We start from the raw sequence: 144,179 nt of genomic DNA on the forward strand, positions 1-144,179 counted from the left end.
TGTAACAAAGGCTATGTTCTATAAACAAAATAATGAACCAAAGACCACCAAGTCCCATATATCTGCTAGGGAAAAAAATATTGGTAAGTTTGTGCTGTGCATGGTCATTATCTACACGCTCCATCAGTTGGCTAGTGCATTAAAACACTAGCCAGTTGAGCAGTCTTTGTGACTGAAGCTCATGCCATCCATGCCCCAAAAATGAACCCTTTTACAAAGTCACATAGAACTTTTTCCTCTTGGCATCTTCATAAAAAATCGAGGTCAACTGGGCCTGCTCAGCATTTTTATACTGCTCAATTGGCTAGTGTTTTAATATAACACTCATCTGTATATAGTACTGGCACAAATTATGGAAACATTGTGCTTAAAGAAGTTTAGTGCTCTTAAAACTTATCTGTGTCCTTTCTTCTGTTGTTGCCATTTTCATCTTTAAAATTTCAGGTTTAGCTACAGTAGCCTAGTTAAAAAGTAGTTAACAGCAGCAACGCCACAGTGGTCAATTTGACCATTGTCACTTTAATGAAATTGATAAGCCTGCCGTCATAATTTTCTGCTTATAACATTCCCAACAGTAAGATACATTATGGTAAATGGACTGTATTTATATAGCGCTTTTATCCAAAGCGCTTTACAATTGATGCTTCTCATTCGCCAGAGCAGTTAGGGGTTAGGTGTCTTGCTCAAGGACACTTCGACACGCCCAGGGCAGGGTTTGAACCGGCAACCCTCCGACTGCCAGCCAATCGGTCTTACCTCCTGAGCTATGTCGCCCCACATTAGACAGGTAATTACGTAGACATGAATTAATGCATATAGGAAAGTGTAATGACTTACTTGTTTGATACAAACGGCAATTATTTCTTACTTTTTGCCAGAAGTTTCTCAAGAAAAGGTCCTCTTGTGTCTAGAACCACAGCCTTGGGTAGCAGGTAAGCTAATTGGCATGAGCTTTAGCTGCCACCCTGGTTGTGTATAGGGTTGATAATGTCCACTAGGGAGCAGTGTATCCCTGCATTGATAATTGATTTATACTCCGGCTACAGACCCCAACATAATTCTTTATAGCAGGGATACCCTTGCATGCAGTAATAATATGTTTTATAAAGTAAGGGTCTGCATGTCAAATAAAAAAACAGCATGCAGACCCTCCAAGGGGGTTTTCTGCAAAATTTTTTTTTTTTTTTTTGAGAAATACAATAACAGATTTAGTTACTGAAACATGCAGAGGATGTCTTTAATTTGGTCCTTGATGTATTAAGTAATTAAGTCATGTCTTTCTATTGTGACTAACAGGGGGAGGAAACACCAAGCAGCCATTCAGCATTACCTGCCATGTCTGCAAGCTCAGGCTTGTTTAACATTGAACATAAAAAGAAAAGAAATCCCCATTAAATGACAAAAGACATATATCATTTATAATTAAAGGCATTGCTTTTCATTAGGTTTTTAAAATGTCCATAGCAAATCATAAAACAGCTGATTGAACAGCAGAGATGTAAAAAGGGCTTGTAATATTGTAATTTGTACATTTACACAATGTGCAAAAAAGAATATGTCTAAAAGTCAGCAATTCAAACTTGCAGAATCTAGGCCTGCCACTAAAACCATTGATATAAAAAATTAGGCCAAGCTATGAGAAACAATATTGCTATCTTAGATCACACAAATAAAACCAGCTGTATTCCAAAGCAATGCTACCCAGTGGTTCATAAATTATTTCAAGTAACTTGGACCTGTGTTTTTTAATGTTTCATCTGAAGAAAATGTGGCCATTCAAACTTTGGCTCATGGAAGAAGACATCATTTAAATGAATATTTTAAACAGCTGATGAAAACTCTCGAAAGGACATGTTTATACTCGGTTGTCAAGTTAATTTTACAAAATGTACAAATTCTTGTATATTTTCAACTTAAAATAAATACTGATTGTGAAGTAGATACTGTAAATATATACATACACATAGATAGGATACTTTATTATCCCCATGGGGACATTTTCCTAGCAGCATATAACATTCACATTTGTAATTCACATTACAAAGAAACATACAATAATAATTCACACTACAGAAGGGGGGAAGGGGGTATATGGGGTATATAAATAAATACACAAAGTTTCTCAGGTTTATTAAATAAATATTGAATCTTACAAACCTATCCAGACTTATGTTTGCCCCATTCATGTACTGTATGCTTGTGGGTCAAATAAAGTTTAGCAATTGAATAATTTCTTCTACAATGTAATTTTAAAAAGTCTTAATTGTGAATACAATTTTATAAAGAAAATCTGGAATAACGCGGCATTTTTGTACATGGAAAACAAAAAACAAATTACATATCCACGAAAAACCTCTCCTCCAGGCGTCATTTGGGTGTTGAGCACTGGTCAGCTTTCATACGTCATTACTTTATTTCTTAACGTTTTTTCTATCTCCCAAGTTCATGTATCTAACAGCTGTTTAAACCCAACAGCACAACCGCCGAGGGAGAAGGCGAGGAAGCACCTGCCTCTTTCAACAAGTAGGTGGAGAAACAAAGTTTATTTAAACTTCAAAACCGAGGATATCTCCAGTGTCCATTAATAGCGAAAATCTCATAATATCCGTGGATTTTGACTGTGCTTTTCGTTTAATTAAGGAGGAACCAGAAAGCGAATTGCAACTTCGGTAGGGAGAGTTAAACTTGACGTGGATGTGGTCGATTAACATCACGGATATCACAACAAAAAGGAATAAAATGCTTCGTCAGCTTCTACACATTTTCTTTGGTTTAACAGATGTACTTTTTATAGCTTATTATAGAGAATGAGATGGCTGATGTTGGCCGAGTATGGTTTTTACATGTTACACGTGTATTCCACAGCAGATAATTTGTTTAATAGCGTTGCTTGCGCATTGTAGTACTCCTAACAGTCAAAAAGCCGCAGCCAGTAGGCTAGTAGGCGAACGCTTCAGCGGCCAAATTAAATGTGCGATTGTATTATTAAAATGCTACTCAGTGCTAATAAGTCAAAACTAGCAAAAAGAGTACGAGTGACTTCACGAGCATCAGTGACAAAATCCTTTACTAAATCTGAAGTGAAAGTAAGCAAACAGACCCAGTCCTGGTTCATAGCCTATTCTAAAATCCATAATGTGAATGTCTGAAGACTATATAAACCAATTTTACAATCTCATACATACATAATGCCAAAGTGATGAAGAGAAAAATAGTAGGCTATCTGACGTCCGGTCATTTTAACAAACAGAATTGCTGCGCTCCAGATGTGACTGGGATTGTTGTATATGTTTCTCAGCCAACTCCAGTCTCTGAGTCGAATTAACTATAATTGGACAGCAGGTTTCCCCAACAGTGCGCGATGGCCGAGGTCGGGGGCTTTCTTGGGACATTCGATTTGGATTTACAAGTGTTTCCAGCACTCGGGAGTATTCCTTTGCCTGAACCGCCTGTGGGTTTGAATGAAAGACTGGGGCAGATTGAAGGGAGGTTGCAGCGAGGGTCGCTGACAGATTTTGGCCACCTGAAGGGTATTCTACGGCGGCGACAGCTGTACTGCCGGACGGGTTTCCATCTGGAGATATTTCCCAATGCCACTGTACAAGGGACCAGGCAAGACCATAGCAGATTCGGTGAGAGTGGTGGGGGCGTCAACGGTGTCCAAAGCTACAAACAAATTATTTGTATCAAAAGCCGAATATAAATGACGGTTACTGTTAGCCTACATATTTCCACCCTTTGTTGCATGCACTAGGGAGCTGAGCATCATAATTATCACGATTTACATCACATATTCTTAGTTTACTGAACTTCAATAAATTAGAACATCTGACATCATTTGAATTCAAGCACATTGTAAAATCAAATTTACTCCACTAGAGTAAAATGTAGCATATCATAGTAGATTGAAAGCAGTGTTTTATTGGGCAGTGTATGCTGGCGAATATATCTGGGAGGATATATCTGGACGCATCCAGTGATGACGCAAAACTTAATATTTGCGCTTTTATCGCTGTGGGTTAACTTTCATATTCCACTTTAAAGCTACATACCTCAGTACTGGTTTCTCCTTATTTACTGAATAATCACGCCACCTCATTCGCCTTTCCAGCAAACCAGTCCACTAGATTAACAATTAACGCAGATGTCTTGCCTCAATTGGAAACAAAGGATCAGCACAGGTCTGGTTGTTTTGCTTTATGAAGTTTTTCAAAGGGTTGCACCGAGTCGTGCCCGTGCACTACCAATTAGACGACAAATTCAACTGTGTTTAGGAACGAACTGAATTAGACTGATAAACAAATTAGGTCACAACTCTGAAAAGCCATTCGCGCTTTGCTTTCCCACAGTAATCGACCAGATGAAGCTGCACTTATGAACGCGAAATAACTCAATGAAAGCATGACGATTGTGCAAATCATAGAAACGAAATTCTTTCTTGCTTGGAACCAGTGCGTTTGCATGACTGGGTGGTCCTTGTGGAGAGAGCTTGTCATCACCAAAGCACGTTTGCAATGCTCATGTCAGTGCAGAGAGGACATGTCTTTTAATAACAGCAATTATAAAACTCATTTTAGGTTATAAGCATGCCAGCACAGTCAGATCTTTCAACCATCATTTGTGGTAGTTATGGGAAAACACCAAATTCCAGATTCTGTACTTGAATTCTCACTGAAGTTATTTTCTTCACTATTAAAACATGTATACGTTATGTAGGCTACTCGTATATCTTGCTTCGTAATAACCAATGAAGGTTCGTCAATGCAGTATGTGCTTAATTCATTGTGGATCTATAAATAATTAATATTAAGTTATACAATCAAAAATCCACCCACCAAATCCACCCTCTTTCAGGACTTCAAAAGACACATCCCCAAAAATCACCATTACAATTCACTTCACAGCGCATGTCTCTGACATTTATGTTCACCACTGTCCTATCAGACTGTAGTTCATAGCACACCTCTCTCTGAAATTGAATTTATCCTTTTAGACTGCAAGGAAATTCCACTCACTTAAAATCTTGACAACGGCTTCTAAATTTTCTTCTCAAGAACATTGATAACATATTTCAGAATGAAAGAGCAGTCAGCGGTAAAACGCTCTGATAAAAATGTTCTGATCTGTAATAGCATTTATTGTACAGCACAGCCAAACCTGCCAGACCATATACAGTATGCCTATTTCCATTCCAATTGTGTTTCATGGGTTTCATTATTTAATATTGAACAGAATACAGTTCAACTGTTGCGAGTCTAAAAGTTAATAGCTATTGTAAACGAGGCTTTATTAATATAACGGAATATATATTTATGGAATTCATTTTTTTCATTTGGACAGTTAATGTGTATTTTTACAGGACTTTCATTTTAACAGGTAACAGCGTTCAGTCCTCCAGAATAAATATGGAATAAATACGTTAGCGTTTGAGGTGGTCGATACACGTCCCCCCTTGCACGGTCGATAATAGGTATTTCAGAGCTAGCGATGTTTAGAGGAGCGCGTAATACTCGCGCCGCCAGTTGTGGTATCGACGAGGTTCCCCTAAAGACTGTAGAAAAAATGACAACCGCGCACACACGCAGCTCAGTATTCTCATATCTACATATTTTTTTTAATCTATTTATTTTTTACTTGTCCGATCGCACAACTGAAAGAGCCAATCCACTGCCGATCATAAAGTTTGCTTGACAAGCGTTAATGTCCAGTTACCTTGCAACAATAAATCACATATTATATGGTGCCTTTACTAATCATTCAATATGGTTTGTATGTATATTCAAGAGTGTATTCAAGAAAAACAAGAATGGAGAGCACTGCCGAAAACGTTCAGCATGTGATGTTTCTTTAAGAGTTACCAAACACAAGTGTAAAAAGTAAGGTCATTTCTTAGTTTAGATTTCAGATTCATAATGTTCAATGGAATATTGATTGCTTTTAGAATTTGCACATGCACTTCAACCAAATCGTTGAACAGGAAATTATGTCTGACACCCAGTGGGAAGATGGCAAGAAAAATAATTATATAAGTAATTTCCATTATGGACAGGAGTGCTTTCTGAGAGTGGAAATAGACTTGGGCCCATGGTACTGCTGTCTAACAGTAATGAGACAGATCCCCATGCTTGAGGCTTGTTTTTGCACTGGCATAGACATTGCGCAATTAAGTCTGTTGGAAAGCTCCACTAAAACAGTCCCCCCCTGCTAACTTACTGGTGAAGGCAGTCCTGTTGATTTACCAGCTCAGTGAGAATAAATAATTATTAACATTGTACATGTCAAATTGATTATGGAAATGAATAGTTAGTATTTAACATGCTTTGGCTTGAGTGCATTTCATGTTTATTATTATGAACTGATTAATGAATTGAACATGCAGAGAGCTCCATAATGTTTGGGACAAACACACATTTATTCTTCATTTGGCCCTGTACACAATTTTTTATTTGTAATCAGACATTTCACATGGGGTTAAAGTGCACATTTTCAGCTTTTATTTACTGTAAGGGTATTTTCATACACTGGTTTTACCAAGTAAGAATTACAGCACATTTTATACATAGTCCCCCCATTTCAGGGCACTATAATGTTTTGGATATATTAACGTTATGTAAATAAACGTAGTCATGTTGAGTACTTTGCCGCATATTCTTTGCATGCAATGACTGCTTGGTGACCGATAGACATCACGAGCGACTGAGTATCTTCTATGGTAATGCTCTTCCAGGCCTGTACTGCAGCCATTTTCAGCTCCTGCTTGTTTTGGGTGCAAGTTTCCTTAAATTTTCTGTACAGCAAATGAAATGCCTTGGCCAGTCACACATTTTCCAGTTTTTGGCTTTCAAAAAGTCCTTTGTTTCTTTAGCAGTATGTTTGGGATCAGTGTCTTGCTGTAGGATGAAGCACCATCCAATGATTTCGGAGGCATTTGCTTGAACTCCAGCTGATAAGATGCTTCTGTACGCATCAGAATTAATTCTATCATGCTATCAGCAGTTGTATGATCAGTGAAGACAAGTGAGCCAGTACCTGTATCAGCCATTTATGCCCAAACCATAATATCCCTGCCACCATGTTTCACAGATGGGGTGGGGGGTGGGTGCTTTGGATCTGGGGAAGTTCCTTTTGGCCTCCACACTTTGCTTTTGCCATCACTCCGATATATGTGAATCCTGGTCCAAAAGACTTTTCCCCAGAACTCTGAAGGCTCTTTTAGGTACTTCTTAACAAACTGTAACCTAGCCATCATATTGTTGTGGCTAACTAGTGGTTTGCATCTTGCAGTGTAGCCTGCTGAAGTCTTCTGCAGACAGTAGTCACTGACACATCCATGCCTGCCTCCAGAAAAGTGTTTCTGATCTGTTGGACAGATGTTTGGTAGAATTCTTTGGTCATCATCAGAGGTCTTCTTTAACCTACCCAGCCCTTCGTGATTACTGAGCTCACCAGGGCACTCTTTCTTCTCAGTGATGTTCCAAATGGTTGATTTTGGTAAGCCTAAGGTTTGGCCTATGTCTCTGACTGTTTTTTTCTTATTTCTTTGCCTCATAACGGCTTCCTTGACTTTTGTTGGCACAACTTTGGCCTCATGTAGACAAATGGCAATAACAGACAAAGGCAATCAAAAGCCAGGAATCAAGACTAGATGGTGAAAGCTCTCTTATACTTGCACTAAGGAAACAATTGAACACACCTGACCTTTCAGAAAAACGTGAAGCCAGTTGTCCCATACATTACGATGCCCTGAAATGGGGGGCTTTGTATAAAAAGTGATGTATTTTCTATGTGTTGAAACCAAAATGTATTTTAAAAAATACCCTTTAATAAAAGCTGAGAATCTGCACTTTGACCACAATTGTTTGATTGCAAATCTAAAATTGTGGAATACAGAGTCAGATCAAGAAAAATATGACTTTGTCCCAAACATTATGGAGCTCAGTGTATATGCCTCACCTTCTTAGAAGCAGAATGTTTAGGAATCACATCTTGGAGCATGGTGCACGTTTACATTCTGCGCACATCTGCCTCGGAAATGGCAGAAAAAGGACTGTGAGCAGTTTTCTCCATTAAGTGTTTCCTGTTAGGGGACAGCAGAATATGAGTCTTACTTCTGTTCTGTGTTCCTCAGGGATTTTGGAATTCATCAGCCTGGCTGTGGGGTTGGTCAGCATCAGGGGAGTGGATGCTGGACTCTATCTGGGGATGAATGAGAAGGGAGAGCTCTATGGGTCGGTAAGTTAAATGAGCCCTGTGCATGCCCTCTCAATGCATGCAAATGGGGATGCTGTCGGGCGTCTGCATGTGGTGAACACAGCTCGGAAACCACGTTGATGTCACTTGTTCCAGTCAACATGTTCAGTGCGTGTATGGGTCACAAAAAACACATCCATGTCCTGCCACAAAACCTGTGCCCATCATCACATTCGCCCAAATCCAACAACCTGGTCGCTACTGTTGCTGACCCCCCTTGTAAGACCCCACAGCACAGACTCAGGAAACAAACTGTAAGCAACCATGGGATTGCACAGCTTCCAGCTTCTTATTCCCTCAGGAAATTTACTAACCTGGGGGTCCTGACAAATGGCTACCGCATCCCAACGTTAAATATTTAGTTCATCACAAAGTAAACCTCATTTTATCTGATTTTACCTCATTTTGTTTCCCCAAACTGTATTTATGAGACATTTTTAACCTCTCGATGCTGAGATTCATGGCCTCCTCATTTGGCTTCCGCGCTTTCCTGATAATATTTACATATTTTCTCAGTGCAAGGAAGAATATTTTGAATTTGCTCCCTCAAACTACACACATATCAAGAGGTGTTTGAGCTCTGAGTGATGTCTTCCACCACATCTGTATAATTTGTACAAACACATTCAACCAATCAGCTATAAAAAGAATGTTCAAAAGACTACAGTGTAGAGCAGTGCTATTTTAAATGTGTACCTAAAGAAATGCACAAATCCTTAACTGGGTAGCAAGTTAACAATACTCATTTGCTTCCTGGCACATCTTGACTCTGCCTCACAAAATGCTGAAGAAGCTAACGAGTGTTTTAGGGAGACAATGATCAATTCCAAACATCATGTTTGGATTTTCATGTCCCAGCAAAAGGAAACATTATTTTATATGATAAAAATGACACATTTGAATGCACACTTCTAAAATGGTAAAGTACAGTACCTGTTAAAGCTCTCATAGACCAGGAAGTATTATTAATGAAAACAAATTTAAATAGAGAACTATGTGCAAAAAGAAATGTTTGTATTACCAAATTTGACAAATGCTGGGACTGTACCATTTTTAGACAGAGAAGAAATGAGATTTTTTTTAAATTGTGATTTTGTTGTATTTTATATATAAATGGCATTAAATTTCCTGTGCATTTCAGTTACAAGCATTTAAAGCAAGCGTATGAAACGGTCCACCACCAAGTCTTTCGTAACTTTAGTAATACTCATATGCAGTTTGATGTCATGCTGATGGTGACAGAGATCAAAAGAAGCATGAAAGACAAAAAATATTAGTCTTTAAAAAAACTTTCATCTGGGACATGCCTTGCCAAGACAGGAAATAGTTTTATGAGCTTACAGGATATGTTCCCTTTGCCTGATCCTCTGCATCACCTGTCACCACTTCTGACTAAGCCATTTCAAAAATAATAAACCTCTTTTATAAAGCAAAACTCAAAATGAACTGGTATAGAAGGTGACCACTCACAATTACTCCCAATTAAAATATCCAGTCAACAAATCTTTAGCATCAACATGATAAGGGGACACAATTAAATATTGAGTGTTCTATCATAGGTCAAAAGCAAAAACACAGGCAAAAAATAGCCTTGTGTAGTGGCATACCAAATTCCATCCTTTGTCTCTTTACTGGGGTCTTAAACCTGCTGTATAACTGGATCTTATAGGATACTTGGGAAAAACAGGGGCAGGCACAGGGGTATATGCTGAGACACTGAGGGGTACACACTGAAACACTGAGGGGTACAGGCTGAGACACCGAGGGGTACAGGCTGAGACACTGAGGGGTACAGGCTGAGACAATGAGGGGTACATGCTGAGACACTGAGGGGTACACGCTAAAACACTGTGGGGTACAGGCTGAAACACTGGGGTACACACTGAGACACTGAGGGGTACAGGCTGAGACACTGAGGGGTACATGCTGAGACACTGAGGGGTACAGGCTGATACACTGTGGGGTACAGGCTGAGACACTGAGGGGTACACACTGAAACACTGTGGGGTACAGGCTGAAACACTGAGGGGTACACACTGAGACATTGAGGGGTACACGCTGAGACACTGAGGGGTACAAGCTGAAACACTGAGGGGTACAGGCTGATACACTGAGGGGTACAGGCTGAGAGATGAAGGGGCACACATAGGAGGGGGCACATGCAGAGACACTCAGGGGCGATGGGTCTCATGTTTGTGTTTGCTGTGGTTGGTTACTGCATCACTAGGGAACCAAAGGAAAGATTAGCACAGTTGAGGAGTGATTTCTTGTATCACTTGAAAGCTGGATGTACTTGCTCAACCCTTTCATAGCGACATTCCCCCAAGGACCTTCCAGTTAGTGAAAATACTTCCCACTCATCAGCAGCACTAGTGTAAACTGTAAGTTGTACACCCCTACCCCTGCCCGTCTCACACTTGTCTGTATGCTTGATAGAAGCACATCTATTTTTACTTATTTTTGTCAGGTACAGAAAACTTAGAGGATTCATTAACATTGCATTGTGACTTTTCACCATTAATACTACAAGCACATACAAAAACAATGCATTTAGGCTGTCTGCTTAATTCTGAAGCTCATTTCTGCAGCTGGGTTTGTACTGGTGACATACGTAGTTTGCTCAAGGACACTTATAGCATGGCCATAACCTGGCTTACACACAACCATCCGGTCTGAAGTCCTGCACCCAGACCACACGGCAGCCAAAGAAGTGGGTGTAATCGGATGTCCAACAGATTCAGACAAAATGAGAGCCATTACAGGATCATCCATCCATCCATCCATTGTCATCTATACCCGCTAATCATGGTCAGGGTTGTGTGGGGGGGGGTGCTGTAGCCTATCCCAGCATACCTTAGAGTCTCCAATTAGCCTACCTGCATGTCTTTGGATTGTGAGAGGAAACCGGAGTACCCGGAGGAAACCCACGTGGACAGGGGTAGAACACAGGACCATCTTCCTGAGAGGCGACAGTGCTACCCACAGCACCATCGTGCCGCTCCATTACAGGATCATCTGTTCTTAAAAAAGAAAAGAAAAAAAAAACCACATTCACATGGCACAAATGAACTCTAGAGTTCCAGCATCCTCACAATTCCAGAATCTTTACTGATCCTTGTCAGCATGTCCAAATTTCCCCCTTATTTTCAGCTCTTCTTTCTGGCAAGCAGAGATCCATGTCATCTCTGCCTCTTTGAAATATTTCATTCAGACACCAAAGACAGCAGTTTGAGGCAAACCAATGTTATCATCGCTCACACTGATTGCCCTTTATAACTATGAACTATAAACATACATGTCTTTTGTCTTTTTCCCCTCTCACAGAAGAAGTTGACCGCAGAGTGTGTGTTCCGGGAGCAGTTTGAAGAGAACTGGTACAACACCTATGCCTCCACGCTGTACAAGCACTCGGACACAGGGAGGTTCTACTATGTGGCCCTAAACAAGGACGGTTCTCCCCGCGAGGGTAGCAGGACTAAAAAACAACAGAAGTTGACTCACTTCCTGCCCAGGCCTGTGGAGATTGAGAAGATCCCACAGGGATACAGAGACCTGTTTCAGTAACCAGGGCATTGCCTTGGACTGTTACCGGGGAAACTGGGGCATTGCTTTGGACTGTACGGCCTGGGAATGCTGTAAAGAGTCTGAAGGCGATTTCTCATAACCCCCACCCCACCCCCCTCTCCAGGTGCGTTTATGTCTGCTTTCCGGCCCAAATGGAATACACACTCCTTCGAGGCTATCACCACAAACATTGCGTGTGTGTTCCTGGATATATCTGCTTCCTCCCTTGCTGGTACTTTTGAAATCTTCAGTGATTCATCAAGGATCAGTTTTCAGTCATGGAGTCCACATAAGAGAAAATGCCAGAACAGGAGCTGACAAATCTATTGTGGTATAAGGCAGACTACCTGTAAGCATAAATGCGGGCCTAATTCCATCAGACTTTACACTCCTATGTGCAACCTACCCATCTATGACATGGAGTCATTAAAGAAAGGAAGGATGGCTAATAGAACCTTGGGATACCCAATCTTATCCACCTTTTACACAGGCCTGGGAACCAGTGTTCAGAGGTGGGTTCATCCTGGTAATTTCCCAGGTCTTCTCGAGTGTGAAAGTGTAACCTGGGATTAATTTGCTCAATCAGCCATGAATTACATTCTGTCCAATTTCAAGGAGGTTTGAAAAAAAAAAAGCGAATAAATCCAGAAAAGACTGGCCAAACAGTGGTTCGTCCATGTTATGACCCGCTCTAGGGTCAGACTGTAACAGGAAATAGGATAAGGGAAGTGAGTGGGGAGTGGGTAATGGGAATGATAACTGCAGACTGACGAGCAACTCCGGTCCCTATCTGCCTATCCAAAACCAACTAACATGGCTAGTCTTTGAAGGCATGCCAGGTTCAGGGCAACTGAGTTTCGGGACACTTGGGGACATATTTACTAAGGATTTGCTGGGCTTTTGAAGATGCTAACGAGTTAATTAGGAGGTATATGCTGGTAAAACGAGATATCTAAAATTGTGGAATACCTAAAATTTGCGTGTTTGGGATAATGCATATCAATGAACTCTGAAAAATATGGGAGGAGAGAATATAAATTTATGCATATGACCTGCTACTGGTGATTTGCATCTGTTTTTTTAACATCTGCGAAAAGCAGGTGTTAACTTCTTTTCAGCACAAGATCAACATGGCATCATCAGTGTGTTAGAATAGGTTAGAGTCACCATAAATGTAACAGTTCTTGGATTTTGCTAATTTATTCAGAAAGTATTTAGTCTAGCATTATGAAATTTTACTTCAAAACAGAATTGATATGTCAGCAGTCTAGACATTAGCCTTTTCAGTTACATTCATAACTATTGAGTCGGATGAAATTAAAATGCCCAATAATGTGTGTACGCAGGTTTTTTCTGCACATACTAATATTAATCAAGAAAATACATTTCCAGATTATTCACGAAAAAAGACAACTTCGTAACTTACCGTGTCGTGGATGAGGTAGCCGTTTCTTTTCCATGAATCACTTGAGGCTGTGTCAACACAGCAAGCAAATTAGCTGAACACATTTAACCTTAAACACTGAACTAACTTAAAGTGAAACACGTTGATGAGTAAAATTCATTTCTTTATTAAAATGCTTAAGGTTTCCCTAAAAGGACACTACATGTGCAGTAGGTGGTTATGATATTTGTTAATCTGGGAGGTGGTAGATCACTGAATTGCACATATACAAACCTGAAAAGACTATGGTAGCCAGATTGTACATTAAGTTATTGACCGTGTTACATTTATCAAGCGTTACATTTATGGGGACTCTCCCATACATTTGCGAAAGGAGAGAATCTTATGAAATATTTTAAAACACACAACTTCTTAATCATTAGGAACAATTGTCTGTTAGAAAAGTTGAGACACAGTGACTCTGGAGATGGTTGGCTATTCGGTACAGAATTAAACAGCTTTAAATATTAAAACTGTGTTCTGAAGTTTTTTTTACTAGCGAGACGTGTTTAAACATTTAAAGGTGACAGCACCGATCCATTGCATCCATGGATCCTGACACCTGTCCTAAACCCGACCAGAGATGGCGCGGTACAACAATGCTGCTTTCCTGCCCTGCGCAAGGTGCATCTTTAATACTAGCAGTACATTTAAATGAACTTTGTGCGGCTATACTCATTTACGTAACCAGTCTTGGTATATACCCCGCTAAATTGAAAACATGCAGCAATGCAGAATATTTTGCGGCACTGATGGCAATATTCAGCATTATCTTAGTAAATATGGCCCTTAGTCTGCAGGCTGAGACCGTAGGGCCTACATAAGAGGGTAGGAGGGGCGAGGTGGTGAAGCCTAGGAAGTAACGGGAAACGGCCTCTACTGCGCATGCTTGAGAGCAAAAGAGCTTACTGCCCAATGAATTCAGTGTGGAAAACCAAGGTGATTTAACTACCAAAGCAAACCTTGTCGGTCCTTTTTTTTGTGATTATAAATTTCATTATGTGTAGCACTTTGTGAAACAAAGTTTATTGGTCCAGAAGTCTTGGGAAAATATTTATTAAAATGTGCATATTTTATTACATTTTACATATCTTTGCAATCTGCTTTTCATATGAAATGTAACATTTCAAAATACCATCAAGGACATTTTATTGTGCCTTCAAAAGTTTCATATTCCCCATTCACTTTACTGAAAACTCCAATGTTTTGCCCTCAACATGCGCAGTACAGGCTTACGTTCACGACTTCACAAGCTTAGGTTAGATGAAGGTGTGCTTGCCCGTCTTGTTAAATATGCATGTCTATGGCTGAGACCAAGAATCGTAATAGTGTACCTCCAACGGAAATTTCAACTTCCACCCAGAGTCACCTTCAAAATAAAAAAGGAAAAATAATAAAGCAAAATAACAAAATAGTGTCCCAGCCAATTTGATGAAGAACAGGAAGAACAAGACACACACGCAACAGAGACTAATTTAAACACAAGACTTATGACAGAGGTCCTAACAGTCCACACGCTTGAAATCACAGTGTAAACAAACATTTAATGTCCATATTTAATGGCAAAACACAAAATAACCTAAAAAAAAAGTGATGTAAATCACACATGACTTGCAAACCCTGGATTACGCTGGTTATAAATTCCTGGGTTCCCCATCTGGTATAAATGTGGCAGAACTCCAGGGATTAAAATACCAGGTAAAGCCAGAGTTCAAGTTCCTTTAGCATTCTTAGCTATGCAAGGTTGTCTGCAAATCTGCAATGTTAATTGAGCTCTTACTGGTCATAGCTCCACAATGTGGCTACTTTGGATAAGAAGTTCTGTTGGGTTCAGTGTTCTGAAAATAATATTTCCAAATGTAGGATGATCCTTTTTTGAACAGGAACTCAGACACGCTCAGACACTTCTTTGTGAAAGTACCCTGTTTGATCCGTCAGCACTAGAGATGATTATTGTGGGTTGAAACATGATCTTCACTGATGTGGTTGACAACCAATGATTCAAATAATAAATTAAATATGGGATAAATGAAAGAGAAGAAAGGAAGCAATCCTGGACTGTGTTCACATAAAGAAAGAAAATGGCACTGGTTGAAATTCTTCATTTCAAGAATCTTGGACTTCAGATGCTGGGGTGAGACATTGGAAAATGACAAAGCACTTAAAGAAACAATAATATTGGAATGCACCACCTTCTGCTTTCTGAAGTTTACATTGAACAAATAAAAAACATAACATCAAAAAATAAATAAAAAATCAAAGACACAAGAGCTACTGTTTCCCCATAGTGGTTAGCAGTAGGATATGTGTACAGTATGTTGGCTTCTGAGTGGTGTGTCATGTTATGATTGTCAGTAACATTATTAAAATGTATGTAAAGGTGGTGAACCTATTTATAAGTTGCACAATGTATTTATTATTTTATTTTCTCTATACAAAATATATTTATTTTTTTAAAAACTTTTTAATGATGAACTTGAAAGTTTAGATTCTGCTGAATTTGACAATAAAATTGTCCTGCTATTGAAGATTCATCCTGACCATTCTTGTTTGAAAATAAATCTGAAATACCCTTTCAAGGCCACTTGGGTCGTTGCAGTAACAGGGAATTATAGAGTACTGACAGCTTGTAGGCTAATGTATTCAGCATTCCATATCATAATGACACACTGGAATTTACAGTGGTAATTATTGCACGCGAGGCACAAAGTAGCCTATAATGCATGTTTAATCCAGTTAGAACTGCATTAATTGTGTTAAATAATCTATTCAGGTATTACGGTACCTTATTGCTGCCATGGAGTAAAAAAATAAAAAATAAAAAAAATTACCTCAGTATATAGTTAGAACAAGAAAACTTTATCGTTAAAATATCTTTTATTGTTAAAACAATATCTTTTCTTATTAAAACAATGTTTTCTTGTTAAAACTATTTTTGTTAAAACAATCTTTTTCTTGTTAAAACGATATTGTCATAATATCATTTTCTCATTAATATATTTAATCATTATAATGTAACAAAAAACATTTTATCAAAAAACTTGATTCTTTTATAGTTATAACAATAGCTTTTCTCATTAAAAGGCTGTTTTCTTGTTAAAACAATACATTTCATCGTATAGCAATTTTTCATTATTGTGATATATTTTATCACAACGTAATAAAAAACATTATTAAAAAAAGTAGTAAGGATACTCTATGGAGTGCCATTGTCTGTAGTCCTAAAACTTGGAAGCAAGTTAGTATTTTAGCGCATGGATTCCCTTTGCTTTTTCCCATAGAATTTAGATTTCTGCAGAAAATAAGGTGTGGGACAGTTTTACGTTTCATTCTACGAGATAAATGACACCCATTGATATCTCAAGCGTGAATTTCAAAATTGTCACATGCTTTTAAAAAGTATGTTGCTAGCATTGCGATATTGAAACTACAACGGTAGTCACATGTAGACAGGCTAGTACGAAACGCGAGTGATGGTTGGCAGAACACGACCGCTGTTGTAGTTTCAACAAGTTCTTGTTAAATATTGCGCAGCCCTATTGCTTGAAACAGGTACAGGCCTACATGAATAAGGCCAATACAGCCTGACAAGCAGCAGTATACCGGAAATGCCGTTCAGCAGGACTTCTGCTTCACATCCCTATTAGTAAATTAACATTACTAATTAAGTATGCCTTATAACAATAACAATACTGATAACAATATGCTGGCTTTGTATAAGATGCTTGAAGAAAGACAATTAACATATCAAATGGAATAAACGGTTAGTAAAAACCATAATAATGCTCAGAATGAATTCCATTAGCCTCATTAGGATTAGCCCCCCAAAGGGCAAAGACTTGCTTGGGTTACAATATGCGGAAGTTGTTCACCAAGAACCCCCAAAACACAAAATACAGACGCACACGGAAGACGGATTACAGGAAATCTGGAAACATGATAATACAGATGGCCAAGGACGCACCGCTATTATTCTCCACAGTTCATGGCAAACAATTTTCATACACCCATCCCCCTCCCCCCGCCGTCCACTGACAAAACATCTGGTAAAAGTGTGCAATTGTGCATGGCATAAGTGCAAAAACCATTAGAAGCAACACGAAGGTAATATAACAGCATTTGTTCTCCATAATGAATACTTTTGCACAAAATTAATTATAACCCAGTTTCATAATACATTGCTCTAGTAATAGTTCTACTCTAGAATATCCTAATGTTTGTGTGTGTGCATGTATGCTTTTTGTGTGTGTGTGTGTGTTTGGGGGCGGGGGGGACCTACCAGGACACCCAGCCTGAGTGCGGATGGAATCACCATTTCAACATCTGCAATAGCTGTAATGTCTTCTTCCGAGAGATTTTTGTGAACTGCAAATGCAAGCCCTCCTGGGAGTGTAACGGAAAAGCAAGAGAGGGAGGACAAAATTGGATGCCAGAAAAGCAAAAATTGAGAGCAGAAAATCTCCAGACAAAAAAATGGAAGCAAAAAAGGTGTGGGGCTGACAGGAGCATATAGCCATCTTAATTCACAAACACAACTTATGCTGCAGGAATCAACATAAAAGCACAGACCAGATGTTCCACCTTCTGCCCTGCACTCTGTGTGGTCACTTCTTGTCCAGAGTATCATTTAAGATGCAGTCAGGAAAACCTGGCAACAACGTTAGCTAACAAAATGAAATTTTATCTTTGAGTTTTAGTTAGCCAGCAAGATGGATGTTTATCAGTTTGCTTTCTGTACACTTGATCTCTCAAATTTGGTGTCAGCAAGCTCACCTGAATGAATCCTCACGTGTAATTTTTTTTCTTTTTCCTCTGATGTGGCAAGAGCATCGACTTGTTCATAAGAGCGTATGTTGCATCAGACTTGGCTAGATTTTTGTGTAAAAAAAAAATACTTTGTACTAAAGATGATCAGTACACAATATCCCAAGCACAATCATTTCCATCACTCAAAAATGAGAGATACCTGAACACAGGAACTAAAGAAACAATCAAAAGTTAATTTATTAAATGTGATATAAAAAACATCATTAGTTCAGGTAAATGCAAAAAAGACTCATTACATTCTCAGGAACAGTTCTTTACAGAACCACATTCTTCAAAATAAACGGCCTACTGAAATCAGTGACATTTCAGTGACAATATATCAGTACAAAAAGCAACAGTGGCCAATCTGGAGAGCAAACACTGGAATTAAAATAAAGAAAATATTGTGTGCGATGCTTTACAATACCATCTCAAGATTAAAAATTGTCCAGTAACTCAAGCGAGAATCTGAAAACATGAATTAATTGTGAAGAGCAATAACTTGAAAATAACTCTAGGTCACTAGAAAAAATTGTACATAGGGATACAGAAAATTTTCATGTTTCCAGATATTAAGGAACTTCTTGCTCAACAGATTAAAGATAATTTTCCAGAAGAATTTAGGAACTTAATGTACCGTTAACCATCATGTAGTAATCCATTGGATCACAGATACATTTTTCTGCGAACCTGGGTCTATAGTACTAGCAGCTTTCACTTCAAATGTTTTTTTGGCTGTTGTGAATTTTGAGCTTCCCAAAACCATTTCAAAATGATGGATGTTTTATGATGTCACAGAGGACGTGGAAGGAGAGCCCTCATTCAGCTGAGTTTGGCGTGCAGGGCCACGCCCTGGCTGCTGGTACGGACTGAGAGTGTTCGCTTCGCTCGGGCCGTTGGCCACCGCCTTCACCGCCTTCTCCGCCTCGTCCTTCGAGAGCCCCCGACGGACGGCATTCGCCTCGTAGGCCTTGCCGATCTGTCGCTCCTGCGGCTTCATGTTCCTTATGACCTTCTGGACGTATGCAAGCCGCTGTGTGTGGAGACAGAGGGCGATGTTAGGCGTGACTGAGGAAGGGCAAGGGATGCGTGACGGATGCTTCTGATAGGGCAGAGCTCACCGCCTGATGCTTTCTGAGGGTGTCCTGGTAGACGGCCTCCCAGTGCTTCAGCTTATCTTGAATGATGTTGTGGCGGCGGTGAGCCAAAACAAACACATTCTCTTTGCTCATTGTGGGGTATTCCTTCTCCTGAGGGACAAGGCATACCTGTCACACACCTCTGCTGCTGCACACTGACACTCTGCCATCTTACATTTCCCTACAAGTCTCAGTCACAGGGCCTCAGCATGGTCTCAGTCACCGTGTCTCTGCAAAATGGTCTCCGTCATACTGTCTCAGTCACAGTGTCTCTGCAAAATGGTCTCCGTCATACTGTCTCAGTCACAGTGTCTGCAAAATGGTCTCCATCATAGTGTCTCAGTCACAGTGTCTCTGCAATATAGTCTCCATCATAGTGTCTCAGTCACAGTGTCTCTGCAATAGGTCACAGTCATGGTGTTTTTTCTCACTCATAGGGTCTCAATCACAGGGTTGCACTACAGAAGGACTCAGACTGTCACCACCCTGCTGTATTATATGGATACTCACAACTTTTTCAAAGCTTTCCTTCAAGGTCAGCCTTGGTATGGAATTCAGTGCCTTGGAGCACTCCAACATCTTCTGCCGTCCTTGACTGATGAGTTTCTTTTATTTAGAAATGAAGTGAAAACAGCACTTACATCAGACAAAAAATAATCATGTGATGTGATGCACACTGATTTCATGGCTGTTTTCATTTTTATTTAGCACAGGTGATATGGGGAGAATAGGGGTGTTGCACTGCGGCAGAGTATCGGGGGCCCCAGTACTTACTACCCCATTACCTCTAGCTGAGGGTCGGTCATGCCAGACAGACCATTCAGATATGTGTCAAAGCCCTCTGAGCTTCCAGTAGAATGAGAGGGCTGGTTCAGAGGAACTGACAGACCCTGAAATCACACAAAGACATATAAAAAATAAAAATCAGTTAAACAGAATAAAAAAAATCAGCACATAACCGAGAATGTCCAATTCCTGCCCTAATTTGGAATGGCCAATCGCTGCACCCACAGAGGCACTCTTACGTGAACTCCACTGTCGATTCAGGAGAGTGCAGACATCCATGGCTCTTCTCTGAAACGCATGGTGTCACCCGCTTTTTAAAACCGCAGACTGCAGCTTGCATAGAACGGAGTCATATGAGGCTCTAGCATGCAGTACATGGGTGACCAACCTATCTACATAGTAATAAACGCAGACACCTAACCAGAGTCAGCTGTACAGCATGGTGCCTTAACCATAAGAGCCATCCCATAATATGTGCTATTTGATTTACACCTGTAAAGGCTGCAACAACTGATAATTACCAAGAATTTATGCCAATTGATTTGGTCTGTATAAGAAATATGTTCATATTATAATTTATAGTTTGACATACTGTAAATGGTGAGACATCAAAACATCACAAGGGGACAAAAATTATTTATTTTCCAACATTTGGACCGTGCCAAAACATCAACCATAGCTTTGCCATAACGTTTCTTGCAAGAAACTGCACTGAGGGCATCAGTAAGCTAAACCAAAAAACATAAAGGAGTAGTGTGCCAGCATTTTCTGGTTATTGTGGTAACAAACTGACATGGGGGTGATGCAGGAATTACCGAGTTCATGTGATTTTTTTTTCCGTCTGTCATTATACTGATTGAAGTAGTGCCCAAATGCACTGGCCAGATGCAATAGAGGATAAAGCGAGTGGGCTATACACAAACTGACACACTCTCCTCATGTTTCTCTTTGAAGTTGAATTGCTGGTGGCCATCGCAGCACCACACAAAGCACAGTGCACTACACAGAACAGGGAGTGAGTTGTGGGTTTAAACTGAGAGACTTAATCATTAAACACACTGAATGAATGTTGTTGTCTAATGGTCTTCTATTCACCAAATATGAAAATGTCTAGTTCAAATGATCTAACGGTATAATTCGGTCACAAAATGTTGAATTTAAATCTAAATGTTGAATCTAACTTTTTGATTAACTTTAAAAGTTGATTTTTACTTTTGTTAAGTCGATTCTTCACACTACACACCCGGTCTACACCAAATGTTCAGACTACACAATATTTTAAAGTACTGAAAAAAGTATAACCTCCATCAGAAGTGAAGGCAGAAAGGGGTTGAATTTATAAAAATGGTTTAAAGAAGGACAGAAAAAAAAATCACCAGCAGATTCTAGGTTTACAAAGTAGGGAAGTCCCATGTGCTGATCCTAGTGACTAGTGACCCTTCCCTGATGAACCCAGTTAATTAGCTGATGACACAGTTCTCCCCCTCATGGTCATATGAAAACAATGGCTGGAACTCTGAATACTAGTTTACAGGACAGTGGAGCAGGGTGGTGCTGTCCATCGGCTCTCAAAATGTGTTCCGTGCCAGACGCGGACAGAAGAATCACACTTTAAAGTAGCGAAGGTCCCTTGGGAGGTGACTTCATAAGTTGAAAAGGTACTTTTTGTATCCACAGTAAGGCCATGAAACCGCACCAGCCTAAGTTTTCGACAACGTGACAGAGTTGACAAATGGTGCTCAATTCACAATACAATGATGAGAGTCTTTCAGCATAACTATTGCAGTGTTTGAAAATAGCTTTTTGCTGAACCGGCCATTGTGCCTGTTGGATAAAAAAATTTACCAGACTACTTGGATACTTTACTAGGCACAATTATTTCCCCCCCGAACAATACAAAAATGAAAGTTACAGAATCGCATGATTATGTTTTGTAAAACATTTTTTTTTAAATCTTGATTTTTAGACAGAACAGATTTCACAAGACAATTTAATGAAAAAACAACTGTAATTACAATATTTCATCTTTTTCTTTAACAAAGACAGGGCTACAAAAAGTTAGAGCTGCATCTCTAATAAAACTTAGAACGTGTTTCACTCCAGAGTGTCATTTGAATTTTCGGAGAAATATAGATGGCATTAAGCACAGAACATGACTTGTTCTTTAGCATCGAATACCAGCCATTCATGACATACACTGTTTCATCAAGTGCCCACTACTCATTAAAACACTGTTTCTTTTTTTAACCTCACTTCTTAAACATTATCATTTGCTTTCTTCTTTTAGACAGGTTTTTTTTTTTACCCTAGGGATGTGTTTCCGCATCTTTTTCGACAGCTGACTAATGTTATATAATTATGGCTAAGATATTCACAGAAACACAATGTATAACATTAGGTTACCACTAATGGATGAGCTGTCGCTGCACCCTTGGAGAAATTTTGGCAGGCCGACCACTCCTGGGAGGATTCACCACAGTTCCAAGTGTTCTCCAGTTAGAGATAATAGCTCTCACTCTGGTTTGGTGGAGTCACAGAGCCTTAGAAATGGCTTTTTCACAAGGGTGATATGGGTGTTTGATAATTTTTTCGATGAAATAATAATGTACTAATTTAATAAATGTGTTTTATGTATACTTAGTTTCTCTTTGCCTAAAAATACATTTTTTTCTATAGATCTGAAACCATTCAATATGCAATAAAAAAGGAAATTGGGAAGGGCACTATTACTTTTTCATAGCACTGTAGAAAAGATACCACTGAATATATTAAGATCATCATTACTGCACCTTAAAATGTTAGGTAGCTAACAGGTTAAAATTGCTTTTCTGCTTTTATGATGTGATTTTATTGCTTTACATTTAGATTGAAAACTTGCTTTACTGCAAGATTTCATACCCTTGAACATTTGTTTGCTTTCCTACAGATCATCAGTCTGCTGTGATACTATTGGGCTTGTAGCATAGCAGGTTCTGCATGCAAGGGAAATAAAAGTAAACGCTGTTCAGAACAATGGCGCTGACCTGTTAGCCAGCAGACAGAGCTGTCACAGTCAGTACTGAATGCTGTAACAGTACTATGTTCTGTTACAGGCAACGCACAGCCCTGCCACAGTCAGCACTCACCTTCTTCTCGGCCTCGTATTCCACCCAGGCAGCCTTGCGGTCCTCCTCACTTAGGGCCTCTTCCTCCTTGTGATCCAGGAGGGAGTCGTGCTCGTGGTAGCTCACGATCTGTTCTTTAGAACTGTGAAGTAGGTTTGCCAGAATGGGATCCTGCAGGGGGATTGGATAAAACACTGCAGTTGATCAATAAAATTATTAGACAAGAGAGCTTCCATTATAATAAAGGTGGCAACCATTCATCAACAGACCAACATTAAGACTGAGGAAAGTTCTGACATTCAAAAAAAAAAGATAAATAATGATTCGCGTAAATTAAATATTGACACCTGTCTACTCCCATCTGTTAATGCTGAATATTTTATCATCATGATCTATTTTTTCCACATTTTGAATGTGCAACTTTCCTTTTGATTAAGCAATAGTTTACAACTCGTATTTTGGTTTACAACCAAAATGCACTTCAAACATTCACCATCACAGGTTTTCTTTCCTAAAGGAACAGTTAAGATCTGAGCTGGTGCTCATCTAAATGGTACCCCAAGGTCAAATGACAGTGCAGTGCTCCTCAGGAACAGTGAAATGTACAGATCCCTGAATAATCAATAGGCCATTTCTTCTAGGGTGGTCCAGTTTTAGCAGAACATGTGCACATTGTGTACACTAATGACAGTGATAAAACCTTGCCTATCGTCATACTTCAAGAGACAACCCCCCCAGGCCTCTGAGAAAAGCCTGATTCTTTTTAAAATAAAATGAAGGATGAGAAAGATTCTGAGGGAGGAGGAAAAAAACAGGAAGCAGACTAAATGAGAGGAAACGAACCTGCAGACCCGACACTCGCAGGCATGCTTGGGTTCTCATCTGAAGGATGATGAGTCCTTTTGGAATAAGTGTTTCCTGAGAGAGAAACTACAGGTCCAACGGGGGTCCTAGGTGCACCCTTCTCCTCAAACCTGAAAATATGAACTTAAATCTGGCACGGCGAGCATGCCTAAGAGGACCCTCCTGCTGCTGTTAGCACTCCTGCGCCATAACGGTTGGGGAACTGGGCTTGTTACAGAAAGGTAAATTATTATTATTTTTTTACCAGTTAGGCTACTGCCGTTGCACCCTTGAGCAACCTCTTAACCTGAATTGCTTCAGTAAAACATCCAGGAGTATAAACTGATTGATTGTAACAAAACTCTCATTTGTGTAAGTTGCTAAATGCCAAAGTGTAAACGTAAAAGAGACGGTCTAGGTGCAAAGAGAGAATCAGTGTTTTTCACCGAAAGTGTTCTCCAGCTCTGATGAACGTGCATTAGATGTATAAGGATGATGTTAATTAATATTAATGATATTAATATTAGTTGGCCAAGCGCCTCAGGTGAACAAGCACCCTCTGGTTTTATTATTCGGGCCCTGCAGGTACCGCTGTAGCAGTACATTATCGTTAAACAATGTCGAGCAGGTTGTTCATTTTAAATCAACATTTCCTGCCTCTTCAAAGAAAAGTTGTGCCTTCTGGAAGTCCATTTAAATTTATGACTACATTGCTTTACGAACTTCTGACTTGAAACAGAGGCTCTATTGCTCCCTTGGTGGTAGAGGACTGAAATACATGAGAAATGATAAACCGTTACTATGACCACAGACTAGTCCCCCAAGTCTTGGTGGTCAGTTTGATACACGAGACTGTACCTGCAATCTCATTCAGATACTGTAAACCAACCCAACAGCACGTCACCACTATATTGCTTCCACAAATTTGGGTTACTGTTGCTCAAGCAGCAAAGGTAACTGTTCAACAAAATGCTACAGCGTGTCCAGACTATTCTCATTGGGAGTCAGCAGTAAGCGAGCAGAGACAACACCCTACACAAATCAATAAATCACCACAAAAACACAAACATTAAACATCAACCTAGATTCTGAATCCAGAAGTGTGGTAGTCATTTTCCAGATAGACACAGATATTTTAAATGGAAACAATTAGGCAAAGGAAAACTTCTGACGGCTTGGCTCGTTCTCACAGTGCAGTGATATAATGAGATTCTGAAAGTCAGAACGGGGAAAGCAAATGCGGGCCAGTTCAGCTGAATTTGGGAAACATGCAGACCTGCAGGGAATGCCAGGTCTGGCATACTCCCATTTTCTTTCTTTTTTTTTTTTTAAATTAATTTTTTTAAAGAATCCTTGTTGTGACTCAGCACATAGACTGTAAAGAAGCATTTTTATTACAATCTGTCATCACTTGTTGTTTCGGGAAATGCCCTTCCCTCTGACAAAAATAACAGATATTTCAAGTCTTTGAGAGCCAAATGCCTAACCAATCTTTAAGAAACTTTAAGTACAGAAAGTGGGCACCAGCAGCACTTCTACAGCAGTACACAGAAAACTATTTTAATTTCTAAAAAAATCTTCATGTGTCACACATAAAAACTTGCACCTGATGCATATGATCTCAAGAGGGCTCAAACCAAGAGGGAGTTTTACACTCAAAATGTCCTTGTACTCACGCTGTTCCATAAAAAAATGGCAATGCCATGGTGCTCAATATTAATCACAAGCACTTTGCTCAAACTCAGCACCAGCCCTCCCTGCATTACCGCTGTGGTCTCTCGGGCATTACTGAACTCACCACCTTTCTTTTAATGTGCACCAATATTCACTCACTACATTTTATTGCTTTAATTACCGGTACAATAAACCACGCTTAGCAGTTCTCTAATTAGCTGGGAAGCAGAGACTGTGTGGGAGGAATACCCAAGAATGCTGCACAGTGATAGCTGGGGCTGGCTTCAACCAAGCGCTTGCCCTGCTTTTACCAAGTCACAGTCTCAGCGATGCCCAGGTGCACCAGCCATAGCAGCAAAGGCAAAAAAAACCTTGAGGAATGAGAAGGGTCTGGTTATTTGTAAAACCCCAACCTCCGCCAGTCAAAACTGATTCAACAGCTGCGTACAGACGAAATGCACAGCCCTGCTGTCCCATTGCAAACATTTTCTCAAGCCGAGAATGTTCGGCGTTGTGTCGGGGTACACATTTTCCTGGGCTTCGATCGTTACTCTCCCAACTGCAGCACACATCACTTCCAGTCTGCTTTGAGTGGCAGGATGGTTTGAGTGGCATGTTACTGGCGGCGACGTGGAGAGAGTAAAAGTTTAACAGTGAGGAAATCTAACACTGACCATGCCAGTACAACTCGCACAACTCAAGCTTACAAGAGGACAAAAAATGTCTTGTGAACATCTGGGGAGGCTTAATAAGGGTAGACTCCTGTATCTAATTAGCAGCAACGAGGCCTGTTCCTGCACACAATGAGTCCCAGCAGGTGGGAAGACCCAGAACGGTAGCAAATTACAGCTTTCCCACCAATGGCCTGCTGGGAAGATGGAGGTAGCCCACCCTACTCCCCTGCACAGGGCCCCACAGCAGGCCGCACCGAGGGCTGTGTGGCTCGGATTCTGGCTCTCTGGTCCATAAAAGACCTCCTGTGGGCCTTAGGCCAGGACAGACTGCATGCTGGGTCACTCTCCTGTCTGGACTCTGGTGCGCTTCTTTGTCATTAGGGAAGAATGCTTATTTCCTTTTTTCTCAAATTAGTTTCTCGGAAGACATGTTGTGTGTTTGTTGGTGTGCGGGCATGTGGGTGGTTAAATAATGACTGTTCATCAGACCAAAAAAAAAGCCTTTTTTATTCCTTTGAAACTACAGAGAAATGATGAATCATTTTCGCAGATGGCTTTGCTGATCTCAGACTTGTTTGGGAGAATGAAAGGGAAGCAGAGGCAGCTTTAGGGGTGTGTGGTTAGGTCAGGTGCAATAAGCTGCCAGTTAAATGACTGCTTCCCCAAATCCACCATAAGCACAGCAGGCAGCACAGGTATATAAAGGAGAAGCATTCACTGGGATATCACACCAGACCTTAACTATGCTACGGAAGATCCCTCACCACTGCATAATCCCATTAGAAAGACAAAGCTGCTCACCCTGACTAGACCAGCATATATTTCCCACCCAAATGAGCTGAGTCTCTGGATACATGTCGATACCCATACACAAATTAACAATACAAGCAAAAACTTTGTGTGACCGTTTCCTGTTTGTTTCAAAAGTACAAACGTGTTTTTAAAAAGATTTTGTACTTCCTCCTTCACATAGGAGAATAAACTGTAATTTGTGAGGAGGGTACTCTGACTTGATCCAACAGTAAACGTAGGCTGTTGATTGCTAGTTTGTTTTAATTAATTTAATTCGCATAAAGTGTTAAGGGTACCAGAAACATTAAAACTGTTTTACACAACACTGTATTCATGTGTAACATCACAAAATGCTATGAACTGTCTTTCACTGCATAGCTGTGATGTTGCCAATTATTACTCATTCACAATAACACTATCCCTATTACAAACAGTAATAACTTCTGTTAGTAGTTACTACTGTTTGTAGTAATAAAATTGCATATAATTTTAAATTTAAGTCAATAATGTGTATGGCCATACATTCCCAGGCTTTCCACTGCATGCATACTACATACAGGCATACACATATGCATATACACGCACATCACAAACTGCAGCAATTGCACACAAATAATTACTGAAATGGTCAACAATGTGATCAAAAATGTGCTGGCTAGAGGTCTGCGTCCCACCCCAAGCCCTAAGAGGCACGAAGGCATGCTGTGTTTTTGTCGAGTATCTGGCCTACTTTCTGGCCTCAGTGAAGTCAGGTCAGATTGGGTGGGGGCCTATAGTCCTTTCTCATGCAAGAGCTGCCAACCCAGAAGCGTAGCAACACTTCCACCGGCTGTTAACTACGATCGACAACAATGGGGCAAAGCTTCTAGTTTTGCTAGTTTATCATTATACTCAACTAGAAAACTAACGGCCGTAAATAGTGTATTACTTCGCAATTCACTTTCATTATTCCCCAGCAGTAAAATGCACATGACAAATGAAGAAAGTTGTGTAGCATGCCGGGCTTGTAGCACCAAGGTCTTAGGCTCGATTACAAAATTGGGACACCGCTGTTGAACCCTTGAGCAAGGTGCTTAAAGGCATACTATTTTTTAAGGATTTTTTTAAGCCATGCTTTGGTCCTGTGTTTACAATCAAAGAAGTCCCCTCCTCGGTAATCAACCCTGCCCACTCAACCCGAGTAGCCAACTTCACTCATCTAGCCAGCTGGATAGCTAGAGGTAACATTACTTACAGGTCCAACAGAATACAAGCCAGCTTCTGTTTTGCTTTTCATTCCCTTGAGGAACTTCAAGCCATTCCAAGATTAACACTAACACTTGTTCTTGAACGAGCCCTGTCGGCTTGTCTTTTTGCCTCGCTGTATCTGGGCTAGCAACAAACACTCCACTGAAATCTGATCCAAAACCACAGGCTCTGTCGCCCACACCCACCCCTCCCCCACACAGAAAAGAGTGCCATGCCTAGAAACATCACAAACACGTTTTAGAATAACATACAGATAAAAATGTACAAATTTGGCAAAACTGCGTAAAGACACATATTGCCAGTACATCATAGATATGCCTTAGCTCGGTTATTTTACAATATTTTCAAGACTTGCTTGAAGGTCCATTGAACCTGTAGCCCATCTTAATATGCCCCATAATAAAACAAGACCCAGGTTGAAAAAACAGACCTTTAATGTCCGCTTCACACAATTTGTATTGTTTCCAAAGGGCTGACATTTGGAGAAAGATACAGCAGCAACATTAAAATGCAGCTTGCGCATGGACTCTGCTCACCTTTTTTTACATCATAAAACCGGAATACAGATCAGCCAAAATAAAAATAAACCTGCCAGTCACCGATCGCGTGTTATGGAGCAAAACCTGGCCGGTTCCATCACACAGCCGATCGATCGGAACAGCACTATTTTCAAGGTTAAAATCCTGCATATGATGCCCTAAAAAATATCCAGCTGTATAATTGGATTCCATGCAAAAAATGCAATCTGTATCTGTGATTTACACAGCTTGTTCAGTGTGGTGAACAGTCAGTGTTGTAATAGTAATACTATTTGGTAAATATCAGTCAGCGGGGAAATCTGCTCCCAGATGTGTGCTGCTGGCCTCTATCTGAGGCCTATGACTGCTTGTTAAACTCCAGGGGCTTGGTCCAGCCACTGCACACCTGCGATTCGCTAAAATAAGAACAGGCATGCCGCTATGTGCCCCCCCCCCCACCCATGAGTCTGGGAACTCAAAATCCGGTACTCCCCACTGCATGAGAACATGATGCAACTAAACTATGGTGTTTGCAACAGCCATGACTTTTGTTTCAGTTTCAAGAATGGTCCATTTGAAACACCACTTAAAGAGCAACTCCACCATAATTCATCCCAAACTTTCTGTTTTACTCCCAGAATAATGCATGTGACTTACTTAATGAAAGAAAGTCTTTCTGTATCCACAAAATACTCTTGGAACCAATGATGCCATTGGGACACAACTCCTCATTTTATCAAAGTCAGATATCCTATCGTCCATCTTCAGTTAGCATAGATTCCTGTTCTATACCGTTCAGCTAGTAGAAAACTTCATTCTAAGCATTATGTTTGAAATATGTATCGTGACACAAGACTTAAAGAGAAGTTTAGGCTTTGGGCGGAGCTCGGACGCATGGCTGCTACCTTTGGAAGCATGGGGGTGGCTCTCTTTTTCTTCTTCTCCGAGGTGGGGTCATCCAGCTGGTCGGGCTCAAACGTGTACAGCTCAGTCAGCTCGTTCATGGTAAAGTGGCGTTCAATCTGCTGCTGGTCCACCACTCGGAAAGACAGCGACAGTTTGGTCACCTGTCGGTCATAGATTTTCTCCTCCATGGTCCCCTGCACATAGATGTGGTCAGCAGTCATTCAGTGATCCAAAAGTATTCATTACAGAATTTTGGGACCACGTTAAAATACTCTTCAATGTGCCGTTTTATTTTCATTCATACCTGAGCAAGAAATCTGTAGACGAATGCAGGCTTCTCCTGCCCAAAGCGATATACTCTAAAGATGCTCTGAATGTCATAAGAGGGGTTCCAGGAGGCATCAAAAATAATGACCCTGTTGGCTGCAACCAGGTTGATCCCAAGAGATCCAGCTCTTGTGGAGATGAGAAATAAGCGACCCCTGAAAATGACAATGAGGCAACAAGATGACTGAAGGGAAGAACTACAGAACAGTTTTTGCCAATAGGTCTCAACACAAAAAGGTTTTTGTTTTTTATAGAAGTAATATTTTAATATTCATACTAGACTCAATGTAAAAAATGTGGGGGAAAAAAACTACTGGGGATGGTGGAGATCCCTTTGGAGCAGACATCAGCCCTGATGTGGGCATAAGGGAATGAGTGCAGAACTGGGGGGTTCGGAAAGGACTTACCGGAACTTCCTGGGGTTATTGAACGATTCAGCCCACTTCTTCCGGGTCAAAGCACTGGTGGAACCATCCAGACGGAAGTAGTCCACATTTTTTAACCATTTCCCCTTTCCTGATGCCAAAAAACAAAAAAGAGAGTAGACCTGATTTACATTCAGTGGATTAATTGTATATAGGCGTGTATTGTGGTGTGAATTCAGTAGGATTAATGTGGTTCCTGTTACAGCGCAAGTGTGAGAACAGATAGGTGAGTGAAGTTTGGCTGTGTTCAGACTAACATTATGGCTCCCTGTGTCTCTCATGCCAGTATGTTTCTAATTACTGGACTAGGATCTTTTCATCACAAACTAAAAACCCTTAAGCAAACATTTTTAGAGGAATGAATAAAGAAAGTCATGGCCTAATCATTTTGTAAATGAAAGCAAAAACAGCTGCAGAAGTGTAATTAGGAACATGACCATATGCCAGAGGGCCACTATGTGTGTGTGTGTGTGTTTGTACATTTGTGTGTACACGTGTACGTCTGTTCCTGCGCATAAAGATGCACAGTGCTATGAAAAGTCTTTTCCCCCTTTCCTGTATTAATTCATATTTTTCACACTGAATGGTTTCAGATCATTAGAAAAAATGTAAGATTAGAAAAAGGGAACCAGAGTAAACACAAAACATATTTTTTCAAATTACTTCAATTATTTAATGAAAAAAGTTCACAGACCCATATCACCCATGTGAAAAAATAATTCCATCCAGGCTTGATTGCAGCCAGCCCAGTTGAGTGTAAACCTTTCTCATATTAAACCTTACCATCAGGGCAAAGTAGTCACTACAAAGTTTCTACAAGCACACTATACCATGATCAAAGGAAATTCCAGAAGAGATGTAAAAAAAGAGTTGTTGAAATATGTCAGATTGGAAAGCCATTTCCAAGGCCCTGGGACTCCATTAAACCACAGTGAGATCCATTATTTTCAAATGGATAACACTTGGAACAGTGGTGAATCTTCCCAGGAGTGGCTGGCCAGCCAAAATTTCTCCAAGGGCGCAGCAACAACTCATCCAGGAAGTCACAAAAGATCCCAGAGGAACATCCAAAGAACTGCAGGTATCTCTAGCATCAACTAAGGTCAATGTTCATAACTCCACAACAAGAAAGAGACTGGGCAAAAATAGGATTCATGGGAAAGGCAGACCACTGCTAGCCAAGAGAAACATCAATGCTCATCTCACAACCTAGTACAGCATTTCACAGTAAGAACTTCATACCATCAGTCAAACATGGTGGTGGGAGTGTGATGGTGTGGGGATGCTTTGCTGCCTTGGGACCTGGACAAACTGCCATTATTGGAAGAAACATATACTCTGCTCTACACCAGAAAATTCTTAAGGAAAATGTCAGGTCATCTATTCTTGAGCTGAAGCTAAAGTGTAATTGGGTTATGCAGCAAGACAATGATCCAAAACACAAAAGCAGGTCCACATCTGACTGTCTGAAAATAAACAAAATGAAATTTTTGGAGTGGCCAAGTCAAAATCATGACTTGAACCCAATCGAGAAGCTGTGTCAGGACCTGAAACAAGCAGTTCATGCTCCAAACCTTTTCTGAATTAAAGCAATTCTGCTAACTAGAGTGTCTGGTTGCGAAAACTGCTGCCAAATGCAGTGCAACAATTTTAAGGGGGCACTTATTTTTTCTCATGGGTGTTTGATAACTTTTTTCAGGAAATAAATGGAATATTTTTTTTTAAAAGTGTGTTTTGTGTTTCTTCAGGTTCCCTTTGTCTAGTATTACATTTTGTCTAAAAATCAGAAACAGTGAGACAAATATGCAATAGAGAAAATCAGGAATGGGGGCACTGCATGCTTACTTGTGTTTATGTGTATACACTTGTGCATGTGAGCATGTGTGTGTGTGTGTGTGTGTGTGTGTGTACAGTCTGTCTTAAGTTCATTTGCAGAACCTCTTCCCCTCCAGCTGGTGGGGTGCATCACATCACCCATTGCTGGATTGTTAACAGGAAGCCACTAGTTAACACCAGGCACAACAACACAGCTTACGAAAGGTTTTATGAATGCATTAACCATGCACAGTATTGATCTATTTAACACAACATCACTGGAGATACATAAATCCGAGCCGAGGCATTGGCCATCAGGGGCAGGAAAGTTGACTAGTTTTCCAAACCTGTGCATATATATTATTTTAATAGTCTGTCCTTTGAAGGGCAGAGTGTATTACTGTTCTACACACATTATAAAATACTACCTCTGAATAGAATGCTCACTATAAGAATGACAGTCAGTTCTAGCCATTTAAACAGCTAAAGGAACCTCACTAAGAGCAGAAATAAATTTTGTTATGACAGACAGAATGAGCCACAGAATGTTTCTGTAAAGCAATAATGGTGAGAGACTAAATGACCATGGATCAAATATAAAACAGAACCACTGTCATCTTGAGTGGTAAAGGGAGAGCTAAATGGGCCAACCAATCCAAAGTTTTTCCACAGAGATAACATTCACTGTCCCGGGTTGGAACTTAATAGAAGTATATTATTCATGAGCTAAATTAAGAGCAGGTACTCTGCTGACACCATAAAATACTTGAGAGGAAGTTTCCCCTGCTCAGGGCAGTAGTGTACCTTTATATGGAGAGGGCTTCCCTTCCTTTTTAGCACGGTTAGCCAGCTCCAGGAAGTCTTCAATCAAGTCTAATGAGATCAGAGACTGACTAAACACCAGCCTATGGGATGAACAGAGTACCTTTGGTCATTGCAATTTTCATATCAGTAGATAAAATCACAAGTCTTTTTTCTCATTTCCAAAGCAAAAGATAAGCAGCCAAATATTTCATGCTGTTAAATTTCACATACGGCCATAATGCAGATCTGCCAGACAGCAGAGAAACCTGGAACTATATAGATAAGTTAGCCTGTGTATATAAAAATTAAATGATATATTGAACATTTCAGACATTAGAGCAGTGGTTCCCAAACTCAGTCCTGGAGGACCACAGTGTATGATGGTTTTCATTCCAACCACAATTGGAATCCCAGAATTTTAACAAGCTGTGTATTATTTTTAATTAGGTGCTTTTCATGTTAAAGAGATTATTTACGCTCTAATGCTACATTATGTCAGAAATAGTTACGCAAGCCATGAAGAATAAAAGTCAGATCACATGTCCACATTGTACTTACTGCACTATATTGCAAACAATTACATAAAAAAACTTGATAAAAATAAAGACTGAAGATGAATCAACACGCTTAATGTGGCTTAAGAGGGTAAATTATCCCGCTAAACATAAAAAAAATAACAGCTTGTTAAATTCTGGGAGTGCAATTGTGGTTGGAATTAAAAGTAAACCAGCATACACGACGGACCAAGTTTGGAAACCACTGCATTAAAGGGAACTATATTTATGCTTTACACAAGCTACTTAGAGCACTTGCACTTGATTGTGATTTAATTATTTTAGGCTGAATGATGGAATAATAGGCTGGAGAGTGAATGTCAATTAGTACATAATTGTTTTATAAACATGAAAATGATCATGCATTACATACACTTTGTCTCCCATTTCTTCTGCCATATGGAGGATCTCAAACAGAAGCACCAACTTTCCAGAGTGTTGCAGTACTGTAGCATCATCTTCAGTCACAAAGTTCTTGTACCAGCCAGGAGAAATACTTCCATGGCCTGAACTGGAGGTCGCTTTCCCTGTTAAAAGCAGAGCACAAAATAAAGTCAGACCACTATTGGAATGGGTATATCAACTATATTTGTACTTGATCCATTTGACCTTTATGGATACTGCTCTTTTATATGACGCTAAATTTGTTTGCATAATTTATTGCAGATTAAAATTTCACAACAATTCAAAATAAAATAAGTATAAATATAAGTGCAATACCAAAGTAATACAACAAATTGCCTTGTTCTATATTAACATTTCTTTCACCTCATATCAATACAAATAGTGCTGAAGCATCCCAAAGTCTGAGCATAAATAAGTTATCAGTACATTTCATACACAGTGTTTTTCCAGCACTGAAATGGCTCAGGCGGGCCACCTAAGTGTTTTTCAAGCCATCCGCCTAAGCCGGAGAAATCACTATAGAAAAACACCTGTAAAACAATTACAAACGGTCCAGTGCATTTATTGGTACAATTAGGTTGTGAATGCTACTGCATTGCAACCAGTTGTTTACATTTTTGACTGCTTTAACATTTAATTGCTGCAAGCTTAGACACTCCTGTGTTTATAGAACAATTGTTGGTTTGTTTATGAGGCATCCGCTCACTTTCAATGCATATTTACAGGTCATTATGCGACGTAATTGGACATAATTCCATAATACGAAGCATCTTCTAGAGGACACACTTAGAGAAAGAGGAGAAGCTCTACCATCTTCTACAGGACTCGCTTGTCTAGATCTCTCTTTCGCCCTTCCTCTCCAGAAGGAGCTCCACAGCTTTATCACTTCTCCGCCATCACTATCCGGATTGCCTGAGGTCCCCAGCTCACCCGGAGCCCTTGTCTGCTCTCTGATGCATAACACACAAATGAAATACATCTGCTTGTAAAGACAAGTTCATGGGACAACGCCACAAAAAAACAGAGTTCACTGGACATCATACTCAAAAAATCAGAAACATGAAAGCCGCAGGTCCATAGCAGGTATTCAGACACCTCAGCCTGTGATAGGGAGACTGTTAATAAAACAGTGCTTTTGTCTTTCAAAGACAAGTCAATCTTTAAAGCTCTTCCTTTGGCACGCCCAGCGGAAGAGCTTTGAAGATTGACTGGTGTCTGTAAGGACGAGTCACTTCCCTTCCTGTACCTGCCTGCTGGTGTTCACATCTACATACCCCTTCTCTTTCTCATCCTCAGAGCTCAGGCTGACTGCGCAGTCATCTCTGTCAGATGTTACTTTTTCCATATCGTCCTCATTAAGGTAACCCTGTAACACAAAGTGCAGCCAGTATAGCAATTAGCAGGCAAAGCCGAGACCACAGGCTAACCTGACAGAACAGCATCGTTTATGTTCTGATACAAGAGATCATGACATCACATATTCATCCTTGGAAAATTATCTGCGTGAAAGTTTTCATTCTATGTACTAAACACATGATGCATTCTAATTGGCTTTACATGCTGTGCTTTGAAAAAAGGGGTTGGGAATTCCATTCCTAGAGGTTGTGTATACAGATTCACCAAAGATCACAAGCTCACTGATGTGAACCAACATTGGTTCACTCTTAGATTAGACCACAATTAAACTTAAATACATACAACAACAGACTTCAGTTGTTTTATGAGTATATCAAAAAATGTATCCATGTCAATAAGTGATTGATTCCTTCTGTTCTCCTTTATAGACTCATTGAATATTACCAGGAAGGTCCTCTTAATCATTGGTTGTTTTTCTGTGATTTGAAAGGAGGCAGCTTCAGAGGCACAAACATTACATTGCATTTCTTTACGATGTTTCCCTTTCTGATTGATTCCTTCTGTTCTCCTTTATAGACTCATTGAATATTACCAGGAAGGTCCTCTTAATCATTGGTTGTTTTTCTGTGATTTGAAAGGAGGCAGCTTCAGAGGCACAAACATTACATTGCATTTCTTTACCATGTTTCCCTTTTTGATGTAGTCCAACTGAAGGCACCAAGGATGGGTCCAGATTCGGCTGAGCACCTGGAAATCCTGGAAGAGTTTGGTCCCAGATCGGCCTCTCCCTCCACCACCCTCACCTGTATGCAGACAGTACTGTGGAATCATGTGGGTGCCCCACCTACTGTGGAAGATTACTTATACCCTTCGTACAAGCCCCCTAAGTTGCCAGGATGCAGACGTCCTGAGATTGCTCAACACAGACATTCAGTGCTCCTGCAACCAAACTATGAGTAGAAACAACAACCTCAAAACGAAACAACAACGAAAAATACGGAGCTTCTAGGTGCCACCGTTGTTGTGTAGCGGGTCCATTTTAACAAGACCTCCCCCCACCCGCCCAGTCTCTTCTACAACTAGCCGGTAACATTGGACTGTGCAAAATGTTGTGTTTGCTTGTAATATACCAGACCAAACAACACAAAGGAGGATATGAAAAAGGAAACTCAAAGAACCAAACATTATTAACATGGCAGTAGTATTACACTTCCAACCTTCAAGGAATAACGGTTAATTTATGACTTAATATCACTGAATTTAAACACCTATGTACCACACATGCAGTCACAGAGCCATGCGGGTCCACAAATGCAGTCACAGAGCCATGCGGGTCCACACATGCAGTCACAGAGCCATGCGGGTCCACACATGCAGTCACAGAGCCATGCGGGTCCACACATGCAGTCACAGAGCCATGCGGGTCCACACATGCAGTCACAGAGCCATGCGGGTCCACACATGCAGTCACAGAGCCATGCAGGTCCACACATGCAGTCACAGAGCCATGCGGGTCCACACATGCAGTCACAGAGCCATACAAGCCCACACATGCAGTCACAGAGCCATGCGGGTCCACACATGCAGTCACAGAGCCATGCAAGCCCACACATGCAGTCACAGAGCCATGCGGGTTCACACATGCAGTCACAGAGCCATGCGGGTCCACACATGCAGTCACAGAGCCATGCAAGCCCACACGTGCAGTCACAGAGCCATGCAAGCCCACACGTGCAGTCACAGAGCCATGCAAGCCCACACGTGCAGTCACAGAGCCATGCGGGTCCACACATGCAGTCACAGAACTGCTGGGCTCAGAAAGGCCCTAACGAGTGGCAGACGTCATTATGAAGGACGTGGGAGTCTGTGCGCAAACCCTGCGGCTCTCTGCCAGCTGTTGCTCACTCCCCAGCTGCAAATCTGCTTTTCAGGGTCAGTCATAACATCGCTAAACCACTTAATGCAACAAAGGGTTGGAGATTGGGAATCCAGACCTCTCCTGTGACCAGATGGAATTCCAGCCTGTCTTTAAGGCTGCAAAAGGACCACCTCAATTTGTGTTTTGGATTTATTCTGTAAGAGAATGGCCATTTTCCAAAACAGAAAGCAATTCAAAGGCGCTGGACATTTTCCACACTACTGATCTTTCTCCTAAAGAGCCCTCATACACCAGTGACCAACACAGGAACAATGGAATCCAATGGAAATGGTAGCTTGAGATCTAAATGACACTGAGCTGATATGATATGAGACACTTACCTGTGAAATGCTCCAAGTAGTGTCTATACAGTTTCACCTGGACAGGTGTCAGTCTTACTGCCAGCACATACTCATGTTTAGGTGGCAAGAATTTTCTCAGAGCTGAATAATCTTTTCTCTAGATGGGCGCAAAAAAACAGAATATTTTGTTATCAGCAGTTTTTGGGAGATATCAAGGACTTTAGAGCCACAAGACTGGATCACTGGCCATGAAAACAGTATAAAATTGACAAATGTTACTGCAATGTTAGGTTAGGTACACTAACACCAACACATTTCAGAATAGTGTACAAGATACTCAGAACAATACAAAAACAGGGCTCTGAGAAAGGATAGGACAGAAAAAAATAGACCTTTTACTCACACTGTCACACAAATACAGCATTCTTCATTTTAAAACACACACTGATACACAAAAACAGTATTCCCCTAAGAAATCCTGCACAAAACTGGCTTTTTGTGACATATCTGCCACTGGGTGTCAGAGGGGACAAGATTCCTTTGAACACTACCTTTTTTTAAAATTTATAATTAATCAAAGGGGCCAGGGGAGAGGTCATTCACCTGGACACACCCGGCCAACATCTCATACAGGATGTGGGCGCGTTTCTTCATGAGACGGACATCAGCGGGTGTGGAGTCCGCACAGCGACCGTTCTGGATGGGGTTCATGAAGCGGTTCCGGAACTCCTTGATGGAACCGAGCAAGTTTTCCTTAATAAAACTTACCATGCAGTGATCTGAGAAAACCAGAGAGAGCCTCGCCTTTTATTAAACTGTATACACCAGCAAACACCAGGGTGACACATCAAGACCAAAAAATTTCATACAGACTTCCTCAAATTCATTTTAAAAATGAAATTTCCACTTTATTGGGTTGCATTTAATTGAGGATTCCCCAAATTATTCATATAGTTTCTAGGATTATTGTGAAGCTAAAAAAACTCACACTCATTGAGACTGTTCTGCAATGGAGTTCCAGTTAACACTACCCTTCTCCTCGTGCTGATGGAGTTCATTGCTTTGGATATGGCAGAGGCCGCATTCTTCAGGATGTGGCCCTCATCACAGATGACAAAATCAGGACCTATACGACAAGAGGATGGGAGTGAGAATCATGCTGAGCATTGTGGGTTAATGGCTATGAGCTACGGTAAATTCTGGGTGGACCACTACTGCGATGCACACAGAAAAAGGCATTGTCTCAGGGAACTGCCTTAAAAGATTTTTGATGGTAAATCGATCTGTCCAGTGATAACATGTTCAAAATCTTTTTAGGTATACAGACCCAATAACTTTTTTGCAGGTGTATAATGTTCTCAGTATGCATACTGAAAAAGTTATGGTTTTTTATGTAGGAGAAACAATGTGTGTCTTGTTATGCAAGACTAGTAACCTATACACCGTTACAAATGTAATTTAATTTGCTAAAATGCTTCTTCAGTCATCCCTATAATTGTTTTCCATTGACTGGCTGTGTACTGGCAATAAGTTATGCTTTCCATATCGAGTTGTTGCTTGCACATGGCAAATCTCATTGGCTGTACTGAGTGACTGCTTGGCCAGTACTGGTCAAAGAACCTCGTAGGTAGGCTCATCTTGTTTCACAGAGTATCTACAAACTGGTGATGCCGGGTCATGACTGAAAAGTTGACTTGCATAAAGCGATTAAATAAAATGTAAATATAGCTACGCTGTTTCACCCCATACAATATATAGACTATGTGGTAAAAAGTATATGGACATCTGACATCCATCATCTCATGCAAAATAATGGGCATTAATATGGAGTTGGTCCACCCTTTGCTGCTATAACAACCTCCACTCTTTTGGGAAGGTTTTATACTAGATGTTGGAGCACTGCTGCAGGGATCTGCTTCCATTCAGCCAGAAGAACATTAGTGAGGTCAGGCACTGATTGGACAATTAGGCCTGACTCACAGTTGGCTTTCCAATTGATCCCAAAGGTGTTGGACAGGGTTGAGGTCAGGGCTCTGGGCAAGCCAGTCAAGACCTTCCACACTGTTCTCGACAAAACCATTTCTACATGGACCTGACTGTGTGCCCGGGGGCATTGTCATGCTGAAACAGGAAAGGGCCTTCCCCAAACTGCTGGGGAAGCACAGAATAGTCTAAAATGTTATTGTATTCTGTAGTGTTAAGACTTGCCTTAAGGGGCAAGCCAAAACCATGAAAAACAGGCCCAGACCATGAGGTGACCAGATACTTTTGGTTGTAGAGTGTATCAACTGGAATGTTAGCAAGAGGAGACAGACACCAGCTGCAGTAATCAAGTGCATTCAGGGATTAAAGGACCTCTGTTTTTGTTGAGTTGAAGGAGACGCACGTGGTCAGGCTTGGAGTGAAGTCCTTAACCTATGATTGGCCATAAATGGAAGTTTGCCATATGGTGATTGAATGAAGCTTATAGGATGGACTAACAGTTCTTTGTCTCTGGAAACTATATAAACTCACGTATTGGACCTAATATTTTCAAAGACTCTACTTGTACATCAGCCCTACCAGTTGTTTCTTCAAAACACCAAAAGGAGCTCCTGACTCAGTCGTTTGTTATCTTTTTCTTCAACACCATCATTTTTGATAAGAAATTCCTTCACCAGAGACAGTAACATTTCTTATGTACACAGTAATGTGTATGTGTATGCAGTGGCAAAACAGACCACAATGACAATTCCTCTGGAGTATTGCTAAGTAAACAATGGACATTTTATCAATGTTTCTCTGAGTCAGCACAATTTTGGGACTAAAAACTACTAAGAGTATCATCTTTGTGTTGTCTGTGGATTTCCAAAATGCATCGTTTTGCCTGCCCAGGTAACAAAATAAGGAACCTCTGTCGCTAAAACATTGCTATCTTAAAATAGTTTATAGAGATAGAACCGTGTGTTTTGACACTTTCAAAATGGTATATTGTGTGGCCAGATTGAGAATTCCACCATTTAAAAAAAAACATGAATGCAAACAAAACCACACCAGCCTGAATACGGGGGTTAACAGCTGTTACAGCGCACTCCACCACCTTGCATCTTTGGGATCTTTTCAGGCAGTACCTGGCTCGACTAGAGTCTTCTGGAAGCCATCCTTGAGATTGGGGACCTTGACGCTGCGGCCCTGCGTGAGGTTGCGGTACATCTCATATCCGATGATCATGACGCCCCCACGCCGATGCCAGCTCTCCAGGGCTCTGCAGCGCTCCTGAGTACCCCTCATTGTGGCCAACTCAGACACCTTCAAGAAAAACGTGTGAGTGGACTGTGAGCATTTATATCGAACGAAACTACAAACTATCATAGGAAACACTTGAAGAAAAGTGATGAAACCGCACTCCAGGTATTTACCAATTTCGCTCACATTCAGAAAAGACATACAGTGAAAGCACTATCTATCTCAGGGGTGTCCAAGCCTGTTCCTAGAATTATACCATCCTGAAGGTTTTCACTCCAACTCTAATAAATCTGGTATCCATCATAGGTGTAAAGCTATAAGAAACATTTTAACTCTTCTGTGGGGAAAAAATTGCTTACTTCCTGATCGTCTCCATATCACCTCAGAGTGAAGGTGGAATTTCCCCAAGATGAGTCTTTCATGACATATCTCCTGAGATAGAACTGCATGCTCTTGTTTAGAACATTTCTTTACTAGTGCTATTTGATTATAACTGCAAACAAGACAGCTTTCAAAAGTAGCCCAATTACCTTGCCAACAGCTTGTCTCAAATAATTTTGGAAATGCTTCAAAACATAACAACAGCTGCATTACATATTGTGATAAATATGCAAGTACACAGGATATTTCTGTAGCTATGCAAATGGATGCACTTGCAGTCTAATTCAACAATTATAATTAAAAAGGAAAGCTGTCCATAACATCCCACATAATTAAATGCACGTCTCCATTAAGCACGGCTTTTGTTTTACACATTTCCATGGGAGATCCACAACTAACAGTAAATGTTATCAACTGTAATTTTTCATTTTCACAAAAGTTTTTCACAAGAGACACACAAAATTTTCCAGGAATATCACACATATATTCCTAACAAAGATTTATGATCGTTTTTTTCCCAAGACTTCATGAATGAGGACCCTGGTTAACTGTAAGACCAGTGGCATAACATTTGGGAGAAAAACAATAATGTTAAGTGTAATATGTGATGGTGAGAATAACTATAATGATAACTGTAACATATACCTGTACGATCTCATCAGACTTCATGCCTTTCTGCCATTTTGAAAACTCATTGACCCAGTTGAGGACAGTGTTGAGCGGACACACCACCAAAGCAGTCTTGAATTTCAGCTTTGCACACGTCAGCATGGTGTGGAGGAATGTCACCACCTAGAGGAACGGAGGAGAGCTGAACCCATCACACACTCGCCTGCAAAACAAGGCTCATTCACTCTCAAATAACACCCTCACACACAATGTCAATGTGGGTGACATCGTCACAAGGGAGAAAAAAAAAACAGCCGACAGCACGACTGCACAATGCTAATCAGGAACGCAGTCGACCACACTCATAGTACCTATCCATCAGGGTAACAACCAATGACACAACTGCCCTCTACCTGTAGCGTCTTTCCCAAGCCCATGCAATGCGCCAGGATGCACCCAGATCCAGGGGACGTCTGTATCTTCTGCACAGACTCACAGCAGCAGTCCCAAATGAACTGCACTCCTGCACAGGGAAACACAGTGAGACGGTTTCACGTTTACATACGTATATAATTAAGTGCACATACGTACAACTACTTGTATGTAACATACAGTCATCAGAAAGATACACGGAGACAAACTCACCATCCACTTGGTGCGGCTTCAGCTTAGTCAGCAGGTTCCTGTGCACCTGGACCACAGGCTGGTTTGTCTCCTCGTCCATTTCCAGCACCAGCTTGGTGGTTAAGGCGCAAGGCTCAGGAGACGTGTCATCGATAACAATGACCTGGGAGAGAACAGGACTCCTGATCCACAGCTTCATGCAGTCAAACAAATAATGACCAGAGGGATGTATTACGAAGCGAGACTACTGGGTTAGCGAGCTAACTTCGCTAGATTAACTTCCCATGTAAGGTTCCTGGGAATTTACCAGAAAATTTCCAACCCTCTGCAACAGACTTAACACTGGGTCTTCCGTATCACAAAGCTGACCCAATTTAAAACAGGGCATGTCGCCATTGTAACTTATGCAAGGCTAGCCTGGTCCAGGGCTGGCTATGTTCAGGCAATCGGATTGAAACACATAAAAAAAGCACCGCCCTTTGACCAATCAACTCCTTGGAAAAAGGCATCTCCATTCCTGGAGGATCCCGTAGACCTCAGGTATCTCTTTGCAGGGCAGTGATTATTCAGACCAAATTAATCTGCTGGCTTTCCCAGAGGATACAATATATGAAAGATACAAATTCTGAACAGAGGGAATACAGTGCACGTGCATGCCGCTTGAAAATCTACGCATCCATATCTACTTCCCTTAATGATGGGACAATGGCATGAGTCCCATAATTCTTGAGTTTATGAATAAATTTTGGTGTGACTGCTTCATGAAAAATTTTAATTTTAAAAATCCTGTATCAAGTTTAAGGATTAATAGCTCTAGAATGAACCATGGTCACATTAGAAATAAACTGTAGGGCAATTCATGAGTGCAGATTTATTTGTTAGGAGTGGTAAGGTAGCCTAAATGAAGTATTAACAAACTTAAATTATATGGAATCTTTTGCCAACCCTCGTCAATGGCTTTCTTAGCGGCAACAGTGTTACTCAGGAGATAAATACACTGAGAGTATGGTCCATGATGTGCCGCAATAGGCTCATTTTTGCAGACACCACCACTATTAAGGGAACACGCACAGAGCTTGATTAACATAGCCTGTGTTCACTTAACAAGCTGATAACCACCTTCATGACACCAGTTAAGCCCAGTTGTGGTTGTTTTGTCAAGCCAGCTAACACAAAGAAAGCCTGGGTAAGTTAACCTTCCTTCGTAGTACACCCCCGGGGAGAGAACAGGATTCCTGATGCACAGCTTCATATAATCAGACCAACAACAATGACCTAACAGCCAGCCCCCTATGGTACTCCCTGAAATGGCCTCTGACAGTGCCAGGGTCATGTGTTGCAGCAGCCTACCTCTCGTAGATGTTCCCTCTGCTGCTCTCTCTCGGTAACCCGTTTCCTTCGGTCTTCCTCCTCTTTCACGGCGTTTTGGGTCTCTGACCTCAGGTTGTCATCGTTGATTATCCTGCGGATCTTCTTGCGACTCTTGAGGGCAGCTTCGCTGTCTGCGTCTTCACCGTCGTCATCATCACAACTACTCTGTTTAATAAAAATTTAAAAATGTATTTTTTTTAAATCCCAAAAAGTTTCATATTATATCAACTCCATAGAACAAACATTTTCATGCCCCCCCCACCTTTCCGCTGCTGACGGAGCCCTGCAGGTCACGTTTCCGCTTCTTCTGGTAGGACCTACCCTCATTTTCTTCAGGGTTCTTTGAAGATCTAGATCAGGGGGAAAAAATGATTTAAATCTTGATTATTTTGTGGTGTACTCCAAGCTCACAATATAAAAGCAAAATGTTCAGTTTATAAATGGTGGATTTGCAAGAAACATCTGGATGTTATGATGATGCAGTGCCACCTTGTGGATGTAAATTATAATGCATTATGACCTTAAACAAAGCCGAGGACATTTATCTTGTTGGCAAGAAAAATCATTTTTAATATTAAGTCAGAGGAGCTAAGTTACCCACGTATTTCTTTCAGACAATACTAAGCCTATCCAGTTTATATGTAATGTATTTTGTATGTCACAGACACAACAATGAATACTATAACTTGGAAATTTTACAAGCCTGACTGACAATGATTTTGCTCCAGTGTGATAAAATTGTGAAAGGAAAGGGTCCCGTTACCTTGTCTTCGTCCCTTCATCGCCCTCCTCAGAGTCACTGAGTTCCTCACTCATGGCTGATTCCTGACTGTCCGAGGTGGCAGAATTATCACTACTTGCTGCAGGAGAGAGGTGCAGCACAAACAGTCAAGCAGACTTTGATTAGTGTGTTGCTTTCAGTCATGCTACAGAAAAATCATTTGTGAAAAAAGGGAAGGTATCATGTCTGAAGACACAATGCAGTCAGCTATAAGGACCACATGAAAGGCAGGGACTGCAGTTTTGAGGGAAAGAGCACGCAGATCAGAGACAGTCACTGGGCGGGAGGCGCTGCTGACCCGTTCTCTTCGCCGCCCTGTTGGTTTCCTCCTTGCTCTGAGTGGCGGCTTTCTGCCCTTCCGGCTGCCCGTCGCTCGGCAACAGCTGGTAGCGGAGCAGGCGGTGCCTGCGCCGGGTCTTCACTCCTCCGTCGGAGTCCCGCTCCGAATCGGGCTCCTCGTCCTCTGCAACAGCAAAACGCAACGTGGGGCAAACGCAGAAGCAGAGAACCCGCGGGTGGAGTCGGAGCCCGCGATTAAGCACGGACTAAGCTCTCAGGAGGGTCTCACCTGGCAAAACTGTGGACAGGTAAAGATAAGAACCCTGTGGGGCTGTGACCAGGGGTATGCTTTTCCTTTTCACTCTTAATCAAAATATTTGTGTCTGCCCAATTATGGGCATGTACAGAGGTCATTGAGACCACAGCTTAACCTTAAATAAAGAAACATGGAATTGGACAATGACGGAGTGGGTAGTGGCTATCACTTACCGTCCTCTCCGTTATCCTCATTCTCATTCCCCGATTTCAATTTCACTTCCTCTTCCTCCTCCTCCGATTCCTCGTCGTCTGTAGAGATGTCCTCCCCAGAAGAGTAGTTTGCTTTTATTTGAGCCAAGAGCATTTTCCTAGCGATTCTTTTGGGAGTAAGGAAGAGAGAGAGAAAGGTCTCGGATTGAGTTTTCTTCATTAAGCCTGTGGCTGCCAGTGCATTGCACTACACGCTGCTAGTTAAGACTTTGTTTACTTTAAACACATTTCAGTCCCACAAACACATGCCTGCTGCAGGAACTGCTATTAGATATTAAAGTGGCCAAGCAGCAGCATGCAAAGAGCAATCCAGTAAAAGCCAACACTATCACAAACAAAACAGCCTTACATGTGCTAATGGACCAATGCATGCACCTAACTGCACCAGTTTTCACTACTAGATGTTTGAAATGGTAAACAATCTTAGTCCAAAAGATTTTTTGACATGAAGCAATGAGCAACTGGTGAAATGAAAAACTGGCTGAAACCCTCTCAACAATCTTATAGCTTATGCCTCAGAATGTGCTGCTTACCAGGACCCTAACTGATTTAGCCATACAATTCTCTCTGTGGTGGATTCCAAAGAGGACTGTAGATTCTATGAGTAGGAATGTTCCTTCCAACAAATATCAGTAGTCCTTCCAAATATTATAGGCAGCATTCTGAAGCAATATGCCCTCCGTACAGCAAATCCATAGCACTTACATGAGAACATACAAATGCACAATGATGAGAACAGGCCATTCAGCCCATCAAGGCTCATTTACCTACAAGCCTACAGAGTATCCAGCACTGCATGAAGCCTGGACCTGAACACCCCTGAGAGTCTCTGTCTCTACTACATGACCTGGCAAAGCTATTCCAGTCACCTCTGTTTAAAGAAATACTTCCTGATATAGATGCAGAAATTACTTTTTGCTCACATTCACACACGCTCCCTTGTTGTACTGACATGACAACTTCATAGATCTGTTGTTTTTTATTAAAAAGGATAAACACATTAGCTACATCCGCTCACTTTTGAATTCCATTTAAATATTCTAGGACTACTTTAGATTGCAAAACATTAGAATTGTATTTGTATTTTATCAAATGTTTTTAAGAGTCCACATATAATTCCATAAGCCTGAATGCCTTAATAAAACTTAAACAAAGGTCGTTAAAAAAATTTCTAATAAGAAGTGGATCTGTCCACTTAGAAATAATGTTAGTCAAACAATAGGGCTCAATATGAATGTGAGTGGACAGGTCCAGGGAATGTCCTTAAAGGTACAGTAAGTGTACGATAGCATGCATCAAAGTCTAGAACATTGCCCCGACTGTCTCACATGTAATGCAGAAATGCATAAAGTCATTTTCAGGGCAAGACATGAGCACAGCGGGGCATATATTCGCCTCATAATTGAGCGTTATGTGGCCAGAGGAAATCGAACCTGTGACAGTGCTCAGCCTGTCTGGCTCAATTTAGAACATTTCACCAGGAGTCACACAGAAACAGGCTGAGCAAAGAAAAACAATCAGCAATCGATTTGCATTTCAGCTGCCACAGACAGTTCAGCTACCAGCTACTACGGGGTCAGGTGTGGCGCTGCTAAAGGTTATCTATGCAGTGGCCTGGAATGAAATGACAAACTTACTGGGTCTGGATAGATTTCCTCCGTTTACAGAAGACAACATGTAGAAATCAGTCTGGTTTGACCTTTTTCTCTTTTTCTTTCTTTTTGTTTTTGAAACAAGACGCACTAAAACATTTCTAAAATGGTGGGTACATGCTGTCCTGCGTAACAGGACATATATATTCTGTGTAACAGGACTGCACTGGATTTCAACTACAATGACGGTGCATCAATTCCGATATAAAACCATGAAAGTTGTGCACTTCTGCAAGAAAGACGTGAGACAAAGGTGACGGTCTAATTAGGGTATTTATTTATTACAAGTAACTGTTCATTTTCACAATTCAGTTCTTACAGAAATGAAGAAATAGCTATGCACATATCTCCAGTAAAATGCATGCTTCAGGCCAAAATGATTTCAACAATGAACACACAAAATATTTCTTCCAACACAACACAGTTTCATTTATAATAACATTAAAATTCACTTTACAGTTGTGCATATGAAAACTTCTAAAGAAACTATGAATTTGTTCTAGGTCTCATGTGAGAGGACCTTTTCCGGAAAAATACATGACTTTGGCCGTCAAAAACACATGGCTTTAAACTTAAATACTGACTCAAAACTTTAAGGTGACCGTGGCGGGGAAAAGATTATGCTTGAACGAAGCTTCAGTGCGAAGAAGAGGAGGCGAGCAGCAGACGCGCAGCCGCGGGGACAGGCCTAAGCACTTAACTGGGAAAAGAAAACACGGGGGGAAACTTGTTCACTGATACAGCACGTCAAAAAAAGTCAGTATAAAATCAAACAAGAATCCCCTCCCCCCTCCCTCATCAGAAATCATCAAAAGTGATTATATGTTTTTACCGAGGGTTCTCGAATGAGATGCATTTATGCAAATGCCTGAGGAGCAAGGACAGCGTTTCATTCATTCACACGGGTAACACTGGTGTTCTTTATTCAAAACTTCGGCTAATTTATTGAAAGTAACCAACTTAAAAATTCTACAATTCAAATTCAATGAGTCTGTGAAATCTGCAGTTTGAAGTCTGTCAAATGGCATCTTATGTGTGCCACTGCGCTGAAGCTTGATAAAAAGCTTGATTTGAAAAGCGGCAAATTAAATCTTAAACTCGTTTCCTAGAGACCGTGACAACACAACAACTATAAGATACCACTTGTCTGCATAGTTCAATAATGCTGCTGTAGGCTACAAGCTAGCTGCTATAATATCATGCTTGTTGTGCCTACATGAATGGCAGTACAATCATTTATGGGGTCAAGTGGGCCAGCAAAGCAAGTCTGAGTTGCATATAATAGCGATGACATGTTTACATCATACTCTTAGTCATATTAAAGGCTACTTCCAATGGTTTAGGCACTGTTCATTTGGCACTGCCTGCCCGAGAGATCTTCCAAGCCAAGGCAAATTTGCATATATTTTTTTGATTTTCCACAGGAACTACTTGTTCATACAGCCACCACCAGGTGGCAAATATGAGCAATAAATACCAGACGTAACACTTCCAACACGGGACTCGCAAAGAACCTAGAACAGTAGCTTATGGTCAAATGACCACGTATGCGTGTGAACCCAGTCTGATAAATCTGCCCTGGATCCAATCAGCTAGTTAACTACTCTCCTGTATTATTCAGTTTCTGTCAAGGCAGATAGCTAGCAAAATGAGATACTGATACCGACACTCAAAGCCACACTGCGTGGCAGCCAGGCAAGTTAAATACTCTCCCCTCCAACCATGGTGAAATCACAAAACTAACACACTTCACCCCTGTTTTCACTTTCCCATATTAACCTCAGGAATTTCCAATAAAGATCTCATCTTGCGCTCTCTGTCCAAGTTCACAATTACAATTTCAAGTGATTCTAGGTACCTATGTGACAGGAATCTATGTTTGTGCAGAGAAGTCTATTAGGTTTCACTTGGCTCCAGTCTCAATGCTCTTTCAGCCTGGGACATGTGATAGGCAAACGAGAAACCTATATCAACACAGCTGAGTATGGAGGATTCATCAAAGTCAGCACGTGTCTTATGTCGTTTATCTGTAAAGCAACTACCTCCTGTTCTGGGCAGCTGACATTCCCTGCAAAAGGCTGATACAGAATCCATATTGATGAGGATTTTGCTGAAGTGAATATAAGCTTCACTGTTGAAACAGGCAACAACTGTATGTGTGTGTACATACATTCATATATTATATACAAATACACACATATATACACATACATCTTACACACACTCACACACACATATATAGATACATATATATATACAGAGCGTGCCATAACATTCGGGACAAAGACTCTCTTTTTTTTTGATTCGACTCTGTAATCCACAATGGACTACTTACATCTTGAAACGTCAACCTTCGTGTGGTCAAGTCCAATTCACCACCAAAAAAATCAGTCCGATCGACAAAAGCGTTTTCTGTTAAATGAGCGGAAACCAAATTCAAGATGGCAGCCGTGGCGGCCATATTGAATGAGCGGTGACGTCACCGATCGAAACCAGCCTTCGTGTGGACAAGCCCAATTCACCAACAAAAAATCAGCCCGATCAACAAAGGCGTTTTCTGTTAAATGAGCGGAAACCGATGGAGGACGAACGGACGGACGACAGACGGGGCCTCGACATAATGCCCCTCCTGCCTCCTACGGAGGCCGAGGGCATAAAAACAGATACTGAAAGCTCTCTTGCACTAAAAAAACTGAACACACCTGACAAATCAGAAGCACCGGTCAAGTCATTTGTCCCAAATGTTATGGCACCCCGAAATGAGGGGAAGGGGCTATGTACAAAAAAATAAAAACTGCTGTTATTTCTGCATGGTGAAAACAAAGTGTATTAAAATACCCTTTTGTAAAAAGTTGAGAATCTGCACTTTAATCACACATAAACTGTTTAATAACAAATCTAAAATGATGAAGTACAGAGCCACATAAATGTAAAAAATGGCCTTGTTCCAAACAAAAATGGAGACTAAAATCTGAATAATTCAATAACATACAAATTTGCTGTGTCAAAAGGAACCGTTTGGTACATTAAAGAACAAGAATGCACTGGTGAGCTCAGCAACAACAAACTGTGGTAGACCACATATGACCACTGTAGTGGAAGAATATTCTCATTTGTAAAGAAAAACTCCTTTTAACCTGTTGAATGGATCAAGAACACTCCAGTGTGTAGGCATAGATTTGTCAAAGACCACCTTAAAAAGACTACACCAGCATTACCTCAGAGGATGGACCACCTAAAATGATGGAACTATTTGCAAAAATGGCTGCAATTCCTACAGATTCCCTGATATGGATGTAAATACCCACAAATTAAAGCTGACAGTCTGCACTTTAACATTCATAATCAAATCCAATGTGCAGGGGTCCAGAGCCAAAACAAAAATTGAGTCACTATCCAAATACTTCTGGACTGCTCTGCACATAAGGAAAGGTAGAGCTGAGCTTACAGACCAAGGAGACAGAAATCTTTATCGACAATAATACCTGAAGGTTAGATTGCACACATCAGTCTACTCAGCTTTAAAGTTTATCGGTAAAGTTCAGTTTGTGGGAAAACTTGATGTTAAGTCGTAATATGATCACAAAAGCGGCAGATCTTTGGTTGTAAAACCTTCAGTCATCCTTGTGATTGTGACAACATCATGGTGTTGAAAAGTTGTGGCTGACTAGAGTCTCGACTCAAGCTTGAGGCTTTTCCATAAAGACTCTGGGTCCTAGAGCAGCTCTGCAACAGGAAAGCCTACTCCATTTCATGAAGTACTGCTCGTGTCACGAAAAAAAAAAAAAAAAAAAACGGAGGTCATTGAAAATGAAGGCCCCTTTACTGAAATGGAACTCAGTAAAACCATAAAAATAAATACAGAATACTGTAAAGATACGGAAACTCTTCAAAATCTATGGGTAAATAATTAAATTGCCACTTTCAATTGTTGCAATATACAGACTTGCAGAGTCATACGTTTAGTGTATACATTTACAATTTACTGCGCTGAATTCAATAGGAGGGGTGACGACTGATCTGCCTCATTGATCTGCCATGCCCACGTCGACAGTTTTCACAATTTACTAAAAAAAAATTCCAGAACATATTTTAATCAATAAATGAACCCCTTAAACCACATTTAAAATCCAGGGCTTTTTGTAAGAATCCCACCTGTCTTAAATAAACCCCATTATCTCCAAAATTATATATAGTAGACACGGTTCAAAGCTTGAAACAGAGGATATCTGTACCATAATGCCCAAATTCCCAGATCATATGGTAGTCTCACTCCGTAAATACACAGGACATATTTATTCTGAAAAACAACAAAGAAATCCAAAAATCATTTTGTATTTTCTTTATTCTATAATATGCACTTCTGATACTCGACGGAACCGGATTTATTTTTCCAATCGGACCCTAGAATTTATATAACACCAGGACAAAAGTTTGGAGTGGATCGAACAAAGTGGTAAAATTAGACGCTTTGATAAATCCACTCCAAATCTCCCAAAAACCTCTCCAAATTGGAATATGGTGTATATCCTTTTTCCCAGCCTTATTCCACTTCCAGATGCCAATTCCATTCAGGGTGGTGCCCTCTGGAACCTCACAAAACAAATATTCTTTATTTACCCATTCTCTCTTTTTGACCAAGCCCTGCATTTCAGTCAAATACTGTCCTTTTGGAGAGCTTCTATGTATAAAATTTGATCACAATGGTTAGTTATCATACAAATTAAATTCACTTCAAACAATCAAACCATTTGGTTTTACGTTGCTGAGTGCTCTAAGATGCAATCAGCGGCCTGACTGTTGTAAATCAGGCTTGTCAGCAGTACACCTCCGGATCACAAAGAGTGAGAGCTCACAAGAAGGAAAATGACAAAAAAATATAACATCCAATCATAAATGATTTACAAAAATATAATGCCCTTTATCACTACTGAAGAGCCTTTCATGCAAAGCACTTGCCGATAAACAAAACTCCAATAAAGCGTGCGCTAAGCTTCCACTCATGCGCTATGCAAAAATGCAAAATGAAAGTAAGTCCATAAGCAGTAGAATAGCTAAGCCGTAGTTTCAGCTAGGAGGAAGCCATAAGCTATGTTCGAATGCAAATGAGCTTGAACGCGACACTATATGAGATTACTGTAACACAAACAGGGTTTCCAGGCAGGGGCAAAAGTCACGATGGGTAAATCTTAAAGAGGGTAGTAGTAGCTTACCTATAGGTCAACTACTCGACACTGGAATGTCGAATTGAGATTTTATTTATGTTTTGCTGTTTGTAAGGTAAAAAGTTTTTTTTTTCCCGAAAAAACCGAACTTTTCGCTTTTGACATTACATACATAGAAATGCTTGTTTTCAAATGTTCATGAAAACGCATTCAGTTCAATTAAAGTAACGCATGATGAATAATGTCTTTTGTTAGCCTGTATACAAAGAGAAGATTGATTGCTTCGGAATCAGTGGGGGATTTTAGCAATATCAATACCCTCACTGTAGTATTAGTTGTTGTTTGACATGTTTGGACAGTTACTGGATTATAAAATTCCATAATCATCAAATAGGGATGTCAACTACAGCCCTACTTTGGGGGAAGGGGACTGCCTTGGTATTTCTTTATTTTTTTAGGTCCTGTACAGTAGGCGAATCTCGGATAGGATCCTTCTTAATGAACAATTACGTTTATTCTCATTCACAGAATAGAGCTAACAATCCACTTGGATCTAGGTTTTCAAGCAGTAAGATGAATTTTCAGTTACAACTGTGTAGTTTTTAATGCAAACATACCAGTCTAAGGAAGCTATTTTTATTTTTCCTGCTGAATTAATGATTTACCAGGGTTTGAATCAAAAATAAAAAATCCCCCAATCCCACACCAAACAATTTTTGTACAGTTGTAATTTGTCTGGCAACATCATGCAGTAGGTCTTGCCAATTGTTTTTCACACCTGTAATATACAGTATGTCTTTGTGACGGAAAACGTCTTCATCATTTCATATGGAAGTTAGTCGTATCGAAAGTCCTCCTAGGCCGAGCAGACCATGGTTTAGCCCAGTGGTGTCTAATTAGGTGCCACTGAGAGCTGAAAGTATGCAGGTTTTCAGGCTAACCAATCACTACACCTGCTGATTTCACCAATTAACTCACCTATAACAACAGTGGAAGGAACCGTTGAGTGAAATCAGCAGGAAGTGATTGGTTGGAATGAAAATACGTACACTCTTGGCCCTCCATGACACTTGGAATTGGGCACCAGTGGTTCAGCCCAGAATTCAATGAGCAGGTCTGCCACAGGCACAGCACCCACAAACTCACACCCCCAGTCCCGACAGCACACCTTGGGAAGCTCGATTAGAGGTCATAATCTGAAATCAGGCTCTCTTCTCAAAGAAACTCGCCAAATCCATTTAATACAAAGAAATTTAAGCATCTTAAAATAGCAAAACAGTGAGGCATTCCCAGAACGTCAAAATAATGTGCAATAAGGAAGTTTGTATATTGTTTGTCATGAAGGAATGACATTGGGGTGTACACTAAACGCTGTAAAGGCTTACTGGACATACAGTACTGCAAATCGCACGTTAAAGAGTCTGAAAGCAGTATGTTTCATATTAGCCTTTTCTGACACTCCAAAAAAAAAAAAAATAATACACACGAAAGGAATATACGGGTTGGAATTCGGTTGACCATTAATGGCCGTCCAGTGAGAAACATTTAATGATTTCATGAATACACATTTGCCAACACATGCATATTTATCATGCAAGGTTTCAAAATGTTTATCTCTCAAAAGTACACCACCACGGTTCCTGGTAGGAGGAGACAGTGTACACTTGTTGGTGTTAACTCTCATTAACACCAACAAGACAACAGCAGCTAGCCAGCATCCATCATGCTCCGCTATGCAATCCTTCATCAGTACATTGGCTCAGTTCCGCAGCCAATGCAAGGTACTAATGACCTTTTCTGATCAGTGGGTTGTGACTGGTCACGGCACTAGTTTCTCAGAGGGATCAGCTAAAGGTTTTTTATTTTTTATTTTATTTTTTTTATTTATTTCAATTTCTCCTTTCTTCCTTCTTTTTCACTTGTTAAATTCAAACCTGAAAAACTTTCACTTTTTGGTCCCAGTTGTGTGAATTAAGGACTGAACTGAAATCGACAGTTAAACAACTGATTTAACAAAAAGTGAACAGAAACTTAACTTATTTACATCCATCTTGTGACTCTATGCAGGTTCAGTTTAAAATAATAAAATGAAATTATGCCCAAAAGCATTGGCATGAACATGCCAAACAGAGGTAATTTCATTAGTCATTGCGTAGAATTGCGAGTGTAAAACATGTACAGTATCAGTCCCATTTAGTCTGTCACATGAGTAACAGGCATTTAAAAACATGGAGGCAGACAGCAAGACCTGCTGAACTCACATTAGTGAAGCGATGACTGCAAACTCAAGACTACATACTGTATCATTACATATAAACATAAATGATTACATTGGTGTTCCCACCCTTTGCAGAACAGGGATACTGTATTTGGACCGGGTCTTGCAGGCAGTCCCAGTTTTGGTGCTGCACTTGCTGTTCCGTTGCTTGGCCTTGCTGCAGCGCCTAGGCTGAGTTATAATCTCTACGGCCGCTTGTTGGGAACCATACCTATTCTCTGGGTCGTCGTCATCGTCATCGGCTGCTGCCCTGGGACCAGGTGTCATGTCAACCTCCTCTCCTGTAAAGGAGAACAGACAAAAAAAAAACATGCATCACAGTTTAACAGCTGAGCATCATGCAAAGTCTGCTTAATGATGTTAATCATTAATAAATCTGCCAGACTTATTTTCAGTAAGATCCACAATAAACAAGACCAGAAAAATTTAATGAATTTGCAATGTCCAATTCACGAATGCTCGTAGCATGAAACGTGCTCATATGCGGTCCCTGCTGTCGATTCCGGAGAAAGAAGGGAATCCGCGGTTCTTCCCTGAAACATGCACCTGCCAGTAAACTGTTTTTCATACCACAGCCACCGGTTATGCAGAGGAGACCCATTCATATGCATCTGCAAGAGCTAGCCAAGGGCGCCCATAAGGACCGGGCGGACCAATGAACAATGCCGGCTACCCCTACCAACTGTATCCCTCCCATATCCCCAGGCGACGCAAAGCCAATTACACGCCACTCCTGTTGGTTGCCAACCACAGTCGGCACTAGCGCAGGTCGAATTACACCTGGGACCATGGTGCTCACTCATGCCCCACGTGTGCTGCGTTTACAGAGTGAACTACTCATTCTTGACAGAATTCATCATATTGATTGGATGTTTTGAAAGGGCAGAACGATCAGGGGCATGGCTAAAACATTGCCGCGTGGGGAGATTACTTTGTTAAAGGTCATTATGGCCACAATTCAGGGTAATCACAGCATTGGTTGTGCTGCCATGGGATAGTTCCTGCCCTGCATTATGACATACATTGAGCACATATGGCACAGTCCAAACTACACTGTCCAAATAAGACATCATAATTGCTTTAGGGAAACACATTTGCTGAAATGCATGACTGAAGGAAACTCAATGAAGCACAATTTTTCAGCTCACCTGAAGACTGCAGGAAAGACCCTGCTCCCAGCACAGCCATCTCAGTGATGGGTTTCATCTTCTGATCATCGCTGTCATCTCCTGAGTAGGCATCTTGGCCTTCCTCCTCACCAGAGGACGACTGTTCTTCAGTCCTGTTGTCTTTTCGTAGCCTGCTTACTGGCTTAGATGTTGAGATCCTATTTTCACCAGTAACCTTATTTGTACTCATTTCTTCCTCCCCATCATCTTCATCAAACTCTTCTACCTCACTCTTTGGTTTCTTTGGCTTGTGAGGCCTTCTCTTAGTGGCTCCAAGACTGCTCAGGTTTGTAATCTCCTTCTCCAGGTCTGAATCACCACTGGTGGAGTCAGAACCACTTTGCCTCCTTTTCTGGATGCTTTTCCTGGTCAGTACCTTCTTACAACTATGTTTGGAGGGCCGTGTCTTTATCCTCTGTGCAATGGCCACCTTTTCCGGAGACGGAGAGGCATCCTTCTTCAGCCCAAAAAGGCACTGCTTCTTGACGCTTTGGGGGGAAGCTTCACCTCCACTCTCTGACTCACCTGAGCTTGGCATCATGGCGGCTGCCTGAAGGAGGATGGCAGGAACTTCATCAGAGTCCGAGTCCTCCATCCTGCTGCTGACGTCTCCTTTATCTTCCAGAGGTTCCTCCCCATCTAAAGCGTTGGAGGTTTCGGCCTCAGTGGACTCGCACTGAGTGTTGGGAGGTAAGACCGGCTTACACTTACTCTCGGCCTGCCTTCGCAGGGGTGTGGTTTTCACCCTGGGTGAACGTCTGTTCTCTAGATCATCATCTAAGATAACCGTTTCCTCAGACTCCCGTACAGAAGGCACCGTTGGCTCCTTCTCTTCCTCTCCACCTTTATTTTCTCCCTCCTCTTTCCACTGGAGACACAGAGGCTCTTTAAGTGACATGGGTGTCAGCTTTACCACCAGTTCCTTAGTCATCATGATAGGACTCTGTCTGGAATGCGGTGACGTGCTGCCGGTAGACTTCTGGGCTCTGGCTGGGCTGGGCACTCTTCTGTGTGTGCCAACGGAGGAATGGGTCATTCCAAACGTTTCATCAGCTTCAGGGTGCTCAACCATAGCCATTTCGGACACCTGTTTTCCCTCAATGTTACAATGGGAGTCTTTAGTCGTCTTGTTTTTGGCTTTGAGTTCATCTGAGAGCTGGTGGACTTCCTTCATCTCCACATCATTTGAAGGAGTAAACTCTACTGAAGAGTCTCTGCTATCATCATCAGCATTTTCCATGAAATGCATGTTTTCAACATGCTCACTTAGTGCATCGGTAAACACGTCCCCATCTTGTTCCTGCTGCGACAGCCCGCCAGTGCTGATGTCACACTCGTTCTCCTCTGTGTCCTGCAGCACATCCTTGAGTTCCTCCTCTAAAGCCTTCTCCAGGACAGTATGAGCTGTTTTCAGATCTGCCAACACTGACCTGAAGGCCCTCAAGTGTCGAAGGTTTACAATACGGTTCCCTTTGTCCTCCGAGTCCTGCTGTATGAACTTGATAAAAGTGTTATTCAGGGCTGTTGTGGTTTCTACAAGCTTTTTAGCCTTTTTAACCAGTTCTTTTGGTATACTCAAGGATTGGTAAGTAAAAACTACTGTTCTGCATTCAAGACCGTCGGAAGGGTGATCCTTCCCATTGAAAGTGGTTTTGACCTTTTTCAAGAGTTTGTGAGCACTGTGATCTTGGCCTGCCTTGTCGTGCTCTCCTTTAGCCCGCTTCGGCTGCTGATTCCAGAGGCGCTCAAAGTTCTGAAGCACAGTGTCACAGGTCATCACCAGGTCAAGCAGGGGCTCCGGGCTGCACACGTAGCAGTACCACTTGCTCTCCTCGTCCATGATACCGGACAACTCTTTCCGCCCCAGGTTCCGCAGGATGCATTTCTTGCAGAAGGCATTGCTACAGAAGTCGCAGCAGATTAAGTTTCCCCCTTCAGCACACCATCTATAGGAAAAATAAAGATGCAACTTTTGTAATTTGACATAAAAGATCATTACAAAATTGTAAGATTAAAACTTCTTTGTATCATTTTTAAGTTAATGATATCAACCCTCAGCTATAAAGCGGAAGTGAAGAATAAAAATTTAGGTTAATCACCATTGTAGTGGATTAGTTATTGGATCACAAGAAAACAACAGGTGGGCAAATCAGTAAACTGGGAATATCAAGATGGAATCAATGTCATATAGCTACAATTAAAACAGTTCTCCATTTTGAACTCACTAACAATGACATTACCTGAAAATGTGGAATTATTTATTTATACTGACAGTGTTGTGAAGAATGAAACCCACCAACCTGCATTGTTCATCCATGCCGTCTGCATCCTTGCTGATGTCATCACTCATATAATATTTGAAACATGACTGGAAAAAAGCATCATTAAACCCAGTGGTCAATCAACTTTTTTTAAATGAAGAAACATTGACAACTTCACTTTGTTTTTACTTTTCCATTGGTTTCCACAAAAAAGCCAGTCAAGGATCATGTGACTTCAGTCCAGTGGCAGACACTTGTCTAGGAACCAGGCTGCAATCCTCCTGCGAGCCAGCATTTCTCAAAGGCATAGGTACAAACATGCATCAGCCATAAGTGTTAATGAAAAACAAAATTGAAAAAATCATGAAGAAATTTCAGTTCTGCATGATTATCTGCATCTGGGCTTCTTCATGCAGTGCTGGATACTCTGCAGTTGCTAGGCAGACAGTGAGCCTGGATGGTCTGAATGGCCTGTTCTCATTATGCATTCGTACATTCTTACATGCACTGGCACTTGAACAAAAATTCCTATCCCAGGAAGCCCATGTGAACACTGTTCTGTTCTCAAAAATAAACACACATTAAGTGTGAACACATCACTTTCCCGTATCTCACAGTAATTTAGGAGGACCCAGGGTTCTCCATCCCATTGTGTGTATGTTTCCCTGCTGGTCCGCTTGTTTTAAAATCATATTTTACACCAGACCAATAACAGTGCTGTTTCCTATGAGTTGGGCTACATTTTTATCATTTCCTCAATTTCACCAGGTCATATGCAGTCAACTTCCACAGTTGACTGCATATGAGCAGAAATTTCCACAGAATGCTAAATGTATTGCTATGCGATATGTGTAAGTGACAATTTTAAGAACTGATTTGAATACCATGTTCAAAGACGTAATTCTTGCAGTTGTACCAGACACGCTACAAAGGCAGTACCAATCTGACTATAAACATCAAACCCTCACCTTACAAATCAAGACTTTGAGTACAGGATGCTGGTAGAAAGAGTCCTTCTGGAAATGGTTGACTTGCTGTCCACAGGCAGTGCAGCTGACGATCTGTAAATGCTGACCTGGTACGAGTACATGCAGTATTTTCGTCAATCTCCAAAAAGCAGCCATTCTTCAGGCAGGTTACGCATGAAGTCCACACTCACTCTCTTGCAGCAGATTCATGTACCCCATGCTTTGTGTGTAAACAGACTGTTTGCGATAACCCATAAAATCATATTGTCCCCCTTTCCTCACCTTAATAATAATTTTATTATTATTAGAATTTTTTTTTAATGAAAATTTCAATATACCAATCGATGTATTCAGACAGGTAAAGCTCAGTGGGCCTTTTCTACTAGGCACTAAATAAAGGAAAAATCCTGGGAAAAGTTGTGACTGTAAAACTAACAAAACCTATATATATATATATATATATATATATATATATGTATGATTGGACATTGAATAAACAGAAGAGTGCCCTCTGACTTGCACACTACAGTATATTCCTGTTCAATATGAAATGTGCATGGCTATTCATGCCCATGGCAACTTGATCATTTTTATCATTTCTAAATAAATTAATTAATTACATTTAATTAATCTTGCTTGGGTATTTGTCCTATTGTCAAGCAATTTGGCATGCCAATATCATGATCCCGTGTTTTACACCATTTTGAACGAGCGTATGCACATTTCCATATTTGTCGTCCCCAGCTCCCACAGATGAGCAATTCCAGTGCACAGCAGCCAAACTGCATTACAATGCCAAGCATAACAGAATGTCAAAATGGTTTGTTTTAAACCTTAAAAACAAATCCATACTTGGTTAGATTACTACCACAATAAAAATGAGCAACTAAGTAAGAAAAATGATATGAATGTTTTCTTTAAAATTCTTCAGATATGAGGAATGAAACATTGGTTTCACGTCCCAAAAGAACCGATCTATTTATCTGTTGCGATTGTGAGAACATAATTGTGGTTTATAATACACTAGCTGCACCTACTTCAGTGCTTAAAAATATTATTTAATGCAGATCCACTTTGAGCCTCATGCACCGCCAATTAGGCCTACCTCCTCGTTTTCGTGATAATTCTGTTTTGAGTTTGGTGGACCCCCTGCAGCGAAACTCTGGACCTCGAAAGTCATCCTTGATTTCATTTCCCACAGGCTCTGGCCTTACAACCACAGTGCCTGTGAACAAGAGAACATGGAGTTACAGGCAGACCGACAGAAAGATAACCACCTTTACCTCAACAATGTCAAGCTAGTTTAGACCGGGAATGCAAATATAATTGTAAAAAATGAAATTTGTCCATTTGAAGGCAAACCTTTTGGAAGACTGTTCACGTCAAGATCGCGGTCCGAGCCATCGTTGGATACTGCATCTTCATTACCGCTCTCATCTGAAGCATCCGATTCATCTAATCCAGTGTGCTTGGTGACAACGGAAGGCTTTCTGAAAGCAGTTTTTTAAAGCACAACAGTGCAATACTGTTGTTAAATTACATTTTATGCATGCCACACAATAAGGCCATTAATACCATAATAATCAATCATCCTTTATTTGGATCAATTCCTTTTTTTTGATAGCAGTATTTGCTCTGCATTGGCTATAGAGACTTGTCTCTTCAGGCTGCACCTCTCCCCACCCCTCCCTAGCCTCTAGTTTAGCTCAATGTACCTAGTTAGGCTAATGCGATCTCGTTAGTTTTGTATTTGGCAGGATTGTTTTGTTGATTCTGACTAGGCAAATGGGATTTCAGTGCTAGTTTTGTACTTGGCAGGATTGTTGTTTATTTGCTGAACAGGTTACCCTACAGGGTTGGAGTCCTGATCTGTGGTCACTTCTGGCACTACGATCTTTACTTCACTCTAGTGTGTTTTTCTGCACCTCTGCACTTTGAACTGATGCACTTGTTGTACGTCGCTCTGGATAAGAGCGTCTGCTAAATGCCTGTAATGTAATGTAATGTAATAATATGAAGTTTAACATGACAGTTCCACTGAAACAGCAGTCTGTTGAAACAGGGAGCAAACCCACCTCTTTGAGCGTGAGGACGCTGGCTTCACAGAGTCATTCAAGCCAGTTGGCTGCAAAGACCATAAATGGACAGTGACCATAGAAGCAAAGCTTGTACAGATAACAATCGGGCCACTTTGGCAAACACAGTAAACAAGATAATGTTCAGATGCATGAAATACGATGTGAGTCCACAGCAATGAAATCCTTTCAATGCAACCCACATGGAGACAATAAAGTTGTGCCCATGTTCCTTAAGTTATCATTTCAAAACTTGGCATACATGCAATGCAGGCTGTCAGGCACATTTTTAAACAAATCTGAGTTAGACAGGTACATGGATTATTCAATGTTCCTTTTTAATTGCATACAGTGCTTCATTTTAGCCTCATCTCATGACAGTTACTTGCACTGCAGACAGACCATAACATAGCCATCAGTGAATGAGATTTATTATGTTTTATAGGTATTTAACAGAGCATTCTAAAATGCAATCAAATCTACTTTAAGAAAGAGATGATCATACTTTGCTTTTAGCAAACATATTCATGAAATTTACCACTCACCAACATCCAGAGAATATATGCTAGCCTGCATTTATAGCACAGCTTTTGCACAGTGAACATTTCTTAAATTGAGACCATGCATAAAAGATAATTCACACAAAAATGAGATCCAGCCCATCTAAACTCCGGTTTCACAGTTCTTGCAGACCCCACTCATTCTCTGCTCTTAACTCAGCAATAAACCAGCATGAATTAACAAAAACCTTTTGACATACCTCTTGAATGACATGATCTACAATGTGCAAATCAACAGGATCAAGGACAACTGTACCTGTGGGCAAAAAACAAGATGCATCCATTTTCTCCAAATAAAAGCAACACTGTACATATTATCAGTTACAATCATTTATGTAATTAGCAAAAAGACAATTAAACACAAATTTGAAAATTTCAGTTTGCATGCAGAACAAAAGTTTTTGCTTGATGAACTGCACAACAATTCGAACAACTACTTTCAACCATTTCAACTTTTGTCAAGTTTCCCTTGAAGAGAGAGGCAGATAGCTTAATGCAACCTATTTGCCAATTGTCATTTTACTTGTACCACGGACAGGTGCAACAATATCCTTGGAATACATTCTTACCTGAGCTAATGTAACAAATCATTGTTTGCTATGGGAATTTTTAGTCGCTACTCATCAATACATATGGTCTGAATTTTGTGTCGACTTTTCCACACAAAAAACCCCCTTGTCATTCAGGCCTGTGCACAGGGTGCGTGCTTGTACGTGTACATGAGTCTGGTGAGGGATCGAACTGACCCTTTCGTGCTTGTAGAACAGTGGACATTGTAAGACATACCCTGTGAGATTTCAGGAACAGGAGGCACATGACTGTCCTCTTCAGAATGAGCCAAGAACTCATGAAGCTTCGTCACCAACAGAGTCAGCTTGTTGGCACTACAGAATCAGCGGAAGAATACAGCAGTCAGTGCAATGCAAAGTTTTCATTGTTTACAAATCCTTGTTGGGAGAGATGGAACATTACGGCATAAGCTTTTTCAAAATGATAATGGCATATTTATCCCGCATACAACACGGCTATATTTCCCAAATATCATGAATGCACTTTATTTCATATAATTTAATCTACAATGAACAACAAAAGAAAAGGTGATGCATGACATACAGTGTCCTAGAAAAGCATGGGAACAGTACAGTAAAATTTGTTATTTTAGCTAGGCTATATATAGACTACTTAAGGCGTTTGGATTTGAGATCAAAAGATGAACATGAGACAAAAGTACAGACAATCAGCTTTTATTCCGTGGTATTTACATGTGTATATATTACCACTAAACAAAAACAGCTGTTTTTGTTTTGAGTCCCTCCCATTTTCAGCTGTGCAAAAGTAAGATAACAAATGAACTTAAGTAAATCAAAGAAATCAAGTTTAATATTTGGTGGCATGCATAGACCTTAAATGCGTTTAAACGCAAGTCTGTGACCCACTGACATCACCAAACATTCGGTATCTACTTTGGAAATACTTTTCCAGGCCTTCACTGCAGCTGACCTATACGTGTATACGTGATTCGATTGGCTAAAAAATGTTCTCTCCCTTCAGTGGAGCTGCTCAGTGGCCAACAATAGAGGATTGTGGTTGTACTGGGCAGCTCCCAGGTGTGTATGAGTGTGAAGCAGGGTGTTCCGGAAAAAGAGCATCCCTGCTCAGCGAACCTACCCTGGGTAAATAAAAATTAAATTACATTTTTTTTTTTAAACGTGTAGGCTATATTTCTGAGACAATCATTGCTTTCTTTCTTTTTCCAAGACTGCTGTACTTGATAGTGCAGAAGCTGAGTGTTTCTTAATTAATTCTGTCCTCTCAGCTTACAGATGAGTTGTTTTTCAGCCATAGCTAATCCTCTGGTCTTCACGATGACAGTGTTTCTCCTGCATAGAGAATCCTCAGGTGGCCACCTTGATCAAATTATGTGCCACCTCCACAAAATTTTGACTGACATCAGCAAAGTTGTGAACGTTCCCATTCCCCACCGCCAGACGAATAAAAGTGAGTGGCAACAATCCCTCACACTCTTTTTATCAGCTGTTTTTTCTCTTGTCGTTTGTGCCTCTCAATCCAGGCACTCAGACTTTGTCCCTGGAGTTCCCACAACTCTGTAGAGCCCTCCTGAATTCTGAAACTTGTAGGATACCCAAGATTGCTCCTATGACCTTAGAGACTTAGACATCTACACACAGATAAATTCGCTATACACAGCAACTGTACATATTTTGTGTTCTTCACATTCTGTATAATTACTATAAATTAACTCAAATTCTTTGTTCATTCATATCCTTACATACAATCAGAGAAGTCAACCTCCTTGAACTGGCAGCCATTTTGAAATATCATTAGACCCCTTTATCTGTTAAACTATGCATGATACCATGTATAATATTCAGTTTCATTGATTCTAACACACAAAGACTGTCTGAGGGAAGTATGAGGAAAATTGAAAACGTAAGCCTGTGAAACACCTAAATCCTGCTTGAATTTTGATGGATACTCTCTTCCTCTTTAGACCAGCTCCCCAAATCCATGTGAGCATGGCAAGAATTTGCTTTAGCTATGCTGTGTTGGCAAAATCAGCAAAATCATTCAAAAACTGAAGGAAAATGACAATTACACCTTAACTTATAGGCTATTACTGTGTAATGTAATAGTTGACTGCATAACACTGTGCTGAAGCAACCATTCATGATATTGTGCTAGGCTCTCAGTTGTTTCTATAAGCTTCCAATGAGACCAGCCATACACCTTTGGAAAGCTTATACTGTCCTCAACAGGATAAAATCAAACAAACAAGCATGAACAGAAGAGTTACAACGCCATAAAAAGCAAGTGGGCTTTTGCATGTCGGGCAATATAAATCCTACCCCTGCTTTCTATTTGCTTGTTTATTTCTCACATGGATTGTCCAAGACAATAAATTACCACTGAATTCTGAAAGAGACAAAATGTGTAAAAAAAAAAACCAGGGCTTGACATTAACACCTGCCACCCACCAGCATTCTGCAGTGGCATGCAACTCATTTGCACTTACTACTAGGTGATCTTTCAGGAGGGGTTTCTATGAAAAAATATTGTAGATTACAAAAAGCATCTGAACTAGTTAAGGTGATACAACATGATACTACACCTCCCATGAGCACTAGGGTCACACTGTGAGCTCATCCCACAGGCCAACCACTTCACCCTCTCCCTCTCACTTCCCCTGGATTTAAGTCAAAGGGTGTCCTTTTGGAGAGCTTTTATGTATAAAACATGTTCATGTCGCACTAATCACGCAAACTAAAGTCACTTATAAACAATCAAACCACTTGGTTATTTCCTTCAGCTCCTGTAGTTCATAACGTCAAAGAGCTACACAAGCCTCCTGATCACAACAGGGTGAGCCCACATGGAGGAAATTATCATTATTATTATAAAAATATAAAATTAAATCATAAACAATTTACAATAATACAGTGTCAATATCACAGTGTCCTTTATGCGAAAACGCAAAGTGAAAGTAACTTGTTACGCAGGAGAATAGCTAAACAGTAATTTAAGCTAGAAGGAAGCTATAAAAACACAACATACATCTGAAAGCTATGTAAATGAGCTTGAAGAACATGAAACTAAGGTTACTGTAAAGTAAACAGGGTTTCCAACAGGGTGGGTAGATTGTAGAGGGGGTAGAAGAGACATGGTGAAGAAGTTTAGTTGTTCAAACAAATATTATAATGGATTATTAAAGCATAAACCAAGCAACCTTGAAAGTATATTTCATCGTATTTTATGCCGGTAACTCGTGCTAGAAAAGCTGTGGGTAACACACGCACTTTACAAATACTTCCCGACGGTTGATTAAGCTTGCCTGGGCAGCCAGATGGGCGGTGTTTGCACTTTAGCAACCAGACCGATTCCACTGCACCAGGCAAGCTCAGTCAAGCACAGCTAACCCTACAGCATTTAGCTAAAACTAGTTCAGTGGATAATTGGCCCATGTCTGATTTACACTTAATGATACATCAATTTCTAAGCAAATCAGAAATGTATTGTTATTGCCTTAAACTTGCATGGTGAACGTTTCGTACGAATCACTTCTGGACAGCAAAAAAAGAAGCACCTGTCCAAAGAACAATTTCTTCTAAAGGTGGAGGCCTGATGTAACGTTAACGTTATTCAAGTTACTGCCAGCTAGTAAGAAAGCTACAGGAAGTTTTCCTGAGCCCCAGCAGCACTGTTTGCTGGTTTGCACGGCACGTACGTCTGCAGGGTAACGAGCTCCAAGTTGCAAGTACCGCGTAACCAAACACCGGCCGTGCAGTACCTATCGATAACTTCGTAAACATGGACCATTTGAGTGGTCATGGGACAGCAGTAGCTACTGTACTGTACGCTTGTGTTAGCCAACACAAAACACGTTTGCCGCTTCACTCATACCTGCAAATCTCTGCGGTCATTTCTTGTCGATTTAAGGCACCCTGAAGGGCACGGCGTCTTTCTCCAGAGGTAGTATTCCTAAAGTTCTCTCGGGCGATGTTCTATGACAAAAATATTAAATAACATTAACGTTATCTAGCTATACAACTTCAAAACAGTAAATTAGGTAGGACCGCCATTTTCCCGGTTGACTGGAAGCATTAAAATGGCGCATTTTACTTTAATCGCAGATGACAGTACATTGGTTCATTAGTACAGGAAGTTATGCGTCATTTCCTTTCGTAAGCAATTAAAGGCACAGTTCCATGGGGTGTACCATACGGAGTGTACAGTATGTAGGAACTGGGGAGGCAGTGGTGTTTCCCCATCATTAACGTTTTTAAAATACATAATTTCAGGTTCAGCATATTTTTCAGGTAGGCCTGTCGGTTTTTATGTGCACAGAAGGATATTTTAAATAAAGAAGTTCATGACGACAAATTTTTTTTAAAGCGTTTATTCACCAATATAAATGTAAATCAAACAAAATCACGTTTCCAAGTTACTCACAGTACAATGCGCTGGCTTCAAGTCATATATTAAAACTTGTTAAATATATTTATCTCAATTTGTCTATTTGTCTCAAAATTCGGCCAGGTTACAGCAAACAATACTGGCTATCTTAGCTGACACAAATTAAACAAGCTGTATTCCAAAGCTGTGCTACACAGTGTTTCCTAGATTTTTGAATGTAACTTGGCCCTGTGTTTTTTCATCTTAACATCTGAAGAGAATGTGGTAAAAAAATAAAAATAAATAAAAAATAGATCTACAGCATCTATTTTACAACTGGTATTTATTTAAAATTGCAAATATACAATAACTTGTACATTTTGTAAAATTAACTTGACAGCCAAGTAAAAACAAATCCTTTCTGGAGTGTAAGTTTTCATCAGCTGTTTAAAACATTCATTTAAATGATGTCTTCTTCCATGAGCCATTCTTCAATTTTTATATTTATTTTTATTTATTTATTTTTGTTATTTGACAGTGACACTTTGATGTGTCACAAAGATTGAATGACCACATTCTCTTCACATGGTAAGAAGAAAAAATGTTGAAAACATGTTTTTCTTGAGAGATCCTTTCTTTTTGTACTGAGTTTGTTATGAGTAGCTGATAATAGTAATACATATAAATGTAGGCTGAGACATGCATATACATTCAGTACATACAGTGCATGCAAACACACATTGTAGCTCAAAGAACACACATAGGCATGGTTTCAGACATTTTTCCTTTATCATGAATAACAAATAAATGAAAGTATTTGTCATGTTTTTAAATGGAAGTGTTTTCAATGGGGTTGTTGTAGACACAACGAACCTACTAATTGTTTGTATGTGGGTAAAGGATAGGGCTAGTTAACACTAATTTAGAAACATGGAATTTGCAAGGTAGCTAAAATGGCCTTGTTAAAAAAAGGAGTTACAGTAGAAACGCTACAGCGGTCAATTTGTCCGTTGTCACTGAAATCAATAAATCTTCTGTCATGAAATGCATATGGCTCTCCCTTCATAACTTATACATTGAACATTCTGATATAATTTGACTATCAATATTTCATAAGGGAACAAAGTTATAAACAAATGACCATGAATGGGGAAATTGATTTATTTTATTTTGCCTGTATCCTTGAGCATTTTGATTGTTCCATGCAAAAAAAGGACTCCAAAAGTCCTGTAGCTGTCTGAATCATGAATAGGGATTGGTACCAAAACCCGATGGCATGCAGCAATTCCCATACAACCGATAACATTACCTACCGGAGTGAATTGTAATGCTGAAGTCACTGCTTAATTTCAGTGACGTCTGTACAAATAACATTATACACTTGCTCAGTCTACTCTGGCTGATGTTTGGTTGGTCAAAATGCCAAAAGCGAAACTGTCTAAAGAGTGGTTGTATCCAGAAGAACAATGGGATGCGCCATTGCAATAAAAAGATGTTCTTCAATGTTGTCATTTGCACTTCTTTTAAAGAAGGTACACAACCATTTCAGGTGGGATACCCATCCCTAGTCATAAAACAATGTGGGGTTTGCAGAATGGATTTCAGAAATATAAATGAGTTTCCCACAAAGGGAAATAACTTTGTTTTTATTGGCTGATGTAGCTAAATGTCCAATGGGGAGACATATTCTTTGTGGGCCTGGAGCATTTGTGATGATATAATCAGCAGAAAGAAGAAGAAGAAAGAAAGAAAGAAAAAACACAGTTTTGTGTGGCAATGTGAATGTGTTTGTGAATTCTTTCTGTTTGCACAGAAGGTACAGAAGTTAATGGGCCTCATTCATGAAACCTTTACATTACATTACATTAATTTGGCAGACGCTTTTATCCAAAGTGATGTACAAAAAGTGCATTTCATGGTCATAGACAACTGCTAAACACAGGTTTTCTTAAATTATTCTTACTTTTGTTCTTAAAAATGTTCCTACGAAAAACCAATATGGAATCTATGACACATATGCAGACTTTGTTTTTGTGCATATCTCAGGTGTATGAATGCTGACTGTTTGTGAATTTTATGCATAATCCTGTTCATGTGATTAGCATAAGGAAACAGCCATGAACAAATACAGGTAAGAAAAAAATGACGAATGCTGAGATGTTGTTGAAAACGTTCTTACACACAATTTACGATCAAATGTGATCATGCACATGATTTGCGAATGAGGCCCGATGTTTTTAATGGATGAGAGCCTTTGGTCATTGTGGTTATTATACGAAAAGTGCCAAACTCTCAGTGTTTTTGTACATAAGGTATATGGGTATTGGGCATGCTTCCCTGTCAAGATGTAACTGCCATCCCAGTATAACTGGCACTGTACTGTATCTCTTTGTCAGATTTTTATAGAGAACCTGATCTGCATTATCTAGCTAGGTAGACTAATTTTGGTAGGTAGGCATGGGGGTTTAGGCTGGGGTAGCGCAGATCTGATGTGGGTGATCAACACTGTAGTTTGTCAGTGCTTGATGACAGACTCACATCCAATGCCATGTCAAGCTGAGTGAAGTGAAATTACAGGTTGGTCGCTGTAGATGGCATTAGTAGAATTTTCTACCTAGCTATTTTTAGCTATCTGAATTGATTTGTATTGTTATCTGATAAGCTTACTGTCCGTTCCATTGCACTTGCAGCCTTGAAGCCCTCTACCGTTCTCGATAGATAAATGTAGCCACGCTAGCCTTGTTTGTTCGCTTACTTGTGGTTGGTACATTTTGGGAGGAGTCGAAGGCTAGGTGGGGTGGCAGGGCACGCCCAACCACGCACATACGGATTTTATGCCTGATTTTAAATGTGTGTTATTACTGTTATTGACATAACTTTGAATGGCTACTTTGTGGATGTGTAGTGGATACATTCCTTTGTGATAATTTAAGGTTATTTCAACTAGTTTCAGTGACGTTATAATCACTTTAAAGTTGTATATGGTTTTGGATGTGTCAGTCTGATTTGTATTATGGTTCTAGGTCAGTATAGGTACACACATTCAGTGCTTTTATTATCTCACACATACACTTGCTTGTTTATGAATGCTGTTAGCCAGGTCTGGTACTGTTGGCCACATAACTCAAAAGGTTGCACATGTGTTCTCTGTTATTGCACATCTCTCAGGATAACAGCCTCTGCTAAATTAATGCATTGTAATGGATAAGCGTGTCTGCTTAATGAATGCAATGTAATGTAATGTTTTTTTTATTTTTATTAATAGATAAGACCAACTGCTAAATGCATGTAATGTAATGGATAAGACCGTTTGCTTAATGAATGTAATGTAATGTCATTTGCAATGTAATTTCAACACTGTATGGTGTTCCATGAAGATCTTTTCTGTGCATCTGCAGAATATGCCTTCAACCTGATATGCAGTTTTGCGCAGCTGAACAGGTGAGTCTCACAAACCTGGCTGTAATGACTCTATCGTTGAGAAATGCAAATACTGCAAAGGTCACACACTATCGGTGATATACTGTACCAACAAAATCCTCATTGCATTGAAAGTGGTTGTAAAACTACAACACCAACTTAATGACATCAGAAGATGTAAAGAATAGTAACATTTCCATTGTGCTAGTGCCACATGTGTTTTCATATGTAACATACCTATACCTTCCTACATACTAACAGAAAGATGTTTTTACAAGTAAAACACGACACTGTAAACTGTTCAGTGTTAAATCTTACTACTTTGGCCATGTAAACTGTGTTAGAATTGAATTAGCACTGGACATTTTAGTGTGTTGGTGACATACACATATTCTAGATATCACAGATTTTATTCTAAATAGCAGCATTTCTTTAATCATGATAGTGGCCATGTTTAGGACTTTCACCATAATCTGTATTAATAACACATCCACTTGGGAGATCTAATTGTACATGTCACATGATAACAAAAAAGACTGTACTGTAAGTAATGGATATGTTAACTGTTAAGACTATATGAAATGGAAAGACTGTGTTTATTCATACATATTAATATACATATCAATTTAACTGAATTATGTATTGTCCACACCAGCATATATGGCCACGTCTGGGGGACTTTCTGTTCTAGATGCTTCAGCATGGTCCCCCAAAACCAAACCCCCAGGGCCACAAAGGGCATACTGCTACACTGCCACTTTCCATGGTGCTGAACCTCTGTGACTGCTTTTGATGTGGAGTGTGTTCTCGGCCAGCTGCCGCAGTGCAGTAAGGGTATTTTGAGTCATTCTGTACCTAGTGCTCCTAACCAGCATTTCATACTAAGACAAGTGTCTGATATTTTCATTTGAAATATGTGGTATGAGTAATGTAGAATATCTACATGTAAATTACTTAATTTTCATTTGAAATTGCTAACAAGCTAAAGTAGCTAAGGAGATACACATATTATTAACTCACGAAAAACAAATGTATTTTCCCATCATGAAACATATGCAGTATGTTTGCGTAGAAAGAGAGAAGGAATTTAATATTCATACCACCAAATGTAATATTCATGCTGGATCAGTGCTACATTTGTTCATAATATGGCTATTATAAATAACAACTCATCATGTCATGTATTATTATTTTTTAAAAATTTATCAGCAGTGAAAAGTCCAGGTATTAAAAAGTAAAAGTCCTGTCATGTGACTTCCACTCATGAACTTAGCCAGGTGATTTCGCAAACTAGTTCTACCACCTGGCTGAAAAATTGTGCATATTAGCAAATACAGGTGATTGCAACAAATATTAGGGAAGGCCCTTATACTTTCTGAACCTAGATTTTCCACCTCAGGTATTTTTGTACTCAAGGCTCCACTTACTTTCTATGCTGGGTATTAAATAATCGGTGTGTGACACACTTGTGCCAAATCTTCACACGGACTCCAGGTAAGGGAGAAGCACATACTTTATTGACTCAATGCGATAACAGCTATTACCGCTGTCCAACACAGTTGCTGTGGCTGGTGCTGTGGCTGCTGCTATGGCGTTGTTTGCACTGCCTGACAAACACTGGTCTCACTGCAGACAACACATATAAAGGTTAACTCAGATTATTTAATTGCCCACAGCTGTGCCTGCAAGCTGGCTAAACCACTCCCCCTTCTCTCCACCTGCAGCCGACACTATAACCACACAATCCTCTCACAGGGTGAAATCAATATGTAATCATTTTTGCACATGACAAATGCACAAAAATTTATGTTCCTGCATTTCATTTTGCTGACATCCATCCATTGCTTTCCTGGAGCTCGAGTGTAAGACATTAGTTTACAATTGCCCTCTGTCTTGGCTTTAAAAAATTGGTTAATATACCTATAGCCACTATGTTGTACATTCTGGTCAGGTCATGCCAGAATAAAGCAGAGGTCAGCGTGTCACTGCTGACTTTGTAACTTGGTTCAATTGTTGCCTGATCTAGCGTCTCTACATAGTAGCTTACGATCATGTCCATAACCAAAGCCTTCCCTCCCACAAATATATAAAAATACTAATATTTAATGTCAACATAATGTTCACTAGGAGAGGGTCAATCTCCCTATAACCACAATGAGGTGTGTTGTATTGTAAATTGACTGAACCAATAAGAATATATATTAAAAGTAAGAAAGCAGTACTCCTTGAATCCTCCCTGATCATTAACTAAGGATGTTTAGTCCCCACTCTCTCTTTCAGTAGATAAAATGTGCAACTTCTTTTTAGTTGGTGCAACTTGGAAAGAAGTCAGGTTTAATAGTTTGTTGAAAGTAGGCATCTGAGTCCTGCATCTAGGATGGGCATTCCACATTTCAACTCTGGTCTTTTGAAATATTCTGCGCTTTTGGCATTTGAACTTCAGTCTTGGCAAGTTTTTGGGGTTTGGCTATTTTCTTTCATTTCTTGTGTGACTGCACCCAGTCCATGTCTGTAACATTTGTTATTCTTTAAAGGTAATTGAACCTCATCTTTATATTAGACTTGAACAATTCTTGTAATTGAATAGATGGATTGATGACAAATTCAATTTAAGGCTTATTGAGGCACTTGTCAAAATGTTTAGAGACTGAATTAAGGTAAAGCAGAGTATTTATTAGGGGTAGAGGGAACAGACAATGGACAGCCAGGGAGTGGGCGGAGCTGGGAAGATAGCTGGAAGAATGGGGAGCCGGGCTAGCAGCTGGCCGTGGAGGCAGGGGTGAATGCAGAGAGAGAGCTGGGGAACCTAGTTGAGCAGATCTGGAGTAGAATCCAAGGGGGAAGTGAGCCGAGCAGGGTCCAGGACAGGGGAGCAGGGCTGACGAAGTGGGGGCGGAAGACAGGGACTGGAGAAAGAGCAAATGGAACTGCAAGGGGAGGAAAAAAAACCACAGGTTTCAGTTTAACAAACAGGCTATCAGAGTAGCTAGGCCTAGCAATAGGAAAACTGGCTAGACGCATAGACTGACTGAGCAGAGGCTACGATCTGGCAGCGTGGATGTGGCAGAGCTGAGTATTTGTAGGCGTCTTGATTATGAGATGCAGCTGGTGGCACTTCTGCTCTGACTCCAGTACACCTGTCTCCACTCCGACAATCACACACAGACACACAGGGAGAGAGAGAGGGTGGGAGCTACCAGGAAGGTGACAGATTAGGGAGCCACTGAATGGGAAGTGGAGGGCGTGTCCGGGGAAGTAGCAGAGGCGGATGTAACACCAGCTCTGTGGTCCCAGACTTCTGAGCTAAAGACACCATTCACATCACTGCCAGTTTGGCTTCAGATTGGACTTCTCAGCATGTTGAAAATTCCTCTTATTTTAGTTAATGTGCCCAATTGAGTTTTTAAGGGCTTTAAATAAACCCAAATGTGCATTGTTTTCTGTAATCCAATTCAAAATAACTCAAGCTGGACAAAGTGCTATAACTTGACTGTCGACAAAATTAAATTTTTTGTACTGGAAAGAGCTATGAATAATGTTAGTTTCGGTGACCATAAAGGCACACGCTTAACTGTCAGAACATAACTGTCATGGTTCTGTGTTTCTGTCTCTGTTTTACCTTGTTGGACCGCCAGATGGCGACACTTCTGTTTTGTGTCCTGCACGTTCCCCTGTTAATTGTATTATTGCTTTCAATTACTTTATTATTGTTTCTGATTGTGTCTCGTTGTTCCCACCCTGTCCTGGTTTGATTGTTAATTGTGCCCTCCTGTGTCTTGTTGGTTTTCAGTCTATTTAAGTTATTTGTCCCCTTAACTTGGGTGCTGGTTCCTTGTGTTTGTTTCTGACCTGTGCTTGTTCCAGACCTGTATGCATCTTCTTTCGTTCCTTTCATGTGTTTGCCTGAGTGTTCCACATGCCTGTGTTCTGTTCTGTTCTGTTTTTTTTTTTGTTCATAAGAATTTTTTTGAGTTGTTTTGCCCTTTGTGGCTTTATCTGTTCCCTGTTCGTTTGCCTTTTTTGTTGTAAAGTCCTTGTTTGTATCCATCCTTTTGAGTTTTGTGTGTTTTTTCACTCTGCGCCTGGGTCCTAACCCCCATGAACCGTGACAATAACACTTATGCCTGTCCCCTTTCCAACACAAAACACTGAATTTGAATTTTATTTTGCCAGTGCAACAGGTTAGGCCTGTTCTACAGAAAAGAAAATAACGAAAAAGCCTACGCCTGAACAAGAAGTACACAACTTCCTTTTGTTTCTAGGGCGTTCACTCAGAATAAAAACATCTCTAATTGTGAATAGAACTTGGCCAAACCTTAATAATGAATCATTTCATTGAAATATGTAAATGAACCCAGAAGCAGTAATTTACCAGTGGAAATGCAGCTCTGTATTCAAACAGGGGACACACCCCTATCCTATGCAGGCTAAGGGCAGATCAATTGCCAACATACAACTGCATTTCTAACTAATACACATCTGTTGGACTTATTGGTGTTCATATTTGCTAAATTGTGCATTGCACACCATTCCTCCATAAGAAGGCTTCTAATCAAAATGTGTCAAATTTAACATGTATGGTAAGCTGTGTCATTATTAAACACACTGCCTTTTAACATACATTCTGTAAATTAGTTTCCATACGTCCACAAAGCATATACTCAACTGAAATTGTTAATCAACTTTAAAAAGAATAACAAGATTAAATTAAAGATTAACATAAATATGTCTGAAGTGTTCGTTCTTAAGGGTGGTTCCTTCCTCACTATAAACCCAACAAGGAGTATAAAACACGAACAGAAACGTAAACATTGCGACTGTGGGTGTTGCCATGTACTGACGTTCCACCAGTTAAAAATTTTGCAGGTGGTAGCGTTTAGGAAAACATCCATGAGAGCTGTTGCAGTAGCTTCCACTGTATGCAACGAAAGGAAGAGTGGGTGTCTCTGAGCCTGTCCACGTTTGGAATTTAACTAACGGTAAGTGCGCTACTCCTACTTGTGGTCGATCAGTATTCATATTATTTTAAAAGGCGCGAAAATATCATTTTCTGTCGTGTGCTCTCATTGTTGTCTTTTCTCTAGCGCACTAGTTTCTCCCATTGAAGGTTTGCCTGTCTACTGCTGCACATAATTTGGCTGAAAGATATACCGTGTTGCATACGTGAATAAACGAGTTAATTACAGAAGAACCTCATTTGTAAAGTGAGAAATGTTTGTAGCATTTAAAATCTATAAAATAAAAATGGCAGCGCAATAATATTGGTCAAAACTTTCGTTCCCTCCTGAGGACCGGTAGAAAAAAGTTTAAAAAAAATAAATAAATAAATAAAGAAAATAAAAGATTAAAAAAATAATATATATATATATATATGTGTGTGTGTAATACAACTGTCTTGGATGACAAATTGACATGTTGCAGTGAATTTATTTTTCCAAAATATTATTTATTTTAATTTTATTAAATGTCCCTTGCACTGTAGGTTTCAGTATAGTGTAATATATGGTTCTTGAGATTAAGACCAGAGACTCCTGTCTCTGGGGACAGAAAGTAATTGCCTAATAAGGTCTTGAAAAAGTGCTCTTTCAAAATTCCACGGAGCTAAGATTTTACTTAATGGTTCTGGTATGCTAAATTGTTTCTGCTTCTTGTGTACTTAGCTTACTTTCCATCATTTTCTGTCCTGTTCTTGCAAAACAATGTACAAATCGGTAGTATGCATAAACAATACAGCCATTTTTAAATATTATGTATCACTATCACTACTCCACTGTATATCATGTTAAGAATTTGTTTCTTCATAGCTATGTGACCACATGAAACCAGTATGCTGTAGAATAAGTACATTTTATTTATGAATGACCACAGTCCTATAGAATAAAATCAGTGTGATGTTTGCACCAGAAAACATTTACAATGGAATGATGTTGTTCATAAATTCTATAATGTCTACCTAATGTGAGGATCCTTTGAGACCTAAACCACTTGTCAAAGGCAACCAAACATCAGCAGCTTTCACCAAGGCTGACAGCAACACCATTTTCAATGGTACCATTCTTACTGTACAAACAGTAGAATATTACGCAGAGAAACTGGTGCTTGCTAGCTGCCAAAATTAATACTAGCTTCTGTTCGTGATATGCGGCTTTTGACTACCCACTCCCCTTTTAGCACTGTTAGCGAATAAATTGACTTTTTGTATAAGCTAAAGCAGCCAATGTATAATAAGGAGAAAATGGTAATTGCATGTGCTACTGCCATGTTAATACACCTGAATGGGGTCATTTATTTATTTATTTATTTTTTTTTTAAATGTACCACTGGACTGGCCATCTGCTGAGTCATGTTCACCATTAACTTTTTGTGATCAACCAAGGCAGTGAGTGCCTATCCACTTCATCTTGTGACCCTGCATTAAACCCACTGCTTGATCAGTTAGTTTGGAGCAGGAACTCCCCCTTTGAGAAAATGGGAAGCCCGATTGAACAGGCTTAAACATGAATGATCAATGGTTTTGATTAACCAGTGTTTGATTAACAGCTCAAATACCACGAGCCAATCAAATGTCTGCTTGCCCAAAATAATCTACCAATCAGGTTCCAGGGAACAAACATGGGGTTCGTCATTGGAGAATAAAAACTCACCAAAGGGTGAAGACACTTGTTTACGTTACAGGCGTTTTACATCTACCCAACCAGACGCACTAAGGAAATCAACAGACTTTGCTGCGTGTCCGAACACTCACCTCGCTTGATCATTGAGACCTGCCTGTCCTGCCAGCACCCCATCCCCACCCCCCACCCCCCCACCCCCCCACCCCCCCCCCAAAAAAAACCAAGCTCTTTTTCCCCTTTGACAGCTGTATTGAGGAACATGTATCTATAGGCTTTTCCTCCGTATCTCACTTGCAGCCAGACCCAAGTGGAAGATCTGTGCATATCCAAAGTAATCTTGACTGGAACCCGCCACGACCCCGACTTCAAGGAAGAAGTCTTCTAGGACCACATGTACTTGCAGTGGCCTTTGACCAGCTGATGAGCTGACGCATCACCTAAAGGAATTAAGGACTGGGCTCCCCTTTTATAGCCGTTAAGTATTGAAACGCATTTTATTTAACACTTCAAACAATAGGCTAGCGTAAAACTTGTAATACCTGGTTAGGTCATTTTACTGCTGTTTGTTTTGCTATGTAAATGGTAAATGGACTGTGTTGCTATGTTGGTCTGGAATAGCAAATTTCATGACCTTGTTGTTTTACATAGTTAAAACTTCATTTTATGAGACTGATTAAATGAACTAACCACGTAGCTAATATAGAGTAGCGTGTCACTAACTCATAGCACGTATTAACCTTCTGCCTACTGTTAACCCTTCGCGCAGATGCCAAATCTGGCCAATCCTTTCCCATTCAGGGGGTACTCTATTTAAAGCTTTATAACTCCAGGTGTAAACATCACAGATACTTGGAAAATCGCTTAAATGAAGCAAGACATTTGTACCATTTACAAAATTTAGATTAGTTATATTTAAAATTTAGGAAGCAATAAAGTGTCATAATTTATCTTGGGCAATAAGCAGAAATGAACTTGTTCTTTTTTAGTTTGCAATGAAATACTTAGAGATTGCATATATACAATATAGCAGGTTGAACTATACATGTCCTGGATCAAACTCCTTTACAGTGTTCCCAGGATCTCCAAATCTATCCAAAATGTATAAATTGTGCATTGCTGTAAATCACAACATAATCATGTATTTCACTACAAATCAATTGTTTTGATTCAAGAAACTCATTTTTTCATCATTTTAAAGTGGGAATTACAAGTACAGGGGCCTAAAATACCTTACAGTAGGTGTCCAGAAACATCCAAAATTTCTTCAAAAATGACTAAAATGCTTTTTGTTTTTTATAAAGCATATAAATGTGCCTCTTATGGTGGTTTAAGATGAAACATTGATATCAGATTAAAAAATAATGCAAAAACATTATATATGGGGATGGGACGACATTAAAACAATATTCCACGTTTTGTCGATGTTCCAGCTTCATGTCAAATTCGGTGCAGGAAACATAAACATGACTGAGCTATCACAGTACGCTTATGCTACGGTGTGAAATATCGTCATTATAAAACAGCACTAACCTATTTAAAGACACTTTTTTCAAAAATAATGTATATAACCTATATATTTAGAGCATTAATACTTGCATATTGGGGATAAAATCTTATCTGCGTTCATAGCCATTCTCTTCCAGAAGAGAATCAATGCTGTCGTTTACCTCTTCTGACTTACTTCAGAAAACAATATCAGCTAGGTCTATCAGCAAACATATGCCTTAGCCATGCTCAGAAGTTCTCAATAATAATATTTTCCAAAAAATGATGGAACTCAAAACAGCATGTGTGGTTTTACGCACAGCTATCTTGGAAGTTGCACAGGTGTCACAAATGTGTATATTTCACAAACGGGTTGTCCAAGACAATATATGTCCACAAAGTCTTGAAAGGGACATCTCTATGCATAATATAGAAAATATTTTTGTCTTGTTTATTTCGTTATTCAGTGAGCTGTGTTTTCACCGCTGCATTAGCATATCTTAGAGCTATTGTTTGGTTTATCTTGTTGCTATGATGGAATACAAATTTTTGGTAGTGAAATTATATTTTTATGAATGCCCAGATAGACACTGTTGTCCAGTGTATCATGGGGGATGCATAGTTGCAGATGAGACTGCAGGGAGGGGGTGCTTGTTAAATGGACGACATGAGCGACAATGGTGCTGCTTAGAAACTCCGTATTCGGCATAGTTGTTGTGTATTGTCGACTAATAAATCTAGAACACAGAGTTTGTGGTTTCAACTCATAGTTTGCTTGCAGGAGTACTGAAAGTCTGAGTTGAACAATCTTTTACTTTATGAAACTGGATTTTCCACCTCTGAGCAGTGGCTTGCAATTTTGTTTTGTCATTTTTGGAGGAGGAGACATTACTCCTGGTCATTGGGTTTACCTGTTTAATGCTGTGTGTACAGATTATGTAATTAGAGGCAGGCCCGTATTCTTAAACAGACAATCTTATCTAAGTTTATTGCTGATGAAAAAAAAAAAAACTTCAGGCAGTTCATCCCCTGTTCTTGGCCAGGAAGAAAAGTGTCCAGGATATTATTTTTTTCAAAATGCCCTGTAACCAAGTGTCCCTCCTCTTGCAGGAGGACTCTCACAAAGATGGAATCTGAAAATATGTCCCTTACCACCAGTTGGGAAAATATCACAGATTCACTGTGCCCCTCCATCGATGACTTCCGCAGTGAGGTGTACCCCACCATCTACTCCATCGTCACAGTCCTTGGCCTGCTGGGTAACGGCTTTGCCCTCATCATCCTGATCAGGACTCTTCACGAGTGCTCAGCGTTCCACATCTATATGCTGAACTTGGCAGTTTCAGACCTGCTGTGTGTCAGCACCCTACCACTGCGTGCCATTTACTACTTTAGGAAGGGTCAATGGGAATATGGTGACTTCCTGTGCAGGTTCAGTTCCTATGCCTTGTACGTAAACCTCTACTGCAGCATCTTCTTCATGATGGCTGTGAGCTGCACTCGCTTCCTTGCCATTGTCTTCCCAGTGCAGAACCTCAGGCTGGTGAGTGTACGCAAGGCCTGCACTGTCTGCATCTGCATTTGGGTGTTCATCTGCTTAACAGGCTCGCCCTTCCTCATGCAAGGTATCCATGTGGACCCCATCACTAACAAAACAAAATGCTTTGAGCCACCTGATGTGGAACGGGATATCAACAAGCTCATAATCCTAAACTATTTCTCCGTGGTGGTGGGCTTTGCAATCCCCTTCCTGATCATTCTGCTGTGCTATGCTGGCATCATATACACTTTGTTATTTAGCTCCACCACCATGAGTAAGAGCAATCGTACTAAAGCAGTCAGCATGATTGTCATTGTCATGCTGGCCTTTTTTATCAGCTTCATGCCCTATCACATTCAGCGCACTATTCACCTGCACTCAATGGGTCACTACAACTGTGATGACATTGTCTCCATACAGAAGTCTGTAGTGGTTACACTCTGTTTAGCTGCCTCCAACTCCTGCTTCGACCCCATGCTCTATTTCTTCTCAGGGGCGAACTTCCGCCATAAAATCTTTACCCTCAGCAGAAAATCACAAAGACCACTCAGCGCAAGATCACCCCTCAAGTCCTAAGTTCTCACCGTCTTGGGAAAGCCACTCCAATGTTGACTCTTGTCTTGTAGTGTGCTCTGTCTAATTGGCTTTTATTACTTTAAAATTCTGTTGACAAACTTATTTTCTTCGGCTCAAATGTTGAGGACACTAGTAGCTCTTTCTGCCACTGTGATTGTACTACTGAAAATTAGTGGCAACAAACTTTGATAGGCTTTGGGCATGTCCCTAAATGCAGTTTTGTTCATAAAAAGTTTCATACAGTATATAATGAGCTTTCGCAATAAATAAAACGTTTTCAGCTTAAGGGGTATTTATCCTGTTATATCTTGTCAATAAGTATCGTCAGGTGATATGGTCCAAAATCAGGTCAAGGAAATGAAGTAGAGTACATAGCCAAAAGTATGTGGACCCCTGACATCCAACATCTCATCCACAATTATGGGCATTAATATGGAGTTGGTCCACCTTTTGCTCCTATAACATTACATTACATTACAGGCATTTGGCAGACGCTCTTATCCAGAGCGACGTACAACAAAGTGTATAACCATAACCAGGAACAAGTATGACGAAAACCCTAGAGAGAAGTACCGGTCCAAGTGCAGGGAACAACCGCATAGTTCAACTTGGACCCTGAAGGTTAAACTGATTAACACTAACACAAACGAGAACAGCAACAACGCAGTCTATGTAAAGATACAATCAGTCGTTAAGACAGGTACATTAACGAAGTCACCTACGAAACAGCTACCAAGTTACAACCCTAAGCTTACAGTCATTTAAGAGATTACAGGGAGGTATGGAGGGACGGGGAGAGGTGCAGCCTGAAGAGTTGAGTCTTCAGTCGTAACAACCTCCCATTCTTCTGGGAAGGCTTTATACTAGAGATTGGAGTATTACTGCATGGATTTTCTGACATTCAGCCAGAAGAGCATTAGTGAGGTTGGGCACTGATTGGGCAATTAGGCCTGTCTTGCAGTTGGCTTTCCAATTGATCCCAAAGGTGTTGAGTGGGGTTGAGGTCATGGCTCTGTGCTGGGCAGTCAATTTCTTCCTTACACTTCTTGACAAATCCATTTCTATATGGACCTCACTGTGTGCCTGGGGGCATTGTCATGCTGAAAAAGGAAAGGGCCTTCCCCAAACTGTCGGGGAAGCACAGAATCATCTATAATGTGATTCTATGCTAAGATTTGCCTTCACTGGAACTAAGGGGCCTAGTCCAAACCATGAAAAGCAGCCCCAGGCCTAGGGGTGTCCAGATACATTTGGTCATATAGTATATTTACAAATATATGTACATGTATGTGCAAAATGTCCTTCATAAATGTATTTGGATATATTTATAAATATTTAAGTTCCACTAAGGCTTGGTACTGTCAGAATAAAAAACACAATGTAAAGAAAATTACATTAAATATTAAAGTGACTTGTAAATACCAGATTCAGAAGAACTGTAGGTACAAATCTGTGGTACAAATTATCATACTGTCATTTTTTCAAGGCATTAAGTGACAATACAGAATACCTAAGAAAAATAATGGAATGTTAAAGTTGGAATCCATCCTTGGTAAAACGTAATTAAATATACCCATGAAAAGACAGATATCTGTTCTATTTCAGCAGATTTACTTGTTTCATTGGTTGAATTTGGACAGTCTTTAAAATGTTCAAAAAAGCGACATAAAAACTGTCAAACATTTAGCAGGGTACTGCATTGCTGTATGTTCGTGTAAGGATGAAAATGTTTTGTAATAAATTTGACAAGCATTTTGTTTACACAGAAATGCATTACAATAAATTTGGTCAACACAATAAATGTATTGCAGTGCATTTGTAATACATTCTGTTTATAAACGGAAATACATTGCAATGTATTTATTTTCTCTATGGGAGGTTCAAACCATCTGTTCAACCATTTTGTTGAACAGGCAACTTACCAAAGTGCTGGATGTAGGCAGGGGCACGGGGTGAATTGTGGTGAAAACTGTTCCAGAGTGAGAATTAGTGACCTCTTGATAAGATAGAATTGAGTTTAATCAAACTATCCTACTCTTATTAGACAGGAAGACTACCATAAAAGCATGAATCCAAAAAGGTTGTGTTTTATGAGACCCAGTCAAGCAGGAAGTGCCCAGACAAACATTCATAACTCCTTTTTATACAGTAAAGTAAACAACTGGGTTGTGTCACATAGAGGGAGGGCACAGACGGTTCAGGGTCACAGATTACAGAGACACTTCTAGAACTTCTCAAACTGGCCTCTTCTCACAGGCCAACTACAGTAAACATGTAATACATGTAATACATGTATCTATAACTAAACCAAACAGTATAACATAATCAGCTCAGTCAAAGCTTAATCATTAATCAACTAATCACTTGTTTGGCTAATAATCGATTCAATCTAATTAATGGAGCTGGGTCTGTTAGCAAGAAGCATGCCATGGCTAACCATGAACAGAGTAACTGGCCAAACAGTGAACATGCTCAAGCACCTAAAAACTACTCTTGCGCTTGGGTTAAGTTGCTATGGAACAAGAGTTCTTTCTATCTGAAATTAATGATCAGTGCATTTTAGGTTAGGATACTCTGGCCTGTGCTTGGGCAATCATTAATGCAGCCAAGCGGTGTAGCTTCCTCATCATCTGGCCACTGCTCCAAACCTCTCTTGGCATGTGCAGTGCGCTCAACTAGTCTGCAGACAGTTGTAGAAGACCTGTTACAGTATAGTAGTGTGGGGCTTATCTGGGGGAGTGCAGCCAGCTACGTGCTCTCCTATCTGAATTCCAGTATCTGTTCGCAGCCAAAGACAGTGAGTGTACATGGGCTAATGTTACTAAATATGACATTGACACAGGAGCTGCCCCATTAATCTGCAAGCGGCCACAGCTCCTCCCACTGGCCCGGAGGACAGAAGTGGAGGAAAAGATTAAAGAAATGTCATCGGCCCCTCAAAAAGTCTGGGGTAAGAAAAAAAGACTGCACTCTCCAGTTGTATGCAGACTACAGGTGGCTAAATGCAGTAACTAAAAAATACCCGCTTCCCTGCATTGACACTTTAAATAGCTTAGGGGGATCCACTTGGTTTTTCTCACTCAATCTACGTAGCGGCTACTGGCAGGTCCCTCTGACTGCCACTTTGTGACCCAAAACAACCTTACTGTGGGGAGAGGTCTGTGGGAATTTAACGTGATGCTGTTTGGGCTAAATAATAGGCCAGCCACATTTCAGTGGCTATGGAGTGAGTGCTGCAGGGCATTCCAGCTAAACTGTACACAGTCTACTTAGATGACATACTGGTGCATGCTCCTTGTTTTAACCTGTGACTATTGTTGAAGTGAATTAGCAATGCCAACCTCAGACTTAATCCAGCTAAGTGCCAGTTGTTCCAGCGAGAGATGAGCTTCCTGGGTCATGTTGTAGAAGGGGGAGTGGCTACTGATCCTGCAAAAGTAGAGGCGGTAAGGAAATGACCCACTCCTAAGTTGCAGAGAGTGTGTAGCTTCGTAGCATCATACTGCAGATGCTTTATCAAGGACTTGGCTAGCACCGCCGCGCCGCTGCACGCTCTCGCTGAAAAGTCAAAAAGGCCTCCAGCTTGCCACCAGACCTTCCGCTTTCTCTGAAATCCCCTGGTTACTGACCCTGACAGGCCGTTCAATTTCGGACACAGATGCTAGCAATGTAGGCATTGGGCTGTTGTTGTCACAGCCTATGGAGGACAGGGAGAAAGTGGTGCCGTTCTTCAGTTGTGTGCTTACCAAAGAGGAGCGCAATTACTGTGTCACCAGGCGGGAGCTATTGGCCATAGTGGCAGCAGTTTATCATGTCAGGGCATATCTGCAGGGTGGCGCGTTTAAGGTCTGTATGGACCATGCTGCCCTGCGCTGTCTATTAAATTTCAAAGAACCAGAGGGACAGCTAGTTCATTGGATTTAACGGTTACATAACTACCACTTCACCCTTGAGCACTGCCCGGGAAAGAACCACAGTAATGGCGACAGCCTGTCACACCGCCATTGTGCCAGTAAACACTGCTGTCACTGTGAATGTGCTGAGCAGAGGAAGGACTGGAGGAGAGCACAGGAGACCACCCTTGAACCTGAAACTGACCCCTAGAGAGTAGTGGCAGCCAGGACCGCTTTCATGTTAGAAGAGATGTAGCCTGACCAGCTGGTTCAGGCTCAGAAGGAGGACCTGCAAGTGGGTCTGGTGCTGCATTGGGTGCAGGAGGAGTGGAGCCCTGTTGTGTCTTGTCTGTCTGCTTTTTCCACAGGGCTGAAGGCACTGCTGGGCCAGTAGGACTGTGTGACGCTGCAATCAGGGTGTGCTGTACAGAACATAAAGGGACCATCCAGGGAGAGCATTGACCAGTTGCAGCTTGTGGTGCCACGGTGCCTCCAGTGCTGTAGTGTGTTCATGGGGTGCCTGGGGTTGGCCACTTCAGGGTGAACAAGACCCTGCACCGGCTCCACCGGCAGTTCTACTTGGGCTGGTGCAGGAGGGATGTGGAAAGCTACTGCCGCTGCTGCAACGCCGGCACAGCAATGCAGGTGGTGCCGATGGAGAGGCTGGCGGTAGACATCCTGGGGCCATTCCTGATCACTGCTGGTTCTGCTACTTATATATTCCCAGTTTTATTCCTCTGCTTGTGTTTAAAGGTGCATTCTTCTGCATTACTAAATGAGCGCAATGGTGCAAAATGTGATCCGCCTGGCATGTCGCTTGCTTAAATCGTTAAAATGCGTTGTTTAAATATTACACGTATGAAAATGTGATGTTTCGCATCTCTGGTGCAGCTTTTCTTATGAAACTCCAACTTGTCTTTTTATACGTCGCTTTGGATAAAAGCGTCTGCTAAATAAATATAATGTAATGTATGTTGTCCAATCACACAGTTCATGTCTGGGAAAGGAAGCACCGCGAGACGTTTCTTGAGCGTATGTCATCACGTGATCCCATCGTCTTGCTAGTCACGTGAATGATAAACACAGATCATAACATGCATTCCTGTTGACGGCCTCGGGAGTCGGGATACGAGTTCATAACGAAAACAAGGATGGGACACATACGCATATAACCAGTAAATGCGTTTTTGACATTTTAAAAAGTCTTACTGCTGTCCTGGCAATCTATATGCAGCACACAAAGTTTAACCGTTAAGATCAGTCGAACTAGTTAGCTAATGTTCTTGTGCAGTCTATGTATTAGTTAGTTTACTACATATGGTGAATAATGCGGTTTATCGCTTAGTAACCGTATACTAATTAAGATGACAAGTTTGAGGTGGAATATTTTGATAGTAGTAGTAATTCAATCTAGCTACATGACGTGTATTCCGTCAGTATGGCAGTAGCCTTTTCGGTTCTTAATACAAAGTGCTTGTTAATTTGGGGTAGGTTTCATAAAAATAAAAAATGATCACAATATCTCTGGCAAGTTTAGCCAAATTGCACGACTTGTTATGATCTAGCTAGCTAGACTAGTGACTTGTTAGCTGTCGATCTGCCCGACTAGCTAATTGACGAATGTGGTTTTAGCACAGTGTCGTTTAGTCATTAGTAAACAAATTTGGTAAGGGTTGTTTCATTAGAGAGCTATAACGTTAGTTGTTTTGGGTACAAATAAAAGTCTCCTCGAGTGAAATCTGTGTTAACCCAGTAACATGACAGTAAGTACCATGACCTGTACCAATATATGAATCTTGGGTTTGTGAGGCTCTGGGTATGGTGGTGCTATGACCAAGTGTTCTTGCCCGTTACTTTGTAAGAAACTTTACCCTTTCTGTTTAATTGTTTTCCGTATGTACGTGGGACAGCCTATTCTACGTACATTTATCACGTATTGATGTATAGAGCTTTATGTGACAACACAGTAAATGAAGGAATCATTGTGACCCTATGTGTTCATTTTTATAACGAAGTACATCGTGCTTCCTTCTCAATGTTTTCTGTTGTTTATAACGATATATTTATAACGATATATTAACTACGCATTTGATCAATGATGTTTTCAGCGTTGGTCAAAGGCGTTGTAAATATTTCGTTATATTCTAATATCTTTGCTGCTATGTCCTTGTGTTTGCCATCTGAAGCAAAGAGAGAAATCTACAAGCAGAGGGACTGCGCTGGTGACTCTTCTTGGGTAAAAGAAAAGGCAGGTTCTGCAGCAGATTGGCCATCGGAGGCGATGTCGAGCATAGCCATGAAGAAAAAGGTGAGTGAGGTCCTAGCAAACGGAATCTTCTCTCCATTCTAAGCCCAGCTTTTTAATATAAAGGGTAGTCTTTGTGTCTTGGGAAGTCTTTTTTGCTTGAGGGGGCAGACTGTGCACTTACTCACCAGCAGATGGCGATCTTGTTAATTAGTTGAACTAGTGAACTTATCTCCCATGCACCCAGCAAGTGATGCTTTGTCAACTTGACATGTTTTGCAGGATTGGGTGAGTTATGAAAGGATGTTCGAACATAAGGTGCTGCATTCATAGATGAATCGACTTGAATTGGCACTTTTGAGCCCTGACTATGTGCATTTGTTTGATTCTGTAGGTGTTGCTGATGGGAAAGAGTGGGTCAGGCAAGACCAGCATGAGATCGATCATCTTTGCCAACTATATAGCCCGGGATACCCGCCGGCTCGGTGCCACAAGTGAGTGCTGTGACACTGCTGGGCAGATGCTGAAAAAATAGTCTCTGGCTTGTTGGAGATGTAGCTGTGGGGTCTCGGGACATTTGCAATTATTTGAAGTTAAGCTTGAACTTTACATACGGGACCTCCTATATGGAGCCAGGTGCTGGTGGATTTTGGGATTCAAGGAACTGCAACGGCCCAAACCTTAGGCCATAGAAATGATAAGTGGAGTGAAGGCTGGGTGCTGCTATCCCCAGACGCTCTCTGGAATGCCAGAATTCCGATAGAGACGGCACAGTGTGCTTGAGATGCAGCGCAAAATGACTTGCCGTTGTTTTCCAAAAACCTCACCTCTGGGGTATTACATTTTATAGATTGCCAAAGTATAGAATGAAGCTTAAGCCACAGTTTTACAGTCTGTCTCTCTCTCTCTCTCAGTTGATGTAGAGCATTCCCATGTGCGTTTCCTCGGAAACCTGGTTCTGAACCTGTGGGATTGTGGAGGGTAAGTCTGTCACACTGTTACCTCATGTTTGTCCTCGTTTTGCACTGCTCCCTGTCCAACATGTCGAGTTCACTCCATATGAGGAGTGTTCACTTCTGATGCTGTACTGCTTCAGTTCACTCTGTACACTAGCTTCTGCTGAGTGCCAAATTGTAATTGTAATGTGGAATAATATTTGCCATCTACTCTGACAAAGTGTCCAGAATTACGCACAACAAATGTGTACTCAGTGAAATCATTTACATCACTAACCACACTGAATTCTACAAATGCAAATATAGATACCGAGGTATGAAAGATATGAGCTCAGTATACCATCCATATATGGGTCATAAGCCGTAGTCATAATGCCTACCATAGTGCCAACATCCTACACTTGCATTCTGTGATCTGTTTATACAGTTGCTGGGATATTCCTGGAGCAGCTGAGGTATGGTACCGTGCTTCACGGGTGGTGAAACTACAGCCAACAGTCTTCCAAGCCAGCTGCGCTCTCTGTTACACTCCTGTTTAATATGCTGACTGATTGGTCCACCTCTCCCAAAAAGGCAGGACACCTTCATGGAGAACTACTTCACTAGTCAGCGGGACAACATTTTCCGCAATGTGGAGGTGCTGATATATGTGTTTGACGTGGAGAGCCGTGAGCTGGAGAAGGACATGCACTACTACCAGTCCTGCTTAGAGGCCATCCTGCAGAACTCCCCTGATGCCAAGGTCTTCTGTCTGGTGCACAAGATGGATCTGGTGCAGGAGGACCAGAGGGACCTGGTGAGGCCCAAAAACTGTTTACTTAGCTTAGCATATCCTCGCCAGCTGGCTGTTTAATCCTTCCTATACAGTTGATCATTTTTGGACCTGTTGATGGGAATAATTTGCTCTGCACACAAGATTATTTCACTGCCACCTGCTATTTTGAGATGCTACTGTCTGTGAATTTCATCCTCGCAGTGTGTTGGTAAACGATGCTGTCATCTCCTACAAGCTTTACAATTCTTTCAGTATTCACTTGCAGCAGCACAGCACGTACATACAGTTACCAACTCAGCAGCTAATAAATCATACATGCGGAGCCAGAGCTGCTGAATATAATCGGCAGTTAACATTTGCTCTTGAATGGTTTCAGATCTTTAAGGAGCGTGAAGAGGATCTGAAAAGACTGTCCCGCCCTCTGGCATGCACCTGCTTCAGGACTTCCATCTGGGATGAGACTCTGTACAAGGTGAAGTGGTGAGCGTTACGTTGGGTAACGCATCTGTGTGTGTGTGTGTGGACGTGCGCTCTGTACTTGAGTGTATGTAACCGTTTGGCCTCCCCTCCGCACAGGCCTGGTCCAGCATCGTGTACCAGCTCATACCCAACGTGCAGCAACTGGAGACGAACCTGCGCAACTTTGCGCAGATCATAGAGGCCGATGAAGTTCTCCTGTTTGAGAGGGCCACCTTCCTGGTGAGGGCTGGAGGAACAGGGCACAGTCACTGTGGTCATGGAGACATACTGGGGAGTCATCCAGGCCACTGTTGAACAGGGAGATATAATTGGGGACACATTAGGCTCCTGTGGGACAGGAGCGAAAGCTGGCAATTCATTCAGCCAGTCAGTGTGATACAGTAAATTAGAGGGAAACCAGGGTCTGTGGAATCACTGGTGTTATTTCACTTATAATTCAGAACTGGGGCATCTTGAAGAGAAAATTTGAGTCAGGAGCTTGATGCCATTAGGACTATTAATTGTGTTTGTCCTTTTATCTGTCTTGTTTGCTGATCTGTTTATGGTTGCTTTTATAATATAAGTCTCAAAACTTAAGGGAAGTTACATTGTCTGTCTAATGGACAGTAAAAGTTACTGTTCTTTTCCATTCAGGTTATCTCTCACTATCAGTGTAAAGAACAGCGGGATGCCCACCGTTTTGAGAAGATCAGCAACATCATCAAGCAGTTTAAACTGAGCTGTAGGTGAGTGCCCCCTCCCCAGGAGAACCCTTAGCAGCAAGGGTCTGACATCATTATAATGTGATCATCCATCAAGCCTCGCTGTCCGCATCATCATGTGCTTTACAGTTGTACCTTTACTCCATTCTAATGTGCGAATGAATCTGTCTTGTAGCAAACTGGCAGCTTCCTTCCAGAGCATGGAGGTACGGAACTCCAACTTTGCCGCATTCATCGATGTCTTCACCTCCAACACATACGTTATGGTGATCATGTCGGACCCCACCATACGTGAGTAGGCAGTTTCAACTGGTCCCCCGTGATTCATTTTTGGCTGGACCGCGACTGAGTGATGAAGTTACACCATTGGTCGGCCGAGTTATGAGGTTACACCACTGGTCGGCCGAATGAAGTGTGTTAGGTCCAGCCATATACTAGGTTTTGATCTGGTCTTGTTTCTGTGAGGCTAAGCCAAGTTTCTGTGCTGGAGGCATTCTTTCCCTTACAGTACGTGTCCCAGCACCAAGGTTCTCATCTCCCGTTTTCCTTCCTCACTTTTAATATATTTGAATTGACACTGTCATTTCTAACTTGTCACTTCTAAGTTGCAATTTAGTCGCAGTATTCTCTGTAATTCTCACCTCTTGTGCTTTTGTGATCAGTCTTGTCACCCGCAGTGTGAATGTATTTATTCTTGAGGTCACTGGTGTCTGCCTGTTCCCCGCCCTCTTCCTCCAGCCTCTGCAGCCACGCTCATCAACATCCGCAATGCCAGGAAGCACTTTGAGAAGCTGGAGCGCGTGGACGGACCCAAACACAGTCTGCACATGCGCATGCGCTAGGACCGCCAGCATCTGGCCCCTCCTGCAGAGTTCGGCACAGCTACTCAGCCAATCAGCCCCAAGAGAGTAGTTCTGCCAGTCTGAGTGGGCTTGCTTCAGGACCTGAGACCAAGACATGTGCCACCGTCTCACTCAATCACTCTGTCTTTTCTACCACGATGAAGGAAGTTCTCAAAGTTAACAGTGCTTGAAAAGTTTGTGTGGAGGGAAATGTTCAGTTTGTACACAGTTCTCACAGGAAGTAGTTGATCTGTTTACAAGGACTATGATGCCTTTCTTTCAGATATTTGGTTGCCTTCTTTTCATTGAGGAACAGTGTTTTTCTGTGAAAATGAAAGTGTTTGATTTGGTTTTTAACTCTGAAAGAGTTCTATATTAATTACCCATGTCATCAACCTAAGACCCATTTTAAGCACAGGAGTGTTGTCACATACTATCAAGTTTATAAAATGAAAATATGTTGGAGGGGTTTTTCCTGAAACATTTTCGCTCTTTTAGTTCTGTACTTTATAGTTCGCAAAAGTCTGATTTGAACAGCAGTTGGACTGCCAATTCAAGTTTTTTGGGGAATGTGGGTTTTGACAAGTAGATCAAAACAACAATGGTCAGAACCACATGTTGGACTGTTCTATGCTAAATTTACATTAAATTTCGTATTTACATTACATTTTGTGAATTTTGGATTGCCAAATAAATATGCAAATAAGGGACAATGTGTTTCTTTTTCTTGTGATTTTTTTTTTTTTTGGTGGGGGGTCACCCTGAATCCTGTTTACAGTATGTAGTAGTGTGGTCAGTGCCTCCCTAGAGTGTTGAAATAATGAAGAAAATAATACAATGCACTGTTGGTCTACAATAGATGTTTGGGAAATGGGAAATGATTTGAAACCAGCCATAATGATATATTATTGCTTGACATTCAGTTTAAGATGAGTTTTCAAAGGGTGTACCCATTTACTATGAATATTGGTTTTAAAAGTATGCCGCTTCATCCATTATCTATACCTGCTTATCCTGGTCAGGGTCATGGGTGGATACTGGTGCCTATCCCAGCATGCATTGGGTGAGAGGCAGGAATACACCCTGGACGGGTGGCCAGTTTATCGCAGGGCACTTTCACCATTCACTCACACATACTTATGGGTGATTTAGAGTCTCCAATTAGCCTACCTGCATGTGGGAGGAAACCCATGTGGACTCGGGGAGAACATGCAACCTCCAAAGGCCCATGCCTGGATTAGAACCCAGGACCTTCTTGCTGTACAGTGCTACCCACTGCACGAACGGTGCCACACTGTACGCCCCTTCATTAAATACTAAATCCATGAAATCCATGCCCTATTATCGTAGTTTCTGATAGTGACAGTTTTTGAGATTAGTTAATGCTAAACACCTATTTCATAGGTCACTGGCTGAGCTGACTTGACCTGCGGCCTACAGCTGGCTCCCCACCTATACAAGACTGGTTTATTCACAGACCATATCCCTGGAAGTGGACAGACTTACGTACTTCACATCTGAGTGCAAACCTGGTCAGAATCATGCCTTATACTGAAAGGTGACAAGCCTGATAAATGATGCTATTCCTTAGCTTGCTAAATCACTAACCTTTCATAATTCTCAGAGTGGGCTAACCATAACAGTTTCCATAACTGCACTAACGCCAGGTGAGAAAGTGCTCCCCAGTACTTCCTGCGTTTCCACAGCCACTTCCTGGCTTCAGTAGTGCATCAATGGCGCCTTCTCTGTGCATCAAGCTTGTGCTTTTGACCCTTCTGATCCCACTGGTCCTCAGTGGGCCAAGTGGGGTAAAGGAGCATGGTCATGGCCAAGGGCAGTGTCATCCTAGCATGGCATCATAATACACACATTAACAGGCATCTTTGGGTGTACAAGGTTAAGGAGGGATATTTATGCATTTTTTAAATTTATTGTAAATATGGGATTTGGCGTTATGTTGGTACCTTCAAGGCTTATCAGTGAACAAGAAAATGGGCAGCAGTTTGAGCATTTGGCATGATGATTCAGGTGTGAACTCACACAAGGTTTTGTCGGGAGACAATTTGTAGGGGGCACAGAGTCGTCAGTTCAGCTAATGTACAGAAAAAGCAACAACAACAAAAAAAGATTTGACTAACAAAATCTGCTTGCATTCCCCCAGGAACATCAGAAATACCAGCCTCCCTTTGAGCACCTCTGGGGTTGATGTGCTGGGTTTGTTCCCTTGGTCCGAATCAAATACACAACACTGTATAAATAACAAACACAGAGGTTTGTTTTACCAATATGCTGTAACAAAATACGGAGACAGGATTCATAAAAGTACAAGAATGAAGGCTGAAATACAGTACTGTGTTCATCTGTACCTCCTAGTACACTTAAGATGGATTAATGTGACACTGAAATATCAGCAGCCTTCATCACAAACACATTCCCTGTTTACCTCAAACTAAATACCACAAGCACTAGAGTTAAACAACATAACAATCTTTGGTCTCCCGTTGATGTGTTTTCATGTGTTGAACACCATATAAAGAAGCATACAGGCACAAACATACGAATGCACATTGCATGCATCCTCAGAAGCCAGTCCTGAACTTGTGTACGGAGTTTGGTGAGGATCGCACAGTGTTTACGAGTTACAGTACAGCTGTTTTAGTAAAAATGGCCACACCGACAATAAATGATCGATGTGTGGCCATACTGTTTTGAAAACTCATTTTTTGATAATTATTTACGGTGAGTTTCCAAAGATTCTTTCAAGCCTAATTTGTTGACAATATATTCACTCGGGACTTTTTAATTAAATAATGGATGTTTAAAGAATAAACATCAATAATCGAGGAAGTTCAAGCGTTCAAGGGTGCTCAAAAAAAGGTTCCTTGTGAAGGAGGTTAGATTCCTCCTGGCAAAGCTTAATTCAATCTACATTGCTCAGAGACAAAGCATCAGCATGGTTCAAACTGAGTGTATTTCTTCACAGATATGATATGCCTAATATTGCAAACAAATTCCAAATGAAATACCTTCACATACAGGAAAAACCGCATGCAATGTGCGAAGGGATTTAAACATCTATTCTAGGTAATATTTTAATACAGAGTTTCATGTCCATAACTTGCACAGCATTTTTCCATTTGATTCCATGTGAAACAATAAAAGCAAGATAAATCTGCTAGATAAATTTGCCCTTGAAAGTTAAAGCCAAACCGCTTATTATAAGCTTGACTTGCCTCTATATTCAAACACACAAATACTTTTGAGATCTTGAAAAGTCATGGTTGAAACTGAAGTACTGATTGCCTTCAAAGGTCATCAGGAGAATGGTTTGATTAGGCTGTTTGAAGTCATTACAAGAGCTCCACTGATTGGAGTGAGCAGACTGTAAACACTATTCCAGCTTAATGAGCAAACTTGATTGCGGTTTGGCACAAGCTCCTCCTCAGCCATGTGGTGTGGAATTCAATCAAAGAAACGCAGACGGCAGAGATGGAGGAAGATAGAAAAGACAAACTCATACATGCAAGTCAGTAATTATAAATAGGATCACTCTGGTATAACGCTGAATTAATATTCCATCTTTATATTTCTTACATTATGCTATTTTTTCTTACATTTTTTTTCTTGCGGACAAATACTAATTTAATCATAGGATTATTATTGGGTGCTGGTAAATGTATTAATTAGATTAGTGCAAAATTGCACTTTCCAACATATCTTAAGAATGAAAAATAAACCCTTAACACGATACCATTACATATTGTTTATGGTTGAATAATTAGATGTATGCAATATTGGTGTTCATATAAATATATTCAATGTCACCGCATAGGTTGAAGATTAAATAAGTGTGCTTAAGATAAATAGAAATTGTAACAGCAAATATGCTCATGGTTACTAGGCTAGTTCCATCAGCACCAAACTGTACCTACACTAATGTCTCTCAGACTAAGTAAATAATTTCCATAACTTTTGGACTACAAAACAGCTGCCATGGTACACACAGGAATGTTGACTTCTCCATATTGCCCTGACTCATGAGTGTGTCTGGGTCTTTAAGAGCAGTGAAGCAGGCTGAGCTAAAGGAGAGCTGTCAGGCAGAGGGTCAGTTGCTCAAATGTCTCCTGAAGGACTGTGTGTCCCATGGAGCAGGCGCCTGGCACTGCGCTGCTGAAACTGGCTGCTGAGGTCCCGCTGGACACGTGCGGCTCGTCTTGTGACCCGCAAGCAACCTGCTGATACTTTCCAAAGAACAGAGGCCACAGTGTGTGAGCCTCAGAGATCCTCCCCGTCCCCTTTGGCCATAACTACTTACATAAGCACTTCGTTTAGATAACTGCCCCCAATTCTTCCCAGTACATATTGGTAGAATGTGCAGCAGGCTGCTTCTTTGAGCGACAATGATAGGCTGCCGGTCCTATGATTGTCTGTCATGCACCTTAGCTCCATTAAATGGTACCTACACAATGATGGTACAGTACATTTGCTGAAGCCAAAAATGAAAGATCCTCAGAAATATTGGAACTGAACATATCTGAGAACTGTATAATTTACTGTAATGGTATAAACTTTGATCTGTCAGTTTGATTTTGTTTCCATTTTGATTTTAATCCATCTGTATGTCTTTAGTCTGTAAATGTGATGTTATACTGTGCATCTCAGAAGTTCAAGCGAGTTTGCTAAATTGCCTCAGTCAGGGGAATCATTTCCCCCATGTGGCCTCAATATCTTTATTTTATTGTTTCAATATTTAACAATATGGTGCAAAGCACAGATGATTTATGGCTAGTAAAGGCGACTTAGTATGAGATTACAGTGTAAATATTTATTGTGGTTTCACTCTAGTTACTGTGACAGAGAGATAAAGCACTCTTTCAGCCACATTTGACACTAAAGCCTGACCTGGTGTGAGTAAGGTGGGGCTGGGGGGAGGGGGGGGGGGGGGTGGGTGGGTCACAGAACACATGCTACCAGTCAAAAAGCCAGCAAGGTGCTTCCTTTCAAAGAGCCGTCTTCAGTGTAATTACAGAGGGCCTCAGCCTCAGCCAAACATTACCAAGGGTGAAGAGGGTTGTGAGAAATTACAGTGCATGGCAGGGACTGAGGGAGGGATCAATGGGGCTGTAACATATTGCTTTGTGCAAAATTCCTCCTGCAAAACAAGTAATACCATGTTGTTTCCCTTAAACTGTTTGAATTAAACAGTTTGGTTATCACAATAGTCAAGTGTACAACATCAAGATTACACAACTATGCTAATAATATTGAAATTTCTGCTCCAAAGCTTATGTTTAAAATATTGAGTTCCTGTCCTATGATACAAGAAATAAATTATCCGAGTGAGTATACAAGTTTTATATGTTGGAATGATGCAATGATGCACATTCTGACAGATTAGCAGTGCAATTTTTTACCTTTTTCTTGCATGATAATCGAGAGACTCCAGTAACCTACTGGAGCTTTGAGTCACTGAATGACTTGAACAGCACAATAACACAACATAGGCCATATACTCTGTGCGGCAGAGCTGATTTACAGAAACAGCTCTGAGGAGAGGCGGACAAAGTTCTGCCACAAAGTTCCCATTTGCAAATGTGCATGATGTTCACAGTGAAAATAGCACAGCATGAAGACAAAAAAAAAAAAAACCAGGACCAAATATTCTGGGGGTGTTGTTGACTTTGAAAACTGGATTCATTTTGAAAAATAGGTTTTTCATCAGATCGACTTTCAAGATTATTATCACTCACCTTTCATTTTAGGGTGAACACAGTATATAAATAAAAAACAGAGGTGGACAAGATGTTCAAAATGTTGGAGGAGACATTTCTGTATGAGATAATGTAGATAGGGCAAGTCAAAGTCATGGAGTCATGCTAATCAGCCCAAATTCTGTTAAGCTATGTCTCCCAGAATAATGATTTGAGATTTGTGCAATTTTGGTTCTACGTGAGCCTTATAAGACCAAATAACAATTGCTCATCTCATTAAAAATCTGTGACAATGTGGTCCAAAAGTGTGTTGAATTGACCCAGAATTACCCTCTATTGTTTTTAGTTACCAGTCATAATTGTTACATCAGCCTTAGAATGCTTCGATAATAACATTCTAATCACATATATTTCTTATCTTACATAAAGGATTAATAAACTGTGTTCAAGAGTATGTCTATTGAATGAAGGGCATTCCAAAGCATGCCTGTTTAACAGTGTTTCAGAGCATGTCAGATTAATGAACAGCATTCCAGAACAGGTCTGTTTACTGATGAGCATTCCAGAGCATGTCTGCCTAATGAAGAGCATTCAAGAACTCTCTAAATAAAATGAACTGAATAGACTTCCTTTCAATCAATCAGCATTTGGCTGAAACCCTTCTGGCACAACAGTATGGTCAGTTTGGAACAAATTAGGTTAATTCTGTCCAGCCCACAGCACAGAAAGAGAGCCTGCTTTTGTGGAAACGGTTTATGTGATAATTTATGGCCACAATCATGGATGGGCCATACAAGTCAGGTTTTTATATGTTCTTAATTTTTTTGAAAGACATTTTAATTGTGCGGTATTCAGAGGGCATGAATAACTGTTTCAAAACTATTGTTCTAGCGGCGATTCCCCAAACCACAATCACTGAAAAATCCCCCTGGTCCAGGATACCCGTAGACTGGGTCAACTCACATCTGGTTCCTGGTACAGATCATCAACTACAGTCCACTAATGGGGAATTCCAGAAGAGCAGACAGTTGTTGGATTCATATAAAGGACTTTGCTCATCTGGCATCACAGAAAGGGGCACCCAAGGGGCTTGCTCTGCCAATGCAAAGGCCATTCCGGGGCAGGTTATGCATGCTCACTCGTACAGTATATCTTCCTACATTTACCATCTTGGTTTCCTACCTGCATTATCTGAATGTTCTGCAGGACTTGATATGTCTCCTTCCCTGCTCACTGCTCACTCTCAGCCTTTCCAACGGGCTGAATCTTAAGTTCTGAGAAAAGGCAATAAAGCATATGAAGAGCGGAGAGAGTGGAACTTGCAGCACCAGCATGTGACCATGATAAATCAGCAAAGACGTGATCTGCCACTGACAGCTCCCCACTGAGGGGTTTACCATTAAATATTTGCTTTCTTCGCGATGCAGCCAGGCTTCCGCCTGGCATTGCGGTGGCTCAGTCACAAAGACAACATTCCCAAGAAATGAAAACTCATCATCCGTGAAGAGCACACAGAAATCGGAGGTCCGGCCTGTGGAAATAAACAGGCGCGGTTGGCAGGGCTTGGCAAACAGAAACATGTGGTTCCACACTCCCTGGAAACCAAGTTCATACTTGCTTGTTGCACTCAGAGCCACAACTCTCCCAGGCTTACCTCAGTTCCTTCACAAGTTCTGTCAGCAGTCCAACCAGTATACAGAACATTTTCTCGCACAGCTACAAATTCTGTGGCACATGTGGACATGAAAGATTGTTTTCTTCATTTAACTTGAATCCTATCCAAAGTGGTCAGTCAGTGGTTAGTCAGGAAGATGTCTCTGGATTACTTGTAGAGGTCAAAAGCACTGAGAATCTGAGAAGGGCCTCACATATTTCCTGATCTCCAAAGACCCGCCTTTGAATGATCATGCAGAACATTTCCTGACACATTCAAGTGGCCTAATCCATAGAGGTGCACTGGGACTGAAGTGGGCAAGCCTTTGCTAATTGTAGCGGCCAAAACTTTCCTGTTGCATTCTGTAAGGACATTATCTCACATGACTTTATTCCCCAATTGGGGCGTTTTTTTCTCACCAATGTTTTCAAGTTCTCTCCCCACTGGGAGTTTAAAAAAAATTTTTTTTTTTACCTCATGCTTGATATTTGGGGGTTCAGGCCTGGCGTTTGCACTCTTTGCTCTGTTTCTTGCCTTGCTAATCTGTAAAGCATCTTTGTGGATAGTTCTTTGTAAACAGTGCTGTGCAAATAAAATTTAATTGAATTGAAAAAAACTCAGTGATGGCATCTGCTCATAATCCAACCTTCCCAAATCAGTTGAGGTTACAAGTGTGTGTATGAGTGATTATCCCAGTAGCATTATCCATATCCAATGACATTAACTTTTTTCAATTTGTGACAAACGAAAAGTGAAGCTCATAAGTTACAATAGCAATAGACTAACATTTTTGACAAAATGCTTAAGTATATTTGGTTTCGACAGCAAGACGATTAATTGCAAAAGTAAGATGGTCTAAGTAAAATAAAATGTAAAAACAACTAAAGTTAATTCATCTCATTTATTAAAGATGTATGCTTTGGGCTGCATCTTAAATAAGATAATGCAGAAAGCACAACTAGAAAGAAAGAAAAGGGGTCACATTGATTATTTAATCATTGTTATACACCAGTGTGATACTCCTGGGAGGGAGATGCGACAGTGCCGGGGAACACCGTTGACTGTCGCATGGAGAGAGACCGCGCGCACTCACAAATATGAAATTAAATAAACGGACACCTTCACCCTCACGGATTCCTGGCGAAGACAAACGAAAACAAGCTAAAATAACAAGGAAAAAAGAAAGTTAAACATAGTGACAACTATTTCAGTTCGCCGCTCTGTAGCTGGACTGCTTTTCAGCAGACCAGCTCCGCCGACTTTTTAGTGGCGGTTAGCTTTCCCCCCGTCTTGTTAGAAGAAACAAAACTGAAATTAAACGCACCTCAAATAAAGAAACGCGCTCTCTGTGTAAGCTCCCGGTCTCGGCCCCGAACTGTGGAGAGCAGCACACCTTAAGCACCTGGGCTGATTAGCTAACACAGCCCAGGTGCGTGTGCTCTTTCCACAAGCGGGCGCAGCCGAGACCTATCCGCCTCTCCTGCGTACTGAATGCCACAATCATTTTTCACGTTTTATTTTGTGACCATCGAAAGGCAACAATAAAACTGATTTGCAGTCAGCCCTGTAATCAGCACATTAACAACGTGTGATTTGTTTGATTACAAATCAAAATTTGTGAAGTACAGAGCCAATCAAGAAAAAATGTCTTTCCCGCAAACATTATGGAGCTCACCGTATGTTGTGTTTTACATATGAAAGTTTAAAATATGCGCCTCTCGGAACAGCCTTTTTAAAAAGTAGAGTAGACTTCATTAAAAAAAAAAAAAAAATACAAAATAAAAAATAAAAGCTGAGATTTTTCAAATGCAGTGGAATTCGGGGGGCAATAATATGAAAGAAACTTCGCCCAGGAAGTATCAGCATATAGTTAATCATTATTATCTTGCTTTATCTTGTACATATACAGTACAGGCCAAAAGTATTAGTCTACATGTAGTTCCATTCCATTTAACAAAGTAAAAAAAAAAACTTTAGGTAGAGAAGAATTCAGTTAATATACTGTATGCACATGAATAATGAATAACAAACCAAAGTACAAACATTTTCTTTTCAATTTCTACCTACAATAATGCCACAAGATGTCAACCTACTGCCTCAGGATCTTTTCCTCCTGTTAACATTACTACCTGTGAGTGTGTACTGAACACTGCACCTGGAAATCTTAAGCTTCTTTGCAATTTCTTGCAAGGAATAACCTATCCCCAGTATGTTTACTTGGCCCCACACATCCAAGCATAATGCCTTCTTCTTCACCATATTTCTGCAGCTTTAGTACCTATTTTACTTACCAGCCAATGGCATTAGGCTACCTGTTGTTTTAAAAAACATAAGGTAGATAAGATTTCGGTCAATATAACTACCTCTCCACCTCCCTCCCACCGCCCATTTGCAAAATCTTTGAAAGTAAAACTCATCTTTTTGTGTTATTATAGGTATAAATGGAAAAAAAAAAGTTAATACTTTGGGTTGTTATTCAATAAATGCACATATATTAACTGACTTTAGCTCTACCTAAGGTTTAAAAAAATCGCACATTTCCTTGTAAGTAAACAAACATATGTCTATTACTGGAATACATTAATCATTCCATGATCCCTGCCTGCTCTGAAAGCACATATAATATGCAACATTGCTAACTGGTATCACCTTCACTATACTAAATGGTTCCAACAGCTCTAAATGGTTCTTTGTTATTCATCCCTTATTTTCATTTACTCTCCAGTGCGGAATACCCAATCACATTGTAAGCCCTTACTGCTGCTGAAGAAAAACAAAAACATTTAAATCAATCAATCTTTTACACTGTTCTTTCAGTAAGAGCAGAACTAGTGCATTACACAGTCCTTCAGACTAAAGTTCATATGCGAGCGAGTGTCCACCATTTCCAGTCCAGGACAGCACACAATGACGTGTGACAGGAATGGTGCCTCTTGATAAACTGCCATCTTGTTTACAAAGCTGATTAACAACCAGTGATAATTCATTTGGGAGGCCAGTTGTAGAAGTCTCCTCTGGCCCCTCAGCCTCTGAAGAAAGGCTTCTTTTCTCCCCTCTTCTGAAAAAAAGCTGCCCCTAAATTCTTACCAGCTGGAAGCAAGTGTGTTTTATTTTTTACATTTGTTTTATTTCTTAAAATGCTTAAAAACTGTCAGGCTGCAGTCTACATCAAAAGATAAATCAATAAGTCACAGCTGTGCTGCTGTAAATACACTATCTGTGTGATGTACCCACAGGAAGGACATATTCTATGAAATGTGTTATCGATTGGATCCTTAATTTTATAATTTTCTGCTTCCCCCTTAAATGTCACGAGGTTCCACATGATTTTTCTTTTGATTCGTCTCAGCATTCTGCTGCACGTGTTTATTCATATGGTGATTATAAACACAATCATGCCCCTTCTCTCTGAGGTATAAGAATGGGCTGACAGTTGAATAATATGATGTCAGGATTTCTCATAACTTCAAGCGAGCTCTCAACCTTTCCATTATGTCATCCTGTCTTATGCTTCTTATTATTCTAATGCTATTTCACTGTTAGAATGACTCTAACATAACCTTTGTGGTTTTGTATCCTTTCCTTCTGTCTCTGTAACGTCTCAATTTGCCCTTGTTTGTATGGACAGGTTTTGCTTCCTCTGACCAAGATGTTGAGAGAGGAAGAGCCTACCGATCCTGATTCTCTTCTTTTATGTTAGTGTCAAATGGAAGGTCCTGAGCCTTTGGTCTGGATGGTAGGTCTGCACCATTTAAAGAAGCTCCCAAACAATTATGAAGGGATGTCCAATGGCTGCAGTGTTATTTGGTTTACTTGCAGTTGCAGCGCCTGTTTATGGTTGTGAAAATGACAGACTCTTTTACAATAGTTTTTCTGAATGTGCGTCTTTAACCTCCCACGTATCTGTGGTGCTCATTGGTTCTCACCGAAAGAATCCTGAGCTGCAAAACTGATATAAAGCTTGACATTGTCCACTTGCCTCGTCAGAACAGCCGACGGTACGCAGAAGAAGGAACCCAACAGATCATAAGGGGGGGCTGTGCCAAACACAAAAGTTCAATTACAGTCTGACTTGGTGAAACTGCGGTAGGCCTGTATTGAATGCGCTCGGGATTTAATTGAAATGGAATACGCGTTTACTCTGGCAGAAGATAAAAGGGGAGCACTTTGTTCTGAAATACAAATCTAGCGGCTCCTAAGGTATGTGTCCCGTAATATTTAAAAACTTGATGTGATAAATGTGACGTCAAAAGGTAGCCTACCATTCAAAGTTTTCGCACCTACGCTACGCGGAATGCTGTGAGAAACTGCCGCTCTGCACAGTAGCCTAGTGCATGACGCATGCCTATATAAAACAGCATCTTTATAATATTTATTCAAGGGTTACAAATTGTTGAACGCCGACTCGAATAATTCGCAATGTGTAGAAATAAATACAAGACTGCTATCACCACGGATGCGCTGACACCTTACACCGAGGTGCAGGTGGGCAACAGTGAAAGTGAAGATATATACCAGGGCACTTTTCCTAATGTTGTTTCTTGCACTTACATTTTGAGACCGCGAATTATGCGTAGGCTACGTAGAGTAGCTCTTGAGTCACAAGAGTAACTTAGCCTACCTAAAACGAGGATAAACCGATTAGTTACTCATGGTCATAGAAAGGTAGACATCCTTGATATGGTATTTTATTTACTCTTTGAACTGTGGACAGGCTATGCCTGAGCCATGTGTATAACGTTAGACCTTTTTTTTTTTTTAAAGCAGGGCAATAAGTCTACACGCATAGGTCACGCTTGTCAAATTGAATGTTTGGTAATTAAAAAAGAAATGCGTAAAGAAATGTATGCCATAGCTATAATATAAAAGAATAGAATGCAAAAGAGAATGAAAGTGGGAAAAAACAAATTTCATACTAAATGTCACGGGCTGTTTGTGTAAAATTACTCCAACCCACTTTAACTAGTCATCAGGCACTACATTACATTACATTACAGGCATTTAGCAGACGCTCTTATCCAGAGCGACTTACACAACTTTTTACATAGCACATAGCACTTTACATTGTATCCATTTATACAGCTGGATATATACTGAAGCAATGCAGGTTAAGTACCTTGCTCAAGGGTACAACGGCAGTGTCCTTACCCGGGAATCGAACCTGTGACCTTTCGGTTACAAGCGCAGTTCCTTACCCACTGTGCCACACTCCGTCCTAGGATAGTATAGTATTAGGATAGGACCTTTGAAAAGAAAAAGCTCTGGTTGTCATTTCGCCTGTGTTTTTGGAGTAGTGAATTTTCCGTTTTATAGTCTTTAAGGGTCCAGTTTTCCTGAAACGGCCAGCAGCCGAGCTGTGCCGTTACATGGCTAAGCAGTCTTCAGATGCCACAACCACGTAACATACTGACTTATAGTGTGTACATGTATGACAATAAACTCTTAAGTTGAATAATAAAATGATGTCAAATGAGTGAAGAGCAGTCCTTTCATGCTTATTTTATTTATAGAAGTAAAAACAATTTAAATAAACTAATTAGACCAAGACAAAAAGAAGTTCAGTTAAGAAACGCTCCTGTCAAGCTTCGAACAGGAGAAAAATATACACTAGTTTTTGTAGAATCTTTATTGTAGAAAAACAAAAACCCTTGTTTGAAATCCTTACATTTATACTTACGAGAGCTATTACTTGGTAATTTAACAACTGGTTATTTATCAAAAAGGCCTAGACTGAAATATTTGTAATTTTTATCTGTATGTATTGAAAAAACACAGGGCCAAGTAACATGAAACACTGGGATGCATAGCTTTGGAACAGAGCTTGTTTAATTTGTGTGAGCCAAGAAAGCCAATTTTGTTTGTTATATTGGCCTCATTTTGATATCAATACATTTAACGCCAATCAAGCCATTTGTTAAGATGGGTCCAAATGATTACATTTTATATGTGCTATGCAGTGTGTGTTGTTGAGTTGCCTTTTTGACAGGATTTTGCCCTTCTGCACTGAACTGCACTGAACCCTTATGCTGTCAATCCTGAAAATGTGAAAACAATCACGTCATTCAAGGAAGTTTGACTCAGTCCTAGAAGGAGGGTGGGAGGGGGGGCAGTGATGGATTTCCCATGCTACCATTAGCCCTAGCACACTGACCATCTCTGTCCTGTCTGCTCCACAACTCAACTTTTGACAGAGGTCATGGCTCCTTGCCTGTGCTTGTTGCCATTGTCATAGACAGCCCTGTGAGAAAGGGTTCAGTTGAGTCCGAATCCACCCAGTCTCTGTCAGCATCAGTTTGACAGCACAAAATTGAGTGCAATTCAGGCAAAAAGCACTCCAGCCAGTTATGCTGTGCCTTAAAACCTTGGCCACATGGCTTTTATGATCATTCCATGACCAACTCAGGTTGTGACAAAGGCCATACACCTGGGGCCTCATTTATAACAGTGTTCTTGGATTTAAACTTAAAATTAATCTTAAAATTTATTTCCAACTTGTGATAATGCTATAAAAATAAATGAGACCTGAAGTAACTAAAACTTAGTTTAGGAACTTTAAAGTTGCTAAAGTAAAACATCTGTCTACTTAAATTGATGCCATAAATTGTTTGTCAATTAAATGTTATCCTTAAAGCATCAAAACCGCACCCTCACACATACACTGACTTCACATAACCATCAGGGAATTAACTTTAATCTAGTATAAACTCTATGTTATGATATAATCATATCCATGTCAAAGCAAGATATACTATACTATACTTCTACTTAGTTGTGGCTTTCTGCATATGCAGTAGAGTGAAGCTGAGAGGGGAGAGCTTGGGGTAGATTACTAGTGAGAGGGAGGTGTCTGGGGTAGACTGGCGATGAAAGAGAGCTGCAGGACCCAAAGGTAACCAAGCAATGTCTGATAATATTGTCCACAGTGTGAAATGTGGAATGTCATGTGGAATGCCCACTGGGACTCTTCCTGTTTGGTTTTGATGAGTGTGGGACTGCGGGGTATATGTGGTAGATGAATGGAGTAATATCATTAGCACTGCAGTCAAAGAGATGAAAGGAACTGGCCCCAGCCTTCTGGCTTTGTGTCTCTCCTTATTGTATCTAATCACTGGGATCTTTTGGCCAAGCAACTCGTCTGTTAAAAATTATGGTGAATGCCCGGCAGGCTGAACTCCACAGATGTTCTAGCACTGGACATTCATCCCATTTATACACTAGTAAACTTGTGACTGCTGAGTTCTCCTACCCCCTCAGTTCCCCCAAGGCTCCAGGGAGAACAATGATCATCTCATGACTCTCATCAGTGCAGTAATCCTCTGACATGCTTGCTACCCAAGGGCAGGACAGCATGCACTTGTGTAATGGAGCAATGGGCATTCATCAAGGACTTCAAACTCTTGTGGACCAATACAGAAAGAGAATCAAAGAGTTAGGGTTGCACATCTAATGACGAAGAAAGAATAGAGGACATTGTTGTTCTTATGTCATAGTTCTGTGAATCCTGATGATGAACTTAAACAATCTGCTTCTGTATCATGCCAAGTAGACAGTGAGGACCTTTTAAAGCAAATATTGAAAGGAGAAAACTTTTTATGGTTTAAAGATACAAAACACGTGACCTTCAGAGCAGGCTCATTTTTAACAGAAATGTTACAATGCTCAAAGTTGCATAAATGCTCAAAACTTGCATAACATTACCTCAACCAACTTGATGACCAAAATGGACAAAGTCACATGAAACAGCTACCTGATACTCTACAAGCACTACAGCATGTATTAAAGGACACTTTTCATTAGTCTGAAATAGGGTCTTTGACAGTCAGTTATCAGTTTTATGCAACTGATGGAGAGACTATTGAGCAAATAAAATTTTAAGTTTGGCAAATGTATAAATATTTTATATCCATTCATAGAACCCATTTATACTCTGGGTTGAGAAATTCTTAAATAAGCTTGTGTAAATGCACATTTAAACTGGTGGGAAAAGATAGAATCAACACCTTGGCTACATTACACACTGAATAATTTGCACTCATAACTGACTGCATCATGAGGGAATAGCTCAGATCTCTTTTTCAAACCGAATCAATGTGGAAACACTAACCAGTACAACACCTGTTTGTGTGTGCTCACAGGTGAGTACAAAGGTGTGTCCAGACTGCCAGCAACCCTTCTCTACAAATCTCTCTTCATGCTCAGCTGGAGGATGAAGGCTGTGATGTTGCTGGTGTTCCTGGGGACCAGTGCAGAGACCACACCCTTTGGGTGGGGTACCACAGTACAGAGCCCCAGCGAGGAACAGGCCAGCCAGGGGGGTGAGTGGATGGTCCAAGCAGCAAACCAGTCTTCTCACCCAGCCCTTCCAGCCAGATCTGTACCTCCACAGGTACTCTTCCCACCCATGTGCATCAAGCCTACTGAGATCAAGCAGGCCTTCAAGTACGTCAACACGGTGGTGTCCTGTGTGATCTTCATAGTGGGCATCATTGGTAACTCAACCTTGCTGCGTATCATCTATAAGAACAAGTGCATGAGGAACAGTCCCAACGTGCTGATAGCCAGCCTGGCCCTGGGGGACCTGCTGTACATCCTCTTTGCCATCCCCATCAATGTCGTCAAGGTGAGCCCATATCCAGTGCAGGGGTTGGCTGCAGCTGAGGCACACACAGTGCAACAGAGTGGAGTGTGTGTGGTCCTAGGGACTGTTGTGTGCACTTTACAAACTATGTGTGGATGTATAGCAGTTTCACAAGCTGCAAGGGAATGCCAACAGCTGGCAAAAAATACACATTCAAAACTAACATTTCCTTCAAGTTATGTTTCTGGTGTAACCATGGCAAAAAGCAGTGAGAGCAAAGCTAAGCTAAAAATAGATGCCAATTGGAAGAAGATGATAGATTTGTAGAGCTGCACCAGGAGCATGAGGGTTAATGTGGCCATAAACAGCTGCAGTATTACTAGTATTACTAGATACTGCCACAGTACTATTAACAGCTTAAGGAAAGAAATATCTCGGCAGCTTGATAGCTGAGATGGGCACTCGAGTTGGCGATTCATACTCGAGTTATACTTAAATCACTCACGGACTTCAGACTCTGAAACTCACCCTTAAATGACTTTAGACTTGACTTGGACTCGCCAATAATGATTTGTGAACACTAAGAGTCTTTAAAGATAGATGGCTATTTGTGAAAATCACATGAAAAAGAGTTTTCTTTGATTTTCATAAACCCTACACCAAAGCTGTTTCTATAATAAATGGATTTCTGATTGCCTCATTTCATGAATAATGTAAGAAAAAACAAGTAGGCTAATCAGCCATTCCTCAGGACTGTACAAGAGTCTTCAGCTAGTTGGTGCACACCTGCAGAGCATCCAGTGTTCATTTCATACTACCAATAAAGTCACACTTCAACCTTGTCCAGGTTCATACCCATCTTTACTGGATTCACTGCTATTTTTCTGGCCCAAATGCTTGGGTTAAACGTGCTGGTCCTGCACATCCCCGAATCTCCGGTCCCATTTATCTTGATGACAGAGCCCCATCCTCTGCAGTAATAAAGCCACAGGGACAAAAATGAGTGTATCCGTTTGGTAAACAGCTAGGCCTACAAACTTCACTTGATATCTCTGTGGCTGTTCAAGCTCCACAAAGCGGCAGGGGACAGGCATGTGACGCAAAGAGCGACCAGATGTGGACATCCTCACAGAGCTGCACAACCATGCTTGCATAGTTATAAATCTTAACATTTCAAAGGATATACTGCCACATTAATTCACTGACGAGTAACTAAGACAGGGGATAGGAAAACAATTTGTAATACATTGAATCTGGCTTTTATTTATTCAGGTATATTATTCACCAAAATGTTTAAGACATATCTATCCATTAGTGTATAGCACAACCCTGATTCTAAACACTGCTGGGTAACCTATCCAAAAACTACAAAAGTTCTCAGTGTCCTTGGGGACCCAGTTGGTCTTACACAGCCTCTGTAAAGTAGCCTGTATAGAAAGTGTCACTGCACGCAGCTTTAAATTCAAAACTAAATCTTTTATTTAGGTAGGAAACTGTATTAGAACCGAAACAGGTCTGTGAGAGTCTATGAGATCAGGAGCACCCCAACCAGGTCTAATGTAGTCCACATTCTAGTGGTTTGAAACCCATACGTCTATACTCCCTCTAAATACATCGCACTTTTATTAGTTTATTAGAATCTGTTTTATTGGTTGTAAAATTATACAAATTTTTGCATGCAACAAAGATATATGTAAATATAGACTCCTCATCCTGACTATTAATGTGCTTGGCTTGAAAACGCTAGCATTGCTCTGATCCCCAATTTCTGTTCAACCCAGCTGTGGGCACAGGACTGGCCGTTTGGTGTGTACATCTGCAAACTGGTGCCCTTAATCCAGAAGGCCTCTGTGGGCATTACAGTGCTCAGCCTGTGTGCCCTCAGCATTGACCGGTAAGCAAAGAAACCAACGTATTAAAAGGTGACTACTACCCCACAAGACTAGTGTCACAATAATTGGAATGTACTCACTGGATTTTATATATCTTTATATATGCAAATCCATTTTAAGTATCACAGATACTTTTTGAATTCTCCCGAAGTGGGAGGAGAGGCACTGTTGTGTGTCAGTGAAGATCAAGCAGTGCACTACAATTTTGATGCAGCACATTGAAATTTTGGTGGCAGTGCTGTCTGCGATTTGCCCCTACACTGCCAGCCTGCTTAGGCCAGGCTTATGGTGCAAGTCACAGCCCAGGATATGGAAAGTTGCTATAATTTTGGGCTTTGCCAAGCAATGTTAGACATTCTACATTGAAGTCAGAATTGGACATACACGCCTCAGGGTTCGGTGAACTAAAAAAAAAACCCAAAAAAAACCATGTTTCACACTTGAGGTTGCCGATTTGTTCTGAGCTGCCATCCATTCCCCACTCCAGGTACCGTGCTGTGATGTCATGGAGTCGAGTGAAAGGCACTGGTATTCCCCTGAGGAAGGCAGTAGAGGTGACTGTGATCTGGACTTTGGCTGTGGCTCTGGCTGTACCTGAGGCCCTGGCTTTCGACATGATAGAGATGTCCTACCACGGGAGCAAGCTGCGCATCTGTCTGCTGCACCCCCACCAGAGCACACCCTTTATGAAGGTACAAGCCCAATCTGCACCCTCTCCAAATAGCAAGAAATTAGCACAAACCAGAGTTGTGTGGGTGCATCATGTCCGTGCACAAATTACCTCAATTAAGATTTACAAAGGTTGCCTTTAAAATCTCTGTCGAGGCTGAGTCTGGATAAAAAAAATCAGATCTATTTCTGGATTATGCTCACGATTAGGCAGACGATCTCTAATTTCTTCACATCATGCAATTCAACAGGCCAGACTTGTGTCTGTAAACATGCTTAAACAATCTTGAAAATGTTTGGAGATTACGTCAACAAAAATAAAAAATGAATTGAGACTTTTTACAAGCTCAAGGGAAGCAGAGGTCAAGGAAATAATGGCTAAGAGTAACATAATTACACTTGTTTCAACATTTCAACAGACTCGGTGCTGCTATCTTGGCAAAGGGAGGGTCCACAAAGTTCAAAGCAAAATTTTTGTTTTTAGAATAATAATGATTTTGCGTTTAAAAAAATTATCTGCACAATGATATCACAATAAGATAATATAATTGTAATATTTTGTAGAACATATATAACATTTGATAAACATTTAAGTGAATTTTATCCAGTATTTTAGTTCATATTAACTAAGATGCCAATAATTCTGGAAAATTAATTTTCTCCTCAGTTTTGCCTCCTGGTTAAATGTGTTCATTGCATACAGAGTGATTCCCCTGTGAAAGCTGGACGGTGCTCCATGTCTCATTGTAGTTTTACCAGAGTGCGAAGGACTGGTGGCTGTTGGGGTTCTATTTCTGCCTGCCCCTGGCATGCACGGGTGTCTTCTATACCCTGATGTCCTGTAAGATGCTGAACCACACTAAAGGGATGCGCATGGCCCTCAATGACCACATGAAGCAGGTAACCCTCCTCTCTAGTGCACATAGTGAAGCTGAGCAGTCTGTTTTGAACTTCTGATGAGAATTATATAAAATTTTCCATGATAAACTAGTAAACCCATAGAAGCTTCTCAAAGGAGAAAATATAGCCTTAAGCTACACTCCGGAAGATTAAAGAGTAGTGGTACGTTTAGAGATGCTCATGTTTTTAACTACAGCCAGCAGCCATATCCACATGTATCCTTCTGCTGAATGGCAGATGCCAAGCAAGTGTGGACTTGGTGAGGCTACTAGTTCTGCTAGTGGTTTTAGGAGTGTAGCACAGTGGGTAAGGAACTGGACTTGTAACCAAAAAGTCGCAGGTTCAATGCCCGGGTAGGACATTGCCGTTGCACCCTTGAGCAAGGTACTTAACCGAAATTGCTTCAGTATATATCCAGCTATATAAATGGATACAATGTAAAATGCTATGTAAAAAAGTTGTGTAAGTCGCTCTGGATAAGAGCGTCTGCTAAATGCCTGTAATGTAATGTAATGTAGTGGAACATTAGAAAAGAGATCAAGTCTCAATGGGTGTTCCTTGGCTAAGACGTGGTACTGTTAACAAATAAATTAGGGGGTGGACTTTCCTGTGACCAAATACACCCCAATACCCCGGTACACTGAGGAGACACTGTGCTGTAGTTGCAAAGTATTGTGGGAGTTCCCAGTGCCCTGGCATAAGTCCTCAATCTGTCTCCTAATTTTCCCCAGTTTAGATTGCTTGTTAATTCCTTCCCTCTTCACCTCAGCTGAACTGCGGCAAGGGTTTTGTTACAAAATGGCAGACGTGCATCAGCCAGGTGGCGGCTACACATTATTTCACACTCCTTCACTGTTAAACATTCTGAGATCATGAAATGAAAGGTTAAGATGATATTAAGTAATAAAGTTGACAGAGTGGTTAACCCTCCACACCATTTGGTAACCCCCTCCATTATAGGCACAAAAACGTGCATGTGATAAATGGTTTTGATATACACACAGGCAATGTCAAGGAAATTGTGTATTCAAAAAATGAAAGGGGAATTTTCTTTGTGAAATTTAAAGAGTTCTCAATTGTCAAAGCAGAAGCCAGGTCACAGAGAAAAGCACTGTTCATCTTAGAAGTCCTTAAAAATAAGGGTTAAACATTACCCATTGGAAGAGGCTATGGCTGCAAAAACACCAGATGTCTCTCAGATAAGGACATTCTTTTCAACAAATTTGTAAACAGAGTGTTTAATCGCAACAAAATATTTTAACAGCAGTTCCCATTTAGGATCACTGACTATTTGACAGGAAGTCAACAAAGATCCAAAAGGTTGCCAAGACAGACTCAAGACTCCATAGCGGGGTTGAGTCATGAGAAGATCTGATAAGATCAATGTTTAGTTCAGTGTTTGAAGTCTTGGCAGCTTTTTTCATGAACATATAATTAAGAGCTTCATGATGAAGCAAACACTAAGAACGCTCTGAAATTACCCAGAAAATAAAAAAAACTAGACAATCTTAAGCTGGTCTCTGCTTTAACGTCTGATTTCCTTTCTTTTAACCAGCGTAGAGAGGTGGCCAAAAGTGTATTTTGCCTGGTGGTGATCTTTGCCCTATGCTGGCTGCCACTTCACCTCAGTCGCATCTTGAAGAAGACCATATATGACCAGAATGACCCCAACCGATGTGAGCTACTCAGGTGAGGCTAGAGCGTTTCTGGGATTCTCCCTCTTTTGCATAGCACCCGCATCCCAGAAGACCTGCTCTGACTGCCGTAACTGTGTGTCAGTAACCTGTTCTCTCTCACCCAACTGTTTCTCGTGTCTCCATGACCTCTCCCTGCCAAACTCCACATCAGTTTTCTGCTGGTCATGGATTACATCGGTATCAACATGGCCTCCCTCAACTCCTGCATCAATCCTGTGGCACTCTACTTTGTTAGCAAGAAATTCAAGAATTGTTTCCAGGTAACAATATGGTTTCAATTGTCTAGAAAAAGTCAAATACATAAGAACTTCCTTACCTTTAACAGTCAGCTCATACCAAATGCCCCGACCTCTCAAATCATAGCTTAAATTAAACCCTTAAACTATCATCCATATACTGTATGTACTATGATGACCCAGGAGCTGAAAGGGTCTAATATGTCCTGATAATCTTTACCACACAGTAAACAACATTTTGTTAATGTGCATTTCATGTAACAGTATGGTATTTATCTTAATGTCTCCTAGTTGTGAGCTCACATCACTTGTGTCTGCTGAATTTAAACTTTTTGCCTCCCGGCCTAGTCCTGCTTGTGCTGCTGGTGTCAGAGATCTGCGAGGAACATCATTAATGCTGATGAGAGGGCCTCAGGGATCTGCTGGAAAGGCTACTGCTATGAGAACAGCCTGGACCGACAAGCTCTCACTCCAGCCAGAAGTACAGCTCTTCCTAAGCCAGACACCACTGAGAGCTAGAGGGGATGACTGACACACAGCTAAGCTCACCCATAACACAGCCCTGCTTTTCCACAATCAGCGGTGTGGACAGGCTTGTGGACACAGACGTTTTCATCGCAGGCCCTTGTGAGGAAATGCAACTCACCATAGGATTCCCTCCATCCCATGATTCCCAGTGGACCTCATTCTTTGGAAATTGGGGGCAGAGGTTACTACACTACTTAGCGCATAAAATCTTAACCTTATTGAGATTAAGAAATGAACTATAGGAAATGAACAATAAGGATTGTTTTACCCAATAAGGCTCCCCCTTGTCATGAGACTGTAACTAATAAACCACTTGGCTTTTTTGTGATAAGCTGTTATCAGCACCTGTGAATCTTGTCTTTAAGTGAAAGAGAACAGAAACATGATGAAATTGGAACACTGTGATGTCATCAGTCAAGCTCTGCTTTGACTGGACATTTCTCTGTACAAGCTCAAGGGATTACAGATTCATTACATTACATTACAGGCATTCAGCAGACGCTCTTATCCAGAGCGACGTACACAACTTTTACATAGCATTTACATTGCATCCATTTATACAGCTGGATATATATACTGAAGCAATGCAGGTTACGTACCTTGCTCAAGGATACAATGGCAGTGTCCTACCCTGTTACCTTTAGGTCACCAGTTCCTTTATACTACACTGCCGCCAGTAGATGCATTAATCTCTGCATTTACCTTCCCTATTGTATTAATATAAGCTTTATTTTTCCACCAATTATTTTAACTGTAAACCACAAATGACCAATTTTTCAGCTTCAGCTTAATTAAGAAATCATTACATCCTGGCAGAAAGCTAATTAAAACAAATGCTTTCTTAGACATCTCAAACAATTAAATTCTTGATAATGAACCAAACTGAGAAACTCACACCAGCCAGTAACTAAACTTATTATCATGATGAACATTCAACCACTTTTAGTTCAAATCAGATTTTTTGTTTGCTCCAAACAAACTCCACAGCATAATACGCATGGATTGTCAGCTAAAGAAGTCTATAAACTTTCAAAACTTCCAAAATAGCACAAACAGAATTTAACTACACTTCACTGTACTTGAGAGCATGTCAATTTATTTTATCAAGTGTGTATTTTATGTTATAATAGAAGGACAAGACATAAAACATTTGTTATTGTTGATTTGTATTTGCTGGAACTGCCAGACTGTTGATTTGCATGTATGGCGGTTTTGTCCAAAAGTCTGAAGAACAACATTCAGCTGTAGACAGCATATGAAAAATGAAGCCCAGATATTGCGTAGTGTATTTTGTTTTCGTAAGTATTTTTACTCATAAAATGTATGTGAGACATTGCTTTTTATACAGTACTGTGTTGTAAGCAGGAAAAAAAACAAAACTATTTTATCATGTTTCAGCCTCCTGTGCTTTTGCTTGATTTGAAGAAAACTTTCTGCAATTTATGTACTTTAAGGGAATCGAGCAGAGGGGGAGTAAACAAAACTGAACTGTAATTGGATATATTCTGGATATTACGAGCCTTTCACTCCGGTCTGGCCTGCAGTTTTGACATAGGCATGCAACAAACAATGCACGGAGCCCCGAACACACAGACGTCTGCTAAAGGCTGGCTAAATTTAGCCAACATCATACGGGACGGAGCTGTCCTGAACATCCCTGTCCCACGGCCCCAGAGAGCAGAGTACCTGCCCTTTGCTTGGCACATTCAGTCAGTAGACCTGCTCACGGTTTCAACTACTCAAACTACCTTTGCAGGCAACGCTTCACAACAAAAGCATAAATGTATTATGCTAACCACATCTGTACATGCAGATGTTAATGTAAAGAAAAAAGAAAAGACACACATTTACCCAACCATGCACACTTACAGATGAAGCCTAAGGTTAACATAGTCCCAGACTACGAACGGGGATAAGACATGAAGAATTTCGAGAATTCTTAACAAATCAGGAAGAAAACCATTAATGATGGCTAGGAGAAAGAGGATAAAGAATATAAATTAATTAATTGGATTAATTTGATTAATTGGAGCAACTGCAAAGTCATTTCAGCAAGTCTTAAACCAAGGACTGTAGAACATGAACTCAAGGCAAAGATCAAGTTGGGTTACAAGTAGTGATAATGCAACTGATAATTAATTCTAAGAACGTCATGAAAGTTTGTATACATACATTTAACTGTGTCTTTAGACTTAACAAATCCGACTGTACATGCAGCTACAGGCCAAGACACAGGGAGCATGCTAACCAATCACATGCTCTACACATGCTTCCAACTGATGTTACCTCTTGAACCTATCTGAAACTCCATGTCACTGCTCCTGGGCCCAGTCTGAAACACCCTGCCCCTAGACTCTCTGGTCTCGGTCTCTCGGTCTCTATCTCTCTCTCTTTCGGTCTCTCTCTCTCTCTCTCTCTTTCGGTTTCTCTCTCTCTCTCTCTCTCTCTCTGTTTCTCTCTCTCTATCGCTATCTCTCTCTCTCGGTACAACAAACGAAATAATAATATTGATATGTTTTCTTGAACTTGGTGTATTGGGAGTGCAGATACCTTCTTGCAAACTGAGCCTTTACCACATAGTGCTTCTGTACCTACATAACATACTGCTTTTTTCTCTCCTCAAAATAAAAGTAAATAATAAACATGTGGTTCCGCACATTTAAAAAATTGCAGAACCAGGACAACTGCACTTTAAAAAAAACGTACTGTCACATTCAGGATTCACAACTGAGTTATACAGTATGGACAATGTTGTCTATTAAATGTCCAAAACACATCCAATAATGGGGTGTATTGAGAAGTTTAGTGTTATTTTACTATGTTCTTCTCAACCCACTACCTACTTAACTGGATACGCCTATGACTCACTGCCTCAGTTATAAATTACGCAAGTTTAAATGAATTTGGCATGGCATAAAAGTAAATGCTTGTCAGAATTTATTTTATTTCTGTTGGAAGGCCAGAGAATAGCATGTCTCTTTGCTGAACAGGAATGGCATATTAGCCTTCCAGATAGCAAACAACACCTGGGCACCACAAAACTATTTAATGCGCAAAATTTAGATTGTGGACTTCAATTCAAGGGACGGGCACTGCTGACACAGTAAGTAAAGAAAACTTTCAAGGCCCTCTAGGCTCCTCTTTATGTCTGATCAAATCTCCCAGGGCAAAGATAACAAGGTCAGTTCCCCCAGGAGATCAGAGAATTGTATCTATCAGTGCTGACAGGTGCCAAGTGCAGGTGAAAGTAAACAGGCTCCTTGTAAGCATATCCCTGGAGCCGAACAGACCACACTGTCTCCAGTTAGCTGGAGAGAGAGAGAACATCCTGCCACTGAAGGGATGCCCGGGCATGTGGTATAGAAAGCCAGATCAGAAGCCTCCTATTGTCTGGGGGATGGAGAGGAGGGAGAGGGGTGTTGCCTGAGCAGAATGAGTGACAGACAGTGCTCTCTTCACACTGAAGCCACATGACTGCAGTGAAACCCACCGCAACAAACTTTAAGTGGCACTGAAAATGCTGAAGGAGAAGGTGAGTTGCATCTCAATCCCAGAGATGTTGTGCTACATATAATATTGGTACTCAGAATGAAAGAAGGGTAATCAAATGTATGTGAGAGTTCCACAAACAGTTAAACCGGGCTAAACTACTTACAGTCAACCTCAGAACATTTAAACAATTTCTAAATTACCTAAATTCCATTTGAAATAGTGGCACTCTTTTGGTGTTGTATACAATATGACCACTAACCGTATTGCACAGTGTAAATGAAAGAAAATAGAACTATCTGGATGTTAAGCCTTGTCCATCCATTTCTCACTATTAAAAAGTCTGGACAGAACACTTTTTGAACAAATCACAACCCCGTACTGTAAACATGCCTGCAGAGGCAGCTGGAGCGGTGTGAAAGGGATGGGCTCCCATCTAACGTGCAGCATATATACAGGCATACCTGTGCCATACAGGAACATCTGCAGATGCTCCACAGTCTGCAGTCCTCCTGGACGAATAAAGAACAGACAAAGGCCTCACAATGCAGGCACATAACATGTGCATCTCTCTCTCATTCTTCTCTCCCTCACTCACACTCACACACACACACACACACACACACACACAATATAATAGCAGACCAATGTCAACTGAAAAATCCCATCCTACAGGTAGTTAGCCTCAGTATACCGACAGGGACGAGATGCTTGGTCATTTCTGTGTTATTTGAGATACCCTACCGTAAGGTCTAGCTTTGAGGAAGTACCTCTGTGTGGTGCATGAAAAAGTGTTCTCTACTTTCTTTTCCCTCCTCAACCTACACCTACCTCCATCTGCACCCCCTCTGAAAATAACTGCATAGCTTGTCCTACCCCCCTGCAGTCTGCCACATGGCTGCCCTACCCCCCTGTAGTCTGCCACACAGCCTGCCCTACTCCCCTGCAGTCTGCCACGCGGCCTGTCTTTCCCCCTTGCGGTCCCTCGCACGGAGGCATGCACTATCCTGCACAGTCCCTTGCATGACTACATGGTCAGCTGGTCAGTTGTGCAGAAATCCATGGGCACAGGGTCCCTGGCCACCCATGCTTCCTGACATTTGACCTCCATTCTACATGGCAGGAGGTTCTTACTGTGGGGACCCACAGAGCACAAGTTAAAATGTTTCAGCAGCCAATAATTGAGTTCAATTAATCAAATGCAGAAACCCACCAAAAATCAGCAGATTGACAGCTCTGCTAAAAATTAAAGGCACCACCAATGAAGCATATTTTTCAGCCATTCCAGTGGCAGTAATTTCTTTGAGGACCTGCAAGGCTATGTGTAATATACCTGACCTCCATGAGCATAATTAGCACAGAGACACACTTATACCCCATCACATCGGAGCCACTGAGGATTATGGTAAATACTGTCTCTGGAATCCTTTCAAACAACTCAGTCCACTAAAATATACCCTGAGTACAGCTTTGCAAACCTGACAGCATCAGACACTGAACAGGCTAACAGCTCCTCTGTCTTTCCATCTGCTTTGCAACAGTGCCTTCAGCAACATTCCACCCCAACCAAATGAGCTCCTACATCCACATTAAAATGCACACAATAGCAATTTTCTGTTAATAAAGTCCATGAATATACCCTTCCGTTGCCATATAATGTGACAAATATCTACATGGAGCCTCAATTACAAGTTTTTAGGAGAAAGCTAAAATTTTCAAGGGCAGCATGGTGGGGCAGTGGGTAGCACTGGGTTTGAATCCGGCCTGGGCCTTTCAGTGTAGAGTTTGCATGTTCTCCCCGTGTTTGCGTGGGTTTTCTCCAGGTAATCCGGGTAACTCCCACAGTCAAAAGACATGCAGGTAGGTTAATTGGATACTCTAAATTGACCGTAGGCATGAGTGTGTGAGTCTATGGTGTGTGTACCCTGCGATAGATTGGCGGCCTGTCCAGGATGTATTCCTGCCTCTCGCCCAATGCATGCTGGGATAGGCTCCAGCACACCCTGTGACCCTGCCCAGGATAAGTGGGTATAGATAATGGATAGATGGATGGATGGATAGAATTTGCAAAATAAGGTTGGTTAAAGTAGGATAATCTTTACCAAATCGAAACACAAAACCCATGCAGCAGAACAAAGTGGTAAACCGAGCACAAAAAAGTAACCAGAATGGGACAATACACTGAAGTTGAGAACATCAGACTTGTGGCAACAATGGCCTTGTGCGAAACAGAAGGAACACAACCGTCTGTCCATGCCTGCAGTACTCAGATCTGCTCTCCAGAAGCACAAAATCAGAAAAGCAGCAGTCAACCTGATCAACAAAACACTGCAGCAGTTGCAACAGCAGTCAAACAGGCAGCTGTTATCTCGCAGTGTGGGCCAGTCGATGGCATAAAACAAGCAGTTCAAGACGATTTTCATGAGTTTCTCTGAATATTTATAAACCATGGCTGATCAAACTTGCATATGAAGATGACAAAAATACCCCCCCCCACCAAAAAAAATAAAAAAGAACATTTTAACTCATTTTAACTTAATATCCCAACAAGACACCATTGATTAAGTGTCACAGATTAGCAATGCTTCAATGCAAAGATGTTTGTTGAAGTATTTGTCCAAGTAGATTTGTCTCCTCAGGTTTGCTTGTTTGTGTCTACAATCATGGAAAGACCAAAGTCTTTCCATGTTCTTGAATAACTCTCAACCATCCTTATATCAGAGATGGCTGGATGAGGGATTACCACCAATCCCAGGGTACAGCTAAGAATGTGTCAGTGTCTCAGACAGAGACTGGAGAGGTTAGACCGGAGGCCATGTAAACAGAGTGTCTGATAGGCAACCCCCTCCCTAATCTGCTCCTCAAACCAATTCATTCTGGATTTAGAAGTCCTGTTTTATTTCTGCATTTTGAAACAAAGCCATGCACAATATGATATACCATGACAAGGCTTCAAATAATCAAATTTGAAAAAAGCAGTTCATCTTTTGAAAAGTTTGGGTGTGTGACACCAGAAGTGTCTCTGTTTGTCTTTCATGGCTTCAAAACTTCCAAGAACTATACATATGTTCCTCAAATTCAGACTTTAAATTAATTTGAATCACTGATGAATAATGGATAGCTAAAATCACAGTAGCTTTACTTTATGCAATTTTTGATTTAAGAAAAAAATAAAATGAAAAAAGAAACGGTATGTCTTGTTACTGAACTGACATACGATTTTGTTACTGGCCTGACATACAATCCAATGGCTATTGAAATGCTTTCAGAAACCATGCAAGGAGTTCAATTATGAGCTTCCAATAAGCAAGCAAAGTAAGAAAATGGCGGTCCCCTCTTGTATGCATATAAACAATGTTGCTGCATATAAACAATGATGAAATAAAAAAGAATAGAGAAAGTGACAAATTGATTGCCACTTAAGCGAGTCAGCAGTCAAGACATTCCCCAGGGTGTGGTCCTACTCATGCAGAACAAAGGTTCTGCTCCTCTCTTAAACCACCCCACCCCCACCTGTCAGGACAAAATGATAGAACTGATTCAGCTCATTCCAATGGGGCATAAACCACAATGCAACCACACTGAGATGACCCAACCAGGAGCTTAAAAATATGAGCAGAACTAAAGTGTGGTTATGGTACAAGCAAATCCGCCCTTAAAAAACACTTCATCACCCTTGGCCACCTACTGTACCCATTACAGCAGGCTTATTTTCGCCATCACAACAGTCTAGTCAGAAAGGAATAACATGAAATAACACTCAAACCTCAATCCAGACAGGAGCCCCAGGCTCCTAAACGTCCGTCTGATTCAGATGATAGAGTTCTTAACTTTGGCCTACACACTCCTACAACTTGGAGAATAAAAGAATGTGGCCCTCTGTTCTATTTCAGCGAACTGGCATAGGAATGTGTTTTTGAGCAAGGAGACAGAGAGTTTGACACAAACAGCCGGCCCACCAACAGCTGCCCCCCAGTTATGGAGGAAACTTAACAGGAGTCCTGAGACAACCATTTCCCAGCAGCACTACATCAATCTGACATAAGAAAACAGCTTGTGAAAGAGCAGTTCCATCGCAATAAGACTGCTGAAATATCTGGCTTATGGAGTGAGTGCATCTCAATTAGTGTATGAATAAGGCAGATTTAAAGGAACTACATGGCACAGTGCCTGAAAAGATACACAAAAAAGAACCAGTTAAGGATCTTCATCTGTTAGGAAACTGTTCACACTGTAATACTGCAGTAATATTATAGTATGTATTCAGGTGGAACACATTACAAGAAACTCAACTGTTCACCTTTTGCATTAGTTATAACAAACTCATCTATACAGTCCAACTTTTACTGCCCCCCAGTGTCAACTTGCAAACGCTACAATGTTTTTAAATCGACCGTTGTATTACAGGAACTTCTCAGCTGGACCAGGAAGTTGCGTAGGCCTACTGCGTAGTCTCTTTAGTAATAAGTAATCTTTGATCACATGATCCACAACTATTAACGGAAGTGTTTTGCGGTGCAGCAGGTGACTCGATGGAAAAACAGAAGTGATAACTAAGCTAGTTCGAGAACAGCTTAATGCCTTAATTTAACGATTCAACCAACACACTGTAGAGAGGTACGTTATGCGCCAAATAGTTTTTGGTTATACGTTACTTACGTTTTGATGGCCAAGCAAGAAATCTAGCCAGCTAGCTTCCTAAATACACGCCTGTGGCTAGCAGTCCATAACGTTTGTGAGAGATGGTTACTGATAATTACAGATTGGAGCTCGCACGAATGCATGTCACGTTGCATGTAGGGTCTGTCACCATGCTTTAAAACAACGGTCTATCTAACTAGCTTTATTGCATTTCTAAGAGTCAGTCGGGATTCATTGCAGCTATGCGTCCGTGCATAGAAAACATGTAACTGTAATTTACGTCAGTTCACCGTCTATTTTTCCCGAGGCTGCATTAGCTAGACTACGTTACTTTGACTGTTTAACGGACTAAGTCATAAAAACCTGTCAAGCACTTGCGTGTGTGCGCTGTGTTTTTCCTATCTAGCTACGATGGAGGGGATCAAGTAGCTCGCTCGCTTGACGCACATACGTCAGACGTGATGAATGCTATTTTGTTGTCAGTGCTTTGCGTGATGCATTGATTATCCCATGCTTAAGCTGCTTTGTCTCTGCAGTTGCCGAACAGTCAAAATTACGCTATACCAATGTGAAGTCGTGTAATATTCTTAAAATCACCCTGATGTTTTTTTTGTGTCTGGATTTAATGAATCCAGACTTTAAATATGATGCCATTGTTTAATCAAAAGTCTATTATTTACAGTTCACCCCCGGAACTTGACTCGTCCCCTCTCATCCATCCATCCCTGAGTGGCTATCTGTGATCGACTGCCTCTGGATCCTTCTCCCACTATGGCGATCCTATTTGCTGTCGTTGCCCGTGGCACCACGATTCTTGCCAAGCATGCCTGGTGTGGGGGGAACTTCCTGGAAGTCACAGAGCAGATCTTGGCCAAAATACCCTCAGAAAACAACAAGCTGACATACTCCCATGGCAGGTAAGTGTACTGCTTGGTGAACACATATTCTGGTGTGCCTGGATGGACTGTCTGTGGAGTTCTGCATGAGGAGGAAAGTGCCTCCTAAAATGCTGAAGTCCCAAGCCTTGTTTGGACCCCCCTACTGTGTCATTTGCATCTCAACTGGTGTAGCAGGACTTGAATCAAAACTTAGTAAAATTACTAAGCAATGGATTTTGCACACCAGCTCACACTGGCAGGATACTATTTGTTATAAACAATTTTCATTGTTTTAGAAGCCTGATAACCTTCTATATCTCATTGCATGTCCCAGATTTCTCTGTAGTACATTAATTGGTGTGCGATCTTGAACATGACTTTCATTTATACAATCACTGGGCTAATTAAGTTGTTAAGAACAACGAGTGGAAAAAAACAGCATAGACATCACATCGTTCTGGGACTTGTTTGTAACCGAGGAAAGGTAAACTGCATTTATATGATTTTATTAACCCAATTATCTGGTTTTCCATGTGTCCTTTGTGTGCAGCTATCTCTTCCACTACATATGTCAAGACAGGATCATATACCTGTGCATCACTGATGATGTGAGTTCATAAGTGGTTTATTCTTCATTGTAAATATCGGCAATTTACTAATGTAGTTAGTTTGCCCTTTATGCATCTTTTCAAAGTAAGAGAAGACGGTGCATAAGTAAGAGACCATACTATTTTTTTTACTTTCTAGTGAAACCATTAAGTGCAAGTTATTTATTTTTTAGTGTGAGAAAATAATGCAGCAAACATATATTTAGCAGAATATTACACACAACCTCCACAACTATGTGCAATATCAAATCTTTCAGTATTTGCTGTGTCCGGCCTTTGCCTTTATTACAGCTTCTATTCTTTTCAGGAGACTTGCTTAGAATTTTTCAAAGAAATCTGCAAGAATATTTTTCTATGCTTCTTGTAAACACCTCCAAGTTTACAAGAAGTTCAGCCTTTGAAGTTGGTTACATTTTATGCTTCTCTCAAAACAAGTAATCCCAAACCCATTCAGTAATGTTAAGGTCTGGACTCTGGGTGGCCAGTCCATTGTTCTAAGAACACCAGAAGTTTGGTCTTCTTAGTAGTGTACTTGGTGCCATTATCTTCCTGTAGAAGTAATTTTCTCCCAATCAAATGCTGTCCAGAGGGTATTGCATATATTAAGATTTGTTTGTATTTATTAGCATTCATGATGCATTCAATCAAAACCAAGACATGGTGGTCTCTGACTTTTGCGCAGTACTGTAGGCCTAAATGTTTACGGCTATGTGTACTGAAACTGAACTATACATGTTTTAACAAATAATGGAAACTAGATTCTAAAGAATGTTTTTTTTTATTTTCAAAGAGATCAAGAAGATAAATTATAAGTGTCAAACGTAGAATATATTTTTATGTGGATGGCTGAATCATTGTGATTATTTTGTGTAATGTATTTTAGGTGTACATCAGTGATTTTCTTTTCTCTTTTTAATACTGTGACTATGAAAGCAATATCATTATTTTTTTAGTGATATAGTGATTATTTGGCTAATTTTTCAGTTTAAGTAAACTGATTACACACACCATATTGTGTACACCACGTAGACCTAGTTGGATGTGCAGTGAATGAACTGGAATGTCTTGGATGAATCCATTCATTTTCAGCATTTAAATCTTCTTTCAATCATTATTTACAACCGTGTTGTTTGAATGACTGGACTCGGAGCGTGCAGGGATTTTTGCTCAGGTAGATTGGCCGTTGTCCTGAAATGCCCTGAGTGTGCCTGGTCGCCCTGCAGGACTTCGAGAGGTCGCGGGCGTTCAGCTTCCTCAGCGAGGTGAAGAGAAGGTTCCAGACCACGTACGGGTCCCGTGCGCAAACGGCGCTGCCCTACGCCATGAACAGCGAGTTCTCCAGCACGCTGGCGGCACAAATGGTGAGCGGGGGGACGTAGGCGTGTTCACGTGTCCGAAAACTGCGTGAGGACAAATCAAAACAATGAAGAAAAGGCGTCAATAGATGAATGTGATTGGTTGTGGAGCTTGAGATCCCTCAGTCAACCCATCATTTGGGCGCAGATTTTATTTTTCAATATCATTGCAATGTATTATATCTTTAGATCAAAAAGAGATTACCAAATTATTTTATCACTCCATACTTCTTTTCATTCAGTTCTGCCTGGTTGTCTTTGTATATTACTTTGATGTAAACATGCACTTTACTCTGACATTGGATCTTGGCATTTGGATAGAGTCTGACAAGCCTAAATTAGGATTGTGTGTTTTTGGAACTCGAGTTTTTATGGCAGGATTTTATTGTCTTCACAGAAGCACCACTCAGACTCACGAGGTTCAGACCGCGTGACAGAGACACAAATGCAAGTCGACGAGTTAAAGGGCATCATGGTCCGCAACATAGGTAAGCCAGAGCCATCAAATGCCTTTGTGAGTCTTATGCTCCGATTCATATGCTAAAACCCTTTAAGTTTGCACTTCATCCCAGTCTTCTTATTTTATTGCATGCACTGATGCATAAGAGTCAGTGCAGCAGTAAAGTATCTCCATCCGGGCTGCACGCTGTCACCTGCCTGACTCTGTGGTCTCCCTCTCAGACCTGGTGGCCCAGAGAGGGGAGAAACTGGAGCTGCTGATTGACAAGACTGAAAGTCTGGTGGACTCTGTAAGTGACCCTGACAGTCTTTAAAGCTGTATCCCTCCACTCTGACCTGAGAGCAATAGCATTAACCCTTTAAGGTGGAAGATGACAAATACGTGATAAGAATGTTCTTAACTGAAGTAATGCTGATGCAATTACTAAAGGTAATTGAAAGCAGTCGAGTTCTAGAACATTTACTTTTGGGGGGGAAGAAAATGAAAAGAAAACATACATCTTCAAAGGGTTAATATGCTCGTTTTTCCTTCTGCCAGTCGGTTACCTTCAAAACCACCAGCCGCAATCTGGCACGTGCCATGTGCATGAAGAACCTGAAGCTGACAATCATCATCGTGGTGGTGTCCATTGTGAGTGCAAAACTTCTCAGTTTGTTTCCTTGGTTTCATTCAACAGTGCCAGGATTCCATATGTCAACTAGCCCAGTGCTGCACACTCGTAGAAAATCACATTTAAAGTAATTACATGAAGTATTCAAAAGTTCTTGACAATAACATTTTGACAAATGTACAGTATAGTGCTGGTATGGTTTGTTGAAATGTTTTTTCAATCATCTACAAAAGCTTTATGTCCATGTTTTATGTAAATTATGCCATTAGAAACTGATCTGGAGCAGTATTTAGATGTTGCTTAGGGTGTCTGGGGTCTCTGGGGGTAAACAGCTGATCCTGGGGCAGTTTTAAAATTTGACATACATTGAAACTAGCTTTATATTCCTTTATCCTAATGATATATTCTACTGTCCAGATTTTATGGATCCTTGAATTTGGAGTAAGTGGATTTGACATGCATGTGATGTGGTTACATGCATGAAAGCTGTTCTCTTGCTGACCTGCTTGGGATCTTCCCCAGGTTGTCCTGTACATCATTGTGTCTGCAGCCTGTGGAGGTCTGAGCTGGCCCAGCTGTGTGAAGAAGTAGAGTAGGAGAGAGGGGCCCCACCCCGTCCCCCTGCACCCCAGTCTCATCTGACTCTGACATCTGCTGGGGGAACCCTAACCACTTATGAGACCACACCCTACTTCAGCTGAACCCAACCACACCTTTTCGCCTCTCCATCTTCTGTCCTCCCATTTCTTTGGTCCTCACGGAGGGAGACGAGACGGGGCCATGCTTGCCTTATCGTCAGGACACACCTTAGTGTGGAAACATGGCAACCCAAACAAGCAGTACCTGCCCATTTACTCTTGGAATGATTGATTGATATAGGCAAACGGGCAGATATGTAACCTGTACAGATTTCAATATTAATACTGTGGTCCAGCTTTACTGAGACCCAAATGAAGACCCAAATAGGTGATGGTGCCAAAAGACCAAGGTAAAGGGCTCTCGAGGGAATGTTGCCTGAGGTGGTCCTAACCTGCACCAGTTTAACTATGATCTTCAACGTATGCCCCCAGAGGACACTTGGAGTGCTGATTTATTCTCCAGTCTAAACCATTTCATTTATTGAAACGGTCCCCGCATGTGATATTTACTGTCATTGTTATGTATGCAGCGTAGTTCCTACATGGTTCACTTCCATGGAAACGGTTATAGATGCTCAGACCACTGTGGTACAGACTGAAGTATATGATGTTCATACAGTGTTTGGAACTGGCTAATGTGTCCCCTGAAATCTAGTTCAAATTCCTTTAATAGAGCGATGATTTCTTGGATTAGGCAACCTTCTGAATCACAAAAGTGGGTAAACTTTGAAGCCGACCACATCTACGTTTGTTTACTTGGGCTGGTTCGAGGGAGGGGTAGGGACTCGGGGCACCAATCCACTGGCATCCACGCTTGTAATCGATAGGCATGTAGAGTAAACGACAGGTTTGCTGTGATTGACAGGCATGCTGAGCGATCGACAGGTATGTGGAGCGATGGCTCTTCTGAGTGCATTGTCTGCCATGTTAAACTAGAGCGCTCTGTCCGTCAGCCATTTCCTGTGCATTCTGCTGTTGAAAAGCATTACTGGAGCAAAATCCCATTGCCACATTGTTCTGTGTGAGCGAATGAATCATGTGAATACAGCTTAGTCAAACCGGTGACCTAATGAGAGTCCCTGAGCCACCATCTAGGCTAAAAGATTTTGTACAGAGCAAGTCTAAGATAGTTAATATATTAATATTCCATTATCTTCCACTATGTTACCACCTATATTTTCACATTTGTTCTGAACACCACATTGCTGTTACTCTTGTATTTTGAATTTGCTAATGTTGTACTTGGGTTGGCACCTAATAGAAGTTCAGAGATGATGGGTCAAGTCCTCAGAGTCTCTCACTTTCTTGGAAAAAACTACCATTCCTTCAACAGAGATGCCCAGGGGGCATGATGAAACTACAGCTTGATTTACAAGTGCATTTCTGTGTTCCTGGTGATTTTTTTTTTAACATTACCAGCTAATCTAGAAACATTGCTAACCATGATATCGAGCATGTCTGTATGTCGAGTCCTACCTTTTCAATATGTATAACCGATGAGTAGATCTGGCCTTGTCCTGCGCCTGTAATTGTCCCTAACCTGAAAGGGTAAGCAGAGACCGGACTGTTCTGGATACAGGATGCACCGCAAAGGCCAGGCAGAACACACGTGCATCCGAAAGCATTGCTGGCATCCAGGGGTGCCTCATTCTTTGCATCAGGCCTCTTGCCACTTGCCGAGCTCGTCTGCAGCATCATCACTGATGACCGGTGTTCTCCGAGGCTACTAAATAAAATGCGCACAGATTGCACTGGTGTGCAGTAGATGCAAAACAGTGTCTCTGATCTGTGGAATGTTCATTTCATGTTTGTCTGGGTCACTGGCTCCAGGTGTACATCTGTTTGTATGTGTAAAGCACTTTTAACCAACAGTTTTCTTCCTGCCATCATCATCAATTTATTCATGTTTGATTTTGTTATTTAATTATTTTAAATGCATAGTAAAATAAAGTTATCAATGTTGGCCATGCTTTTTTGTGCACTTGTTTGAGGGGAAGGCAGAGCTGCTTGATTTCTTACTAAATGCACTGGACCAAATTTTATGAATATTTTGTACTTGTGTAACAAAAACATTATCCAGGGTAGTTTTTGTGAAATAAAACAATAACAATCCAACTCTAATTGTATAAGGACAAAAAAGACTGGCCATTTGGTTTTTGGTCATTTCTACATTTAATTTCAGTCCATAAATTTCAAATTTGGCATTATTCCATAAATTCAAGTCTTTACTACGGACCTATTCAGTAAACTTACAGAAAAAATATTTGTAAAATGCATTTCCATGTCAGAAACCTAGAAATATTTTAAACACCATTAACTAGCCAACAAATTTTCAGCGTCTGATATATTCTTTTTAATTCGTTTGGGACAAGTACAATTAAGCACTAATACAATGCCGTAGGCAGTACCGGTTGCACATATGAACAGGCAGAGCTCAATTTCAACACTGGGCCCTTACTGAGCATTGATAGTTTAAACAGGAATGGTTGACTATTATGTTTAAAAAACATACCGAGTGTCATAAACAGGCAGTTTAACGTCTGTGATAAAAATGACAAGGAAAGTACAGCAATGGAGCAACACCACGTTGGTAAGGACTCGACCACTCGAATAAAATTTTGCAATCTAGTTTTTAACCAGTATTTTTATTTCTTCATTGTAGCAATATTAGCCTAACAGCAGGAGATAATGCAGAAGGACAGATGTGAATATCATTATATGAAAAGTTGTGTAATGCCTTGTCTCACAACTTTTCTGTGGCTGGATTTTCTGAGAGAAAAGTGGAGACAGTTTTAATGCTCTGCCCTGTAGAACCAGGACATCTGATACAGTGCAACTCCACAAGCGGCTAACTTGTGGTGCAAGATCCGTCAGAAAACAGGGCAAATTGCTCAACTCGGGTCCCAGTTTTGACCGTCCCATATAACAACAGAAGGAAGTGAAAAAAGTGTGGCTGAGTTGCCGGTTACCCTGGAGGGGGCCCGATGGAGACAGAAGCTGTGCAATGCTTCTGAAGAGAATAAATGTGCAGTGCAGGATGAACTGAATACCAGGATAACAAAATACTAAATAAGTTTGATTTGCTTGCCTACACTTCAGCTAACTTCACTGTAAAGACTCCCCCCCCCCCCAGTACCCAGCACCCAGCATCCTGTCAGGTGCAAGCTGGAGCATGAAGCAATCTGGGCTGTTGCCATCAATCTTGGTTAAAGTTCAAGTTGTTCTGGTGACTAAAACCATATTTCAATTCAACTGTGGCTATAAACAGAACAGGGGTCAATACAGTTATTCTGGATTTTATTCTCTCAGTATGGTACTATGCCCTACTTCAGCCCCAACATTACAGAACTCTTACAGGTTGTATACAGTACATGTGATCTCAGTTCCAAGTGGAAATCTTGGGGCTGGACTGCAGTGCCTTGAAATGAATTTCCTCCCCCTCTGTGTCTTTTAGTTCCAAGTCATTTCCCAATCTAAAAATGCAGCAAAAATTAGAACACATGGCATGTGTATGTGAAAATGAGCTGCCTGAAAACAAGCTGTTTACAGTCCTACAGCAAACTAAATCAATAAATAATATAGAAACTATATTTAAAAAAAGATCTGCTTTCTACCATTTTCAATTACGCATCCTACAGCATTCTGCCTTCATCAGTGAAATGGTGTTGTATGCCAGTCACATGACCTTTATATAACAGCTGCATTCTACCAATCAACAGCAGAGCACTACCAATTAGAGCCTTGCTTTTCATATAAGCTATTAAGAAGTACTGAACTCAAGCAACTAACTCATCACCACAGGTGCACAAGTTAATGAGAAACTACCAATTAGAGCCTATAGTTACATGTAAGCTATCAACAAGTAGTTCATATTAAAAATCCAAAAGGTAATTCACATTTTAAATAGAAAGACACCTCACTCTTATTAAAACCTTTTAAAAGAATTCAGCAACTACATCCAGTAAATATCCATACACAGAATTTTTAGTGAAAACGAGGCCAAAAGATTCAAATTTTTTGACATAGTTCCTTCAGTGAAATGGCACTGCTTGCTGATGACCATATACCAAGCATCACAGGTGTGCAAACTAATTACACCAAATCAGAACCAATCTGACCCTCTAGCGTAGCCAAGTAGTCATTCCTCTGTAATTAGTTTGTACACCTGTGGTGATTTGAGTTAAGTACTTGTTAATAGCCTACCTGAAAATTGAAGCTCTGGATATGGAGATCTAAATTTTGAGATGTAAAAATGGGATGAAAAGAACACAAATTGGAAGAATAAAAACAACTGTGGGAATAATATCTTTACCTTGAGCTCCAGGTCTGACTTCTGGGGCTTCTTGTTCTCCCTTCTCCTGGGTCCTGTAAGGTCTCCAGTTCCTTAGACAAAGTTGAATAAGAGCAGGTGGGTGAACCAGCACTGGACAAATACATCTAGTACTGTTTCAACCAAATGCTCATATTCAACCTTCTCCAATGTACCTATATACAGTATTTATTCCCAGAAGGCAGTTTGGCAAACAATACATAAGTTAGTCAGAGTATAGCAGATATGGAAAAGCAACATATAGCAAAACTAGTAGACATTACCATCAGTTATATTAGCCAGATTGGTGGATCCTTCTGGGTCCTGAGAGCCATCTGTCAGATTGGTGGGTCCTTCTGAGTCCTGAGGTCCATCTGCTTGAGGCTCGTCTGACTTCTTGTAGTAATACTCCATGTCAGGAGGTCCAAATCGCTGCAGAACACAGCATCACCACAGGAATGGGATCAACACAGGCAGAGCACACAGTAATCATCTCTGCTATTCTCTGATTCAAAACAACTGCAAAGAGAACTAATGCTTTTGACAGTTACAGTAATTGTGCAGGATGCGAAACTGGTAAGTGATGAGAAGGTAAAACATGGAATTTAGGGCTTCCAGACAGTTCCTTATTTAACTGGCGCTTATTGTCAAATTTTGATTTAATTTGCAGAATCCTTTAGTGCGTTTTTTGTTCCTGTTGTTTTTCTTCTTGTGTCTTCATGCACTGGATTCAATGTGGTATGAAATGGGCTCCATCAAATTTGACATTTGTGCATTTGTTGATGCCGAGGTTGATGCATCCCTAAATGGAAAGCATTCATCAGATCTGAACAAGTTGCACTCAGGCGTCAACATCGCAGGCCAGGGATGGCCATGGATACAAACAGATGTGGCAAGCAAGCAGCATTCAGGCCCAGCACAGCATGAAGTGCTTTGGGTTTCTTGCACTGTTTCCAGTGGGCTACATTTATTTGACAGTTACGTTTTGTTTAAGTCTTGAGAAATACATTTTTTTGTATATATAACTTGGGATATAATGAACTGTTTAATTATTGTCATTGCTTATTGTATTCTGTTGGGACAGTGAGGATTGAGTAAAATACGTTTATAGTTCTGAATCCAGCAGTTTAAACAGGTAGCACCCTTATAAAGAGACCAAACATGGAATATGTCAGGAAGTAATCCAGCTCAGCTACTGAATTCCTCTAAAAACATGAAAGATAACGTTTACTTCTAACAACAGAGGTGATATTTGTAGACAAATAATTATTAAGTCCACCAGGTTGTAATCTCCAACTTCAGACAAACTCTTTTTCATGTAACAAGACCAAATCACATCGCGATTGCATTGATTAAAATCAAAAGGAACATGATCTTTCTGCATTCTGTAGTCATGCTGAGTCTATGACCCCCAATAATTCTGGTGGTCTGTGTCTTAAAGAAATAAAATAATAAAATGTTCACAGGAGAGAAAACTCCAGGACATCTTTTTATGCCTATTGAGGGGAGGGGAGAAAAACAGACCCTCAGCTTGACTCGTAACTGCCACAAGCATGTTTCCTTTGATGTTTGTGTTGGGGGGAAAGAAGAAAATATACCTATGGTCACACAGAGCAAGTTTGCAAGATCAGATTATATTGTCTGCTTCTCAAAGGTGATCATCTGAAAACTAAATATCTAATTGTTCATAGTACATTACATTACATTACAGGCATTTGGAAGACGCTCTTATCCAGAGCGACGACATTGCTGCTGCTTGCTGTTTGGAGTCTGAAATTGTGAAGGATGCCCATGTGCATGTACTTTTCCTATAAAACAAGAGCATTGCCTGTATTGTGCACTGGGTGTTTGCAAAACCGTGTACTACTGAGTTTTCCCAGGGAGCAAAAGCCGGAATCTAGAAGAGTGGCAATCCAGGTTGAGAGACGTTTTGACATAAAAGGACTAAATTATCCCCAATATAGCACAGGATTTACCTGGATATAGCCTGGCTACATTCTAGTTGGCTAGAAAGCTTTCACTTTTCAACCAAATGTAACTGGGTTTTCACTGACTTTTCACCGCCGGGTTGTTGCTTAAATTTGGGTGAACTTATTTCTCATTGGTATATTTTCAGGTATAAGCCTCCAATTCTAATGTAGTAATTTCTTGAACATTCTCAGAGCTCTCTTCAATGTGTAAAACATCTGTTCGACTAGTAGCCTAATGTAATGATTATTTAATAAGGGCTAGGTTAATACTAAAGCGATATATCTAACTGGAGAGGACATGAACTTCCCTACAAGTAAAGACTGACCTTGTCTGGCCACATAACGCTGATGAAGAGGATGATAGGCAGACCCACGCTGAAGACGTACACTCCCCATAACCAGGGACGCTTGTGTGCAGCCATCAAAAGTTGTAGTACCAATCCTGGCTGAACAAAGATGAAGCACTCCCATAGTACAGACAGAACTATTACAGTACTGACACACAGAAATTGAGCACTACCACAGTACAGACACAGAGATGGAGCAATATCAGAGTATATACCAAGAGACTACAGAAGAAGCCATAGCACAGAGAGAGAGAGAGAGAGAGAGCACTATGAGAACAGATACAGACAGAGAGCTATCACAGCAATGGTATTGAACATAATCTATAAATCGGTAGTTCTGCGCAACAGCGATTGAAATCAATGACTACATATTTGGAAATTCCCCACCAACAAAACTCTTGACAGACTAGTACTATAAGTTTGTGTTACAAGTCTGATGTAATCTGCCACTGCATCTTAGCTGTTGAGATTTGGACCATGGATTTCAATCCTTTCTTCCTCGTTTGCGGAATACCACAAACTGTATGGACCTTAGGACCCAACTAGCCCCCCATAGCACACTAGGGACTGGCTGTCATGGATTTAACATAATGGCACTATCTTTTCCCGCAGAGTTTCTTTCAATCACTTTACCAGGGGCCAGAAATAACTGTCCAATTAAAGTTTTGTTTATTTCATAGAAGCAACAGAAAATGAAAATTACAAATATAAAATTCCAACCAGGAGTATGGAAGTATTTTTAAGATGCTGCATTTCTACAGCATTTGTCCAGGTGTCCTCAGTAGGGGGGGTTATAAACAGCAATGTTTCAGCCACCGCCAGACCACAGCTCAACACCACACACCACAATCATCATCAGGATTTAATGCGACCATGCCTGTGAGATAATAGGAGTGTTGGGTAGAAGACTTGCACTCCAATAGTTATACGTTCAGAGTTTGTTTTGAGTTGTAGGACACTAGGACCAGCTGACCCGATAACACAACTAGTGATTCAGGGATGTCATTACATAATGGCACTATCTTTTCCCGCAGAGTTTCTTTCAATCACTTTACCAGGGGCCAGAAATAACTTTTAGTCCTATTTAGATTGAAATGGGGAATTTTGTGTTTTGCATTTCATCAGAACATATTACACTGAAAAATGTCCAAAAATAGTTTTATGCTATTGTATACTATAACCATATAACGGCACTTTTATTAACCAGAGCCCATTGTATTCATTTTCTCTTTGCCCACATGTATACGGCTGCATTCTCTCTCACAGTCCGTCTCTGTCCCCAGGTGTCCTCAGTCCAGCGGCGGGCCACCTCTGGGTCATCACACAGCAGGATGTTGTCAAAAAGCACACCCCCCGTCACAGACCACAGCTCCAATCCCACTGCAGCCACAGGCCTTATCTGGAATGGTGGGGGGGCATCAGAAAATGCAGGATTTGGGATAGTGCGAGGATACCATTGCCCCTGTGAGAGAGGAATGGAGGAGTTGGTTGTGGTAAAGAAAGAGACAGGATTGGGAACTCCAGATTCAGATTCATACGTCTCAATTTGTGTGATTTAAAAGTGAACCCACTCATGGACGAGCTGATCAACACGATAAACAAGTGTAGAAAATTTCCAGAGGAATGTGCCACATTACTTAAACGACTCTAAACTAACTAGCATTCTCACAAACCTGCTGTATATTACAACATTGCAGAAGCATGAAAGTGTAACACAGTAGAGCCAGCACTGGAGTAACTAAGAACACAAGCACAAGAATATGTCTTTTTTCTCACAATTACAGGTCATATGTGATAGAAATGGGCATATGCACCAATGATATGTATGAGGCAGAATTTTTACATATGCACCAATGATGTGGGACGGATGTGGGTTGCATTCATGCTCCAATGTTACCTGATAGTTGGGGTTCTTTATCATTGGGGGCCTCCATTTCCCCTTGTAGGAGGGGTTAGAGATCATGGGTGGGCTCCATGGGCCACAGCCAATAACCTGTGAGCATGCTGGGTTCGAAATCAGAGGCGCCTCCCATTTCCCATCCATGTCCTCATCCCTATTAATCAAAGACAGAGGAGAAAACTAAGTGCTTCTTTTTATGGACATTACACATTTTTTCCTCAGGTTTAAGACATTTTATTTGGAAAAAATACCCTAGTGTTAATATCATTTTGAATTAAAATTCAAAGCTTCAGAACTCTCACATCACAGCCCTTTCTAAAACACAGACATCTAGAATTGGTGAGAGTCCCTTGGGTCACCATTTAGCCAACCTTTCCTGCTACGGACCATCAGTAGACCGTATGTCATAGTAATGACAGACCATTTTATGAAATACTACTATCCATCTGGACAAATTACCAGATAACATCTACAATTTCATGAGCCATCAGAAACTATCCACATCAGGGAAGCCAAAAGAAGTAATAGAAAGAACAGCATGCAGATTTAACTTGCATGCTTTGAAATTTCCCATAAATCATGTTGCTGAACTGACCAGTCATGTGGACGCTCTGCCTGAGGGTCAGGGATGAAGGGAAGCTCCTCCACCAGCCACCCGGGAGGTCTCTGTGCCGAGGGGTCAGGAATGAGGGCTGGAGCGTTTTCGTCCCTTGGGAGGAACAGCGACAGAAATATCAGAAAACTGTATGTTTGGGTGAAGTGGAGAGATATGGGCATGAAATCACAATGCAGAGCAGACGAAGCATGCAAAGTATGATGCATATTTCAAAGCATACTACAGTCGTGCAGCAGTTTTATTATACTGGAAGGAAAGACACAGAAAAACATTAATAACTTAGCCATTAGGACGTTAACAGGTCTTTGACATATTCACAGTTGGTATGGTTTCTCTTGGATCGCATACCAGTCTAGGGGTTTGGTTGCCGTAGGGTCTGGGATAAGGGGTCGGTCATCCCAGTCTTCAGGTTTCTTATCACTGGGGTCAGAAATTTCTGCTGGGGGAACTAGAGGAGGATCCGTGTCTTCCAGAAGGCTGCCTTTACTAATCAGTGATAGGTCAATAAGAATTTCGTAGCTGTGGTCAGGGTACAAACCTGCAAAAGAGGAAGGCTAGGTTAATTCCAACTGTAATATTGGGCTAATGAACCACGCTACCAGGACAAATCGTTTTTTAACTATGTGATTTTTTTTTTTTTTTTTACAGCAGCCCACTTTGATTTCTCTCTCAGTGAGACTTACGTAGTGTGTACAGATGAGGCCGTTGGTCAGAGAAGTATTCCTTCAGATCAGCATCTGGTTGCCGGACATGTCTCTCCTGGTGCAGTCCAGTCAGTGGATCACCATCACAGACAATGAAATGGACCTTGTGGCTGCTCCCACATTTGTCAGGACCAAACATGATGGAGTAGGGAGTGGCATTGTTGAAGTGGCTCTGAAACAATGCACCGGAAGAGATTCTGAAGGACACATGTTAAGCAGTATCTAAAAAGTGCTTTGAAAAGTCAGTTGATGCAAGCAGTAGCCAGGACATAAACTACCGGCCCATCATCTTAAGGTGAAGTGTAGGTGCTAGGTGGAGCTGGTGTTTTTTATATCATGAGAAAACCTGATTGTTGTTGACAGAGGAGATGGTGATGCAGGAATATTCTTCTGTTTACACCTGTATTCATAAAAGAGCTCATAAAGGCAATTATGAAAAGAAGAGCCATTTACTGGTGTTCTGTCAAATATCAGACTGGCAATCTAATAAGTCCCCCAGGTTAAATGGCATCTTCATCTCAACTTGTGTGTGCTGAGCATTCTGGCTGCTTTTGAAGTGTGGTGAGCAAACCAGTGTGGGACTCACCAGACGAAGCTGACTGGAATGAGAGAGCAGTTTGATGTAGGCCCCTCCACAGCCAACGGTATTCTGGAACAAGACCTCATACCTGCGCACACATTCATCAGAGAAGGGGTATAACTGCTGCTGTAAGACGCTGGAGCGAACCTTCTGAATTGCATGCTGTCCCTGTGTGTGGTACTCACTGCAGAATAAGGGGCCTGTCCCTGAAGTAATGGGGAGCACGAAGGTAGGCAGAAATAGCATGGTGTCGGCCTGGGGACTTCAGAACCAGGCCTCTGTTCCCATGCATGTCTGAGTTTTCCACAGGCTCTTCCAAGGCCCACTCCCCTATTAAAACATGTAATAGTAAATACACAAGCATATGCCTAGACGACCAGAGGGACAGCTCAAACTACATCTCACTGATTTGCAAGAAATATCACAGGTAACCCCTCTGGAATAACTGTGACCTGTTTTGGTGGAATCAATAACGCCAGTCCTACCATCATATTTGAGCACATCCTCTTCTCCCTCTTTTAATGCCTTGGACAGGACCCACCTCCTATGGTATAGATAAAACACACCAGGGCCTGTACTGCAATTGAAACCACATCTACTCTATGGCAGTAACTTTAAAATAATGCTTTTAAAAGTTCTAAGGATCCAGGAAAACACAAATTTGCCCTTATAGGAAACCATTCTCATCAAACACAAGCTGGATCCAGCTGTGGATTAATTCTGGATGCTGCTATTTTGAATCAGCTAGAGATAACAGTAGTCAAAATTATGCCGTGGGCAACACAGCATACAGTTTCCTAATAACCCTGGTATCATAATAACAGCTATTTATCTGCTAAAGGAATACTACCCCAGTGAAAATTTTTGTGGTGAAAAGTCAGTGAAACAGTCTAGGCCAGTGGTTCTTAACCTTGTTGGAGGCACCGAACCCCACCAGTTTCATATGCTCATTCACCGAACCCTACTGCCCACTAACTGCAGACTAGACTGAGGGGTGGACCTCTGCGGCGGAGGCTCCACCGAACCCCTGAGACCGACTCACCGAACCCCTAGGGTTCGACCGAACCCAGGTTAAGAACCACTGGTCTAGGCATTCAGATGAAAACCCAGCTACATGTAGCTGAAAAGTGAAAGTTTTCTAGCTGACTAGGATGTAGCCAGGCTATATGTGGGTAAAACCTGAGCCATATTGTGATTAACCTCCTCAGAACCTACTCTGTTTATGTCAGAACATCTCGCAATAGGTATAATGGTGCCTAAGCTTGGAATTAAGCCAATGCCCTCAGACAGACATGCCCAGTTTCCTAAGCATTACACTAAACTGCTTGCATACTAAACTGGCGAGACCAAAGTGATACCATCACAATATTGATTAAAAAAGTGTAAAACTTTCTTGCTGAAACAGACTGGATGGCAACCTCAAAGTTTACATTTCCTCTCATTCATTATTGAGTCATACATTGTTACAGACTCTCAATTGCACATTTAGTTTTGTAAAAACAAAAATTAGCTTAATGTTTTTAAAAAAAATAATGGTGTTCTTACCTGAACAGAGTTGTACATGATTAAGCACCATCTACAGTGAAAAACTGGATGACATGGTTACAACTTAACATTGGCGTTGCCTGTACCTGTCCAGTGGACCTGAATCAAACGTTTCGGCAAAGATGGCTTCCTCTGGGGCCTGCGCCGACTGGTACAGACTCTGTGATAAACGTGTGAGCTAGAGTCAATAAAGATCAGCTTTCAAAGTCAACATTGCCGTGGAATTCAGACAGGATGCAGAATATAGTGAAGACCACAATGAGATGTGTTATAGTGTGTTCAAACAAGTGGCATGCCCCATTCCGCCCCTCTGAAAACAAGGAAACTGACCTTTGCTTCTTCCTGGGAAGCCAGCGTCAAACGGAGGCAAAAATACAACGGCACCACCTGCAGCAGCATTCCCACAAAGCAGAACGATCCACACAGGTGTGAAAATGAATATTCCTTTACCTGAAGAGTCCCTCAGCAAGGTCTTAAGAGTTCTGAGGAAAAATCTGATTCCTTGGAAGTCCTGGCATAAGCGGACTTTGACCCCTGGGCTGGCGGTTTACATGGCAACCAATGAGCTTTGCAAGATATATTTTTTGCCTACTGCAATGAGATCTCCGGATTAATTAGTCAGCAAATTAACTATTGATACATAAATTAAATTAACTTTAAAGTACTGAATGGGCCATTCCCAGCTGTTGATGGCAATCATATAAAATCCATTTAATCATTTTTCGAAACTTGTTTGTTCCATTTGTTCCAACATGTTCTATTTCCTTCATATAAATGAAAAAATATAGTTGAATTAATTTCAATGAAAATGTTTACACACATAATATAACCGCAATTCCTTACAATTAGTAACACAATGACAAATAGTGAATAGTCAAATCCTTTATTGTAACAAAAGCACCCCCCCCCCCTCCCCAAACAAAGTTATTTTAATTAGTTAGACATTTCTATTTTAACACAAACAAAATCACTCAAATGTGATGCGAAAGCTCTTCTCCTGCTCCTTGCGCCGGTTGTCGCACAGCTTGGACACCTCCTCCACCCTCCTCTGCAGAAGCACTGTGAAGAAGGAAGGAAGGTCATCCTTACACAGGGCACAAGCACAAGCCTTAGGCCTGGGTCATAAACAGACATATTTCACAGGCTTTATGGAAGTGAAAAATCTAACGGAATGGGTTTTAAGCAATTGCACGGAGGCGGAAATTAAAATAAAGTTGGTTTCAAAAGTAGCTCAACAAATGAAGTGAAATCTGTCCAGGTACTTTGAATTCCAGCCATGGATATGACCATTACCAAAGGCTGAGAGACAAAGTACAGATATACAAGTCAATGGCACGTGCTCAATATGCATAGCATCTCCACTTCATTAAAACTACAATGATCCGTTGCAACCTCCAATTCATTGGCTCTCTCATCTTAAAACAAGCAGAACCGTTGGCCTTCAACCCTGTTATCAGATGTTTACATATGCAACGGCTTTCCAATATTCACCTGAATTTTGGTCGATCCACTGAAGAGAGTCCATGTGTGCGTTCAGGATTTTGCAGATCTGTTGAAGCTGAGAAAATAGTGAAAGATGAGTGATAACAGTGATATCAATCGCAGATTAATTTATCCCTACATATCATTAACCCTTTCTCCTCTTCCAATTATCAGCCATTATTATATCTTCTCCCGATCCAGGTGATCCTCATCATCTCACCATGTTCTCTTTGCAAGCTCTATACATCACCATAACTCAAAGAATGCATTTTAAAATTTGGTCAAGGGTGCATGCTGGTTGTCATTCCAACCACACTCATTAAAAAGATGAATTTAACATCAAACTGAATGACGACGAGCCGAAACAGTATTGTGTTAAAATGAGTTAAAGGAAAAAATACGTTGTTAGATCTACATCTAAATTCTTAAACAGCAACTGCCGATTGCATCGCCCAGGGAATAGGAGGGTTCAGTCGGATAGGGTTCTGTGCTCATTGCTATCTAGCGTCTCCTGCAACTCTATAGGTCACCCGTAGATAGAAGTCAAAGCCGCACATGAAAGGTCTTGCTCCGACTCAGCTCTATGCAAGCTTAACTGTAGTGAGCGCTGTGTAAAGCAGCAGCTGTCCTCCACGCACACACTGGAGGAGAACCGTGGATATCTGAACTCTCCCGAATCAGCGGTGGGGGTTCGCAGCATGAACATGGGATCAGTTACAGATAACTGGGCACTTAAAATTGGGGAGGGAATTGGATATACTCAGCCCCACAGTGGGCACCAAATTTATATTTTAAAAAAATAAACTAAATATAGATTTGCCAGACTCCCATAGTGCCCTGGGCTATACCGGGTCGCTGGTGTCGGCAGGCCCACTGGAGGTGTTGAGGTGCTCAATGATCTCCTTCAGATCCTGGGACATCCGCTTCAGCTGGGCATCTACATTCTCTGCCAGCTTGTACCTGTGGAGAGAGAGAGAGACATCTGCCAGTCAACAGAGAGGAGCGGAGGGACATCTACCAGTCAGCAGACCCACCAAATAGTCTGATTTTAAAAAATTAAGATTACTTCCTAGCAATACCCCATAAGTCAGCTCTACATCTGGTATGCCTTTCAAAGCTGCCACAGGAATCAACGCTTATAAAATATATTACCCTTACGAAATCTAACAAATGTGCTACGAAGAACTTTAAGCAACTTTAAGCAAGCCATTTCAGCGACGTGCGGGACGTGTGCGGACTCCCTCACAGGGACGAGGACCTACGTTCTCTCGCGCTCCTCGTCTGCGTTCTGCATGTAGATGGTGCCGCTCTGTTCTTTCACCGACTCCTCAAGCGGAGTAAGCAGGTCTTCCAGCTCCTTCTGCTGAGACAGGATGAAATCCAGCTCCTGGTCCAACCTGTGACCGGGATAAAGCCTCCCTCAGTCAGGTCACGCACCGGCACTGCTCTTCAACAGGTGTTTAGGCACAGTCTTCCTCAGCATTACACACATTACAGACGCAACCACATGACTACTCTCCTAATTTATAGCATCTTGCAGAGCACATGTTTGCAAGCAGAACAGTTAGTGGCCCAAACAACATTCTGTACCTTCGCTGGTCCAGTTTCACCTTCTCCATCTCTCTGTGTAAGGATGTGATCTACAGAGACAGAACATCACAGGTTAGAAGATTCCCAGCTTCGTTAACGGTCACTGATGCATTGCTCATAGTATCCCTTAAGGCTTATTTTGTCAAACCAGATCTTTAGAAAGTCAGTCATTTTTGAAGGGAGGACATTCTTTAAAATCCACTGCAGTGAAAATTGTGGTTTTCTGGCTGCAATGTGTTGGAAACCAATGGAACAAAGCACAAACATGTATACAAACGTGCAATCCAACTTTAATAGAAAACTTTCTGAAACTGAAATTTTGGCGGACGGCTGAAACAAAGTTGTGTCAAGACAATGCGGTCATCCTCAAGTTGGCAGAGTAATTCCCCCAGGCATACTAGCGGCCGCCCAGCTTTATTTGAAGACCAATTTTAACCAAAAGGTTTTCAACAGGTTTTAGCAAGTCGACATCACCAAAGTCTGCCACTGGTTCCCTCCTACCTATTCTAATACATTGCAGATTACATGATAAGAAAACTACCAAATGTACGGTTCTGATTCCAAAACGTGGTTGAGGCGACATGTCTTCCTCAACCAGACAAGCAATCCACAATGCGAACATTCGTCAACGTTTCCCAACATATTCAAATTTCTTTCTGTTTCTGTGACAGAGCCTCTATGGGCAGCCCCTACCTTCTCTCCATTCTCCAGGAGCATGCGGTCCCAGGCGTTGACCTGCGTGGCCTGCTGGAGGAAGTGCCTCTCCTGGTCCTCCAACTCCAGACTCCATTTGTTAATGAGACTCTCCAGCTGGGCGTACGACATCGTTGGAGGTGCGCTGGAGGGGGACAGATTACAAGGCCTGGATTTGTGACTAAGGACTGACTCTGCTAAATGCACAAATGTGAGGACAGTATCTCAGAGAGAGGCACAGGCCTGGACCACACTGCCAGGCTGAGCAGAGAGAGGGACGGGCCTGGACCACACTGCCAGGCTGAGCACAGAGAGGGACGGCCCTGGACCACACTGCCAGGCTGAGCAGAGAGAGGGACGGGCCTGGACCACACTGCCAGGCTGAGCACAGAGAGGGACGGCCCTGGACCACACTGCCAGGCTGAGCAGAGAGAGAGGAGAGGGCAGGAGGCTGGCGGCGTGAGGACCGACGCTGTGCGCTGTGGGCAGGGCGGGTCTTTACCTGGTGGCAGCTGCAGCGGTGGAGGTGGCTGTGCCGGTGATGGAAACCGTGGGGCCCGTGATCGGAGCCACGGAGCCGGAGACAGTGGGGGCTGCGGGCTTCATACCCAGAGAGAAAACTGTGGCAGCACCGGAGGCAGGAGCAGCTAGAACCGCAACAGGAGCAAACGCATAATAAATCTGAACGGTCACGCAGAGGAAAAATGCAAACACGTTTGAGCTGCATCTCAGCTCCCCACTCATGCTCAACTCTGAACATGAATCATGGCTTTACCAGCCCGGCTTTACACAACTAAAACTACATACTCAAAGCCAGTTGTTACTTGAAGCACTACACTCGGTTGCCTTTTGCATCTACTATGGGGCTTAACTTCACGTATTTATGACTTATAAAATTAGAGACGGGAGACAAATTAAAGGAAAACCCAACATAGTGACTTAGTAAGGTGTTGGGCTGCCAGAACAGCTTCAATGCGCCTCGGCATAGACTCTACAAGTCTCTGGAACTCTACGGTCTTTCCCATAGATCTAAATGCAGATGTTACTTTAGTCACTCTTCCTATTGAAACACTAGCCAGTTGAGCAGTCTTGGTGACTGAAGCTCTTGCCATCCGTGCCCCAATAATGAACCCTCTTTCAAAGTCACCTTTTTTTTAAAACTTACATAAATTGTGCTGGATAAGAGCATCTGCTATTGTAATGTAAATGTATGTAATGTATCATACCAGGGCTTCTTTACTTAGCAGTGGTCTTTATTCAGATCAAATTTAACAAAGGGTTCATTCTCAAATCAGATTTATCCTTTCCTTGACAGTTTCAGAATAAATGTATAATCATCTACAGTTTTTGGTGCAGGACTACTGTGAGCTGTCCTGAGTATAAGATTAAGATTTTTTTTTGTCAGAAGTCTTTTGATATAATTATGAATTATAAAAAGAGGAGACTATTGAAGCCACAAAATATTGCACAAAATTAGGCACAAGGGCTTCCAGACACTTGGATTGGATAATTGTGATAACAGTCCAGGAATGCAGTTTTACTCTCTGACTTCATGAACAAATGTTTGATTAGTAGTCTAAAGAGGACGCATCACAACATTTACGGTTTTGCATTGAACAGACGCTCTTACACAGGCGACATTTCCACGTACAATCCATTTGATGTACATTTACTGCCGCAATACTGGCTAAGTGCCTCACCCACCCAAGCGTACACTGGAAGAGCTCCAGCAGGGAATTGAACCTGAAACCTTTCATTCATAAGCTCCTTATTCATTGTAAAACACTGCCATCCTAAAATTAGTGATAAGAAATGGTTTCCGACGCAGGTATACAACACAGCCCTGTGACGTTATCAGTACACCTGAAGCCTTGGCATGTACCTGATGTGGCAGCGCTGGTGGTGGCGGCTCCCAGAGGCTTTAGCATGAAGGCCGCGGCTCCGCTGGGGGCCGAGGAGGTCGTAGGGGCCACAGCTGCGGTGGCCGCGCCCACTGTTAGCCGAGAGAAAGCAGGAAGTGACACGTTACAGCGGGCAGTGCCTCTGACGCAGCCCAGAGCCGGCTGGGCTCAAGACCCTTCGTGGAGGTTCCTTGAGTGCCGTGCGGATTACGAATGCCCACTACTATTTGAATTTGGGACAGGCATACCAATATGGACAGCGAATGCAACCCATTTGAGTTCTCAGACTCCCTCACTGAAACAGGTATTTTCCTGAGCAGGCAGGTCTGCACAGGTCTGTGCAGCCCCGTGCAGGTGGAGGAGCGGGCACTCACGTGTGAAACCTGTAGGCGCTGCAGATGCGATGGAGGCGGCTACTGTGGAGGCCGTGAAGAGGGAGGAGGCGTCTGCAGGGGCCGGCTGGCTCACTGGCGCCGCCGCGGCGGGGGCCGGAGTGGCTAATGAACCAAGAGAGCGGGAAGACCACCCAAAAACACAGTGAGAACACACACAGGATTCAACACAGGTAGGGCCCTCTCCTTATTGAACACACAGATCACTGTGGACCTGTTAAAAGCTTTGACTCAAGAAGCCTTTAACAAGCACCAAACTGCAGCCTCATCACATTTCAGGTGATTATAATATTAAGGACTAGCCATTGCTCCAAGCTCCCCATACCTGAAGGTTTGACTCCAAACGCGAACCCTCCCGTTGGGGCTGTAGTCCCTGGAGCGGTAGTAGTCCCTGGGACCACTGAACCCAGAGTCAGGCCTGAGAATAATGGACAAAGCATCACTTCCGTTCCCATAAACTGTGCCTGCAATTACTACAGGATTAAAACACTGGTAAAAACACAGGGTTTCACTAGTGTGATATCATTCTTCAGGTCAATTTTCATCACTGAACTCAGGAAACAACACGTTTCATTCACCTACCACCATTTGAATGAACAAGTAACCATGCATTGTTTTTTCTGCCATTCAGCCATTTTTTTTGTACCTAGAGACTGCATGTCACCCAAACTTAAAAATAACTGTTTGATGACTTTTAACTGTACTGTTTAGAACCTAGAACAATTTAAGCTCAGGAATAATAATAATAATAATAATAATGATAATTTCCAGCAGTTTCACTGCTTACACCGCTAGTTAAAACAATTGCATCAACAGAGATGAACTAAAATTATGCTGTGTTAGAACGTCTCAAAGAAAGTCTTCCACAAACTGAAGTATTAGATGTTTATAATGTACATGTTCCATTCTTTAATGCCCTACAAAATAATATTATGTATGAGAGGTTGGTGCAGATGCATGTTCCACATTGTGTCCTTGTAGACCTGCGGATTCACCTGGGTTCTGACCCCCCAGGGAGAGGGTGGCAGAGGGTTGCACTGGGGCAGCTGCAGCAGTGGTGGTCCCAAATGAGAACCCGCCCCCTCCTGCAACTGTGGGAGCAGCGGTGGGGTTTGCCTGGACCTGGGATTTAAAATTTTCATGAATATTCAGGGCAGGAACTTCACAGGAATAAAAAAGAAATTGTGGGGCTTACTTGCACATGCTGCCTTTACCATGTCGTATACATATAGAAACATAAACCTTTTATCTTAGCATGAGCAGACGTACTTGCACAACCTACTAATAGTACCCAAAAAAAAACAAAAATTAAGTTGAAATTTAATTAAATGAGTTTACTTTTTACATGGGATTATTTCGCAAGAATAACAAGAAATGTTGAATAATGTATTTCCTCTGAGGGGAGAATTCACTGTGTATGCAGAGGGTTTCATTTCTACTGAACTCCCAATAAATGGACTGCTGACAATTATCTGTGCATGAGATGCAAGAGTGGAAAGTCCCATGGAAAGTTTCCAGGAATTTACCAGAAATTTTCCAACCCTGTGCAACCCTACCTGGACCTTAGGTCCCCCGAAACTGAATCCTC

The 144,179-nt window shown here is 41.1% G+C and overlaps 7 protein-coding genes, 2 long non-coding RNA genes and 1 pseudogene across 17 annotated transcripts in view; 6 read left to right on the plus strand and 4 right to left on the minus strand.

Moving 5' to 3' along the window:
* The first annotated feature begins 2,504 nt into the window (after positions 1-2,504).
* LOC135262887 (fibroblast growth factor 16-like) lies at positions 2,505-15,792 on the plus strand. Its single transcript, XM_064350265.1, has 3 exons — positions 2,505-3,632; positions 8,129-8,232; positions 11,575-15,792. Exons 1-3 carry the CDS (start codon positions 3,362-3,364, stop codon positions 11,812-11,814), a joined length of 615 nt encoding a protein of 204 aa, XP_064206335.1. The 5' UTR covers positions 2,505-3,361; the 3' UTR covers positions 11,815-15,792.
* LOC135262888 (uncharacterized) lies at positions 3,528-11,377 on the minus strand. Its single transcript, XR_010332337.1, has 3 exons — positions 11,127-11,377; positions 8,109-8,196; positions 3,528-3,666 (listed from the first exon to the last, which is right to left on the minus strand). It is a non-coding gene; the product is annotated as an uncharacterized LOC135262888 (long non-coding RNA).
* Positions 15,793-18,238: 2,446 nt separating the features above from the next.
* On the minus strand, positions 18,239-66,230 carry LOC135262889 (transcriptional regulator ATRX-like). The gene is made up of 35 exons (XM_064350267.1): positions 66,000-66,230; positions 62,367-62,464; positions 61,781-61,836; positions 61,021-61,070; positions 60,308-60,435; positions 60,051-60,170; positions 58,946-59,052; positions 58,017-58,084; positions 55,696-57,662; positions 54,759-54,828; positions 45,414-45,559; positions 44,944-45,108; positions 44,628-44,724; positions 44,127-44,214; positions 43,844-44,029; positions 42,515-42,656; positions 42,283-42,392; positions 41,906-42,052; positions 40,765-40,942; positions 38,643-38,780; positions 38,258-38,433; positions 37,694-37,811; positions 36,116-36,237; positions 35,353-35,444; positions 34,889-35,028; positions 34,047-34,200; positions 33,120-33,220; positions 30,483-30,591; positions 30,053-30,230; positions 29,748-29,942; positions 23,115-23,264; positions 19,989-20,093; positions 19,714-19,809; positions 19,186-19,314; positions 18,239-19,097 (listed from the first exon to the last, which is right to left on the minus strand). Exons 1-35 carry the CDS (start codon positions 66,017-66,019, stop codon positions 18,849-18,851), a joined length of 6,195 nt encoding a protein of 2,064 aa, XP_064206337.1. The 5' UTR covers positions 66,020-66,230; the 3' UTR covers positions 18,239-18,848.
* An 8,483-nt stretch (positions 66,231-74,713) lies between these two features.
* LOC135262905 (cysteinyl leukotriene receptor 1-like) lies at positions 74,714-85,199 on the plus strand. 3 transcript variants are annotated; one of them, XM_064350292.1, is made up of 5 exons: positions 74,714-74,890; positions 76,823-76,999; positions 79,121-79,269; positions 82,969-83,076; positions 84,388-85,199. In XM_064350292.1, the coding sequence occupies exons 3-5, from the start codon at positions 79,137-79,139 to the stop codon at positions 84,411-84,413; spliced, it is 267 nt and encodes an 88-aa protein (XP_064206362.1). In that variant the 5' UTR covers positions 74,714-74,890; positions 76,823-76,999; positions 79,121-79,136; the 3' UTR covers positions 84,414-85,199. The 3 variants fall into 3 exon arrangements, with proteins under 3 accessions (XP_064206362.1, XP_064206360.1, XP_064206361.1); XM_064350290.1 differs by lacking the exons at positions 82,969-83,076; positions 84,388-85,199 and having other exon boundaries at positions 74,721-74,890; positions 79,121-80,532; XM_064350291.1 differs by lacking the exons at positions 76,823-76,999; positions 82,969-83,076; positions 84,388-85,199 and having other exon boundaries at positions 74,721-74,890; positions 79,121-80,532.
* Positions 85,047-90,731, plus strand: LOC135262906 (ras-related GTP-binding protein A-like). 2 transcript variants are annotated; one of them, XM_064350293.1, is made up of 10 exons: positions 85,047-85,194; positions 86,206-86,327; positions 86,659-86,758; positions 87,179-87,245; positions 87,794-88,016; positions 88,372-88,467; positions 88,572-88,694; positions 89,109-89,200; positions 89,352-89,467; positions 89,915-90,731. In XM_064350293.1, exons 2-10 carry the CDS (start codon positions 86,301-86,303, stop codon positions 90,016-90,018), a joined length of 948 nt encoding a protein of 315 aa, XP_064206363.1. In that variant the 5' UTR covers positions 85,047-85,194; positions 86,206-86,300; the 3' UTR covers positions 90,019-90,731. The 2 variants fall into 2 exon arrangements, with proteins under 2 accessions (XP_064206363.1, XP_064206365.1); XM_064350295.1 differs by lacking the exon at positions 85,047-85,194 and adding an exon at positions 85,251-85,782.
* A 10,515-nt stretch (positions 90,732-101,246) lies between these two features.
* LOC135262890 (endothelin receptor type B-like) lies at positions 101,247-113,275 on the plus strand (annotated as a pseudogene).
* Positions 113,276-119,830: 6,555 nt separating this feature from the next.
* LOC135262895 (vesicle-associated membrane protein 7) lies at positions 119,831-126,525 on the plus strand. Its single transcript, XM_064350275.1, has 8 exons — positions 119,831-119,989; positions 120,696-120,930; positions 121,442-121,499; positions 122,723-122,860; positions 123,252-123,342; positions 123,536-123,603; positions 123,852-123,944; positions 124,447-126,525. Exons 2-8 carry the CDS (start codon positions 120,785-120,787, stop codon positions 124,513-124,515), a joined length of 663 nt encoding a protein of 220 aa, XP_064206345.1. The 5' UTR covers positions 119,831-119,989; positions 120,696-120,784; the 3' UTR covers positions 124,516-126,525.
* A 366-nt stretch (positions 126,526-126,891) lies between these two features.
* LOC135262893 (calnexin-like) lies at positions 126,892-137,078 on the minus strand. Of its 5 annotated transcripts, none has more exons than XM_064350273.1 (14): positions 136,864-137,078; positions 136,620-136,711; positions 135,474-135,532; positions 135,174-135,318; positions 134,995-135,076; positions 134,388-134,580; positions 134,053-134,242; positions 133,684-133,797; positions 133,086-133,242; positions 132,453-132,650; positions 131,168-131,287; positions 129,156-129,303; positions 128,875-128,927; positions 126,892-128,035 (listed from the first exon to the last, which is right to left on the minus strand). In XM_064350273.1, exons 1-14 carry the CDS (start codon positions 136,930-136,932, stop codon positions 128,024-128,026), a joined length of 1,632 nt encoding a protein of 543 aa, XP_064206343.1. In that variant the 5' UTR covers positions 136,933-137,078; the 3' UTR covers positions 126,892-128,023. The 5 variants fall into 5 exon arrangements, 4 of the variants coding, with proteins under 4 accessions (XP_064206343.1, XP_064206341.1, XP_064206342.1 ...); XM_064350271.1 differs by having other exon boundaries at positions 128,875-128,945; positions 136,864-137,076; XM_064350272.1 differs by having other exon boundaries at positions 128,875-128,945; positions 136,620-136,693; positions 136,864-137,075.
* LOC135262897 (uncharacterized) lies at positions 129,299-133,071 on the plus strand. The gene is made up of 2 exons (XR_010332339.1): positions 129,299-129,447; positions 132,472-133,071. It is a non-coding gene; the product is annotated as an uncharacterized LOC135262897 (long non-coding RNA).
* A 322-nt stretch (positions 137,079-137,400) lies between the features above and the next one.
* Positions 137,401-144,179, minus strand: part of nup62l (nucleoporin 62 like) — an 8,373-nt gene continuing 1,594 nt past the window's right edge. For both annotated transcript variants that reach the window (XM_064350269.1, XM_064350270.1), the window contains exons 3-14: positions 144,148-144,179; positions 143,587-143,713; positions 142,917-143,009; positions 142,574-142,696; positions 142,181-142,291; positions 140,801-140,945; positions 140,299-140,443; positions 139,606-139,655; positions 139,278-139,412; positions 138,864-138,975; positions 138,025-138,091; positions 137,401-137,592 (exon numbers count right to left, since the gene is read on the minus strand). The exon at positions 144,148-144,179 is cut by the window's right edge and continues 278 nt beyond it. In XM_064350269.1, the coding sequence (XP_064206339.1) occupies positions 137,501-137,592; positions 138,025-138,091; positions 138,864-138,975; positions 139,278-139,412; positions 139,606-139,655; positions 140,299-140,443; positions 140,801-140,945; positions 142,181-142,291; positions 142,574-142,696; positions 142,917-143,009; positions 143,587-143,713; positions 144,148-144,179 (1,232 nt within the window). In that variant the 3' untranslated portion in view covers positions 137,401-137,500. The remainder of the gene's footprint in view (positions 137,593-138,024; positions 138,092-138,863; positions 138,976-139,277; positions 139,413-139,605; positions 139,656-140,298; positions 140,444-140,800; positions 140,946-142,180; positions 142,292-142,573; positions 142,697-142,916; positions 143,010-143,586; positions 143,714-144,147) is intronic.

Source organism: Anguilla rostrata, chromosome 9, assembly GCF_018555375.3.
Source record: "Anguilla rostrata isolate EN2019 chromosome 9, ASM1855537v3, whole genome shotgun sequence".
Classification (NCBI taxonomy): domain Eukaryota; kingdom Metazoa; phylum Chordata; class Actinopteri; order Anguilliformes; family Anguillidae; genus Anguilla; species Anguilla rostrata.

Coding starts and splice junctions, on each gene's coding strand:
- LOC135262887 (XM_064350265.1), top strand. CDS start 3,362: ATGGCCGAGGTCGGGGGCTTTCTTGGGACATTCGATTTGGATTTACAA. Junction 3,633..8,128: donor GCAAGACCATAGCAGATTCG/GTGAGAGTGGTG, acceptor TGTGTTCCTCAG/GGATTTTGGAATTCATCAGC. Junction 8,233..11,574: donor AGGGAGAGCTCTATGGGTCG/GTAAGTTAAATG, acceptor CCCCTCTCACAG/AAGAAGTTGACCGCAGAGTG.
- LOC135262889 (XM_064350267.1), bottom strand. CDS start 66,019: ATGACCGCAGAGATTTGCAG. Junction 61,837..62,366: donor TGTTCCTGAAATCTCACAGG/GTATGTCTTACA, acceptor TTTTGCCCACAG/GTACAGTTGTCCTTGATCCT. Junction 44,215..44,627: donor GATGAAGGGACGAAGACAAG/GTAACGGGACCC, acceptor CCCCTGATCTAG/ATCTTCAAAGAACCCTGAAG.
- LOC135262905 (XM_064350290.1), top strand. CDS start 79,137: ATGGAATCTGAAAATATGTCCCTTACCACCAGTTGGGAAAATATCACA.
- LOC135262906 (XM_064350293.1), top strand. CDS start 86,301: ATGTCGAGCATAGCCATGAAGAAAAAG. Junction 88,695..89,108: donor TTGAGAGGGCCACCTTCCTG/GTGAGGGCTGGA, acceptor TTTTCCATTCAG/GTTATCTCTCACTATCAGTG. Junction 89,468..89,914: donor CATGTCGGACCCCACCATAC/GTGAGTAGGCAG, acceptor CTCTTCCTCCAG/CCTCTGCAGCCACGCTCATC.
- LOC135262895 (XM_064350275.1), top strand. CDS start 120,785: ATGGCGATCCTATTTGCTGTCGTTGCCCGTGGCACCACGATTCTTGCC. Junction 122,861..123,251: donor GCACGCTGGCGGCACAAATG/GTGAGCGGGGGG, acceptor TTGTCTTCACAG/AAGCACCACTCAGACTCACG. Junction 123,945..124,446: donor TCATCGTGGTGGTGTCCATT/GTGAGTGCAAAA, acceptor GATCTTCCCCAG/GTTGTCCTGTACATCATTGT.
- LOC135262893 (XM_064350271.1), bottom strand. CDS start 136,932: ATGCTGCTGCAGGTGGTGCCGTTGTATTTTTGCCTCCGTTTGACGCTG. Junction 134,581..134,994: donor ATTCCAGTCAGCTTCGTCTG/GTGAGTCCCACA, acceptor GCATTGTTTCAG/AGCCACTTCAACAATGCCAC. Junction 128,946..129,155: donor TCTGGCTAATATAACTGATG/GTAATGTCTACT, acceptor ACTTTGTCTAAG/GAACTGGAGACCTTACAGGA.